The sequence below is a fragment of the Echiichthys vipera genome (genome assembly GCF_963691815.1).
Source record: "Echiichthys vipera genome assembly, chromosome: 11".
In the NCBI taxonomy this organism is placed as follows: domain Eukaryota; kingdom Metazoa; phylum Chordata; class Actinopteri; order Perciformes; family Trachinidae; genus Echiichthys; species Echiichthys vipera.
The window spans coordinates 12,732,403-12,876,581 of NC_139836.1; the positions used below are offsets into that span (position 1 = coordinate 12,732,403).

General features: G+C 40.2%; 4 protein-coding genes across 6 annotated transcripts in view; 3 read left to right on the plus strand and 1 right to left on the minus strand.

Moving 5' to 3' along the window:
* The first annotated feature begins 23,686 nt into the window (after positions 1 to 23,686).
* sptlc3 (serine palmitoyltransferase, long chain base subunit 3) lies at positions 23,687 to 47,098 on the plus strand. Its single transcript, XM_083922645.1, has 12 exons — positions 23,687 to 23,828; positions 26,439 to 26,630; positions 27,663 to 27,817; positions 29,420 to 29,568; positions 33,202 to 33,326; positions 34,632 to 34,725; positions 36,846 to 36,951; positions 38,200 to 38,419; positions 41,606 to 41,732; positions 43,615 to 43,750; positions 45,055 to 45,184; positions 45,342 to 47,098. Exons 1-12 carry the CDS (start codon positions 23,727 to 23,729, stop codon positions 45,453 to 45,455), a joined length of 1,650 nt encoding a protein of 549 aa, XP_083778771.1. The 5' UTR covers positions 23,687 to 23,726; the 3' UTR covers positions 45,456 to 47,098.
* Positions 47,099 to 51,027: 3,929 nt separating this feature from the next.
* On the plus strand, positions 51,028 to 62,696 carry ism1 (isthmin 1). Of its 2 annotated transcripts, XM_083923533.1 has the most exons (7): positions 51,028 to 51,130; positions 51,246 to 51,935; positions 57,607 to 57,825; positions 59,203 to 59,470; positions 61,004 to 61,147; positions 61,294 to 61,383; positions 61,690 to 62,696. In XM_083923533.1, the coding sequence occupies exons 2-7, from the start codon at positions 51,798 to 51,800 to the stop codon at positions 62,205 to 62,207; spliced, it is 1,377 nt and encodes a 458-aa protein (XP_083779659.1). In that variant the 5' UTR covers positions 51,028 to 51,130; positions 51,246 to 51,797; the 3' UTR covers positions 62,208 to 62,696. The 2 variants fall into 2 exon arrangements, with proteins under 2 accessions (XP_083779659.1, XP_083779660.1); XM_083923534.1 differs by having other exon boundaries at positions 51,050 to 51,935; positions 57,610 to 57,825.
* Positions 62,697 to 67,165: 4,469 nt separating this feature from the next.
* On the minus strand, positions 67,166 to 97,922 carry tasp1 (taspase, threonine aspartase, 1). Its single transcript, XM_083922604.1, has 14 exons — positions 97,772 to 97,922; positions 96,929 to 97,133; positions 96,654 to 96,721; positions 94,858 to 94,926; positions 93,782 to 93,902; positions 92,038 to 92,122; positions 91,883 to 91,962; positions 91,617 to 91,723; positions 88,056 to 88,175; positions 86,153 to 86,231; positions 80,398 to 80,508; positions 78,390 to 78,497; positions 77,242 to 77,315; positions 67,166 to 68,666 (listed from the first exon to the last, which is right to left on the minus strand). The coding sequence occupies exons 2-14, from the start codon at positions 97,059 to 97,061 to the stop codon at positions 68,574 to 68,576; spliced, it is 1,248 nt and encodes a 415-aa protein (XP_083778730.1). The 5' UTR covers positions 97,062 to 97,133; positions 97,772 to 97,922; the 3' UTR covers positions 67,166 to 68,573.
* A 7,033-nt stretch (positions 97,923 to 104,955) lies between these two features.
* macrod2 (mono-ADP ribosylhydrolase 2) overlaps positions 104,956 to 144,179 on the plus strand; it is a 446,660-nt gene continuing 407,436 nt past the window's right edge. For both annotated transcript variants that reach the window (XM_083922595.1, XM_083922596.1), the window contains exons 1-3: positions 104,956 to 105,146; positions 110,183 to 110,284; positions 113,707 to 113,820. In XM_083922595.1, coding sequence (XP_083778721.1) covers positions 105,110 to 105,146; positions 110,183 to 110,284; positions 113,707 to 113,820 — 253 coding nt within the window. In that variant the 5' untranslated portion in view covers positions 104,956 to 105,109. The remainder of the gene's footprint in view (positions 105,147 to 110,182; positions 110,285 to 113,706; positions 113,821 to 144,179) is intronic.

Genomic DNA, 144,179 nt, shown 5'->3' on the forward strand with positions numbered 1-144,179 from the left:
TCACTAATACTTTACATGTGGTTACACTCCACATATTAATGATCATGATCAAGATTAAGTGACTGGATATGTTTGAAATATATTTTGCACTTGCAGTCACAGTCCTGTAACCCAGCCATCAGTATGCATCAACAGTCCGTCTGATAATTTCCACTGGATAATAGTACATTTGTACCAAACAGAATATACAGTATATCTATGAATAAGTGAAAATGATCCTTTCTATATCAAAACATAATTGGATTCTGAACTTGTTCTTCACTTAAATGCAATCCTTTACCACTAACAATGACTACTGTCTAATTTGCTTCCCCCTGATACATATCTATGGCAAATCATTTGTATCTGAGCCACGTGGTGGGATCTCTGTACGTTTTATATGTGATCTTATTAATAATGCAGTAACACTTACCTATCTTGTGTAGCATGTTTTGGCTGTATGAATTTACAAACTGACCACTCACTAATTTTACAAGGTAAAATCTATAGTTTTAATTGAAAAAAAACATGGTTTAACTGTAAATATCATAGGATACTACAATGCCTACCAAGGAACGTGCCTCATTTTGTACAACCATTACTTGGCCCAAAGCACGTCCCCATATATTTCATGTCTCTCTCCAATTTATTACAGTATTGCTTTTAGATCAGTGCTGCCTAGTTTCACAATTTAAACAGTATTCCCAAGCAGTCACTGACAGCACAACAGAGACTGCTCTGCTCTGTGATAGGTTGATGGTCAGTCAGGGTGGAATCTAGCAGATGGCATAAGGAGCAGACAGGAAGCAGCAGCTCGATGCAGAGGTACATGACTTTTTCACAGTTTGTCTGTCTCATAGTTCTGTCGGGATATAGTGACAATTTCAGCAAATATGAAAAAAAATCATCTTCAGTGACTTCAGCTTTAAGTCAAATTAACTTCTGTGTGGCAGGTGACACAGTGGTTAGAGCAGTCATTCCATGTAAAGAGGCTAAAGGTCCTCGAGGCAGTGGCCGCGGGTTCGACTCTGACCTGCGGCTCTTTGCTGCATGCCTCCCCCTCTCTCTTCCACCCCATTTCCTGTCTGTCCTATATGATAAAAGGCTTGAAAAACTGCCAAAAAAATGTACTTTTGGGGGATAACCAATACCATTTGACTTACATATATTCAAACTTCAAGGAAAACTAAAGGACACGAGAATACTTTGCTGTGGAGCAAAATAATGTGATCCAATGGTTTGATAAGAATGATAATGAACATTTTGATTTTGAAGCCCTCCCCCATCATCATCATCGAAACGTCAAATGAAGGGACATCTTTTAGAGAAAGCTTCTAGTCCAAGAAACTTGTTGCAACTATGCAAGGGAGCGTTAATGCGTTATTCGCAGCTCATGGAAGCCCAACACCTAACTTTTATGTTGTTTTTTTCATGACTGTGAAGGCTCATGCAAACCTTCAGTTTCTTGTAGACAGGTGCGTAGGACGAAACATTTGCTTCAGTAGATCTGTGCCGGGCTTCTCTTGCCTATATTGTTTTTCACCAATCTGTATCTGTTGCTTCCAACCACTAGTCCACCGCTTCCCATTTGTACACCAAGAAGATGTTTTCAGGTACAAAAGGTATTTCAACCAATGTGTTTCTTGTTCCCTCTCCACAAGAACAGTTTTCCTACACATTTTCAGTCCCATTCCCACTGAAATGTTGCTCATTAGTGCTACCTGGTCCCCAGAAACCAGCATGACCTTGATGCCAGAGTATCGTTACTTCCTTACAGATGTCTGTAAACATCTGCAATACAGATTAGGTATAACTCGTGTAGGTTCAAGTGTAACTGTATATGTCACGGCCATAATGACACGCATCTGCTTATTTTTACCACATCAGTAGATTTCTGGGGTTACATTGGATGCCATTCAGTACTGTAGACCTAACAACTTATTCCATAATAAGTGTGTGTGGGATAGTCGGGGAGGAGACATTAAATACTGTCCCTGATAGTCGGTCCCAGTCTGGCCCCATCAACGCGATGTCAGGGCCTGGACAGCCCCACTCAGGGACCCCTCACTCGTTCTATTGCCTTCCTGATTGCCATGGGAGATTAGCTGACCTCAGAACCTGAAAGGAGCTAGTATTACTCACCTTGACCATGCCCTCTCTGCTCTGCAGGTTTCCAATCAGAACTGGCGCCAAGCTCCCATTCCCCAGCAACCACACTTGGAGGTCATGGTTCTCTGAAACATCTGCTTGTGACAAATAGCTGCTGGAGGGTTGGCCCACGGAGACAAGATGAGAGGCTCTGCGTAATGGAGAGAGGGAGAAAAGGTACAGTAGGTGAACAGGATAGGCTTTTAGTGTGGAGAGCCCCCAGGCAGGGGAACAATCCTCCAGGCACCCCTTGTGCAATGTGCCAAGAGAGAAGACAGTCATAATTGTAGAATATCCCACTGAGCAGTGCTTGCAGAGTCAAAGTAAAACGCAGGATGCTAATAAAGTTTTTGTTTTTTGTTTCAAATATCATCAAATATTTATTTGATTTTAGAGGATTTAGGCACTGAAAGTTCTTACTCTACGCAACAAGCCCATCAACGTAAGAATATAAACCAGCATTGAATATATTTTCTTCAGTCCAAGCTCCTGAGTGTCTTAAATCATGCATGCATCGCATATTCACTCTTGAGAATTTCTGGTATAGTCCTTTCTGATTACCATCTTAATGTATGGTTTACCTTCAGTTCACCTCAAAACTTTCAGAAAATACACTTGCGGAAGGAATCAAAGAGAGAAAGACATAGAGGGGGAGAGAGAAAGATGGTGATCATCTTTTAAACATGAGGGGGGTTTGTTGTTTTGTGTTTTGCTCTCAGACATAATTAAATTCTTAATTAGCACGCCCTCTGGAAGAAATACATGTAGATGGAATTAAATGTAGGGCCCTAACTAATTTGGCCAACAGTAAAGGAGGAAAGAGAAGGGAAAAGACACTGCAGAAGTAAGGAGGCAAACCCAGCGGCAACAAATGAGCACACTGTTTTAACTTTAACTCGCTGTGTAAATGCATCTTCAGTAAATGTATCTGTATCTACTATATCCTGATCAAGATCACAGTGAACCACCATCACCCCTATTTCCTCCATCTACATCAGCCCTAAGCGGGATGGAAGACCCATTTATTGTACAAACTGATGATATAACCTACATTACAGTGCTGAATGGATGGACTACTTGCTGTGCACCAGGCCTGTCCTGGGCATGGTTAAGTCAGCTTTATCAGAAAACTAACTTTAAGCAAAAAAAGTGCTATACTTAAAATGTATTGATCACATTCACTCTGTCATACACATGTCATGATCTAGATGATGTCTCTCCTTAACCCTCAGACTTACCCATGCTATGCCATGCTAGACCAGGAAACCATCAAGCTCTACCCACAGGCTGGCCTGATAACTTTAACTCATCGAAGTGGGAAATATGGAATCCATTTTTTTAATATGTCTTCTATGGTCTTTAGTCATGCCTGGCCTCTCCCTGTGCCTGTCTGGCCTACCCCAGAACAGCTGTGACATAGCGGTGAGGCTCTGAGGAGGAGTGTGGATTTGCCGCAGCCCTTTGATGTGTCAGCAGTGCGTTGGCAGCACACCTCTGTGCAATATTGAAATGTGATGCAATGACGATAGGTATGGGTGAAGAACTGCCAGGGGCTAATTGAATATGCTCTGCCCTGCACGGTATTCCTTGCCTCTAGGTCCTCAATTCACCCCTTGAAATTGCAGATGTGCTGCATTTGTGTGTGTGGTTGTATGTGTCAGAGAGAGAGAGAGAGAGAGCGAGAGAGAGAGAGAGAGAGAGGGAGAGAGAGAGAGAGAAGGAGAGGAGGAATGTTTTTTTGCAGACACATGATTGTATTACACGTATATATTTATGCATGTGTGCCAGTCTGAGTTAAAGTGCAATGGGCAAAACAATCAAACTGTTCTTTTGACTTGTTCTTCTTCTAAAAATAAGATGTTATATAAAAATAGAAGCATTTGTATTGAAAAACCCTCACTACCAGTCAGAATGTCCGACACCATGAACTGATGGTGAGCTAGAGGGTCAATTCCAAGGTGATCCATTGAATACTGAGGCAAGCTGACAAATTTACTCATAGTCCGACCTTCGCTGGGACTGCAGAGCACTGCTGATCTGGAAGTAAGCAGCAAGCATCCTGGGAGAACGGAGGCCTCATGGCCGATGGAGTGGAGCTGAGAGTGAGGGGGATGATTGTGCAGTCAGATCAGCTCTGCGGAGGCGAGGGTTTAGAGGCTTTAACGTGTACGCAGCACATGTAATCCCACAGCCCAAGGGTAGGACTGTGTGCCAGTAGGATTCTCAGCAGCGTTGCCATTCTGACGAAGACTTAGAAAATATATTTTATGATAAATATATTCACTTATTTAATTATAGGAAGCGCCAGTCTAACTTTCCACAAAGTGCGGCAGACTCAGGGCTCATGTTTATCTGTTAGCTATATCATAAAATACCCCTGGAGGCACAGAAGTCTGCTCACATTTGAACATATGAATGGGTTTGCTTTGATTCATCAAAGTGTGTGTGAAGATCTTGCTCTAACCACAGTATGCAGCTCTGCATGACAACCCCTTTATCTCTTTAATTTATTAGGCATACTATTCAAAATATCAGGGATATTGGATTAGCAATTCTTCTTTTCCTCGCTAGAAAAGCATAAACTCTGATCTCCAGAGGAAGAAGATGCGGACATTGTGCTTATGGAAGTTTATTGTGGTCCGTGCTCTCCGCCTTCTCTTTCTTTTGTCTACCCTTCCCCTCCCTTGGTTCATACCTCCCAGGGGGAGGTGAGAAAACCATGCATCAGCACTGCCGCATTGTGCAGGAAAAAAGCAGACGGAAAAAAGGCTCTTTGCAGAACATTGTTTTTTTGTAAGACATAAGCCTGATAAGAGTTTGTATCATTATTTTATGTAGAATCTAACACAAAAAAGAAAAATCTGTCCCTTAATGCCTTTGTCAAACTTTGTCTCAAGAAATATCAGCATTATCATTAAGGTCAGGCATGGATGACCATAACAATTTATATAACATTTTTTACATGTTCAAAAAAATGACCATACATTTCAGTTCTTGAAATGAAGCATGCTAGAAGATCTGATTGTATTGTATTAGTTCACTTGCTGAAATCTGTACTTTTCCACCAAGTATCAAGATGAGAATATTATTTAAATGGAGCCAATCAGCCCCCAAGGCCACATTCATTTTAAACTTGTTGTGTAAAGCCAGGGTTTGAAATGTTTTATAGAAACTGAGAGTGCTCCTCGAAATCCAGTTAATTTAACTTTTGTAAGTATGATTGCTCAATGGTGTAGTTGATAATTTCCTTTTAAAAGTAGAATTAATTATCCGCCTGTAATTATATCATAGAATTAATTCTCCCCTTTTCTGACTAAGCAGCTACTTCATGACATACTGTGAGCATGTGAGCTGATGTAACTCATAATTTATGCAATCAGATGCATGAGATACCAAGAGGATCTTGATCTTCTAAGAGGTCTTCAGAGGCAATCAGTCGCATGAAAATGTTAAAAATGACTGTTCTGATCAGATATAACACACATGGTTTAATGTTGTCTTATTATCATAATAACTACAGCATCTATACGTCACCCTGACATTTTGAAGAAAATGTTTTGAGCGTGTACTGCATTACTAGACTGATATGCATGAATGAATGAACAGTCAAATTAAATCAGATTATTGGATTAAAGGCAAAATGTAATGAGGATCTCACGCATTAGTGAAGATCCTTAAAGCTGCATGTGATGTGTGTGCTTATTCACCTTAAAAGAGATGAGGGGAGCTGTTTAGCCAAAGGAAAATTACACCTCATAGTGTCTTACAAGTGGCTATCGGAGCAAGAATAAATGAAATTTCAATCGCTCTCAAGCATCTGTGAGTCATGCTGGCACAGGAGCAAAGGCTATGTTGCAGGGCGTTAATTGTTTCTCTTCTATTCAAAAGTTGATACTCATTTCAACAGCAACAGAAGCTCTTATTTTCTAGAATTTATGCATTCGTGTGAAGTACCCGTCAGCCAGGAGAATGCCTTGAGACAAACTTATTCATTCCATCACCTGTCTACCACGTTTCATCAGGTCTTGTGTGCCGTCAGCTTGACATGCTGTAGGGAGTCCACAATATCTCCCTCTATTGGGAACCCAACTTTAACAGGTGGAGCAGCCCCGTGCTGACATGCAGAGCAGAATGATGGGTGCTTTGCTACTTTTAAATACAATTTTCTGCTGGTTTGAGGGGGTTAATTATATCTAGGTCATGTTTTTTGATGAGATCTGAGGATGTGTACCAACCAACACAAGCGGGGGGAATAAGCTGCATAGAAAAAAGAACACAAGCACACAAAAAACATTTGCATCTATGTGTGCATGGGCAGACCACACACACACACACACACACACACACACACACACACACACACACACACACACACACACACACACACACACACACACACACACACACACACACACACACACACACACACACACACACACACACATACACATACACATACACACACACATACACATACACACACGCACACACACACACACACACACACACACACGGCAGTGAATCCACAAATACAACATTCAGAAGCCTCCAGAGCAACTAAGCCACTGGATGGATGCCTGGAAACTGGGTCATCTAAAGCCTTAAATGGAGTTTTTTTTTTTTCAGATTCCAAGTAATTCTTTTAATCTTCAACATCTTGCGTTTGCATTAGATGCTGGAGAATATGTTGAGCAGTGTAACAAGCAAAAACTGTCTCGGATTACAGTCTGAGCAGAACTTGTGGCCATGCCCCCAATAGCATCGTGCTGGGTGACAGAACATTCTGACCTAGCAAAAATCTGATAAAAAATGTTACCAGTAAAGGGTGCAGCTCAAGTTCACAATCTACAGTTCAGTTCAGTTCAGGAGAAAATAAGTGCATCTACTGATGGGCATAAATCTACATCATCCTTCAATCACTGCAAAGTAATCCTAATATTGTACACAGAGGCAAAAACTGGCCAATGCCAATCTTTTTCTTTCTGCTGCCTAAGTAATTCTTACTGCCCTTAAACACCTGTAAACAGATCTTACCACATGGGCAATCAGAGAACCCGTTATGGTCTCAAAAATCTCACCCCCTCCATGATTAGCTTATTAGGTCACTCACTGGGTGTTGTTAATTTAATCTTTGATACTGTCATATACTGCAGGCTTTAAATTGAATAAAATCAGCATTAATTCTGAACCTGTAAATCTAGATGTGAGACGATCTCCTGTATCCATAAAAACATTACACTACACTGAACTCTTTCCTGTGGCATGTTGCCTTTCTAACCGAACTTAATACATGTATGCACTATGTATGTTCTCCGCTGTATAACTAGCAATGTCCTTTAAAGATAAATGTGTGGTCCTGTCGTTACTGTCTTTGCGGTTGTATGCTTGTGCCAACAAGTCAAGTTGTAGTTTACGTCCATATCTGTCCAGACTTACATGATATATGTAGTGAAGACCTTGAACTAATTTAATAAAACGATATGAGTAATTTTGGGGATGAACATAGATGGTTCACACACATATCTTCAACCTGGCAGCACTGAAGATCTCCACAATCACCACAGTTTCAAGGTGGGCACCCAAGATTAGTATCAGTTATATATCCGACCAAATGTGAAGCACGGTCAATCTCCCCTTCTGTTCCTGAGTTATGGCATTGGATAATGGCCAGAAAAGCAGAACATTACCATGTCACAGTGAAGTTCAACTCCCACCTTTTAGATATAAAATCAAGTCTAGGGATGAAAAGTTTACCGACTTAATGATAAACCGCAGTAAAATTCTGACGTTTAGTATCACCATGTCAAATATGAATTAGCATTAAAACCGTGTTTTATTAACGCCCCGTCTCCCAAATGCAGGCACAGTATGAAATGTCTGTTCTGCATCAAGTAAAACATGATGGAAGTCAGTGACGGTGCTCCAAAGACTTTTCAGCGTTCTTCAGTCTCAATTTAATACTGATGCCTCTATATCGCAGCCCACTGCGGACAGACCCAGATTCGGCTCTGCAACTGCCTTCAAACTGCACTCAGAGCTTTGGTGGGAGGCGGGGAGATCTGTACCCGACAGCAGCAGCTATTCCCTCAAGGTGTTTCTGAGATATTGTACGGACGGACAGACGAATGGACACCCAACAAGTACATTTCTCATACTGGGCAAATAAATTCACTGTCAACTGTGCAAACAAAAAAAAGTTTGGGATTGGGAGAGTAAAGTGCTTTATACTGATTTTTCATTTCTTTTAACCCTGTTAGACAACAAAATCTTTTTAGAATTTAGAATTTAGGTTATGACTCTAGAAGATCACATTAAACACAAGCGGTTATAGATATTCTGAGACAAAAGACAAATAGCTGGAAGCTTCCTGTATTTGGAAAAATAAATTATTCAAGAGCCAACTTGAAGCGCTTTCTCAATATACATATACTGTGGTACAAGTCCAGTATACCAAGGAGCACAATATCAGTGAAAGTGCTTATAACTGGTATAAAACTGGTGAAAGCTAATTGGTAGTGCAGAAAAATAATTTCAATGCCTTTAACCACAGTTTTGCCCAAAGAAAACAAACTGTAAGCACGATTCAGCCATTAGAGAGGTACAGTCGTACACTCATTCTTCTCTCACAGAAACATTTTAGAGTTTAACATCACAGCGACAGTGCCCGTTTCCCAAATACCGATCGCTAACCTCATCATCTGGAATATCATTATGCAGAAACTGTTCTCAATTCCTATCTGCAATATTCAGAAACACCCTGGGGTGTTGCATTATTAGACTGCTGCTCTGATTTATTCTCACTGATGCTGTAGATCAATCTAAATGATGTCTTTCATTTCATGGGTTGTTTTGGAATCATGCATGTTAGCGCGCTTTAATTGAGATGTTCAGCCCCTCCCAGGTGTCCCTTCCTGACATTTACAGGGCGTTCAGATGAAAAAGACAATTTGCATCTCAAACACTGGTTAAAGCATTCTCATGGGATTTTTTTCCCCATATAGCATAGTTACTTTTTCTCTGTTGTTTATTATTTCTTGCATCATGATTACTTTATTACGTTAAAATGAATGTGTCAGGAAGGTTTACAGCACAAGGGTAGGTGACGTGAGGAGTTGGGAAGATCAGAGGGTTGCTGTTTGGAAGTTTGCTAAACAGTGTGATACGTGTGGGGAAGAGGTCCGTACTTGAGTCCAGTGTAGAGTAATAATTTAAAATCAACATCAGAATATCTGAAACTGACAGGAAAAGAGCACACGCTGAAAGCACAAATTTTACAACAAAAAAAAAATATGATAATGTAAAGTAGCCAACCACTGTCTAATAAGTACTGGTCGGATTATAATTTCATCAGCCACAACGCCAGTCTTTTTTCTTACATTAAGATGCCCCATCACATGTGGCAGCATCCCCCTCTCTTCTCCTATCACCACAACTAGCCTTCATAAATAATTAAAGATTTTATCTGTGATATTTTCAAAAGGTCAGAGGAACAACAAAGAGAGAGAAATGCCAGTTCTTCCTCTGCCGGAGCACATTCAGTAATCACTCCACACTGGGTTTATGTTTTCACCGGAAAGCTCTATCAAGTGGGCCAACAGATATGATGATGTGTGTGGAAAGAGGGGTGGGGAGGCCACCATAACCAAACAATGTTGAATCTGCCATTGTCGCAAAGACACCTCATGAATGTTTCATCCTTTTGTCTGGAAGTGGGCAGGCGTGATGTCTTGTGGAGCCACTGTGTCTCTGTGACCTGAGCTACTGTATCGGGTGACAACCCAAAGAGGACAGCCCTGCTTAACCTAGCCACAGGTTCAGAGCAGAAGGCCACACGCATTTTCAAGCATAAATGTCTGCTTCATACATTAAATGGATGTGGTCCTGATGGATTCCTTCCCCTGATGCATTATGAATGTGACCTACTCCCTGCATCACAGCCCCAGCCCAGACAGAAAGGGCTCTGTCATTTATTTCCCTCTACAGTGCTTCTCGCCACGAAGAACCAATGGAGATTTAAAAAGAAGCCTCAAGGTGCAGTGAGGCATAATTTGAGTGGTTTAGGGTTTTGTATGTTTTGCAAATTGAAAGGTGCAAATATCAGAAGCAATGCTTCTCATTATATGCATGTTTATCTTCAAGTACAACAGATTAGTGCATCTGTCCTTTAAAATCGCATCCCTTTTTATGTTTTCCCCTCCTTTAGACAAACTGACTGCCCATTACTGGACTTACTGAATATGTAGGAGTTATAAAGTAGAGTTTCTTTTTTTTCTGAAATCATATTCATATGCTGTCCACTCTTGGTGCAGCTGACTCATCTTCTCTCTCCCTCTGATTTCAGCTCAGAGCTGAAGGTTTTATCTTGTCATGCGACCCATATGTGAGTTTTTGCTGAAGTAAAAGTTTCCGTTCACTTTGATGCTGTTGATGGTAGCCTTTAGTCTCTCTCACACACACTCACAATTCATGACACAGTTGACTACTATTCCCTTTGTGCTGTCTCCTCCATAAAGCGGAAAGATTCTGATGCTGTCAGACAGATATGAAAAGCTGATTATCTTTATCTTGCAAACAAAGAGTACAAGACTTTGATTTGATGTTGTTTGTGCAGTTTTTATGCCTTTATAGTCAAACATGGCATCAACAAACTGGTGGAGATTTGGTTTCAGGGAAATTATGTTTATATATATATATATATATATATATATATATATAAAATAAGGTAATTGTGATATGTGTCACCGTCTATCTGCCAAACCAACACCTCTCCTCCACACATTTTCTCACTATTTCATGTACAATCTCAGTTCACTCTCAAACCCAATTATATTTCCAATCTTCTTTTAGTATAAGTATTTCTTTCTGCAAACTTCTTGCTATTACCTTCTTTTGTACTTATTTCACAGTGTTTCTTGACTAGAGAATATGTGTTGGTAGTGAGACAAAAGGTGTCGGGGGATGCAAGTTGTGTGCCAGACTGTAAAGTTGTTTTCACAACGACATCTTCGCGGCAGTACATCCTGTTGTTCCTGTTCTCTTTACAAAGTCCCTGTCCTTTAGTCTTCACCCACGCCTTTTCACTCTGCCTGTGCTCGTTGTCATTCTAGCCAATTATCTAGTGGTCTTGAGAGATATCTGATAGCATTAATTTATATAATATGGGAAGCTTGATTCTAATATGCTTTCGGTTGGTCTGAGGGGTGTTAACTTATCAGAAGTTGGGGCTGTTATCCTTTGTATGTAGCAACCACTGTCTTTAACCTCCATTCTGCATTTGCGTAAGTGTGTTTCTGTCAGGTAGCAAAACCCAGCTTGACAGGCCCAAATCAGCCAGCCTTTCCATTAAACATTCATGAACTGCAATGCAGTGGCAACAGTTCAGAAAGGTCATTCAAGAATGATTGGTTTAGCCAGGTATAGTGCTGTGCATCAACCCCCCTGTCTATAATAAATAAATCCATTCCCCACAGACCTGCACCTTGTAGCCCGTTCCGTTCATAATAGAAAAAGAAAATCCAATTGTTGCATGTTGTCACTACTGAATATGGCATTAAAGCAAATGATGCGAGCCAAGCCAATAACTCCCATCCAACACCTGTGCCTTTGAATGATGAGGTCACCAACTGTACCATTAAAAGGGGCATTTCACCAAAAACACAACAAAACTTATTTTTTCTCTTTGGCAGGGAGTGATCTGTCTATTTGTTGAGGTTTAGAGGTATTGATCATATGTTGTTATGTTTTAAAATGACTCAGTGTTGTGTGGCAATCAAGGATCCAAAAATGTGCATTTGTAAATTGTAGTATCAATACGTCACAAAGTAAGAAATAGTATGCAATAAACTAGAATCACAGCCTTGTCAAGTTGTAGTTTACATCCAAACCGTCCAGACTTACATAATATGTATGTAGTGAATACTTTGAAGGAGTTTAAGAAAATGTATTTAATGTATTTTTTGGTGAAACGTGATGCTTCACACACATCTGCAACCCAGCAGCACAGAAAACTTATACAAGACAAGTGTCACCAATTCAGTATCTGACCAAATGTCTGCCCTTCTGTTCCAGAGTGATGGTATTGAATAACAGAAAAGTGCTTTGCAGAACAATATGATGTAACAGTGAAGTTGACCTTTGACCTTTAGATATAAAATGCCATAATTTTATGTTATTAGACATTTGTATGAAATGTTGTCATAATTAGCATAGGAATTCTTAAGTTATGGCTAAAAATGCATTTTGTGAGGTCACATTGACCTTGACCTTTGATCTCTAAAGTCTAATCAGGTCATCCTTGAGTCAAAGTGGACATTTGTGCCACGTATGAAGAAAATCCCTTCAGGGGATCTTGAGATATCTCATTCACAAGATATGTTAGTGTTATTATGTTTTTGGGTCGTCCGGCTTTCCCAAGATATAATGCCGCTGGCCATGGCTGCTGCCGGCCATGATTGACAGAATGTTTGTCTGGAGCGCTGAGTGCACCAATCGCTTACAGCACTTGGTTCTGTTAGCCATTTCATTTTTGGAAATAAAAAAAAATCCTGTCTCTGCAGGATATCACACCATGTCCCGTGTCACCTCTCCTGTGTGTTTTTGTGACAAAACGTAGTTTGGAGACAAGACATACACATCAGCGATTCTTCTTGGTGAAAGATCTCCTGATCTCCTGAGTCCTGGTTACAAGACAGTGATCAAGTTGTGTAGTGTGAACACTACAGGGATCTGGCAACTTTGAAAGTCGTGCAGTGTGTTCTTAGATTTGAGTACACTGCAGTGGCGCTGTAAAGACAGTCTGTCTAAATAGTTATTCACTTTGCATAGTGTCATTACAGCATTAACCTTATCATTTTATCATCTGCAGTTGTAGGTTGTTTAAAGCACACAGACCTAACTAAGCCCATTAGAGAGTAATCGCAGGGGATCTGATTCAATGGAGTGGGAAGGGCTGCTTGAAGGGCCAGCAAAACAAATCACATTACGCCTCAATTAACACCAGGGAGGCCTCTGGAGTCCAGTTTCATCCTCAGCAATTAAACTCTCTGTCTCTCTCTCTAACACACTGTCTGAATGCAAATAATTGTCATACTATACATCTGATGAACTGACAGCAACAGCAAACAAACAAGAGAGGGGGCGGCCGGTGGCTGAGTGGTTAGAGCAGTCGCCCAATGTAAAGAGGCTTAAGGTTCTCGAGGCAGCAGCCACGGGTTCGTCTCCGACCCATGGCCCTTTGCTTTATGCCCCCCCACTCCCCTTCCTGTCAGTCCTATCTAATAATAAAGGCTTGAAAAACTGCAAAAAATTATTTTAAAATAAAACAGACGAGCGACACATTTACTGTAAATGTATGTTCATAGCTCAAGCAGAGCTAGTTACAGAACTGCGGTGTCTCTCTGCCCCACTCATCTCACTTGGTTAATTATGAAATGCTGCATCTGGCTCAGAGGGCAGCAAGCTGATAAGTCCACCCTGTGGAGCAGCCGGTGTTCCCGTCACAAGACAAGGTTAGTCCCACTGTACAGCTCAGGGTCAATTACCCACCTGCTGCATGACTGCAGCTCAGGGGGGTCACTTCATCCTAATACCGTTCCCATAATCGCTGTTGTTTTCCCAGTTACAGCGTTATGGAAATGAGAACTTAGCAGGTTTTAAAAGCCACTCAAATAAGATCATATAACTGGTCAGCGTTGTTCAGATCGTTAGATTCAAGAGCAGGAATCACTGAGAAGTGACACTGCTAGTATTACGCAGCCATTAAAAAAGAGACTGAGAATTTTTCATCTAATGTCATTATATGGTAAACTGAGCTTAATTATACCTGTCGAAACTTAGTTTTGCAGCTATTATATTTGAAAGCAATGTTTAATGTGTGTGTATATACGTATGTGTGAATGTGTGTGTGGGGGGGAGGGTTATTGTGTAAAAAGTTGATTGTGTTATTTCAGTTCTAGTCAGGGGAGACTACACAAAAGTAAATACAGTGATAAACATACTAACATAGGAGGACCACTGACTATTTCATTACCTGCTCCCTTATCACTGTCACTATCTGATTTTCAAACGGGTTAAGCAGCTTGTTTGAATAACTTTTCTCACATTAATTTCCCAGTCAATTCCAGAGGCTTCCTGCATCCTGTTCTCCTTCCCATTATTACCCTCAGGACATTGCATGAGGGTTCTGAAAGAAGGGGAAAATCAAGGTCAGACCAAAATTATAGATGCTAGAAGGGTAAGACCATCATGGCAATCCACGACATTGTTGGTGCTGGAGAGATTCACTGTTGGACAGGTTGTGCAGAAGAGAAAAAAAAAACAGTACAAGGCTTGGTCTCACAGGGTTGCTCTCTGAAATATCCTTGCAAATTAAATGTACAGATGTTTAATAATTAAAGCAGAGGCTTTGTGTTCAGCAGCACAGTGTGGTACCAATCATATCTGTAGAGCTACATCCAAAAAAGATGTCTTGAGTGGAAATATGTCTTTCATTCAGCTGCCCTGACACAAGTGACTAATCATGCAGCTATGCTTCAGCTGGCTTTAGCCTCCAAACATATCAGTGAAGAAGATGATGAGTGACAGGGACTTTTACATTTCACCCCAATTAGTGAGCCACCCTTGTTTCCTCTCAACATTTCCTATAAGAGTTGACACATGCCCATCAGTCACTCCCCTCTCCTTTTCCTCTCCCTCTGCCTGCACGCAACCCTCCCCCTTTGCCTCCAGACTTGAAGGCTGTTGCCACCAGTGTCACAGCCACCCACCATTATTCTCCATGTCCCTTTACCCATTTTCAACCGCAGACTGAGATTCAGCACAGCCGGCCTAATATGGCTGGACGATATGAGAAAAATCTTCCATTTTTAATTTCTTTTAATTCAATATTTGACAAATGAAAAGTACTGAGTATTTGTGGATATAAAACTAGGAAGTATCATAACACATAAATACTGCAGTTACACGAATTGGCTACTGGTTTTTCAACATTGCACATACTATATATCATTTTGACAATATATAATAATATATACTACCCAGTTCCAACCAGTACTGGTTTGCTGAAGTAATTCAATTTTCCCTTAGCATTGAATAGGTGGGGAAGTCAATAGGTTATGTAATGGTTTCCTGCTCTACCAAACATAAAATTATTAAGGAAAAACTGTGACCATGGTGTTGGTCACATGAGGGGACACACTGCAGCGATGCAATTTCTCAGGTCTGAGCACAACAGTAGCGCACTTCTGCTTTTAGCCTCAAATCAAAAGGCAGGATTTTGAATCCAATGAGGTGTGATGAGATCAGAGGAGTTGTGGAATGTTATATTTTAAAGGTGTATACATTGTAGCTTTAATTTGATTTAATTTGTATTGTTGTCTTGTTTTTATCTTGTTTAATTTGTATGAATCACTTTTTTCCATTACGTTTTGACTCCTGAGCCTCTTTAACAAGTGAATTTCCCTGTTAAGGGATCAATACAGAACAAACATCTCTAACCAATTCAAACTGGTAGACATACTTCATACGTTAATAGCAACCATCCCAGTCCTTACTGTGTTTCTTTAAAGAGCATGCCAGAAATGTGAGGGATTATGTGTTAAATGCACCCACTTGTTTTATTGATCTCTCTTTCATGGGGTTAAAGAGAACCATTAACGTTCTTTCTTGCTCTGGTATTGACCCGTTCTTCTCTGGAACTTTTCCAAAGTGAGAGTACTGAGAGGGAAGTGAAATGTAAGCACTGGAAAGTTCATGTGAGCAGGAGCCTCAACAAACACAGATGCCTTAATTCCATGCCTGTGTTAAACCATAAGATCAGATCAAAATAAAAGTAATCAAGACTTGTTGCTGTAACTGGTGTGATTGGCCTGTTTGAGGCCCATCAGAACTCCACCTGCTGATACTGTCTCCATCCTACTGAAAATACATTCATCCAGCTTCAACCTTCTCTCCACATTTCAAAAAATCGCAATAATTACTTGTTTGCAAGCTTGCACCTCCAGTTTGCACTAATCATTGCATTTGCAACCAGTTATGGGAAAATAAGAGGCATGAGTGTCAAGCTCTCCCCATGTGTTGCCTCACACAAGCAAGGATAAAACCTGCTGTGCAATAACAAAGAGTCAAAGCTCTGCATGGCTTATAAGGCTTATTATCATTCCTCTCAAACTGAAGCTGGAATAATAACAAATATTGAATGTGACTTTTAAATACAGTAACTGTGATATTCCCATTTGTGGACTAGCAGCGTTCTGTAAATGAGTGGAACAGCAGTGTGTCATAATGTGGATTGATACGCACATAATAACTGTGCTCGACTAAGTAAGCTTTCAAAAAAAGCCCCTTCAGCTATCTGTCTTTCTCTTTTTTATTTCTTTTTCATTTCTTGTACTAATGCAAATTTGATTGCATGGCAGACCGGCTCATAGCACAACCAGTCTTGTGGACTGACACACTGATATGCATGGCTGTGAGTGACTACATATAATGAGTTTTACTGTATAGGCCTTATCCTTGCTTCCTATTTTTGTATATTATGTACGGTGTCACTTTATTTTCATGTTTGTGAAAACAAAGCAGTGGTGTTGCAAAGTGAATAGGCATCTTTTAAACCTGTTTCACTTAGAAAGTAAGATTGTTTCATCTTAGTTTAAAATGCCATTGATTTGAAGTGTTTAATCTATTTTTGCACAACAACATAAAAACAAATCAATATTTCAAACTAAAGGCATTGAGACGATCAGTGTCCTCTACCATCAGCCCCTCTCAGCCTGCATCAGAGCTTAATGAAATGTTTTACATCTCAGTCTAATTCATGTCCTTTAAAAAGATCTTTTCAACATAAAGGAAGCACAGAGCTTCAAACATCCCTGTTACAAGAAATTGAAAGGTATGCCACTAAAATTCTCAGTCAATCGGCTTTCTACATCAAAACTAGTTTGAACACTTGATATTTGAAATAACTGGAAACAAATAGAAAGTGAAACCTCCACTTGCCCATCAATCATGGGCATGATTGATGCTCTAAGCTCTGTATACTCCTTTGTTCTTATTTCTTACTTTTCAGAGATTGTCTATGAATTAATCTGAAATGACCTTTTTTGTTGCTTTATTAAAAGGGGCTGTACTTATTATTCAAAAGATCAATATAGCAGCAATAAGCATATCTGCTATGTAAAATTACTGAGCAGAAATCTGAGCTCTCCCTCTGTGTGTGTTTTTAATCTGAGTTTCTCTGTTAGTGGCCTTGTGCGTTGATGACACAGAGGGCCGGCCCAAATTGTCGATATTAAACGAGTTGGGGAACGGTGGTTGAAACTGTGTGTGTTCTTCAGTATTTCAAATACAGCATCTTTAATCGTAAATGTGTAATAGTCTGGGCCCTCTCAGTTCATTTTAGATTTCCTAGGGGCATTATCAATGATGCAGAGCAAAATGTCTTCGACGCAGTTAGATAGACCTACAACAAATACGAGCCATAACATGTGACCTACAACCAATAGCAATGAAAAGGCAGTGGTTGCTCCTTGAAGCCGGGTCACAAACTTTACTAAATTACAGCTAAACAGTATATTAAAATGTGTTTCTGAAAACATTTTATTTGAGAAAAGGCAATACAGTCACAAAATATCCACTATTTGTTCAGCGCTGCCTAGTTTGATAGTTTGATCTGAAGGCGGAGAGTTTGATCAGGACCTGCAGACTGGGCGGTGACGCTGTCAGTCATCGTCTTAACCCATCATTTCTTTCTTGCAAAAGAGTTATTGATCAAACTATTTGTAGGCTAATATACAGTATGTACAGTAGCTGCACTCACAAAGCACACACAGTGTACAAAAGGACAAAGCTAAACATCTGAGTTGTAACTAACAGCTCCCTCCACATATCCTCATTTATTCCTTTTCTTGACAGCCCAGCTCCTACAAAACGCCTTCCTTTTACAGCAGGAAACGGCTTGTCTGCACCATCTCATCAGCCATGTGTCCACAAGACAACATTTTCTCCACCCTATCCTGAACACGGCAAACTCCCATCTATCCTCTCCGACACATTTACCCAGTGTGACAATGACTTCAGAACAGCCTAGTGTGGAAGGAGAGCCCATCTGTTAAAATCAGCCCATGACGGTCCATACATCAACCACCCTGGAGGGAAGCTCGCTTCTAGGAGGCCCTGCCTTTTCTTGGCTGTCCAGCTACCTATCTGGATGGCTGAGTGACAACATCAAAGAGATTTAGTGCAGAGTCTCAGTGGGTCTTGGTCAAGACAACCCCAGTAGATAGGAAACTGTAATTACAGCTGGGTGGGTCGCTCGCTGTGAGCGTTGAGCCTTGCAGGGATTCAATGTCGTAAGGCCAACAGATTATTGGGTGCCTGGAACAAAGGGTGGCCTCAGTTGTCAGAACAGAAAAGAATAACTACAGATTTGGGCAAATTTGACTTCAGATGAGGTAATTTACTGTTATGTGACATAATTCTACCCAGATCGGAATATTAAGACTTCAAGTTCACATTCTGACTTATGTATGAGCTATTCAACATTAAAAACACTTCAGCAAAGCCAATTACACTTCAACTGACTATGCTAATAAACTGAGATTAATATTATTTCTGCTGCATATCAATATTTCAAATTCTCTCAAGGTATTAAAAAACTGCTTTTAGGAGCAGCAGAGAAAAGTAATGTTTATAGATCGAGGAGTGGATGACACATTAATGCAGGAAACACCCTAAGACGATATTTCCTCTAGCCCTTCAGTGACTCATTCTCAATATCTGCAGGACTTCATTAGGGTCAATACAGACAATAAACTGCCAACATGTCCTACAAAGACACAGAAATGTACAGCAGGGTCCACACAGTCTCTGGTGATGTCTGCTGCATCATCAATTTCTAAGTCTTCTTGCTTCATCTTTCTTTTGCCCCGTCTCCCTGTTTCAGTCAACAACTTTGTCATTCTTCTCTGTCATTCTGCTGCTCTCTCTGACTTTAACCTTTTAAGCCACAATCTCACTTTCTCCCACTCTCTCTATAAATATCTGTCTCTAAATCTGTCGCCCCCCTCCTGCTTGCTTTTGAAGAGAACAGGGGGATCTTCCAACCCCTGTGGATGTGAACACCCACTCAAGGTTAGTATTACTGCAGTTGCAGAAGCTAACAGACCAGGGTTTCTACTGTCACACAGGACTAATTGAAGACATTCGAACAGTTCACAGCATTAATAGCCCATGCTGTCAAACACAAACTCATTTATCTGCTAATAAAACTAAAGCCAAATTGTTTTTTTCCAGTCTATAACGTTCTAATACAGAGTGATGTTTCAGCCTGCCCCCTCTTCCCCTGAAAGAATAGAGCGATATACAATTAAAGTTTTATACCCTATTTAGCTCAGTGAAAAACACATTCTGTATTCTTATCCCCAGCAAAGCAAAAAGCAACAATGTTGCCGTTTAATGCATCAAGCTTTTATGATTTCCTCATTTCTCTTGGTGGTCCAAGAGGATTGTGCACTTTGCAGAACTATACATAGACACGCTTTCAACTCTCCCTCCTGGCAGCCGACACAGCACATAATATACGTACACCCCTGCCGTTCCAACATGCAGTTGTAAGGAATTTCAGCTTATCCTGCTTGTAAGCCTTACATGATCAAGACTGCCTGCAAAGGACTTCAATATAAAATGTAAATGTAAGATAGCCCAGTAGATAGAAAATTCAATATTCTTCTTTTTAATGTTTTTTTTCTTAATGCTGTCTGATGTGGATATTAAAATGAGGTCAGCCAGGCCTGACGAAGAAATTACATGATTTAATGGCACCCCGGGGGAAGTTTAAATATAGCTCTGCATTACAACTGGCCTCCAACAGCACAGCATGACATGAGTTCATCCATAAACACTTAAATCCTGGATGGATGGTATTACACAAGTATTGCAGTGAGCAAATACTACATGTCAGGGAAGGCCTGTCCATCTGGAAAAGCAAACATATTTGCTTATAATCAAATATTTTATATAAGGGTAAAACATGGTGTAGGAAGTGGCAATAGGGTTGTGTGTGTGATTGTAGGCTGAGGTGCTGTCCCCTGCACTGCCACTAGGTGGAAGAATAACCCATATTTGGAGTAGGCTACCCATTCAAAACCCTTTTATTTGTGTGAGCATTTTGGACTCTACAAAGTGTTTTATGAATACACATAACCTTGTTTTAAATTTAAATAACATCAAAACATATAAATACATCCATGAGGCACATGGATTCATAAGGAAAATAAATAATTAGTCAAGCTAGCAAAATTGTGAACATAAGTCTATTAACATACAGGCAGATCAAATATGGATTAGTATTCATCAAGTATTTAAGGAAAGCCCATTTTACATAACATTCACATGAAAGCGATGTAGATGGAGACGTCCCACTAGGCAGCTTATTCCCTATATAAACCAGTGCACTATTCATCTTTATTCAAGGTAGGAAATCTCTTTCAAGGAGGCTTCAAAATAATTCCGCCCATCACATCTTAAAAGGGGAAACTGCATCTAATAATCTTAAATGAAGAGAAGAGAAGTCAGGGTGAGACATAGCAATAAAGTCCAATCTCTAGTCACACTGAAAAACATGAAAGATGCTTGCTGAAGTGTAAAATGGAGAATTCCCCTGTGGAGATGAGCCTAATTTTTTGATCCTCCTCAAAGACCAATCAACTCTAGTTAAACTCAGGACAACAGTATGGTCAACAGCAAGATAAAGTATGAGTTCAATGCTGGGAACTTCAAATTGCAAATCACAATTGCCTAAAATGTGCAAACTGAATAAAAAAATTAACAAAGAAACAACACTTGTGAAGCCAAAATGAACAGTGCCATCCAGACTGACATAGCCAATGAAGCCTGACAGATGTAGGTTACATCTGGTCCCACTGGTAAAAAAAGCAATCCTGTAGTGAAGGCATGGAGGCGCCAGGCACCTGCAGCCGCTGTCATATTTAGACACCAAGCTGAGCTATGAGGAGGTGGAGCTGCGGAGGCCTTTAAGACTAAGATTGCGGTATGCTAACCTCCATTCAGTTATTCTTTCTGTAACAGCGAACTATTCCGGATTCACAACGTGTCCTTTTCTCTCTGCTTCACTCAAGCTGCAATACCCACAACAACAACCCTCCACTCTTCTGTCAGCCTGCACCCCCCCCCCCCCCCCCCCCCCCATCCCCCAACTGACATGAGTCTTAAATTATTAGACAACACCAACCCTCATCAGTTAGCGTGAAGTGAGGGAAGCTCTGAGGTGATGGCGGATGACATGTGTCATCCCGCAGGGCTTGAGTGTTTTCAACCAAAACATCACACGGTGCATTCAAAGAAGGTCTGATTTTACCAGCTTTGCAATTCAAATGAAGATTTAAGAACTCTAGACACCTGTCAAAGAGACAGCACAATTTCCGATTGTGGTGGGTTGAGAAAGGAGGCAATGTCTGTCAAACATTGAATGGTTGTGATGGATAGGGTCTCGCACCTATAGTGATAAAAAGATAGATAAAAACGCTATTGATCCCGAAGGACATTTAATTGTTTATATAATAATAATATAATGTAATACTATAAATATAGCTATACAATAATGACATGAAAGTGGAGCATATTAGAGAGGCTGTCAAATGTTCTATATGGCAGTTCTTCAATCCAATCTGCTCCCAATTCAAACACTTGCCCGCAGAATAACTCCACAGAAAGTAGGAGTGAGTGGAAAGCAGATACTGTCATCTGAAAGATTTCCTAAACTCACAGCATAATGTTCAGACATGCACTTGCAGTCCAAATTCCAAGTTCCTTTTAATATTATCACTTGGATTGTCAGCTTCTCATATTCTGCTCGTTTACGCAGACCCAGAGACAAGCTCTCCAAAACCAGCAACAGGTTAATGTCAACAAGAAAAAAACGTTACTGTCACAATGCCATGCATATTGTGATTCACTGTGTACCCACAAACTAAGTGCACCACACGACCACTGAGTAGGCGTTGACCTTTTACTAACAAAAAAAAAACATCTCATTGAGTTTGCCCAGAGGGGAAATTCTCAATGCAGGCGGACAATAAATTGTTGACAGCCTGCATACAGAAATAAATTTACAAGACTTTTTTGATTTGACCTATGACAACAATAGTGTGTATTATTTATGACACATCAGTAAATCATCAACCAGAAAGACTTAACTGTAGTGGCGGTGTGATGTGTCATTCTTTCTTGCTCTAAACGTCTCTGTGCTGCAAAAACAATGCCACAGTAGCTGTAAGTAGTGCAAAGTGTATCACTAGGCTGAGCTGGACTGGAATGATCTTTTTACTTACTGTACATTGAGGACAGCAGTCCATCACGGTGAGCATAGGTTCAAGCCCCCACAATAGTAAGCATCTGCCTTCCCAAAGTGTCTGTGAGTCAGGCTGAGACACTGTCTCAGCTCCAGATGTAGCTGAACATGATCTCTGACCTGTCAATGCAGAAATCACCAGCGTTGCATTTTACTGTATCTTATTATATAGCTCAATTTTCAGCAAATCTATGCCAAATGATGTGTATATGGTCTTTGATTAATTTATGTTTAAACTATGTAATCTGAAAGCCAGTGTATAGGTTTAGAAAATCTGTTATGTGACTGTGAGGAATCAGGATTATTATTATTATTACGGAATTATAATACTGTGAGCATCAAATCATGCCGCTGATGATGAATATTGGTGTGTACTGCTACTACTCTACTACTCAACAATGGACTGACTGTTCCCAAAGATAAGATAAGGCTACAATAAATTACATCTGCAAACAACTCATGTGTAGATACATTTTCTATGCTCTCCAACCATTGATTATTCAGTTGCCTGAAACAAATGAAATGAAAATGACAATACAAACTTTGAATTAAGTAGAAGTACAGATATCTCAGTGTAACCATACTACCATAATACCATGCAAAAGTCCTGTTGTTACCGTTTTTCTAAAATATGTACTTTTTGCAAATTACACTTTATGTATAAAACTTAAAAGCATCCGTTATGCAGGAAAATGCACCCTATCTTATATATAAAATTGTTGTATTGGTAAGATTGATGCATTAGCTGGAGGAGATTATTTTATTTAATGTTTAATTAGTCAGACAATTAACAAGTATTTTAAGTTATTTAATAAATGCAGTCTCGCTAAAAGTGCAATTTGCTAAAAAAAAAAAAAAAAAAGTAGTAGTATTGTAGTAGTGTAAAGTACAAGAAATGCCAAACTGAGAAAGAGAATATATTCAAGGAAAAAAAATCCTATTTAAAAACTGAAACTAGATTAAGTTTGGATAGATTAAGGTAGGTTTGGTAAGTTTTATTTGTGGATAAAAGGAGAAGAGTGAGTTGGTCCATTCACAGGATATCGAAACAGTGCAATAACTCAAGTGTCACTCTTTTTTTTTGTTGTTGGAGAAGCCCAGCGATGTTCAGACAGCAACAAGAGGCTGAACCGAAGCGACAAAAGGAGGAAGTCACCTGTGTGAGTTCAGTGGAGCACACCCGGCTACCTGACAGTCAAACAGGGGAGGCAGTTGTCGCTGTGCTTTAAGGAACATGGCAAGAACTGCGTTTAACGGCAACCCAAAAACACATTTGAACCACAACGGAGTGAAACCCGAAGATATCAAGAGGAACGGCTATCACAACAGCAGAGAGGTATGTCTGTGGCTGTGTTTATTTACAAAAAATATATATTTGTGCACCGAATTATTTCCTGCACCTGCTTTAAGGTTCCTGCGTGGGGTCAAACATTTGACCACTTTCTTTACTTGAATCTGAGAAAATGTTTATTTTGGGGCTCTTACCTGAAACGACCTCTGTGACGTAGGCGGACGTTATAACCCATTGAGGCTGAAGACCAATTACATGTTGGCTGGACTGCGACAACAAAAAGTGTCAATATAACGCAGTCTTGGTCAATATGCACGTGAAACATTCTCATTATTATTCATGTGCAGCTCTTACGTTGACAACATACCACTTGTGTCGTGATATTTAGGCTGTCCGTAGTTTCATATAGTTACATTTTAAAACTAACTATGTGATTTGCCTGTTGTTGGTCGTTTTTTATTAAGGGGACTGGTTAGTTTCACTCAGAAGAACAACGTTCAGCCGTAAATAAACGAACGACCCCGCCCTGAAATCCTTCCCTTATGCAAAAGCAGGTTTTCTTCGCCTTCAGGCTGGGCAGGCGAGGAAGGTGCAGTCCGTCGGGGTGTGTGTGTGCGTGTGTGTGCGTGTGTGTGCGCGCGCGCGTGTGTGTGTGTGTGTGTGTTTACATTTTGTCATTTACATTTGTGTTTGTAAATCGAAGGAACATGCATTGTAGCCTTTTGTGTAATTGTGTTGAGGTAGTATGCAGGTTGTGTGTCTTTGCAAATGAACTCACCTGTTTGTTGAGGCTTTAAGCCAATCCTTTTTCCGGAATTTCTTATGCTATTTTGTATCATGCAAGGTCCATATTACTAACTTAAGTGTACCACTTGTAACTGCTTCAGTTATTCTAACAACTTGAGTTTTTGTCTATATTGTTAAGGCCTGACACTCAGGTGGTGGGTTTAACGGAACAACACTTACAGATCCATAATCCTCTAATATTCTGTACAAATGGTTAAAAATAATTGACATATGCCATCTGTTGCTCTTAGAACACAATTTTAATTATATATCCAATAGACATGCACATTTGGTTCCGATATTGACTAATCAGCTGGATCAGATATCGGATGAATGAGGCCGATCCAGCATTGCGATCCAGTCATTTCTTTTTTATTAATATCATTCACAGCAATACAGTTACAGCGATCTAGTCAATCCAATTCTATGTTTGCAACACCACTTAGGGTTTTATATCACATTTTAAAATATGTTTGCAGTACATTTATTTATTTTTGCTGCTAATGTACACTTTTATTTGTTAATAAATAGTATTAAGTACATCTATATCTGTGTCAAGCCTGATGCCTTCACTCACATGGCATGGTATATGGTTCATTCATTTAACAGTAGTATCGAATCAGTATCGGGTATCGACCGATACACTCAGCCCAGGTATCGGTATTGGTTTGGATTGGAAAAAACTAGAGTGCTGCATCTCTAATATAGCTGCATCTTTAATACTTCATGTGCCACTGAAAAGGACTCTGCCTCAAACTCTGTATCTGGTTCTTGAAAGAATCAGTCACGAAACTTAGCAGCAGTAGTTGTTTGGATCAAAATGAAGGTTGAGTTCAGGAATGTGTGTGATCCAAGAGCGACCCCCGACCCCCACACTCACACACGCACATACACATACACACACACACACACACATTGGCCCATGGCCTGACCTTGCAAGATCCAGTCACAAAACTTTACAGGTGTGTAGAGGAGATCAAAATGCAGGTTGGGGGTGTGTTAATGGGTGTGATCCGTGCAATGCGGCCGGAACTAGGGCCTGATTACCGTGCAAGATACAATCACAGAACTTTACAGTTGTGTAGTTCAAAAACAGGTGTGGTCCCAGCAAAGGTGCCAGAAGTACGGGGGTAGGAAGTGGAAAACCTACTACTACTTTTATACCTCTGGCCCGATTTGGTGTCACAGCTGATGTTATCCGAAAGCAAGTTGTCTCTACTTGACATTAAAGTTGTAATGTATGTAACTTCCAACTGCCATCTTTAGTTGAAGAGAAATAATCCATGTTAATCTTTTCAACAGTTGGCTGAAATTATAATAATTTTAGCTAATTCTTGTACAGTTTAAGTACTTTTAAATTAAAAAAAGGTTTCACAGTACGATCTCTATAACTTCATGGTAATCATTTTTTCTATTTTAACAAATTGCTTATGCTAGTTTATAAGGGTGCAGCAACACTACTCACTTTTAAACTTCATTTAATCATGTTTGAACTCATTAGTTTAAAAAAAAAAAAGTACAATATTTTGAGCCTAAATTGGCTCTCCATCGGCTACAGTAGTATCTGTTATGCTAGACTATATGCACAAAATCTGTATGAATATAAAAAGGAACATTTGTTTTCTACCTCTTTGAATGTTAACAATGCAAAGTGGCCATATGTGTAACTTTACTATGAATAGTCCTCTAGTTTTCAACAGGGTGGAATAATATGTGTTAGTGACTTCTGGAAGTGGACCAGTAGTCAACTGTGTCCTTTTCATTTGGGTTAATTTGAAACCAAGCCACTTTAATTAAAACGGTATTGTTCTCTCTTGTCTTGTCTGAAATGTACTATAAGAGCTTCCCCGTATGCCTCTTGTTGTATAGAAAAATGGCCCAGGGACCGGTGTTGCCTCCAGGCAGCACAGGCAGGAGTCCTTTGAACAGGCCCCGATGTACGTGGCTGTCATGACATACCTGGGCTTTGGCATTGTCACGCTGTTTGGCTACCTCAGAGACTTCCTCAGAGCTGTGGGCTTAGAGAAGTGCCACCTTGCCCAGGAAAGAGCTGAACAGAAGGTAGGTAAAATATGCAATCAGCACAAACATAGGCATATTGCAGGCGCACACACATACTGTAGACACACATATGCACCCAGGCAGTTGGAATAGAGGAGCATGCATGCATGCCTTGAGTGTCAACACATTTAGTTTCCGCCTAATTATTTTTACATTTTTGCTCTTAAGTTTTCTCTCTGCCTCCTTCCCTCATGTTCCTCTGCATTATAATGTTGCCATGGGTGAGACAGGACACCACAGAGACTATCTGTTGAAGACCTAATTAAATCTCTGAGGATTCAAGTTCTTTCTTTGTTACTCTGCTCTCCGCTCTTTTGATGATGCAGTGTGTCTGTAGGCAGAGACAATAAAAAAGTATCTAGGAGGAATAACAAACAGTTTGCTTCCTGTGTTTGACAACAATCATTTACAGTATGAAGTAGAGGAAAGAAGAGATTTACTGTACATGGGCTCTGCTGTAATGCCGACTTAATTGCATCAGACATACAGGGAGCAAAGTGAAAATAAAAATGAAGACAACGGTTCAAATAATCTTGGTAAATAGGGGACCATTGTGTATGTAAACATACAGTATGTGCAAAGGCTACAGTAGTGTAGATTTACTCTTAAAAAACTGAAAAGGTGTAAGGTGGTTTGAATGATTATAAGATAATCACAAAAGTCACCTGCCTTGCGTAGTACAGAGGAAGACACAATATAAGAGAGACAAATCATGCCCCTACTTACCTTGCAAACTATTGGACTTTGAGAGGGTGGTCTCCGTTTCTGTAAGTTCAAGTTCAACATAAGGTTTGTTCATGCCAAACCTGTTGCGTAAGATAACACCCCTTACTGTAAAGAATATGCAGAATCCTTTTTTTTTTTTTTTTTTAAGAAAACAATCACTGAGAAGTTGCTATAATTCTTGTTCTTATAAGTCTTGAACTAGTGCTCAAATAACTTTTAGTGTGATCCGAAATAGAAGGAGTTATCCTGACACTGGCTTTCTGTGAAGTCTTTGAAAAATGTTTCTCTTTTTCTCTTCTCTCTCAGGATTTTGTATCGCTTTATCAAGATTTTGAGAACTTTTACACTCGAAACCTGTACATGAGGGTACGAGACAACTGGAACCGCCCCGTATGCAGCCTGCCAGGACCTGTCTTTGACCTGATGGAGAGGGTGTCTGATGACTATAACTGGACATTCAGGTACTGTCATCCAGGCATCAATCGAGATGGGAATTGATACGATTTTATTGATACCAATGCCATTACCAAATTGTTCAGTTTCATTCTTTGTTGATTTCTGACCAATTTTCTGTTTGGATGAAAATAAAGTTCAGCTCCTGAAACTGTCTGCACACAGTGTGAGATATGCAGTATATAGAGAATATTTGAACAGGGTGCTCTTAGTCAAAGAAAAAATCTGCTAAGCCTGTCTGCGTAGTGCTAATGATATTATTACAGGATATTCACGCTCGGTAACAGACATGCTACTCAGTTGGGGAGCAATGGCCCTTACATGTCAAATACATGGCAGTCCTGGAATTTAAGCACATGTTGCATAGAAAGATGTTTCAGCACATTGCTGCTGTTTCCACCCTAACTTGAAATGATCATTTTACAGACATCACAAGCTGCAGCTCTGTTGTCATCTTTTATTGTGTAATGAAGCCACGCTTTGGACTGTTTCCGCCATAACTCCTTTTTGATGCAAGTTTCCAGCATGTCGACGCATGAGTTTGATGTCATTGTTTCGCAATACGCAACTGTCAGAAAACATGCCGGCCTCGATAAAAGGAATTGATAAGCTCGAAGGCATACAATTCCAATTCCCATTTCAATTTGTTACAGGTTCTTAACCGGAACCAGTTCTCAATTCCCATTTCTTGTCATCTATAAAAGATTATCTGTGATACTGATAAAACACTGCAGGTTTAGAGTCACATTTATTGTTCAATTTACAAATGTATTTTCATCTTTAGGCAGGTCAACAAGTATGTTTGACCACAACAGTCACTATTCTGGGGCTAAAACTATACTAGACTTAATTGGCTAAAGCTCCTGCTCTATGAGCTGATAGGGAGAGATAGACACTAAAGTACATGGGTGTACTGTGAATGTTTGGCTACAATTACGATGTGTTGCACAGCAGGGTTAGGGAATATATTATGAATAGCAATATGAACAGAGCCCCGGGGAGGGGATATGACTTTATGAATTTGGAAAGAGGGGAAGGGGGGGATTACATGTTTAAAGAGGTTTAATGTGACTGGTAAAAGTCAGAAAGGGGCAGTCAGCCTGTCTTCTGTGGTGACAGAGTAAAGAGACATGAGGATGGTGTTTGTGGTGGTGTGCAGGTTACCGTGTGCCATGAGAAGAAGTAGGTGGTGACATGGACCTTATACTTTTAAAACTCTGACGGCAAGATGACTCTAGATTGACCCTGTGAGCTTACCTCTTGCCTTATTGCAATTATGACACTCTCACCCAGTGCATTGTGTATGGAGTTGCTTGTGTACTTGCATATTATCGGGCGACATAATGAGTTATAATCTAACACTGAAGGAAATAAGGAATGCAAAATGCTGCTGACACACAGTCACTGCTGTTTACCTTATGCAAATGTTTAAAATTGCCTCATGAACTGAACTCCACTAACAAGTTTATGATTAGCAATTATTTTTAATTGAATTATGATGACTTTTTATAGTATGTAATTATTTGTCTGAGTGTGTGTGTGTGTGTGTGTGTATGTGTAGGGGGAAAAAGTAGAAAGGCTAAGTGATTCTTATGTTTACATGCTTGCAGGTTAACCGGGAGGACAATACACAATGCCATCAACATGGGCTCTTACAACTACCTTGGTTTCGCTGAGAACAACGCTGATTTCCTGAAAACAGTGGCAGACAAAACGCGCCAGTATGGGGTTGGGGTTTGCAGCACAAGGCAGGAAATAGGTGAGTTTGTGGTTAATATGTAGTTGTTTTTTCTTTGTAAAAAAATTAAATATAAAAAATGTAGTTGTACAGATAAACAAAAAAAAAAATACGGTATGTGGTACTTGTCCTCCTTAAGCTAGTTTCAACAAAGACATTCATTTAATCTTGAGCAAAAAAAAGATCCACTTCATAATTCAGTGTCTTTTACTTCATCTTACAGTGATTCACATTTCTTACATCTATGCATCTATTTTAAGATCTCTGGCAGACCCTGATGACAATGAATGGGTTGAGTATCAAACTGGAAATAAAACTCCATCTCCCTCATTTAAAACGCCATCACTTGTTATCTTTCTCGTGAGTTATACTGCCCGCGTGTTTAATTATCTTTCCGTGGCTGCAGTGTAAAATGAATTATTCAACCTTTGTTGAATTATGTACCGTTTGGGCATAAGCGGACTGAGATCATTACATACTGGTCCACACTGAGGAGTGGGAGAAATGATATACTGGTATGTGACATTATGAAAAACCCTGGGCATTAGGCTGGATGCAAAAGGAATATATGTGATGGAAGTGTTAGAACAGCAAGGATCAGCAAGTGGGATCTGTAGCTTCAGGTGAATTTTGAGTGGTGTTTTATCCTCTGAACTTTTACCAGGTTTCTGATGATGTTTAAGTGCCTGTGTGTGCCAGGATCTCATGTTCCGGCACAGCAATGTTGTGGCTTTGAAATCTGATGATCCGCAATCAGTTGTTTATTTATCGGTCAAAACCCACCAATGTGTAGGCCTTATGGAGCTCACTGAACAGGCCACTCTAAGCGAAGTTTACCTGGGAAAAGTAGTTCCTTATCATTGTCAGTGATGTTTAGTTTATGGCACTTCTGACATCACCATGCTGTATATCTACTGAGAGCAGGCTTGCAGAAAGTGAGCTGACATACAAGCTCAGAGCAGGTTGAGTGGCTGCGGTGTGTTTTATGATATCAGCAGTTTGACAAGAACAGAGAAAATCAGAGAAGTTAAAGGGCATGTGATCATTAGTACACACACATACACACACACACACAATCTCCCTCTCTCTTGCTCTGTCACTCTCTTTCTCTCTCTTTCTCCATGTCTCTCTGTCTCTCTCTCTCTCTCCTCTGCACCATCCATTATTCATTGATGTGATTTATTTATATGTTTATTTCTCTTTTTAAAATGGGACAGTTTTTCCCTGGGTTTGTAATCCATGTTACAGCTGGCTTACTGAGAGATTTAAGGAATAACAAGCATTTCTCCCATGAGACGTTATTAAGCATCAATTATTAAAGACCCAAGTATCTCTGTAGTAGCAGTGACACAATCACTTGTGTTTTAGTTGCAGAGATTGGTATTGGTGAATCACAGGATGTGTTTTTATTGAATTTCCCAGCACTCGATGATGATTTAAAGAATATTTCACACTTCACTCACATCCCCTTAAGATTTAAATTCAAATGTGTCTGAGTTTCTTTTTCATCTTATCTCTCCTTCCACATGATCTGATGTTTTAGAAACTGCACTTCAATTTTGGACTTTTGGGTCAACTTCTACAGATCATTTGTACAAAATGTCAAGTTTAGTTCAGTCAAGTTCATTTCAAAAGCTACACAAAGTTCTAAATAATTCTCCTACGAATAGTGCACAGAGCGTGAAATATGAGCTATTTTTTATTGAATAGGAATGTGAAGGTAGTTACAAAGTGCACTGAAAACACACCCTGTGAATAAAGTGACATGTTAAACATTCATGAATTTGTATTAATGGATAGCTCACTGCTACTGCTTTTCCTGCAATCATTAACATAAAGTATATTACCTAATGTCATGCATTCAAATGAATGACAAATTACCAAATTACAATTTCTCCATGCAGCTACCACATAGTAGTATTTCACCATAATGTGTACACTAATATAAATGTAACTGGGCTGTTTTGTATGCATACATGTTAAAACTAAAGCTGTTTTCACAGCGCCACATGGTAACTGGCCACCTCAAGTCATTTCAGTGAGGGGCAGGCAGGGGAGAGTGGATCGGTTTCCACCCACATGAACATGCAAAGATTTTGCTCTACCACCCAGAGTTCAACATGCTGAACTTTTGATGGTAACTGCCCGGCAGCAGAAGCCTTTTAAAAAAAACTCTTTGCCTTTTAACCATATTTTTGATTGTTGTAAAGCCTTTGAATAAAACCTGCAATCACAGGTTTACACTGAAAGAGTCAGATTAAGCTTGCAAGTCTTTTATTTTATTGTCTTTCCTCAAAAATGCTTTCCAACCTTGGATATTGTTATATTGTTTTGTTTTGTTTTGTTTTGTTTTGTTTTTTGTCAAGGTTTAATGGTTGTGATTTCAAAAACGTGACCTTGATAATTCTGAGGACAGGGGACCAAGCTTAATGAGATGCAGATGATTTAAGAGCTAAAGTAATTTAAGTCAGCAAAGTGATTGAGATCTTATAAGGTCTCTGCTCTGTCTTACCTGAAGAGTATCCAGACCTCGAGCAGCCTGATGAGGTTAGCATATCAATAAGTTGGCAGGGCATCTCTATTACTCTATGGCTAAGTAAAATGTTCTATGCAGAGAACAAATGCCTATGCAGAGGCTGTGAGCCTGAAGAAATGTATGAATTGATTTGATCGGGATTACCATAAATACAGAGCTTCTTTCCTGTATTATGGTTTTATACACATCACTCAATATCCATTTTCCAGTCCTTCCTGAAACATTCAGTCTGTTTGAACTTTTAATGCTTGCTCTCTGTGGTTACTGATTGTTATTGATTATAACTACAATGATAAGTATCCCATATTGACACACTATTTTCTTTTGAGGATTGTCTCAGTGACATGACAATATCTCGAAACCAGGCTTCAATTTTATTTACATTGATGGTAACTGATTTCATCTTGTAGTTTTTCAAAGAGCTGGATAAATGTTGAATAGAGATCTTTTACTGAATGTTTTACAGTTGTAATATACTGTATCATTTAACCACTCATTGACAGTTATAAGTTACATTGGAAGTTGGATTTATAGTATAGTAAGTTTAACTTTATAGTATAACTAGTAGCCTTACTCATAAAGTAAGTAAAGTGTGTTAAAATGTTCTGAAACTGTATGTTATAGTATGTTTTCCACCATATATATAACATTGCCAAGAGCCAGCAGAAATAAAAAAAAGAGTATATAAGAACCTTTCACTGCCTATCTTTCCCCCTGTAGCTCACTATTATAGCAGTAATTCTTTTTCATAAGATTGCCACAAGAACAGTACTGGAAGCACCTCAGAGACACCTGAAAATCCCACTTTTATTGCACAAAACAGAAAAACGCCATGTCAAGTGACAGATTACAATCTGATCCATTTTCTAAATGAATTCTGGTCCTCACATCACATTGGGTTGTAACCGACTTCAGTCCCAAAATGTGCTGCAGAACCATTTTAGACTTTGCAGGACTTGATATTACCTGGGATGAAAAAAGGTAGTTAAACTAAATTACAAATTTGCCACATCTTGAATCTTTATAAATCTCTTCAAAAGCCCAGAGAGTTGCTGGCTGATGCTGTGACTTACGGTCTTGTCAGGGTGAGTTAACCTTTTGTTTTTTCTGTCTTGCAGGTAACCTTAGCATTCATGAAGAGCTGGAGCAACTTGTGGCCACTTTTCTCAGAGTAGAGTCCTCCATGACTTTTGGGATGGGTTTCGCCACCAACTCAATGAACATTCCAGCACTTGTCGGCAAGGTTTGTGATTTTACACACTAAATGCCACACACTGTCCTGCATAGGAAATCATGCTTTATATATGGGGGTCATTTTTGCAGTGCAGCAGAAATTAATCTAATTAGACTAGCTTTTGTTCCTTTCTCGCATATGGCCTAAATTAATGAATAACAGTCAACTATACTCAGCTGCCACCGACTCTCAACCCACCCCCATTAATTAAAATCCTAATTACACATTACAGTAGCCGTGAGGACAAGGCTCTGGGCATACATGGCTTCTTTCAGTCACATAGACAAGGAAGGGCAGGTTTTGTTAAGAGCACTACTCGAGGGGATGATTACTCGTATTCTGGCCTGTAGGCCCACCAGCCTGCTAGCACAGACAGCCACGGGTTACCGGGGGCAACACACAGCATGAATATCTGTGATTGGACTGGACAGGAGGAGATGATGAGAAGGAGGTCTTTATGCAGCTCAAGAGGTGTAGCGGCCCCCTTTCGGCTGCAGCCCCCACAGAAACCCTGGGGGAGCTGGGGGTCAACCCACACTGCCAACTCTATCCTGTAGGGAAAGGCTGTGCCAGGACAGGTCTCGCTACGCGGGCAGAGCTACATTAGAGTGACAGCTGCTGGTAGACCAGGGACCCGGCCAGCTGGACCCCAGGCCAAAACCGAGGCTATCTGTCACTGAGACGGTGTCAACATACCCACTACAAGATTTCATTCAAACTAATGCAGTCAAATGCTTAGAGCTTCAGTGTTAAATATGCTAATGTTCTGGAAAGATTTTCGTGGAAGAGATGAATTCATTTGCATATTGATTTGTATGGAATATGAAGTACCATACTTTCCATTATGAAAATGGTGACGTGTCTGCTAACATGTGCAGCACATAAAACTATTAGCATACACAGGGGACCTAGACATAGATGAGTATGATTGAGGCATGGATGGCTAGAGGAGTAGGCTGAGATGTGGAGATTGGCCAGATGGATCCTTTCACAACAACAATTATTATACAGCACAATGTACAAGGACACAGTATAAAGCAACAAAACATATTTGTGTGTTTACAAGCTTACTCATTTCTTCTGTACACAAGTATTGATATCATACACTGTCTAAATGCAAATGTCATCATTCTATCAATAATCAAAGATACTACCAAATAGTCAGTATAATGTATATAAAGAAAAAATGTGGCATTTTAAGAATTGTACAAAGAATTGATTGACAGGAACATGTGATTCAGCTAATACACTTGGAATTTGAAAGCTTTATTTAGGGAATTTTAACAGGAGTTTTTTCTTTGTGATGATTTCCAGGGTTGCTTGATATTGAGCGATGAGCTCAATCACACATCTCTCATCTTAGGGGCCAGACTGTCAGGAGCAACAATCCGGGTGTTCAAACACAACAGTAAGTCCTGTAAACTCTGGAGTCATAGTGCTTCTACCTTTACAACAGCAAGACACACCTTACAACAACAAGACACACAACATTATTTATGCTGTGTTGTTTCAGTTTGCCAACATCTTCGGTGCTCAACATTCATTGCTCCTGCAAAAACAAATGTTTGTTGAAAGCACTATGATGTATTTTTCCATAGATTATTTCTTGATGAAGTCCGATTTTCTGTCAGGGCAGCTACCACCGTTCACATTATCTAGTTTTTCTTCTCTTCATTCCAAACTGTTGTCCCTGCTGTGAGAAACACATTACTTTCTGTGCAGTACAGGATTTGCCTTAGGAAAGACCTACTTAACATTCTGTGTTTAGAGCAGCAAATGTAGAAGCTTTAATGAAACGGGTTCAGTTTACAGTCACGACTGTGTTTTATCCTTGAGCAGCAGAGAGGCAAAACACAAATTTATTTATATGAAAATGTCATTGTACTTAAACGTAAATGCTCTCTATTATATTGTCAAATTACATATTGTCAATAGATGATACGGGCAAATTATTTATCATGAATGATACAACATTTATCACACTGTATATGGAAACATCCACTGCTCTTTCCTTCAGAAGACAGTCCTCTAGTGGCAAATGTGTCCTGACAGGTACAAGCAGAGTCAGTTATCGGTCCTCCAAGCAGATCCCAGAGGCCTGTCTAAAGGCAAAGAGCCCTCAGGCACCCAAGTAGTTGACCCCTCTCTGCCTTTATACCTCCTGTACCAAACACTCTTTTATTAGTCCAAGGCCAATATTTACTTAAAGGGTTACACCAATCAACAGACAAAATCATAATATTTATCGGTGCAATCTCTGTCTAAAATGTCTGACAGCCCTTGTTTATGGCATTTGAATTGTTTCAGTTTACATGTTTAACAAAGACGGATGGAATTTCATACCAGAGAGTTGATGAACTGGTTTGACCAGACATTGTGAGGCTTGTGTGTTGTAAATACTTCAAATAGTTTTAGCTAAAGGACGCTCGTTTTGAAGGTTGGCATTTTTATTCTTTTCAATAATGACTGTGTATGTGAATGTGCAGAGATAAGATAATAACATTTTGTGCATATTCACAGCTGTATGCATGTTTTTTTTGTGTACAAGCAAAGACTTACCATCCTCCTCATCACGTCATACAGTATCTCATATCAGGCCGTGGCTTATCTCAAATCAGTGCTTAACTGTGAAATAATCTGTTCCCTATTCTTGTCTGTGCACACACAAATCCACTGTGGATATCACTGTCTGGTTTCCTCATTGTCAATACTGGTAACATGATGTTCTGTTGAGATTCAGGAAGTGATTTTTATCAGAAAGGCATCTGCTGCCTCTTCTGTAAACCTGTTTTTGTGTTTAGGGAGCAATATCGATCATCTGTGACAGATAATTAGCTATGACAGGTTTACTCGCTGCTCAGCTGGAAATGGTTGGATTGCGGTCATACTTTGAATAATGCTGCTTGCTATTCAACACTGCCATCTGCTGGTTTGCAGCAGATGATCATTCATAGTGTAACCTGTTAAAATACCACTGGGGAGTTATTTTTGCCGAAGCTAAAATTTAAATCCTAAGTTTAAGCAACCATGCAGACTCCGCTGAATAGACCTTTGACTTAACCCATATTTAGCTCAGTTTGTAATCCTCTCCAATACAGACATTGCAGGTGTTCAATGGCACCAGACTGCAGAGGTGTTTACTGTGCGTAGTTTGTGGAAGGTGTTTCTGGCAGATAAAAAAGTACCATGTATGCTCTGAACTGCCCTGCCCTGTGGGAAGTACTAATCTACTCACTGCTGTTCGCTTTAAGTTGGATTTCCTCACTAGCTATGGTCTGATTATTGCTACACTGTGGACCTGTCTTGAGATTTTATGGTACAAGCCTAAACTACACTTGCAAACAGATGTGTGTTATGTTAGTGTTTACTGTTAATAATATAAGGTTATAATAATGTTGTTATTATTATCAGAATAATAACAACTCTACTGCGTGTGCGTGCGTGCGCGTGTGTGAGCGTGTGTGTGTGTGTGTGTGTGTGTGTGTGTGTGCGTGTGTGCGTGTGCGTGTGCGTGTGTGTGTGTCTCAGACATGCAAAGTCTGGAGAAGATGCTGAGAGAGGCAGTTTGCTCAGGGCAGCCACGAACCCACAGGCCCTGGAAGAAGATCCTCATCATGGTGGAAGGCATCTATAGGTCAGCCGTCATACCACAGACACACACACATACACATTAGCGTAGTCCCTCTCTTACAGACACATATCTTGGATCAGTTAAGCTGCTGTATCAATCTTTTTAGGAATAGGCTTTCAGGTGGTCCTTAGCAGAGTTTTGCAGTCAGACTCAGGTAGAAATCTTAAATTGTAACCTGAGGAGAGCTCTCAGCCCGTGTTTAGCAGTCCCTGTAATGGTCTCTTTTTCAATTGCTTCCCTCTCTACCCTTGAATAATAGACTGTGTGCGTGTGTTTGCGTGTGTGTGCGTGTGTGTGTGCGTGTGTGCGTGTGTGTACGTGTGCGCGAGTTTGGGCACCGTTTCATTATAAGAGGGAAGGAAGAGAAAGGTATTGTGTTTCTCTCCCGGCAGTGAGCTATCCTGAGTCTTAGTGACCCGCTCCATCTGCTCATTAGCTCCAAATCAAGGCCAAATGGAGCCACAGAGATTGACTTGGCTACACCCCCAGCTCCAACTTTTTATCACGGCCATTTTCTTTTCTCCTTTCTTCCCTCTTTTTACCCTCAATCATCCCCTACATTACAGCCCTGAACTGAAACAGGACATATTCATTGTGGCTTTTAGTCAACATGTGACTTCTTCAACACATTTATATGCACAGCACAACATGTACACACAGTCAGCTGTGAAGTGTACTGGTGTACATGTCTAACATCAGGCTCAGACAGTAAAGAGAAGGCACCTTTCGGTACGGCACTGAGAAAACTAATGCTCCATCTATAGCCTCCCTGTAACATCAAAAGACTCTGATAAAGAATAAGCATGCTTAGCTATATCCTGGCCCTGCCTTTGATGTCCACATCGGCCCCGGATGAAACCCTGTCTTGTGTCATTTGGGCTGCAGACGTTCTCAGCCACAGCAAGGATAGCAGGTCTGGGATTGCTCTATTTTCGCCAGCCATATACTCACTCATGCTGTCTGTTTGTAGCCTTAAAAGGCTTGCATCAGAGGGGAGGAAGAGGTGGGGGAGAGGTGGGAGTAAAGTGAAAGAGGCCAGCCGAAAGATTCTTGGAAGATTGGACCATGTCAAATTACAGTGTGTAATATGCATTTACAGATGCACAGCTGTTTTGCAATGGGTCAGGGTAAGATTGTTTTCCTTTTAAACCTAATCACCTTAAGAGTGTGGGTTCTAATTGATTATTGTGCATTCCCATGTAGTTTCTATTGTATTTGTATTCTGTGTTTGTGTGATTCTCTTGTCATAAGCATGGAGGGCTCAGTGGTGCGACTTCCTGAGATCATCGCTCTGAAGAAGAAGTATAAAGCATATCTGTACCTGGACGAGGCCCACAGTATCGGAGCAGTGGGACCATCAGGGAGGGGCGTGACCGAGCTGTTTAACTTGAACCCAGCAGATGTGGACGTGATGATGGGCACCTTCACAAAGAGCTTTGGGGCTGCTGGAGGTTATATCGCAGGGAAAAAGGTTGCTTTCATTTTATCACTTGTAGTCAATATTCTTATAATAGTTTTGTCTTTATGAATGTAATTTACTTTTTGTTTTTTATTCTATGTGGTATATGTATACATTTAATCATTTTGTTCACAGAATTTTATTCTATACTTAATTTTCTTCCATACATTTATAGGAAAGGTACTTAGCCTACCCAGATCACCCAGTCACCTAAAGTCTTTGGGTTTTATTATATAGCTGGCAGTAGAAAGGGAATGAAAACATGATGAGAGAGAAGCAAGGGAAGGCAAGGTTATTTGTTTTGTACATTTCAACAAGACACTTTAGTGCTTTACATAAAACAAGAAATAAGAGAAACACAAGGCAATATAAAATACACACAGATTTGCAAATAGAATATAAAAATAAGATAAATAGTTAGATTTTCTTCATCACTGTTTTCAGTTATATCCAGTTCGTAGCACGCCTAAAAACAGTAAACCTGTTGATTCTCCAGTCAGGCAGAAACCTGGACCCAAGCAGGGTCAAGATGCATTTAAAAATATATAGTATTTAGGTGGGATGAATCACCCTGATACGATTTAACAGCTTTAAATACGTTGCCATTCTTAGAATATCAAATAACTGAGCTGACTTACTGAACTTCCTGATGTTATTTAAACAACCTGGCAACTACTGCCTGGGTACAGTCACAACATTAACCCATTTGGCTGTAGAACAGGTTAGTATGCGTCACACAAAGTATTTTCAAATATTATATATACTATTTTATATATATATATTATTATATTATTTTACCCAGGTCTGTTTTTAAAGATGTGTGGGATTAATCGTAAACACTCCATCACACCCCACTTCTCTGTTAGCTCTCATGTGTCCAACAAATGTTCCCCAGGCTGTGACTCCAGGCCTTTCTAATTCCTTTTTAGTCCATTAAAAAGTACACTTCAGTACATAACCACACTGGTTTTGTGGCAGTTGATTAGAAAGCAACAGAGGAAACGGCCATGTTGCTTGAATTAGGTATTCAGAGAGGGACCCTTCCTGCTGTCGCCTTATGTTGGCTCAGCCCTGCTCTGCCATAATAAGAAGGTAAAACTGGCAGAGGGCCAGCCCCTTCTTGTGGCAGGCGTCGGAACTGCGCTCAAGATTTAACAGGATGACTTTTAACAAGCATGATAATGTTTGAAGTAAGAACACTGCCTGGTTTGACAGCTGGCTGTAGTAAACTCCTGAAGGAAACGGGCAGGAAAAGAGAGAGAAAGCCTTTACATTTGACGTATTTGTTGTTGTGGTGAAACCCCCCAAATCCTGCATTAAGTGGATTCGGGTTGACCAACAAAAGACAGCAGATGTGTTCTGGAAAACAGTCATATTTTATGAGAGTACCAAAAATAAATACCCCAATAAATACACTCCAAGCTCCTTCTAATTCACTTCGACCTTGCATGAAGAAGGTTTTATTCATCATCAAGCCTTTACTCAAAACCTGAGATTAGGTTATTAAATACATCCGTTGAAGTTCAAGTGTATGAGCTGTTCTGGCACCACTCCCACTCTGTGGCACCTTGTGGCTGGGGAAACACTCTGAGCTGTCACTCCACACCGCAGACGTGTGATGGATTTCGGACATGTTCTCTTAACTGGTTTATCTTGGTTGCACCAAAATCCTGCGGGGGCCCTAAAGTGGTGAAAATCCCCTGCCTTAAACAAAAACAGATGTCAGGTTTTTCAGGGTTCTCATCCTACGTTTGAGCATTTCCCCTGAAATCCCCTCCCCTCGTATCTGAGGAAGCCGCAGCCTCCGCCCAGTGGGGACAGATGGCAGTGAGTGGAAATGGTGGCCAGACAGCATCTCCGGCGACGTGTCATCACCCGCACCCGCTGGCCACCATGCAGCCACTGAGCAGCAGCCGATCACAGCTCCAGGCCTCGTTCCCAACCTCAGACCACTTACTGTACACACACGTGCTCTAGGGACCAATGACCAAATTGTTTTTTCTGAAATCCTACTCTTCTCTTGACAGCCACCAGCAGAATTAATCTCCTGCTGACATTTAGGAATAATGAGCATGGCCGTCCTCATTCTTGCTTGTTTCAGCATTGGTTATTTCTCAAATTAGTGCGCCTGCCACGTCAGAGTGGAGAGCAAAAAATGACCCAAAGCTATTTTACCATCAATGCCAAGATGGTCATAATGACAGAGAAATTACTTGAGGTATTTTAATGGATTCTCAGGTGCTAACTATACATAAGCTTGTTGAAATAAAAGTGCAGGGCCACACGTCTGTTTCATAGAAGATCTGAAATAAACAGCTTATTTCTGTGAATTCATATAGATTCGGATTTCCAGATTATCTTATAAAGGTCCCATTTATGGTCTTTAACGGTTTCCGGGTCTTCAGCATCTGTGCTCTTGGCATCTCTGCACCGTCATTGGAGCCGGGGAATGACTGTAATGGCACTGTAGTGGCACTTTTTACCTAAAATGTTTGTTTACAATAACTTCCAGGTATAAAAGCCCTGCTTCCCATAAATACAACTCAACAGCTCTGAGCAAACTAGGGTGAGGAACAACTAGATTTTCCCTCATCTAAAATGTATATTTGATGCTTGCATATCTCAGTAATAGCAGGACTTTCACTGATGTTAGGTTGAAGGACTAATTGACCTGTTGGGCCACAGACTGAGGATATTAACACCACCCAAAACTAGCGGTTAGTCTGACCAGCGGTGAAATGACGCTGTTCGTACCGCACACATTGCATTAAATAAGCAGGCAGAAACATCTGATACGTCGAATATCTTTATATGTTACATACATGTTATATAAAATGAGCACATTTGTCGATTTGATTTATCTTTGCAATGTAAGTCAACTGCAAGTTTTCTACTTGGAAGTGATTGTTGGCACTCAACGTTACAGCGATTAGGCCAATATATAGTATAGTTGTGACATCACAACCACACAGAAGTCCTGACGGCTTGTTTAAAGTCACAGTTTCTGAATATGGACTGTGTGCATTTCTCTGTAGGTTGAGTGTTTTGATACTTTCACAGTATTTATAAAGCACCCCAACTTGCTTTATAATCAAAAAAGGCATGGTATCTCACTTATTATAATATGGGACCTTTAACAAAAATGTACTCTAAGTATCTCTGCTGATTGTCTGTGTGACACTGTGTCCTATATTGCAGGAGCTGGTGGACTACCTTCGCAGTCATTCTCATAGTGCAGTATACGCCTCGGCCATGTCCCCTCCTGTCACTGAGCAGATCATACGTGCCATGAAGTGCATCATGGGAACAGACGGGAGCACAGAGGGTGAGGGTCTGAGCTCACCGCAGCTCCCTCCAGTGAACGTCACCCTCAATTTCAGTCTTATTATTCACATACTCGTCAAACCTGATGTTCTTTACACAGACAAATATTATGTCTGGCTTATAAAACTTTTTACACCTTAATATAATTTTTTATGGAAACAATACCAAACCAAATCCAGAGGACCGTACCAATGTTAACATTAGGAGTAAGTCCAGACCTGCAGGGAAAGACAAACAGCTGCTTGGTCAGAAAATGTGGTTGCAATTACAGGGGTCTGCTGTGGTAGGAAGAGGGGGGACGTGCAGTCCCCGAGCACACGTGACCCTAACATGGAGGAAATCATTTTCATATGTGTGTTTTCAGGACCACTGTACCCCTGAAAGGTTTCTGCTTTAATGGCATCAGACACTAGGGCAGGGAAGTAGTCATTACCAGACCAGCTGTAATACTGCCAGAGCCATTCTTCTTGAGTTATTGTAGTTGTAGTTCTGGTAGTAGTTGTATCAGAAGAGTATTAGTAGTAGTGGTAAGTAAATAGCAGATAGTTATACACTTTTGCACAGATCTATAGGACTTAACCTGTGCACCATAAGGCAAAAATACACAACATGTCTGTCATGGGGTGTTGTAATGGGTTAATGACTCCAAGGAAAAAGTCTAGTGTCTTATGGTTGATGTGTATTGCAGTTTCATGCAGAGATGAGTAACTTACTCATCTGGCCCTAAACCAGACGTGCTTTTCATCTGACGTAGCCCAGTGAAATAGCTGTTGTGGAAAAATGAGTCTTGACCTGTCTTCTAGAGGGCAGGAAACACAGCAAACAGTGCAGTCTTTTTTAACATCAGCTCCAACATCCATCAAGAAGAAATGTCACATACTCTTTGCATATATGCCCGATAAGTTTTTTTTTTTTTCTCTCTCCCAGCCCTCTTTTGCCTCCCTCATCTTTCTCGTTGATGTTGAATTTCGCACTTTCTGAAAAAGGGAAAAAACCCTGACCAGCAGCAACATCCACACATTCTCACCTACTCATTATGATTTCTGAGTCTGGCTGCAGGTTTTTGACCTCCATGCCCTCTATCTGAGCAGAGAGGAACAATTTAGAAAATGGGGCCTGTGCTTTTTGGAAAATGCCTGAATGTTATGTTTTTTCCTCCCTCATTCTCTCTATCTCTCGCTCTCGCTCTCGCTCTCGCTCTCGCTCTCGCTCTCGCTCTCGCTCTCGCTCTCGCGCTCACTCTGCTGAGATAAGGGGATTTAAAGTGCTTTCTTACATCCCCCTGAAAGAACTGACAATCTGTTCCCAGGTAATCAGAGGGAAACAGAGCTACGTTCCAAGGCTGAGCCATGCCAAACTCTGCCTCAGCCACGGAGCACCAGGCTCCCTAGTGATTCACATCATTTTGAAACACTGGGGGTTAGCAGGGCAGGCGGCCTCTGCTGTCTTTGATTTGTTTTCTAATACATTTATCTTGAATACATGCGATACTTAAGCATTATTTGTATTCCGTTTCATTCATGGCTACGCTCCAGTGGCAGTGCACAGTCACTCATTTTGTGCAAAATCCATCGTATCTAATTTGCAAACCCTCATTTTGGCAATGTGCAAGTGCGTATACCATGCCGTCAGACGGACAAAACTGAACCATCTGCTGCCGCAGCTGAGTTGTAATCATGAGCACATTCATAGCGGAGGCTGGAATGGCCCAGATGGAGGTGCAGGACTCTGGATGAGACAGCACTGCAGATATCTCACACTACATTAGCTACTACTGACAGGTGATGTCCCTTCCTGCAGGGGACAGGAGAAATATGCATGAAAAAGGAGCGAGTTGGTGTTTTACTCATGTGCATCTGGTTGTGTCCTTGTTTTAATTGTAGGCATTAGACGGATCCGCCAACTGGCAGAAAACACCAGATACTTCAGGGCCCGACTGAAGGAGATGGGCTTCATCATCTACGGCAATGATGACTCACCTGTGGTTCCAATTCTTCTCTACATGCCGGGCAAAGTGGTGTAAGTACACTTAACTCTCACCAAAAACACTTGCCTCTTTTAGAAAATAAGATTATCAGGATACTCATTTTATCAACTTCATCATCCCTTGTTGTGAAAAGCTATTTCAGGTCAGCTCACGGTGAATCTTCTCTAAGTGATTTGGGTGGCTGCCATATTACACACTCCAGAGTTTCCATGAATCAGTAGTGTAGACCGGGTTTCTGTAACCACTTAAGAGGCAACATCAGGTATTGATTAGCTAGAACCCAGGACTGTTGGAGTCACTCAGCTATAATCAATTGGGTATAAAGTGTCTTTCAATGCCAGTCACCATTATTATCCATGAAAAGGCCAATCCAACCCAGTAATTGCCATCATCAGTAGCTTCTGATTTCACGTTGCTCAGTTTTCATGGCATTGATGATGATTGGAAAAAAGCTTAATTTGACCAGTCTCTTCCTGAAATGTTATTTTTTAAACTTAATAAAAAAAATAATTATAATGTTTTCTTCTTTTTTTGAATGAACTCATTTCCTAACAATTATATCAAAGTAATGTATCCCTTCCACACTACCTTCCATGTGCTATATATCAAATTTAGTTAGTTAACTTTTTTGAAATTTGTCTTAATGATATATATCTAAAAAAAATGCTGGTGTTACATTGAGCTTCTGCACACACATCAATAATCATCTAGAATATACAAAACTGTCAAATTCTGCGGTGTCACTAAACCATTTTTTGAGCTCATTTTATGGTTTGAATTCTCCAAACCGTCCACCACAAAATGAAGAAGTATTCGCTGATTGGACTCATTAAAGTAAAATACATCAGAGATATGCTGCTTCCAAACCTTTAAATTGTTAGTTATGTGTTCCTTTTAATTTATCGATACCACACTTCCCAACTGTATAATTGAGAATTTGGAGGGGCTAGAAGAAGCCACATTCCTCATGACTTTTTATGTGCTTGTTGGCTCACTTGGCATTTTGGAGACTCCAAACCTTAAAAATGTGATTGTATTTCCGTAGGAGACTATTGAGTTTCATTTATTTAGTCAATTGCACTATGTAGGTGGTGTTTAAAGGCTAGTGGTGTCACTTTTGTTGGTGAGAGGCAGCACGTTGTTATAAATGTTTCTAATTCTGAAAAGACATAAACAGAAGAAAAAATCCTAGTACTTTTATGTTTAGCATTAGTGAAATGAAAAGAATGAAAGAAAAACAATCAATGTAGGTGGACTTTACTTCTTGTCTCTACAGTCATTTGTGTACTAGAATATGTAAAAACTGGTAGTTGTTTCTTTTTTCATTGCTGACCAGGGCTTTCGCTCGAGAAATGCTGGAGAGGAAAATTGGTGTAGTGGTAGTCGGTTTTCCTGCCACGCCGATTACAGAGGCCCGAGCTCGCTTCTGTCTGTCTGCAGCGCACACCAGAGCCATGCTGAATCAGGTACAAACAAACACACACACACACACACACACACACACACACACACACACACACACACACACACACACACCCAAAATCAACATGGAATTCCTCTCTGGGGCTTTCACCTGAATCCACCATATGTACACATGTTCTGGGACTTGCCCCTTGTCTTTAGGTGCTGCACCATCTGAACGAGTTGGGAGACGGTCTCTGTCTGAAGTTCTCAAGGCTGAAATATTCCTCTTGTCCTGACCTCCATGATGAGACAGACTTTGAGCTGGGAAGCTGATATGACCCTTGACACCTTCATTTCAGTGTCAAAACGAAGTCTAAGTGTCCATGCCACAGCAGACCCATAAACACACAACGTAGACTAACACCCATGTCTCACTGCAGAAGAGGGGCCAAATGTTAAGCAGCTGCTTTTTTTATGTTTGTAAAATATTGTGATTTAACAGAACACTTGGGCTCTAAATAAAGTTATGAAATGCTTTATACATTTATATTGGAACAGGACATTTTTGCAAAAGCATTAATGGATTGTACAGGGTAAAATTTCTTGAATCATTTAGATTTTTTTATTGAGACAAATCACCTAGAGGCTTTTTACACTTTCTTACAATTGTCATTACTCATGTCTATATTTAGACAATGACAACTTTTTGTGGAAGCATTTTTTGCTTCTCATAATTTATATTCAAAATGCTGGTTGTGGTTATTATTAGAGAATAATGCACAGTCTCTAATTCTGTGTTTCCACTGCATGGTACAGCTCTTCTCTACTCAACTAGACTTGCTCTTTTTTTGGTTTTCCATTGACAAACATTGTAGATAGTATATGGTACCTGGTACTTTTTTTTAGTACCACCTCATCCGAGGTTCCAAACAAGTTTAGACAATACTAGAAAGTGGGATTAAAACACTGCAGATAACTGATTGGTCATTGAGAATTGTCACTTGTGTGATACGAGACATGGAAAGATAATAGTGTGGGAGTACTTTAGAACAACGCAGTGTTCTGTAAGCATTGCAAATTGGAAGTGATTAATCACAGTAGTCTGTGCAAACACTTGAAGCGATTGCATCGCGGAACGCTTCAAGACGCAACTTTCTGCCGCAGCAGCGGGAAGTCATCTGTCACCTGCATCCATTCATGATATATTAGGATTATCCAGGGCCATATAGCCGTATCATTAAAAGGCCCAGTTAATACTGGCTAATCACTGCATTGATTTTCTAAATGATTCTTTATCTAATATGACATAACATTACACCATGTGTCGTCTAACAATGTTATATACCTAACTTCTATTTATGAGTGAGAAAACAGCTTAAAATTACACACTGTTGTTACAGTCTGTTAAACCGCACTAATGCAAATATACATTTGCCAGTGATGAAATAAATCCATGTCATAACAGTTTTTGAGTCAAGTCTTTTAGTAAAAATACTGTTTCTCCAGTACAGAGAAAGGGTTGCTATGACACATCTTGTAATTTTTAAGACAAGATGACTGAATAAAGTATTGGAATATTAATGACCACTGAATATCACACCACAGCGCTATGGTGATTAGCTGTAAATGCTACTGGTATGATCTGCAATGGAAAACAAAATAGAGAAAAGGATCTGGTAACAAAAGTGAGTCCTGTAGAGCAGAACTGTACCACCTAATGAAAACTTGGATTAAGAAGTTGATGTAAGGAGTCCCATTTACTTCCTGAACATGAAGTAGCCTAGTAGTTATAAGTACTGTAATGGAAACGGCATTTGTAGTTTGAATTTTTCCCTGTGGTGTACTGACTGCATTGCTGAAATGTCGCGTCACATGATTTGTATTATTGTTTTTTTTGTTTTTTTCAGTAAAACACAAACATTGCACATAAACTTCCTGATTGTGTTTTGAATAGAAAGGTGGATTAATTATCTAGTTGACAGGCTTGTAAAAGTCCTGAACCTTCTTTTTAGAACTGTGTTCATTTCCTGACACATGATTATGTACACTACTCAAGGCTGAACTGATTGAGCAAAAGATGACTAAGAGGCCTTTGTTTCGTTCCAGTGAACTGTTTTTATAAAACTTTCCTCATTGTAACACCACTTTCATCTCCGCAGTAAATGATAACCTTCCTGTAAATAATGGATCATGCAGCAATTACTTAACTACTGACTTAAATCCCAACAACCCCTGCATAGAATGAAAGAGGTGTTATGACTCGTTTTGTGGTGAGACTGCTCATATTCATCAAGTCTTAACAGCTTAATTGTTGATGTTTTAAAGACCTGCCGTTCTCTTCAACACAGAGACTGTGTAACAGTTGTGAAGGTAAGCATGCAGAGTATGCAGCACCTGAGCCAAAAGAAACCTAACCTAGCAATTAACGCTGAACTCTAAATTCTCGTGGTATGGAGTAATCATTTGATTAACACAGGAAGGATTATAGATGGATGATAAATGTGTTTTCACAACGTGTCAGATTGGGTCTAGTCGACACTTGTTTGCCCTTGGGACATTACCATGTTTGTGTTTTTTCCTCCCCATAAACAACCCAGTGATGACATTTTATAAGATGAAATTAAAGTGCAATATGCAGTCCTTGGGAAAAATGCTGTATGGAGTGCATCATAGACATAGTAGAAAAAATGTGAAAGAAAAAAAACTCCTTTTCCCCTAAAGGAGAAAACCATTGGAACCTATGTTCCCTACTAGATCTTTTTGTTCTGTAAGTTAATATTCACATCTGGCTCCTATAGCCTGAAACAATAGAAAACAGTTTTGTTAACCCTCAAATCAGTGATGTCATTCCAATGTACTGTTCCATAAAGATCTGAAGGAGACGGGGAAAGGTGGCCTCAAATGTCGCACTGACATCCTCAGGATGCCTGTTATTAATTTGTTTACTTTCACCTCTAATTGAAATGTGAACATTCTGAAATCCATTGCGGGTTAACAGCAGAAGAAGGCAGATGTGTGTAAAGACAAACTCAAAGACTTTAATTTACTCATAACTCAGTGTGTCACAGAGAGAGATTTACCATTAACCATCAGACAAGTTTCATATTTGAGAATGTAATTACATTCAGAGAAAATATAATATTGGTGGCCTTTTAAACTGCTTTTTGCTTTTTTATCAGTATTCAGACTCTAAGGTTTCATATTATGCTCCATTTCAGAACCATGCTTGTATTTCAGGTTTCAACATGTTTACATGCTTTAATATTCCAAAAAACTATTTTCAATATACCTGAATTCACCCTCTGTCTGAATCACTTCGTTTTAGCGCCTGTCCTTTTAAGTCCACCTCCAGAAAAAAGCCCAGTCTGCTCTGACTGGTCAGTGTTTCTGAGTCTTCTGTATCTGTGCTTTCTGTGTCTCTTCAGGGACAATGCAGCCGGGGAATGACTGTAACATAACTGTAGCGGCACTTTCTACCTATGTATAGTATAGTTGTGACATCACAAGAACAAAAAGGTCCTGACAGCTTGTTTGAAGGCACAGTTTCTAAATACAGGCTGTGGGCATTTCTCTGTGGATCGAGCGTTGTTATACTTTCATAGTATTTATAAAGCCGCTCTACCTGCTTTAAAATAAAAAAAGACAGAAATAAATGATTTTACAATTCCTTTAACGTGCAGTAAGTAACCAAGTCACTATAACTTCTGGAGGATACATTTGGTCAAATATACAGTATATTTATATTTACAGATCTTCCATGTTATAACAATTATGCTGACAGTAAACTCCTTTCATCATCATCAAAACCTTTTAAGAAATAATAATTTCTTTCTCATCAAACTTTGTCCCCAGAGGTGTTGATTTCAAACTGGCCTATGATGCAAAGTGTCAAAGTATAGTAATACACACTGGCTGTCAGGGAAGGTGGGAAACACGTGTCACGTGTTGCCAAACTTCCCTCAAGTCACTTTTAACTGCCCTCAGTTTCAGCAGAAGTGGCAAATGGTCTGTGCTGGCATTCAAAACATCTGTGCAGCCTGACTACTGGTGGCAAGGCCCCTGAGACCTGCCTGCCTGCCTGCACCAGCCCCTTTTGAACTGCAGATCCAAATACGCTGCACTTATTGGAATGGCATGTAGCTGCTACTCTGAAGGGGGATCCTCTGCTACGCCTTTGATGTCCACCACTGTGTCCAAAGCAGGCAAGCCATTCTCTCTGCTCTCTGTTTTCCATTTAGACAAGAGATTTTTCTACTCTGGAGAGGGATTTTTGCAGTGAAGCAGACAAAGAACAGATTTGCATGGTTTTGACAGTTGTGCTGGCCTGGAGTAAGTAAGACTTACTGAAAACTGCAGTATACTGGCAACTACTTGTTAACAGGGAGCATAATGAAGTAGGTCACAATGGTGAATGTCATTGACTATGAGAGTTTTCTTATTCAGATAGTTGATCTCAACTGATATTTTGGAGGTAATAAGGGTCATTTTTATTCAGTATACTTGGCTGAAATGTGATATGAGCCAATGCAATTCATCCAGTGTTATATTTCTCCATCTTCATCACTATCTGCTGCCAGTTACTCTATTGGCAGCCACTCGGATCAGATTTATCCACTGTGCTGTATGGCACATATGGGCATCAGGTGGCCACATTGCAGTTATACTGTATCTCAGCTGGATTAAGCTGAGGGCCTGAGTTTACCAAACTTCTCATTACTTCTAGGATCCAAGACACCCAGAGCTGTAAAATGGTATGAATAATGGCCTGTTGTGGGTTTTCTTTGGCTTTTTATTTCTCACTCCAACACTGATATAGAAAATATAATAATTAAATAATTTTGAACTTTATTTTTTTTTATTGTAAATAAGATATAGTAGTCTAATTTAGGCGATGCTTCGGATCTGCTGCTGCTCAAATGTCATGGTCCTGTCATAGAGCTGTTATTATGCGCCATTTGGCGTAACAAGCAATAAGCAATATACTTTTAATGTTCTTATGGCAGCTGTTATGATACTGACAAATGATCGATGACACTAATGAGATTATGTCAGTGATCTTCAGTAGCATTATTGTTCCACTTGTGCCCAAACTGAATGTAGAGTCAGACTTCAAAGGTGACAAACGATATTAGATGCACCGTCTTCTCCATGCCTCGGGGCTCAGTGAACTGTCACCCATGCTAAAGCGGCAGCATCCCCGCTTGGTGCATAATTTGACACAGCGACCTGTCCTTTGAAGCGGACAATAAAAAGTCTCACGAGGGCTAATCACATTACGCACCATTTGTTTCGCCTAAGTGAAGTGTTACAACACCTTCCGTAGGAGCGTTTTAATCAAAGACTGAGACAAGGCTGCGGCTGCACACATGTCAACAGGAGAGGCAGACCTCCTGTAAAGCGCCTCCGGGTGTCTTCCTCTGCGCTACGACGCGCCTGTAAGCTCAGTGCGCCTCCGGGGGACCACCAAGGTTACTTGAGGTTGTTTCAGGGAGTTCTTATTGTGCCTGTATTGTGGATTGTTTTAATTTATAATGAAGTGTGTTGGGATGACTTAATCAGCATAGTATCCGCGAGTGCATGTCTACTGAAGTGGGGAAACTTTATGAAATCTGCCATAATTCTCTCTAAGGTGTTTTGTACTTTCTAAAGATAAATCTCTGTCATTTTTCCAGTTTTTCAGTCATTTTCCAATGACTATAAAGGACTAAAATATATAATCTGCGTTGGAAAAAAAAGTAGTATATGACATACTGTTGGGGTGTTTCCCATACGAACTTCCACAAGAATATTTGGTTAAACCCGGTTGGACACCAGTTTGGGGAGGTTGAGAGGGACGAAAGAGTTAACCAGGGGGAGGGCTCCTGCACAGGGGCGTAGAGTATAAAACCATCTCAAGAGCGCACATCAAGAACAGCGTGTGTATTAGTAAGCCGTATTTTGATATGGTTTGCCTTGTTTCCTCCAACACGACTCGTTAGAGACGCACGTCCGTCCGTGACCTCATTCAGGTGGGCTCACAGCATAATGGATGAATATTGTTTTTGAAGAAGACAGAACTTCACCGTGACTGAAGTCTTAACTGAGAAGATTTTTTTTTAACTACCTGTACTCTTTTCTCCAAAGGTAGTCTCATCGAATAACGTTGGATAGCGCAGAATGTGGACAAAACAAGACACGCGTAAAGCGGCTGTAGTGGAAGTGAGGAAAAGTGAAGTGTGAGGCTGGGAATGTGGCGGGGACACCACGGGGCAACTGGACTGCAAGTTTCCTGAGATTTGGAGAGGGCTCAACAAGAGGGGAAGTGTTAATGCTGCGCGCTGGATCAGCCTTGCAGTATTCTACACTGTATCAATTGGCAGTGCATTAACTAATATCATATTTGGCTTAAAATCAAAGTGTATCAGTAAAAGAGGAAACATTTTAATTTAGGACACAGTTCACTAAGAAATCCCACTGGATCCAACTCAATTTACAGCATTTCCCCCAAATTATTCCACTGTCCGCCCGCCGATCCTTTTCCCTTCATTTTTGCAATTCTGATCCGAAGTGGCTCCGAAGTGGTGTTGCGGCTCCTCGTCCCCGGCGGATCCGGAGATTGGAGTCACTGCACCAGGAGGAGGCGGAGTCGGAGCTCCGGCTACACCGCAGGCTCCCAAGAGCGGCCGCGTCAAAAGGATGGTGCGACTGGCGGCGGAACTGCTGCTGCTCCTGGGACTTCTTCTCCTTACCTTGCACATCACGGTGCTGCGGAGCAGTCCGCTCCCCCAGGGAAATGAAACTCTGAGCCTGGATCAGGACGCAGCACTTACAGAGGTGAGTTAGGAAATCTACAGTTTTAGTAATGGTGTGAGGTGCGTTCCATGAGGGAGATTTCTTGGAGGAAATTCGATGCGAAAGGTGATATCAAAGGGACCCCATTTGGTCACAGATGGGTTTGATAAAATGCTCATATGAGCCGATGGCGCAGGTAAAATAAAGCCTCCAGTCCCAGGGATCCCTGAGAGTCTTTGGGGATTGTTGACATATGTACGGATGTGGTCTCCCTAGGGTGTCCCCCGGGAATGGCAGGGAGCCAGCAGAGGGGTGGAAGATGAGGCAGGGTCAGAGATCAGCCCCCTGCACCAGACGCACCTCCCGATTGTTGGGGGTTAAATGCTAGCTGCAGGCACTTCTCTGTCATCACGGGCTCATCACTGTCATCCAAGGTTTCAGTTGATGAGGCAGAGGGTCAGGTGCCCCCCAGGGTTGTGTTTGGAGAAGAGTCTGGCATCAAATTGACTTCTGCCCTGCTCCAGATCAAGTCTCGAGTCAAACTTATTTAATGTGAGTAGGGCCATATGAACAGATCAGATATTAATGACCATATCAGTGTTGAGGAAAAGAAAATAAATAGAATAATGTAAAGAAATACAAATAATACAAGTTGCTGAAATCTATTGACATTGATCTAGTCTTGTCAAAATATATATTTTTATTGACACCTTTTTGGTTTGTGGCCCAGTTTTGAATGTGGCTCTTTATTATTTCACAAGGGGGACATTTTGTCAACATGACACCACTTAAGACAGGTTTAACAGTTTAACTGCCCATTTTAACATCAGCATAAAGCACATAGACTCCAGTAGAGCCTCAAGTCCTGACTCAAGGGTTAAGACAGGTCTGGGATCAACAGGCTTTTTTAGAGAGTGTTAAGCATCCTTCAGCTGCTTTTTGATGTATATTTAGCATGCTACTGAAATACTTTCATCATGTACAGTGATAAATGGGTATTTATGCCCACTGGAATGGTGTGCCTTCATAAATTCTTTATTAGGGCTTGGGTGTAATGAATGGAAATAATTTTTTCTTCACCAAAAGGATGGTGAGGGTAATTTATTATCACTGCCATCACTGCTGACCGCCCTGTGTATATGCAACACCAAGCCTGTGTTCAGCTGGATATTAGGGCATGCAAAGCCGAACAAATATTCCAGGAATTTATTGAATATTTGTCACACAGCCAAATATTGTATTTGAAGAACAGGATAAGGAACAGGAGAGAGTTTCTCCTGAGGACACACAACAGAAATACTTAACACACGCCACCACAACATCCCTTTTGTCACTCACCCAAATTTACATAGACATTCTGCCTTGTGATGAAAGAGCCCAACTATGCCAGTCATGTCCCATGTTGAGAAAAGCGCTGGATGTTTTTTTTTTTTTTTTTTTGCTCATGAATAATGCTGTGAATGTGCAGATATGCTTCACTGGTCCACCACTGAAGACGGTGATGTCATCTTTCAGCCGGGCTTGTCACCCAGCGGGTGTATTGTCATTCCAAGGTGTCGTATTAAAAGATGCCATTCACAGAAACACAAATGACAGGATGCAGCTCCATGCACCTGTAGTGAAGAGAGAAAACGCTTTGGTCCAATGCACATTATCATCTCTGATCCATCCACTGTGGCTGTGTAATTTTATATTTAAGAGACAGTATTTGTCACAAAGAACATACAACTTCTAACACTGTAAATAAGTTAACAAATGGTTTTCTACCCTTGAGCTTATTTTCTTCTTTATTTTCAAGAAGTCTGATCCAAACACTTCACTTTTGAGCTCCTATACAGCATGCATCTTTTCATTTTTATCCTGCAAATAAACACATACGTAAGCCCAGTATGAGGTGTGTGACAGGGAAAGGATAGTTCCTCCTCCACCTACATAAGTGTAGTGTTGAAAGGCATCTGGCACAATGTGCACTGCCTTCATTTCCTGCCTCCCTGGGGGAAGGACCCCTGAGTTGCTCCCAATTGAAAATGGAGTCATGCCCCTTTAAGCAGCCATCACAAAGTGAAAAAAGGGGAAGCGGGAAAGAAGGGGAGATACTGTGAGGAGGGAGAGGGGGTGTCGTGTGTGTGCAAGTGTTCATTCATGACTTTAGAGAGTGGGGGATGACATCCTGGGAGGCCCCAGATAAACTGAGGAATGGTGTGTCACTTTTGATCTCCAAATTAAAGCATGTTCCTCATTGAGGACGATCTCAGATGAGTGATAGGGACTGTAAAACAGCCTACCATCAAAGGGCAACGCTCCTGATTTTTGAACTCTTAAATGAGTTACTCCTGTGCGCTGTTACAGTCCAGGCCGTACTAGAGGAAAATGAGAATAACAGCATGTTTTTCTCATTATGTTGTGTTAAAAAGCTCCACTGAGAGTTACTTGGAAAAGACAGTGAGAGGTGTTTATGTCGACATTATCAGGGGTTTACAGACTTTACACAACTGATACACAACTGCAATTCCTTTCAGATGACTTATTCCCATGCTGTGCATTCTTTCCATTACTTTCAACTCTAATTAACTAAATCGTTCTGCTGAAATACTGATTGAGACAGAAAAAAAATCGGTTATAGGGCATATCAAATTTCATGGTTTGTCCTTCACACTGCTGAGCTCCGTGATGGAAATATAGATTTAGTAAAATCTCAGTTCTCATGGGGGAAAGCAGCAAAGATTTCTCTATTCCTGTCACAGCAATGGACTGTTTTCAGCAATACTATGACATCATTTTCCTATTTACGATTCAGCTGAAGAATTGATTGAATGCTGATTAAACACTGACAACGAGAGATTTGTGCCACATAGAAAAATATGATTTTTAGTTAGTTAGGCTTTAATCAGACAGTCTCATCAAGGCTGAATTGTTGTCAAATTGTATAGCTTTTTACAACTAACCGATAATGCATGTCCCACAATACGCTGTCATTTTATTGTAGGTCTCATATTGTAAAAACTTTTTTGATTTGAAAGCAGGTCAAGTTGCTATCTAAATACTGTGAAGGTATCAAAATGATCAATCCACAGAGAAATGCACACAGCTCGAATTCGGAAATTGTGACTTTAAATGAGCCATCAGGACCTCTGTATGGTTGTGATGTCCCAACTACATATAGATAGAAAGTTTAGCTACAGTCCTGTGACAGCCATGCTCTGGCTGCAATTACGGTACACTGAGAGCAAGCATACATAAGTGTTTCAGACAGGTATAATCTGAAAGACAGTATTAGAAAAAGAATGGGATTTTTGAACATCAAAGCATGTAAACGTGTTCTAGTAGAGACCTAAAAATACATGTATGAACCTAAAAATTGGCCTAATAACATGGGACCTTTATCAAATCTGTCCATGGTGATAAAATAGAAAAAAATAAAACAGGAGTTATACAACATGTTTTTAAAAGTTTAACAAATCATTTAAACATGAAACTGTCTGTAAAAAATAGGTTTATTCCAATCAACAATTCTCCCATATGGAGCATTTCTACTGTATCTGCAAGATAATATGGCCAAAACAAAAATATAATCGCATTGGAGCTCAGCTAACAATACTTCCCCGTAAACCACCAAACTCTGGGTTTACAAGGACTCCCATACTGAATGAAGCATCATTACAAGTATTGCCCTGGGATTAACCACAATTAAATTTGACTTTAAAGAAACCAAATTTGTGTCCGGATTTGATAATCTGCCTGCCATGTGTAATGCATCATAATATGACACAGCAGAAGATTCAGATAGAATGAGACTGGATCATGAAGGATTAGTCTACCTGCAAACACCATGACTGGGTTTCACGACCCAACAGTTTGTGAATTCTGAAACATTTGTGGTGGCATCTGCTTTCTTTTAATAGAACTTTCTCTTGGAGAAAGAAGCAAGTTGTAACTCAGTGACAAATCTGTTCTGTGAGTTAATCAGTAGCTAGGGCATTTTTGGATGAATGTCTTTAAATGACAGGTGTTGTGGATGGGAAAACAAAGGGAATTGTCTGTCTTCAGGTACTATGAAATGAATGTTTGTAGAGACAGTAATGTCTGGACTGAAGAGCAAATTGTGTGGTCCGCAGTTAAATGCTAATAACCATAAAAATATGATCCACCCAAAGGAGATCAACCACACCTGTTGACCTTATTTACGACTGTTTATATGTATTTACATTGTGATTGAACCTGCAAGTCTTGTGTTTGGCCTGCTTCCTCAGTGGAGCTCAATTACAGCCACGGAAGTGAGTGACTTCAGAAGGCTGGGAACATGAAAGACAGGGTTATCACGTGGGCATCTCAAAGCCCAAGTACTTGTAATAGAACCAGAAAGGGTCCTGTGATGTTCACTCAAAGAGCCGATATCTGATGCACAAACTACGCTGTTGAAATTACCTTTTTCTGTACTGAGACATCACTCAGCCATAATTGTTTGGTTATAGAAAAGACATTTGTGGTTTTAATTGGAATCTGCTACTTTAGAACCATTTTCTTCAAATTTCATGGTTTTGAACATAAATTTTCATAAAAACATACTATTTTATCTAAAACCTCTCCCTCTTTATTTGGCGGCTACAGGCAAAATGCACAACCATTTACTCTTTCTCCTCAAAATTATGGTGAATAGTAAATCATTGTAATTAGGACAGATGATATGTGATGTGAACATTTTTAATTCTTTGAAATGCATCATATTAACACTATCTGATATCTGGTAGTAAATCAAATATGAGAATATCATTCTGTCCATTTGTAATCCTTCGGTCCTCCCTGTGCAGCTGCATTTACAGCATCTATATTCTTCCAGAGTGCACCCACCTTGGCTGGACGAAAACCACTCCACTGGGGGCTTTTATGTCCACCACAATGTGGCTGAGCTGACACTTTTGTCTGTGACTGGCCACCGCAACCGTACAGCACTGCTGGCATATTCTCAGGCCTCAGCCAGGCCACAAAAACACTAGGGAGGAAGAAATGGGACATGAAAAAAGAAAACAGGGAACATGATTGATGGCTCTCTTTGATCTTATTTTCTGCCACTCCAGAATGGTTGATTGCAGACTACTTATGGCTGTCTCTCTAAACTGAGGAATAATTGTTCCTCCTGTGCATACCTGACAGGGGACATATGTCCTCAACTGTCCTTTTGGGATGATTTTACAATCTTCCTGTCAGAAGAACAAATGTTTTCCTGTCATCAACAAGGCCGATGTAATTATTTTGCAATGTTTGCTCAGGTTTCTCAGTAGAGCCGCAGTGCAGGAAACCCATCAGTCTTACATACTGTTTTCTCCCAGGCAGTGCCAGGACATGCTAAAAATGTTCACATCACATAACTACAGTGAAGCAGCAGCATACTTTGTCAGCTAAAAATGGAAAAATATACAGTCTAACATTGGCTCTGAATGCAGACTCAGGCGCATTACATTTTGGTGGAAGCAGACTGATGCACAACTCAGTGCGATGTTTGTCCCAGTGGCTACTTCTTTCTGGACTCCAAGTAGTCGAGAGTCCGTAGGATTTATGACAGAGGTCATGACAACATGACTGCCAAGTGACAGGGCTCTTAGTCCAAACATTCATACAAAAGGGAATCAAGTATTTTCAAAAAATATTCTAATAATCTTATATTGTGAATGCCCATGCATTAATATGTTAATGTTATGATAATTTCTCTCCTCAGCAGAACAATATAAATGCAAAAAGCAGCTCTTCTGTCCAACTGACACCTGAAGATCGCAGGTCTGGTCCAGAACATCGGTTGACCCACCGGCCTGCCACCCTCCCCAGGGCACAAGGCAGCAACATACACAGGGACGGCCCTGAAGCTTTCCTCCTAGATCTGCACAACTTCCCCGACCTCTCCAAAGCTGATATCAATGGACAGAATCCCAACATACAGGTGACCATGTGTGTCTGTGCACCTGCTAGTGTGCTTTGATGCTTTCACTCACTTGTAAGACATGGCTACCCAACCACATAGGACAGGAAGAGCAAACAGGAAGGAGGAGTATAGTCTGGTGCACATCACTACCCCCTTTTTTCTCCTACTTCCTCCTTCCTTCTCCCCCTGTCCCTTTTCAAACTTCCTGGCTTGTTGTGAGCTTAGGATAGACACTGAGGTCTTACGTTCATCATATTGACAGCTGAAAGGCAGACACTAACCAGCAATGCCTCACTATTACTAACCCAGATGCAGGAAGACAGAAGGCCGCTTATGTAAATGTGTGGCAAGCCCTTAACCAGAAGTCCCTCAGTGGTGCAGATGGCCAAGTAACCGCTGCCATGTTTAAATCATTCTCCTGTCTAATCCAGCGAGGGGGTCTTTCCATTTCTGAGAGCATCACTGCTAAATCCAGGCACGAACAAAGTGTATTAACATCTCAAGATGTGGGAAGAGAGCGGAGCAACCAATTGAGCAAGGGCGTGAGGCTGTGGGAGAAGGGGGGAGGAGGAGGGTGTGTCTTTGATCCTGGGATTCATCTGGCTTTCATGGTCTGGAGGAGGCTGAGTAGCCCTTTGAACTTTGTGTTTAGGTGGAGAGAGCCCAAGAGGTGGGAGGGTGACTGTGGGGCAGGGGTGGTGGTCCCCCCTCATCTGGGAGGCACATGTGTTAGGACAGAAAGGGGGAGGGGTTAATATTGTGTGTAGGGGTATCAGAAATTGTCACCTCACTGCACACAATTGAACCATTCTGTCCCAAAATGCTATCTTCTTTGATGATTCTGTGTTGGATATTTAGTTTAAAGGTCACATATTATGCTCATTTTCAGGTTCATATTAGTGTTTTGGGTTTCTACCAGAACATGTTTACATGCTTTAATGTTCAAAATAGATTTTATTTTTCTCATAATGTCATTCAGAATACATGTGTATGTGTATGAATAAACGCTCTGTTTAGCACCTGTCTCTTTAAACCCCCCTTACTGAAAAAGCCCAGTCTTCTCTGATTGGTCAGTGTTTCTGGGTCTTCTGCATCTGCGCTCTCTGCATCTCTCCACCATCATTGCAACCAGGGAATGACTGTAACAGCACTGTAGTGACACTCTCTACCTATATACAGTATAGTATAGTTGTAACATCACAACCATACAGAAGTCCTGACGACTTGTTTAAAGGCAAAGTTTCTGAATACAGGCGCATTTCTCTGTGGATTGAGCATTTAATACTTTCACAGTATTTATATAGCATCTCAATCTGCCTTTCAATAAAAAAGAAATGGAAATATGACTTTTTACAATATCGGACCTTTACATTGTCTTTTGTTTTTTTAATACAGGTGACCATTGAAGTGGTGGACGGACTGGAGGTCCATGAACCAGAAAAAGGCCTCCATAAGGAAAGCAAACCAAGCTGGGCTTCTCCTAATTGGAGAAACTGGTGGCCACACTCTTCTTCACCCTCCTCCTCTTCCACCATTCATCAAACAGAGGAGCAGGATCGTACCTACGGGAGCAACAGCGAGGACAGCAACTTCCTCAGGCCACCAGCAGACTGGGACAGGAGAGGAGGCACCGGGGGAGGAAGCAAAGCTCAAACTGAATATGGTGGGAATGACAGGAGGGTGTGTTTGCAAGGAAATTAGTGCACAATGCACATGGCAGAATATTTAGCTGGGTCTCTTATTTGAGCACTGGTCTCCAGGGTTTCCACAGATGGCCGTGGTGTGATGTGGAATCTGTAATTTGCAGATTTGCTGATTTAAGCTGTCACCATAATAAGTGCAGTCATCCCAGGCAAGCCTCTGGGAGCCCCTGATTGAAGCCTTTAACACTTTTTATGAGATGGATTCCTCTGTGGTATGGAGCTAGCTACGTGACACAGTTTAAACGCCTTCGCTACATCAAAGTTCAGCAGCAGGAATTGGGCCAGAATTGCTGTTAGGCTGCCACACCATCTTCACAACACTCTCTAAAAGTAACCCCACTGATAAATCTGCCGTGAAAGAATTTACACTCACTGTCATACAGTATGCGTCTGGCCCATGTTGTAGCATGCCCCAAACCAACATGGTCGAACAGGAATGTGTATTCTGTGGAAATGTCATTTCATCCACTTGCACTTGCACTACAGTGGTTAAGGAGGCAATTTTATAATCTTCTTTGTAATTTTTCTGGCTTATCGCTGTGGTCAGCTCTTATTCATCCTTCATTTATGATACAAAGGACAAGAAAATATTTTATCAGCATTTCTGTCCTGGTTTTAAACCTAATAATCATAACTGTGGGCAGGCAGGCCACACAGGCCATTACATCTGTGAGCTGTGGTCAGGTTATTATCAAGTTTTCTAAATTCTGACTTTTGTCTGAGCTGCCACCAGCTCTTTGGCCGTAGTACGCTATGGAAGGGGAAGGAGAGCAGCGTGAGATGGCTATCTGGCCTGTAGTGGTACAAAATGCTCATAATGAGGGGCAGATGGCAGTGGGGGGCTGGGGGGTTGTATAGGAAGGTTTGGACCCCTGCCAGAAATACTTCCATCCCAACATGCCTACATTAATTCTCATCATTGATGGAGTACTGCTTTCAAGATGTGTATGTGTGTTTGCGTGTGGTAGTGATGGTGGTGGTGGGGTGAGGCGGCCGTAGAGCCGACTGTAACTGTTTCCATGTATACCCATTACAGTGATCTACTCAACGATAATTGGAGTTAAAGAGGATTTCTTGCCATTTCACTTCCTATTTTCAAACCAATGAATCATAGATAGAGCAACTGAACAGTGTCCATTGCCACTGTGCCAGGGCCAACATTACTATTGCCGCATCCCCTGTAGCTTTGTTGGAATTAGCAAAACTCTTCCTTTTTACTTTGCTAAGTGAACACACATACGGTGCCCTATGCCACATACAATATACGGTATGAGCGTGTGTGTGTGTGTGTGTGTGTGTTTGTCTGTCAGTATACACAAGCTTGCGTGGTATCTGCTTTGAGGGCCAAAGTCAAAGAGAACTTTGAGCCCCCCACATCCCCTTTTATGTCCTCCCCCCACTTATTATTAGTGAGGCATGCTAACAGGCCTGAGTAATCTCAGCATATGGCCTGCATCAGAGCTGATGATCTCTTTCTTTTTACCCTGATCCAGACTATATGGACGGAGAGGGGGACTGGAGTAACTGGACAGCATGCAGTGTCACCTGTGGAAATGGCAACCAGAAGAGAACCAGGTCATGTGGTTACGCCTGTACAGCCACCGAGTCCAGGACTTGCGATATGCCCAACTGCCCAGGTAAAGTCTTGATTTTGGATGAACAAAATATCCCACCAGTAGAGATGGCATCAATGGATATTAAGCATAGACTGTAAGGGCACGTGTTGATTTACTAGTCTTTCATCTCTTGATCCACGTTTTGCTGTGCTTTCATCTCTCTAAAGGTTTTGAAGATGCCTTCAAGACAGCAGCTACTGAAGTGAGCCTGTTAGCTGGAACAGATGAGTTCAATGCCACAGAGCTCTTTGGTGTTGGTAAGATTCTACTCTGTCCTACTGCAGACTATCCCTCATTCAGATGTTCTTGCACAATCAAAGACAGTTCATCCATCTGGCGGCAGTGTTCCTGCACACACGTAGCATTCCTCATGCTCAGGCTGCACTCCATTACTGCACAGAGATGAAAATGTGCAGCAGGGCAGGAAGAGCACAGTATGCCACTGCCCACTCTCTTTTTGTCAGCAAAAACACACCTTCATGTTAAATATTACACCTAATCACACTTTTTCTTCTAATGTTCGGAAGGAGTGTAGCATTCAGTGGTGTCTTCATTTCTTCCAGACACAGACAGCTGCGAGCGATGGATGAACTGCAAAAGCGACTTCTTGAAGAAGTACATGACCAAGGTGGCAAATGACCTTCCCAGCTGCCCTTGCTCTTACCCAACTGAGGTTGCGTACAGCACAGCTGATGTACATGATGCTCCCACGCACCGAGATTTCCGCTGGAAAGACGCCAGCGGGCCTAAAGAGAAGCTGGAGATCTACAAGCCCACGGCTCGCTACTGCATCCGCTCCATGCTGACACTGGAGTCCACCACGCTGGCCGCACAGCACTGCTGCTACGACGACAACATGAAGCTCATAACTCGCGGCAAAGGGGCTGGCACGCCCAATCTCATCAGCACAGAGTTCTCAGCCGACCTGCACTATAAGGTAGACATCCTGCCCTGGATCATCTGCAAAGGAGACTGGAGCCGCTACAATCAGGCCAGGCCACCAAACAATGGGCAAAAGTGTCCCGACAACCCTCCGGACGAGGACTACTACAAACAATTTGAAGAAGCAAGGGAATTCTAGATGGCTGTAGCGCGAAAGGAAACAGTAACACTGCTTAAATATTCAGCTCAACCTCAAAAATGGTGATGAAACATTTTTTTTTTTAATTCTGTTTTAGATCAGATAACAAAAGGACTTTAAGGCTCTGAGGAACAAGACTTACTGCTCATTTGAACCAAGAGGAATAAAAATCCAACAGAGTCAGAACATTTATAATTGCTCACAAGGAACTTTTCTTGACTTCACCACAACCAGGCACAAAATGTTGCTTTGTTTTTTAACATTTAAAAGAAAAGAAAAGATGCCTCTATAAAATGTAAATGTTTGCCAGTAATTGTGTCACCTATAATACCTTTCAGATCTGGTCATTAAAGGGAGAACTGAGTTCATAATCTTAAAAAGGGAAAATTATCATTCTAGGAATGTTCGTTTAGATTGTGTCCAGGTTCGTCTCTATAGATTGTTTATGTTTGGTGAATCTAAGAGGCCTATGGTAATAGAATAATGAGATCCTTCAGGAATGGGTGGGTGGGAAAAAGGGGGGGGGGGGGGCAGGGTTATCAAACTTTCTCCCATTTTGTCACAATATCAGGTCCTCATGTAAGCTTGTGAGTTTATTTAGCATGCACATTTCTTAATTTTACCATTCATTTACAACCGTGTCCCTTGTGTCTCCGAGGCAGATCTTTATTGTAAAAAGCCTGCATTATTTTTGTAAAGTATTTATTAAGTTGTAGCTGTGTCTGAGTTTGGTGTCTATGACTGTCTTGTCTGATCCACATACTGTATGGCTGAATGCTAACTTGAGATTCCTCTCAAGCTGAAATTTGGCACCAATGTGGGTGTTTGTATCTCAAGCTAGGATTAAACCATCTACAAGTGTAAAGACTGTGTGAACTGTATGGAAAGATTTTTGAGATATAAATCTATAAATAAATTTTTAAAAAGTCAGTGAATGTGTTGCTAGAATAAACAATTTCCGTATGATGATCTTCATGGTGAAAATATCTCTATAATGTTGTAGTTAACAAGAATTTCAAGCCAAGTTTCATCAGCTGCTTTTAGACTTCTCTCCTGCTGTCGAAGGAAATTCATCCACAGGAAAAATCTCATCGGTAGAGCCCCTCAAACAGGCTTAAGCCAGTGCACAAGACTTCCATTAGTTCCATCCAGTGTGGCTCTCAGGCCAGGCCTTTTGATGGGATTGCGATATTTTTTTCAGGGGGCGAGGAGGGTAAGATTCCCTTGAATGCGAATCAAATTCTTTGTCTTTGGCATGTATCCTCACATTCCTGAGAAATTTTCAGTATACACACACCCACACACACACACACACACAGACACACACACTCAACACCGCCTGTCCGTAGCAAGGACCTCTGACCATTCCTTCTACGCTGAGTGCTGCAGTCATTGTCACACAGAGAAAGCCATTCATGGTGCCCTCATTCCTGTCTTGTGTACGGCACAGCTGGCCGGGTGCAGGGCTTGTCTTTATAATGCAGCAGGCCCCAGCACGTTCCACACCCCTGAGGCGCTACTTGCAACCGCCTTGTTGCTTCACTATTCATACAAAATTCCACCATGTGCGTCCTTCGAACCATTAATCCCAAACAGCCTTTTATCAACAACCCACCCTCAAATCCTCACTGTGTATCACACACATGCATTCTTTAAAAACATAGATATATGTCTCCCTCTGTACTATTAAATTGAAAAGTGTGTAAATCTCTCCTTTTTTAGTCCTCTCTGCAGTAAAAGCATGGTTCGAGGCTAGGATTACAGTAACCGGCATGGATCGTATCTCAGCAGAGCGCCTGCTGAACAGGCCATGGAGATCAAAGTGAGGTGTTCGTCTTTATTTTTGAATCATTAGGGCCAAGCTCAAATTGATATATACATACCACCCCCCTTTACCTCCCCTCAACCCCCAGTATCTCTCCTCCAGACAGTCTCCACGTGTCTTGAGAGCAGGCAATTACTCGTACACTCTCCTCACTTTTCATCTCTTATTTCTTCTCCCCTCCCCTACAGTGCAAACACTTGCACTGTAAATCCTGGGCTGAGGCTTAGGTAGGACTACACACACAATACAGATTTAGGTCTGGAGTATAATTGGTGTGAAAATGTATGAGAGGGCAGACATGCTGCAGAAATGCGAGCGCAGAGAAAACTTGTGGGGAGTCAGCGAGACCTCGCTTTTGTGTTACTATTTCCAGGACTCTACTCTGGTATGTTTCAAAGGATGCAAAGCACCATATTAGTGGTATATTGTCAAGGATCCGAAAGGGCTCATTAAGCATCACCAAGATATGATTGTTGGTATTTTGCCTCTATTTTTGTTATGAGGAGGAAATTATGTCCAACGTACTTGAGCTGTTTTAGACCGGGTTTGACAGGGCTGGCTCTGGGAGTTCTCAGTAGATCTCCACACAAGGGCTAACTGTGGGGAATAAGAAAACAAGAGGAGTTAAAAAGAAGAAGAAAGCAGTGGAAACTTGGACGGGTTAAAGTTGTAATAAATGGAGAGAAAGCTCAGCAGTTTCCTGTAGAAATATTTCACATTAAAACAAGTCCAGGTGGTTTGTTGTCCATGCTGGAGCTCCCTGTACTGTTCTACTAGGTAAATTACCGCAGTGCTTGGTGGCATCAGGCATCTCTTTTGTTTTGTGGTGTGGTGCAGATGTGGCTGAGCTATTTTTATCCTCTCTCCCTCACTTTCTTTCACTCACTCACTCACTCCCTCTCACTTCTACTTTCTGGGCGGTGTAGCACAATGCAGGAAGTGTCTGGGCCGCAATACCGCAGGGCCTAACTCAACGGCAAACCTAATTAAAAGGTTTCTCTTTGGTCTTCTAATCTGGAATAGCTGACCTGGACCAGGAGGTTGCTTATCTAGCCGCGATATTCCTCCCTCCTAACCTTCACCCCCAATGTCTTTCCAGTAAAACAGGGGTGGGGCCGCTGGCACTCAGCCTGCCATAGGCTTGCATCTATGGCACAGCAGGTCGGCAGCGGAGTGGCTGACACATGTGTCTGGGTGAACAACTGGACAAACAGGTCAAGTATAGCTGTGGAGTGTCTGAGAGGGCAGGGGGCCTTACTTAACCCCTGCTGCAGGGATCTGCACTCACACCGTCGATGACAGAACAATGTCAAAGCACATTAGTCTAATCCACTTTAGCTTATAGTTTCACCAAGCAACGAACATCATCATTAAAATGGGCGTATTGGCTTGATTGGCACCTGCCCCTGGCTCATGTATTCTATACCAGTTGAAAGAAAAGCTAAAATAACATGCAACGTCTCATAAATTCGCACACAAAGCTATCGGCCAAATGAGGATAAACAGAAGGGGGAAAAACTGCCTGCCACCTTATAAAACAGTTGTTATATTCGGTCATACTTTTCATTGATATAAATGTATGACTAATGCACCACTGTATGTTTTATATGCTCTTATACTAGTAGAAGTAAGTGAAATTCATTTTTAATCAAATGCAAATGGATGATCCTGACGTGTATAACGGTGAGAGATATGCTGGTTCCTCAGGGTTAACTCTGGCTTGGTCCATACACTGTCTGGTTTTAACTCTGTGTGTTGATGTTAGACACTGGCACAGTAGGGGCTGTAATGTGGTGAGGGAGTTGGTGGCCCCTAGGTGGTGTGTGTGTGTGTGTGTATGTGTGTGTGTGTGTGTGTGTGGGGGGGGGGGGGTTCAGCATGAGCATGGAAGCTGCATGGCCGTGATTCACTGTGACAGCACTGCCTGGCATGTGAGGACAGCAGGCCAGGCGGGCAGGGCTGCTGCTTTTGATCTTTATTTGCTCCACCGTCTGTTTTGCATTTAAGAGCCTTGCTGAGCGCGAGGCATTGGATACACCTTGAATGGTTCAGGACCCTGTCCACTTTTTAAAGACCCAGGATCCTTTTTCAAAGCTAAGAGGATCCAGGACAGAGAGGGATGATTTTTTTTAAGGGAAGGTTCTGTGCTGAATAGGGCAGAGGGTCTCCTGGCAACATAGATTAGCACTGATGAAAAGAGAGTGCTCTATAATACCACATAATCAAGCTAATGGGGAATGATGTGATGTGTGCGGGTGAGGGGCAAGGTAACATACATGTCCTTTTAGGTGGACCCTCAAGATCAACACAGGGTCAGGAGGCTGTGGAACAAAAACAAACATGCACAGCACATCCCCAACCAACCTTCCGCTGCTCCTCCTGACCCGTCAAATACATTTTGCACGTCAGTGTTGTCAACATACTGTGACATCTTACACCTGAGAGGCAAACCAGCTGGATGCCATCAATATGTGGGGCAATCCAACAAGCAGGCACAGTGCACTGACAGGGAGGCATTTCTCTTCTCAAACGGTGCATATATTTATCTTCTCAAACATCTCTATTGCACATTCCTCTCAGACACTACAGTGGCCACGATCCAGAGCGAGCAGCTGGACAAACTCTTGCCCTAGAGACTGATACAATTGATATAAATAACTGCCCTCTCTAATAAGACCCTTTATGAGGAGTCAGATCAACTCAGAAGAAAAGTGTGATGTTACTGGAACATCACTGGAAAATTTTTAGTTGTGCAATCCACACTTTTTTTTAATGTGAAGAAATGTTAAAATAACAGTGGCTCGGGAAAGGAACATCTTGTGTGTGGGAGGGAAGCACAGCATACATCTTTAATAGTCATTGATGTTCATTAGCAAACAGGCTTCAATATTTCCTCTCATGTTGAAATGTTGCAGCACGCTCACACGTCCTGCAGAATTATTTTCCCACTCCTGTTACTGTCCAGCATGTCATTTATTCCCAGACTATACATTTTTGACAGTCCACAGTTCACATGCTGTCTGTAAAGGCTTGCATAAACTGTTCTACTTTCTTTCTGAAAAAGAAACAATTGGAAGAATGTGTCTCATGTCATGGAGTTCAAAAGAGTACAGATAGACATAGAAATGTAGCAACATAGATTTTATTATAGAGTACTGTAGAGAGCTGTGCACATAATTACCATTTCCATAGTTTATACCATTTTATATTAATTGCATTTTCAAGTAAAGAATAAACAAGCTCTATTATGTTTTTGCTGAAACTGGAATTCTTAAGTGAAACAGCAAAACCAGAGGAACTGGTTATCCCAACACAAATTTAGACCCTTACTTCTTTCAAGTACAATTCTTAACAGCACCAATTCATGGGCTTGATACATAAATTACTTTGTAGCAGCCCTTTTAAGCAAGAAAATACATGTCTCTGTCAATGTGGCTATACAAATATAAACTGTGATTTTTAAATCATAACTAACAGTCATGTTTGGCAATGGGGTCAAATGCTGCTACCTGAGCACTACATATATGTATCAGCATCACTCTGGAAGTGCATAGCTTCCTGCTTCTTGATCAACTCTATGCCTTTCATAAAACACAACGTGGCCTACTGTAGATTTTGCACAAGCAATAGCTTTGTATTCACATTTAAAAAAAATTAAAGCAAAGCAAGGCTATGGCTGAAATGGTTATACAGTTCCTCATGATCTAAGATGTACATTTTGCTACATTTTACAGTATGCTGGAGGATTAATAACGTGTGTACAAGCACAAGGAAGTTGTTCTGTTAACGTTGTAAATAGCTTTTATAGTGACTGTTCAACTCTCACAGCTATAAATGCTTCACTCGTAACAATTATCTTGAGTAGCAGGCATACCACAAGGTGCAATCGGACATCTTTTTAAACTTGAAAAGTATTTAAAGAATAAAATACCGTCTTGCATTTCAAGTTCCTAAATGCTTGAAAATAGTCACATATGTTCAGCGATACAAAACAAAATGAACATCCACCCTGTTTCCTTAAATCATAGCTTATATACAAAAGGAAAAAGAGTAGGAAAGCATAAAAGTAACAAAGAAAAAATGGTGCATCAAGGCAATGGTGCATCAAGTCTAATCCAGGTGACACTGGAGAGCTGGGGGTAGGCTGGTGTAGAGTACATGCTGGAGGCAGACAGTGGCAAAGGGAAGTCCTGTAAGTGCACTAAGTAGAAGATAACACCCCTCCCTCCTTCCTGGGCACCTGTTAAAACAGCTAAAGCTTATTACTTCTGGCATCACAAAGGTGGTGGGGAGTGGGGAGGTGGGATTGGGGAGGTAAGAGCAGTGTGTGTGTGTGTGTGTGTGTGTGTGTGTGTGTGTGTGTGTGTGTGTGTGTGTGTGTGTGTGTGTGTGTGTGTGTGTGTGTGTGTGTGTGTGTGTGTGTGTGTGTGTGTGTGTGTGTGTGTGTGTGTGTGTGTGTGTGTGTGTGTGTGTGTGTGGTTGAGTGGAAGGGTTTTAATTGGAGTATTGCTGAAGAAGCCCAGATGGAAGGTGCATGGGGCTCACTCCACTACGCTCATCAGTCGACACACACCTCCTTCGATGGCCAAGCACTGTCCAGGAACGGTCCCAGGCGGCAATCTGGATATGTGCGTCTGCAGGCAACAATAGAACACACAAACACACTTAAAACATCATCCAAGGAAAGAAATACAGTACATACAGAGGCAGTGCTACGCAGGGATAAGGAAACACTAACACTGATGAACAAGTGGAGCAAATCTTAAAAGATGAAGGTACTGTATTTATGTTAATGGGTTTTTTACTATTAAGTATTGTTAACTTTGCGCAGTGGGCATTGAAATTGAAAACAGATATATGTTTTACAGGCAGGGGTTTCATGATTCCATTTGACTTTCTTGTGGGGATTTCGGATATTTGTAATTCATAATCATAGTTTTGAAGGTCAGACATCTTATCATATGACTAGTGCATAGCGTGTTTGTGCTAAATGGATAACATAAATAACTACCTCATGACATGGTATAATGGTATATCTGTGCTTCTGTACATCCTGTTTCTTGCAGACAACTCATGACTGTTTGTATGGCCTATGTAGACCCTGTTTTAGAGACCATGTGATGAGAGAAGTTCAGAGAGGGATTGTAATGTCTAAGGCATGTTTTGTTTGGTGTAATGTCTAAGGCATGTTTTGTTTGGTCTAAAGACGTCACCCAACCAAGACTAAGCTCGTTCTATCTATTACCTTGTGACCCTGTCTGTCTGGATGGGGTGTCTCCTCCTCTAAGGGCGCACTTACACTGTCCTTCCGCACCGCGACCCGGGCTTTAGGGTACTTGTCCCCCCTCCCTCTCACCCCGCGCCCCAGCCCCGTTTGTACTCACACTGCCTGGGCCTCGGCCAATGCTTCTTGCTGTCCATACGACATCACGCCGTAACACGTCACACACATTGATCGCGCGTGTGTGGCTTTGTTTACAAATCTTTCCAAGACCTCAGAGTTTTTGTGCGTCTTGTCGACTGTTTTTTAATATTTTCATCCGACCAAATCTGCAGTAAACACTCAACCTCCGCATCACACCAACGTGAACCTTTCACTGCCATTGTTGCGTATGGTCCGTCGTTCTATTTTCTATGTCCGAACAGGCGCACATACCGCTACCGCCGTAGGGCTCGTGCTCGTGCTCGCACACGTGCGCACGCTCGTGCTGTTACATGTGCAAACGGCTCTGCTAAAGCCCACCGTGGACGGCCCGCTGGCCGCAGTTGTGCGCGGAGCGGGTGCACTCACACTGCTTAAAGGTACTAGGCTTTAGCTGAAAAAACAGTTTTGGCCCGGTACAGAACAACAGTGTGAGTGCGCCCTAAAAGGCTGAGCACCAGTGGGCTCGGCGTCAGTCCTGCTAAACTCTGAGCCTTTTGAGGACGCAGGGGTGAACGTATTTTTATCTGCAGAAGAAAATACCTTGTCAAAATAAACCACGGAGAAAAAGCTGATCCTGTTTGTTGAACTTTATTGAATAAATCCATTTCCACAACAACTTTTAATTTTAAAGGTCACAATTCAATAAAATTGAACGCAGTTGAATGGACCATGAAGTCCTGTCAGAGCAACTGGCTTTGCATTTTATTGTTGGTTTACATAACTCACAGGGAAGGGTAAATGTTGCCACACTGGTGACTTTAGGGTAGCTGGAGGATTTAACAGTTATGCTGTTTCTCTGTCATCTCCAACTCCTGCAGTATACATGGCATCTCAAAAAGTACCGCTGCAGGCTACTGGTATGCCAACATTACACTATGTCATCATGCTACCGGCTGGTAAGCTACACTGTGTTGGTATTTTCTTCAAAGCATGTGAGTGGATGGTAAGTGCGGGTGGAGAGAAAAAAATACTGGGAGAAATATTAATCATTGAGATCGAAAGCTCCTCTTAGTTGATGTTTGATTTCATGACACCCCTAATAAAGGGGAACCAATGGTGTAAATGTAATTCTGCATGCATGTACCAAAGAGATGATAAAAAACTAGGAGAACCAGTTTCAGAAATATATCCATCAGATGGAAGGCATATCAGATGCATTGCACAGTGGTTATCACACAAGGATTTTGGAACTCATGACAACAATGATATTATATTTCACTGCAGCGAAAGTTTAGCCACAATCAGACCCTGTATTTTTTACTACAGGTTTCTGCATTGGGGCCCTTGCTAACTAACTAAATAATATCAAATATGAGGATTATAAATGCAATGCAAACAGCAAGTTCAGTGTTCAAGAACACACACAGGACCCCTCCTGTGGCATCATGAGCCCCTGAAGTCCGAAGATGCTAAGTGAGTATTTATTAAGAGGCAGAGTAAGTGGATAAAGGGAACAGACTGCTAGTGTTTAATGTTTGAGCACAGACAGAGAGGAGTAAGAGGAGGAGGAAAGGGGCAAACACAGCTGTGAAGACAGGAGTGAGACTTCAACTGGGGGATCAAAGGTGACTGACTCTCCCAGTGCCAATAATGGCTGTCATCCTCCTTCCTCTCCCTCTCCACAGAGGGGAACACCGGCTCCAGCCTTGGGGAAGAGTCCATCCACTTATTGAACAGGCCACTGAAATGGCCTGACATCATTCCTCCGGTCGCAGGAGCTTTCATCTCTATAGGACTTCTTTCTGTGTAGGCTTGGACTATGGCCTCTGGCACCCTGAGGGCAACTGTCACTACAATGGGACAACAGCCAGACAAGGCCATGCACACATGGCAACACTCTCAGGGGCTATTATGCCTCCAGTGCCCCTTTCTGGGTTCATCCTCTCCCCTTCATCTTCTAAAGATGAGGTTAAAGAAAGGCCTTGTTTAAACTGTTTTGACTAAAGGTCCATAGCTGAGACATAATTAACTAATCGTGACATGTTAATGTTTTGCTTTTGATGTTTGCATGACAGAGGGAAAGAGCTTTAGAATGTTCTTTTAAATTCCAACCACATTGAATACACAGCTGAAAATACACTACTGGGCACAATTAGAGCCTGGCTGTATGACTTCATATATCTTGCAAGAAAACTTTCTGACAATGACACAAATGTGCCCTAACCCTCACCCCTACACACAACTTTGCGGTGTATGTTAGGACCTTAATTTTTATTTCCATCTTACAGAATGAACAATTTGAGGGAGTAAGCAGGAAGGGTAAAAGGCTTACTAAACCAAACAAGTGAGCAATTACAGCACCAAAGCATTGCATGCCTTTCACAAGCTGCGGTGCTTGTTCATACTCTAAGTCCAGGTTACAGGGAGACAGTAGACAGATGGTCACAAAACAGACGTCCCAACATTTCTGTGACATCAAGCCTAGTAAGCATGAGAAAAATAATGCTTTAGTCTGCAGCAGATTCACATGAAGAAAAGCTCTTTTTGCCATTAGCAATACAACACAGCAGACTCAAACCTTGTTGTTGGGATGGTCTTAATAAGTGGGCAGTTCCTTAAAATGCAACTTTATGGTAGGTTATCATTACCACTTCAATCACAAACATGATCTCACTGACAGAACAACGATTTATGCTAATGTCAGAAGAGACCTATTTTGCTTTTTCTTATTTTCTGTCATATTTACAATGTCAGACGCTTCAAATCATGAGGTAATGTAAAAGTAATCCATTGTGAGCAAAACCCTCATATTTGAGACCGTCATTACAGTTCCAACTATGTTTTCTACTCAGCCCAAGCTTATATCAACCACTGCTGGAACATCAAGTTGTTTAGTTTTTGGTTTATGAGCCATTAATGGCGGTTAACGGTAGAAAGTGTTACTATACACTGTTAGGGTAATTTCCTGGCCGCAATGGTGGTGCAGAGAGTACAGATGTGGAAGACCAGGATATGCTGACCAATCAGAGCAGGCGGGGATTTTTTGGGAGAGGGGGGCCTTAAAGAGACAGGTGCGAGAGAATACAGGTTTATTGAGACAGACAGAATGAGAAAAATAATATCTTTTTTGAACATCACCGCATGTAAACAGTACATTAGAAGCAACCCAAACTACAAGTATGAACCTGAAAATGAGCATGATATGTCCTCTTTAAGACTGCCTGCTGATGGTGTGATGTTCATCTCAACATCTCCTTCACAATGTACTGTATCATAGCTCATGTTCCAAATTACTTGTTTAATGGATCCTTGCGGTTGAGTCCATGTTTACATTGGCAGTGTTAACTTATTATAAAGTCAGTGGGATTGAAAGAGGTGCAAAGAAATTTAGGATTACATGATGCAAGATAGAAAAAAACAAAGACACGCAAACCTGTCGTCAGCTTGATACCCAGTGAATGAAGTAACCACATGACAGGACGACGTCTGAGTCAAAATATAACGTGAAAAACACAGCTCTATTGTATGCTGGAGAAAAACAACATTCTTTGGTGATATGAATGTGTTTAGGAGCTCAGAAGCCACACATTAACACCATGGTGCAGGCCAAAGGATAAATTTGGCTCTATGACCATGCCGCTGTTTTTATGTTGTGGTTTTCACATTTTTCTCTTTTTAAATAAAAAAACAATCATGTGCTATTTATTCTTTACGCTACATGGATAGTAAAAACAAACTGCACCATAATAAAATACATTTGTCGTGTAGTATACAAAGCAGACAACAACCAGGAGGCCTGAATTGCATGCCATTTGATTTTCTCTGGCCTGAACACAATTTAAGCATCAAAAGCTTTAAAGTGGTAATGATGTCCAGGAGAAGGGAACTGAGCAATGGTGGCAGTGCTGTGGATCCTACACTTCTTTCATCTGTCCAATCATGACAAACAATAAAACAATAGTCAAACTGTTTCAGAAGCGCAGCCATTGTAAAACATGGCTAGATGTTCTGATGTGCTATCCAGTGCAAACACAGGTGAGAACTTGAATAAAACCAGATGCCTTTGTTTCTGAAGCTCTTCTGCTTTATAGCTATTTACAGTGTAATGTCAAAAGGATTAGGATACAGACTCAACTTTCCCCTAAACAACATCTGACTGAAAAGTAAGAAAAACCTCAGAGGAACTGCCAGCACAGCGTCTGAAAAACTGGTCTGACATCTAACACATTGAGGACTGGGCTGTTTCATGCTTTACTGTTCTCCTGGGTTTATGAAATTGTCATTTGTCAGAAAAAAATATATACATACAAGTCTGAGAATCTAAACACTGTGAAAGTAGATTTGCTTTAATGTAAATCCAGTCTGACCTCTGTCCTAAATACTCCTGCTACTGTGTATCAGCCCTGTCATGTTCTTATCACAGAAAAGCAGCGGAAGATGGACTCTGGCTGGTTAGAAACGCCCAGTGGGATGCTAATAGGAATGGGAGGAATGTCTGCAGAATAGCAGCTGAGGCTGTGGATGACTCTGGCTCTATACGCAATCTCTGCACCTCAGAGCACTTAAAATTTACATGTGCTTAAATCAGGAGGAATTATTCAGGCCACCTATTAAAAGTGTAATGGGAACACTAACCCTTATCAAGTTTTCTTCAGTAAGCATTCATTGGAGTCATTTTTTATGACTGCCTGTCCTGCTGTAGCTTGGTCATCAGCATCAACCTTCACCTGCACGGGAGGACTTAACACTTTAGTTTATCCCCACAAAATCTGCATTGTGCACTTCTGACATTCTTTCATACCACAGTTTTGATGTCTGCTATCAAGGCCATAGACAGACAGGCCTCTATGGCATACAGACGACTTTCTAGACTGAATTTACAGACATCATGACTGGAGCCTGGTCACATTAGGGTTCCCATCTCTGGCTTTTTAAACTTTACCAGATTGGAAAGAAAACAGATGGTCTCTTTTGGAATCCCATCAATAGACGATATGTTGGCAGTGTACAGGGCCCAACTCTGGACCCAGCTGGGTAGCAATGGATAAAACCATTTTTTTTAACCCACTGTGGAGGCCTGAAGGAAAGAACAGCCAGCTTCTCTGGTATGCAGACGATGAGAGCCACAGAGGGACATTGGAGCTTCGTAGAGTAGTGTAAGGTTTGGTGGAGCAGCTGTGTTCTTGGTGGCATTCTCCAATATCACTGTGTCACCAATGCCCTGTCGCAAGGAAGTTGATACCATTTCCCAGGAGATCCAGAAAACAGTACTGACAGAGGATATTCCTGGATCTGCACCAACCGAACACAATTTTTCAAAGAACATTCTGCATTTATGAAGGTGCTTACAGTAATGCTTATGTTCCAAAGAAGTTTCTGCACTTTAAACTTTTAAGGATAGCCTTCAAGTGAATGCTGTTCTGCTCTTACATAGTTTTTGTACTATTTCAAAGTCTGTGGACAGAGCCGATTGAGCATCTGGTGCAAAAAGGAAATTTGGTGAACAGTAGCAGAGCACAGAATTAGGTTCTCCTTTTCTGAATCATTATCAGTCCACATTGTCTAGTTGGTATACTGGCAACAAAAAGTCTATTATCTAGTTAATATCACATCTCATACATCACCATCCCAGGATGCTAAATTTAATCCCTTGCACTTGCAACTCAGTTGTGTTAACAGCACATAGATATCTCTGTAATACTGTACTTTTACTGTTAATCATAAATGTTACATGTCCAATGTGAAGCTCACCAAAGGAACTGGGATTTCAGAATTGCCATCATCACTATCACTATACGCCACATGTAATATCACCCTCCGCTAATGCCTGCTAAACCTACAAATATACATACATTTTGTAAAAATGTCAAAAAAACAACCACTTACAAACAAAAGCAATGTTTGCTGAAGTGCCTCTGTACATGCCCACAGTTGGCACAGGCGTGAAAGGGAAGCTTGCATGCTCACATTCCACCACAGAGTCTAATACACAGAGTACATCTGACAAATATGCAGATTGATACTGATATCCCCAGTGGTGCATGACTTTCAGTAAATTTGATGGTACTTTAAGACCAGGAAGGGCCAGAGAGAGGGAGTGACGAGAGAGATAGACCAAGAGACAGAGGGGAGGACGGGCGAGGGGGCGGAGAGGTGAAGAGGCGGCACGGAGGGCAAACGCTTTGAAATCTGAACCAAGTTTGAACAACAGTGCCCTCTCTTTATACAGAGTGACAGAGATACATTAGACAACCAAATCAGTCTGAGCTGAGACTCCATTTGGAGCCAGGAGACCAAAGCATGAAGTCCTGTTGCTTTAGAACCCACTCCAACTGATTCAAGTCACATAATTTATGTACTGCAGAGTTTTGCTAATGATTTTTAAGAAATTTAAGGTCCTGGCAGAGGATCACAGAGCCAACCTCAACCATTTATGATAAACTGTTAAAGTAATGTCCACTTATAAGAGCACTGCAAATATCTATTTCCCGTAATGAAAAAGCCAGGGTCACAAGCAAACAACATGAGAGAGAGAGCAAGCAAAGGTGGTGCACGGGCAAAATTACTGCCAACGACCACAGACACCTGGGGTTTGGCTTGGTTGTGCCTTTCGGTGAAGGATTATGTACCTGTTGCTAGGGAATGAGGAGTGGGACCTGGTGGAGATAGCATGAACCTGTCTCTACAGTTCATACTACAACAGTGGACAGGGCCTGTAGTTTCTCACGACTTTGACATTACAAACTGGAAGTACAAATAGGATGACCGGCTCTAATCTGAAGGTAAAGACACAGCTAAGTAGCAATTCAAATTCACACAAGGCACAACATATCCACAGCGACTATTTGTGAAGAACAACTTGAACTCTGACTTGTGTTATGAAAGTTTAGAACTCAATTCAACAATTGTCACAAACTAACATTTAATTTCTTTCTTTCTTTTTTTTGATTATAAAGCAGGCCAAGGTGCTATATAAATAGTGAAAGTATCAAAACGCTCAATCCACAGAGAAATGCTCAAAGCCTCTATTCAGAGACTATGTCTTTAAACGAGCCGTCAGGTCTTCTGTACTGTTATGATGTCAAAGCTATACTATATATATATATACAGTATATATTTATATATATATATTAAGGTAGAAAGCACCACTACATTGACGTTAGAGTCATTCCTGCTTTCAATGACGTGCAGAGACGCATAGAGGGCAGATACAGAAAGATACAGAAACGCTGACCAATCAGAGCAGACTGGGCTTTTTCGGGAGTGAATTGCTGCCTGAGGAAATAAAATACTATTTTATATTGGGCCCAGCAGTCTCCCCAAATTTCCTCCAAGTGCACTGTTCATATTGTGAAAATTATTATATTCTTAATTTACATATCAGAATCGGAGTGCATCATGATATTGGTTCAGATAGGTGAACCAACCAATATATAATGCACCAAACAGTCATTTTTTTCCAGAGGAATTATCAAACAGCAGGCAAGAGTCTGGTTAAGACACCTCATTTCATGTATTCAGATATTCTATTTTTTTTTAATGAAAAATCTGACAAATTACTTAAACCAGTCTTGTTTTAAAGATTTTTTTTTATAATTAAAATTATTCATCCAGGAAAATGTGATGTAGCCCAATTGTCAAAAGTCAAATCTAGGTTATAACTGCTAGTCAAAAAGGGAGACAAACTAAAGAACAGATTGGATTTCAAGCCACTGGTACTGGTCAGTGATGCATAAGTATTACAGTTCATTTTGAAATCTATAATAGGAGCCTATACTGTCTTAAATGTGTATTTCAAATTCATGGCAATACATTTAGCTTGTCAAGCTGATAGGGAAGCTTACCTTTGCTTTGCTATCTTGGGCAGACATGTAGCCAACACACATGCTCTCTGTGGTGTGACTCCATAGGAACTCCACTGTTTAAACACACAGATAAAAAATGTTAATTAGTGGAAAGGAGAAAATTAATTCACATAAATATACATTCGTATACAACTGTAACAATATAAATAAAAAGGGCATGGACACAGTGAGGGTGTGGGGAGAGAACAGAAATCAAGAGTCTTTCCATCTGCCAGAGGAAAAAGCTGAGCAGGTGACTCAGTGTGCCAAACTGCTGTAAACTCTTGAGCATGCCCACTATCATGAAAATATATGACTTGCAGTTGTGACAGAACTGCAGAGGAAGGTAGAACGTGCGAGGTGGAGAAGAAATTACAGCACCCAAAGGATGTGGTTGACATACTGTTTATTCCTATAAATCAACACAGAGCCCTCTGCAGTCCACAGTAATCTGAGGTAGTCCACACTCTGCACACTAGCTACGGTCCATAAACAGCGTCAAACAGGGCCTGTACATCACTGAGTAAGTGGTACTTTGGAGCATTTCATTATTCAAGCTGACATAATGAATAATACAAATAGCTCTTCACTCGTCATTTGCCATCATGTTTAATTTGTCATGTGCTCTACTTTGTCAGGGAACTTCAACTCAATCATTGGTTTCTTTGGAGCTGAGGGTTTGATATGCATCATGGTAAAATTACCACAAACGGCAAAGGGTTACATTAAAACTCAGTAGGTAAGTCATAAGGCATAAACATTTGACAGACCTCTGATTAAGTTAATTACAATGAGGATATATTTGCAAAAAAGGAAGGGTCAAAAGCTCCAGGTAGAGAAACCAGATCTACCAATACAATCAGCCAAACTGGGCGGTATTCAGAAGGCCTCCACTTGTCTGAAGATTAGCTCTTGATTCCATAGTGGGAGGTCTCTGTTTGAATCTGAGATGAAGGGTGTGAAACCAGAGCCTGATTGTGCGAGTGAAAACACAGACCACCCGCCAGGAAAGCCACAATGTCTCCTCCCCCTCCTCATAACTATCTTATGATGGGATTTTTAAATATTAACAGCCAAATCTCTGCCTAAGATGAGCTGTGGTCCAGAAGTTTGGGTGTGATCGTTTATTAAAATGATTACCATCTTACCTAGAATACCCTGAATATTTTGTGATGTTGGGGCTTCCACACATTGGCAGCAGCGCAAGACAATTACTCCACCCAAAACACGGTCTTCACTGGCCAGAAAGGGTGAGCCTGGACACACAGAGGAAACACCACTCTTGAGATGAATAAACATGGCAATAAAAAATGACAAGTTTCTCCTCAATCAACAAAGTCTCTTGTATACTTTTACTTCTCCACCCCAACACACCGAACCAAGGATAACAAATGAAAAACTGGACAAACACAGCCCTTTTAATTGAGTTAACGTGATCTTTGAGGAAAAAAATCCTTCCATTCAAGTTGTTTCCCTTTCTGGCCAAGTTAAACAACTGTGAACAATTATTCTGAGGTATTTATTTTATTTCATTTCAGAGTTCAATAAAATAGTAAAAAAATAAATAAAAAAATCACTCCATTTGTGCTGGGCAGGTTTAAGCACATAATACTGTAGGTGGATGACAGGTAGTGTAATTTTCACCATACTGTATACACTCCTGGACCACAATATTTCCTTTAAAGAAAACCCCCCAGCTACATTACTCTAAAAGACCTCGGAGTGTATTTTCAAAGAACCTCTTTTGCTTCCTGACTAAACTTCAGAAGAGGCAAACTCGAATAAGGTGTTGTGTATACAAACACAAGAACTTGGCTGAATAGTGAGGGGCAATAAAAGAAAAAATAAAGACCTTAGTTCGGAAAAGAACAAACTAAAAGCTGCTACATTACAGCGTGTATGTCTCAACATAGCAACAAGAAAAAGAACAACAGGATCAGTTGATGAATTTGATGAAAATATTTCTGTGTCTACATGCCATTGTCTCTTTGTTGCTTTTCCGATGGTGGTTCCATGTCGTAATGTTCTCTTCACCCTTCACTCTATAAAACTTGATCACTTTTCAGTGCAGTTTGGATGACATTCACACATGTGATGGCATTTGGCATTTGTTGTACATTTTATAAGGGCTCTTAAATTGATTTTTACTCATTCCATAATAACTCTGACATCTTTGCATGTTGTAAACATAAGAGCAGTTCAATTATTGCCTTAATGTTCACTATTACTTTATCCATAACATTCGAAGAAAAACAAATTAACAAGATTTAACTATTTTTGAGTGTAGGTATTGTGTGTGTGTGTGTGTGTGTGTGTGTGTGTGTGTGTGTGTGTGTGTGTGTGTGTGTGTGTGTGTGTGTGTGTGTGTGTGTGTGTGTGTAATGAGGGGTATTATTGTATTACACATAAATATCTAAAAATACTAATTGTCATTAAAGACATTCTACAGTATTTAGAGAACCTGACAAATGTATCATGAAAGGTTGAATGAGAGGCCTCCACATCACAGACACTGTCATCATTGCCCTTGCTAAGGCAGGATTTATGGAGCTTTGTTTGACTTATTGTGCATCTTGAAAGGAAACTGCAGAAGAATTAACTTGAAATTGACTTCATCCAGCCCCATCCAAACGTCTCGTTGTTACAGATGTCCATGACAAAGCCAAACTGGGATGGACTTCTAAAGGAGGCCAAAACAAGGCAGAAACCACCACATGTTTCCACATGTCCTTTCTGCTTCTGCTCGGTCTTCTTAGAGCAATCCCAGTGGTCATTCACAGGCGCAGCAAATGCAGTTAACAGCACTTTCTAAAAATGGAACACTTCTGAGAATTTGACAACAAAAAAAAATTGCATCTTCACATGAGCTTTCAACACAACAATTATGTCTTCTAAAATTATCTGTGGCTGTCATCAACGATGTGTGGAACATTTGAAGGCCCTGTTTAAAAAGAGAAGACGATTGATAAATCAAAAGCCATCTCTTCTGATTTTATTATTTCCAGTGTTTCCAGTTGTTAGCTCATTCCTTATGTACATCTGTTTGTTAGCTTAATTCTCTGTGTGCATAACTGTGTTTCTCGCATACACGTTCTTGGCTAACAAATCAGTGTGTATGGAAAGCAGTGGGAGTCAGGCTACACGTGGGTGACTCACTGATGAACTTGTTTTGCATAGCCTCCAGCAGTGCTTGGTGGGCATCTTCAGACTGCATGGCAGTAGAGCATTCCCGTGCCAGCATGGTGCGAATCAGATGCTCTCCACAGCCTGGAAAAAAGAAAAAAGACAGAAAAAAGCTTAACCTGTATCATTTACCTGCTTTAACTGAATTCTTTGATGCAAGCATATATGCCTTCAATCTGAATTGCATAAATGTCCAGTGAGTTCACGTTGAGAGAGTTGTAGCACATGTAATACACACCTCTTACGTCGAAGATTCCAAGACATATAAAAAAATCTGACTTTAAATCATTTGCTGTGTATGGTATTAATCACATCTCGACATTTCACATCTTGAGGTTTAAGTGAATTTTGAGGAGATCAGTGTGTACAGGCATTTCCTGATTACCATTTATTACACTGTGCTTTGATATTCAAAACATGTTAAAATGACCACATTTTCATAAAATATTTGGTTATTAAGTTAAAGTGACACAATGGAAAATATTACAAAAAAAGGATTCACTTTTCTGTTGATGTGCTGCTGCAGTCATTTTAGCTTATCCTCAGCAGATGACTTTGATTATTAATTAATTAAAGATGACAGCACCTAGGGGCCAAGTACAGCTGCCTTGCTCAAGGGCACACTCACAGTAATTGCTGAAGCAGGGTTTGTGTTTCTCTTTCATTTTTCTCTGCCCAGATTCCCAGCTGGTCTGGGAATTTCAAACAGCAACCACCCAGTATTAATACCACTTCTGTCAACTCTGTGCTCTAGCTGGCTCCTTGTGTAACTGCAGTAACATGCATCACCATCACACATTTATGCATCAATTTTATGCAATGTTTTTAAACCTTGTTTTACTCTGTAGTACTTTAGGATTGCTTTTTAACAATGAAAAGTGCTGTACAAATTAAATGCATTATTATTATTATTAATATTATTATCATCATCATCATTATCATTATTATTATTATTAATGATAAATAAAAATTGCTAAATGAAATAATAAAAATGCTAATAAAATTAGATTAGTGCCAGGAAGATGTTCTCCAGTTGGCTCCAAGAAGCAGCCCAATCTTTCTGATGCTCTTCAGTTGCAGCATGTGGTATAAATACAAGTCAAGGGAGAGAAACAAAGCCTTTTGTTAAGCGTTTAGGCCAACCAGGAACCATAAATACCACGGTCAGCCTGCCTCACCCTGCTCTCCCAATACCAAGTCAAACATAGCAAGTGTGCTTTTTTATATCTACTTAATGCTTGAAGGACTAACATTGAAACTGAAACCTTGTTATTGCTTAGGAAAGTATATATTGAATACCCGCAGCAGGCTTACAATATGATTTTTCTCAAATGTCTACCCACATTCAAGAAAAATACAAGAAATGTAAAAGTGAAAACTAAACACATCTGGCAAAAGCTCCTGTGAAACCCCATAAAGACTGAAGAATATAGCCTTGTTATTTCTGTAAACACAAACGAAAGGCCTCATAAAATATCAGGTAACTACAACAAAACTGAATGCAGGTTGGTAACTGTGGAAACCAGATGCCTGGAGCGACTTGAAGTTCTTTTTTTAACGAGAGCAGTACGTCAGATTGGCCAGGTACTGTGTCTTTTGTAGTGTGTTTACCATAAACCGCTCTGTCTCAGGGGAACTGGATAGCATGGCAGCACAAACACGGACACGGTTGGACTAGAACTGCAGCGAGATGCCCAGGCTAAAGCAGAAACTCAACAGAAGAGACGTGTAAAAAAGAGGGCTAACAATCGGAGACACAGTAGATGACAGCCAACAGCAGCAAGAGTAAACAGTGGAGCTGTTCTCTTGTGGGCCACAGCAAAGTGAAGGCCAGAACAAAGCCATCAACGCATATAAAACAAAGACACACATGAGCCGCATGTTACAAAACAGAATAGAATGGAGGGGGTGCGAGGGTAAAGTGGTGGTGAGGTGAAGGGAAGAAAGAGTGACATAGAGGGTGAGGAGGGCCATGCTCCTCAAGTCAGAATGAAAATGATTGTTTTTCTGTTTCTTTTGATGGGAATGCCTTTCATGTCAGGAAATTAAAAACAGGTGTTGTACTGGAACACACATTATGTTCTGCATACCCATAAGGAAAGCTTTTTTTAAGTAACATCAAAGGCAAAGCCACAATATAGGAAGACAGGATGAGGTGGAAATACACAGAACAAACATCTACACCAGATAAAGTCATAAAAACCACGGGGATGCAAACATATCTAAAAAAAGGGAATGGTTCTAATTTTTTGTTTCAATGAAATGTGCCAGACAATTGCCAGACAAAGGCTTACATTTTTTCTAGATAGCAGATAGAGTATTGGCCCTTTCAGAAGTGTATATGACTACAGTACAATGTCCAAATACTTTCTTAGGCTCAGTATAACTTTTCTTGTTGTTACACTCCCCTAAACTTCTCACTGATTGCTGGTGATAATATATTCAGACAAGCTCTAGCAGTGAAAAATGCTGGCTGTGTCAGTGCTCCAAGTACATATGACTCAAGCTTCAGCCTGTCTGATCAAATCAACTCATTTACACTGAGATGCATTAGGCTACAGATCCACATCAAAGGGCTTAAATGTTCCCCAGAAGCTGTGTCGCAGACGTCTACACATCTTAAGGAAGTAGACTAATATTGAAAAACCATACAGCTCACAATCAGCAATGTTGCTTTCAGCTAACAGAGACACGCACTCTCATTTTTTTGGGAAACACTAAAGCTTGGTTGTATACTTTGTGTAACAAGAAGAATACAACTTGTTTTTAAAGTGGCTGTTTGGTCCTGAAAGGGAAGGATGTCTTTGTCTGATTGACTATGTGTTTTTAGTTTAAGCCCTAGAGAGTCAATACTTTATGAGATAACCTCCCCTGCTACTGTGTGTGCTGTCAGCAGAGGTATGGCAGAAGCAGTAAGGTCGCTGCTATCGTTTTTCTTCATGCAGACTTGTAATTTTAAATCACCAAATTCACGATGATCTTGCTGCTGACACTACAATAAACTTATTTTTACACTAGGCCTGTTCTTTTTTTATTTGTTTTTTACAGATACGCCTCATTTATTACAAAATCTGCAACTCTAATGGCCTGCTTCACTGCTCAGATAATTCTGGAATGAATTTGTTTGATGGATTTTTATTTGGTATAGAAACTTGAACAGTGTCAATGCAGGGTTTAAAAGTTGAAAATATCCTCAGAATGTACTGACTTGTCTGCTGTAGTGAATTTATCTAGACATTTAGCTCATTTTCAAAAGGCTGATAAAAGACTAAATGTATGAGGTTATACTTATGAGTGTGTTCCCACCTGGTACGTATCAACATGTGTTCTGAGTGATCCGATCACAAGTGGACGGCTCTCAGTCTGTCTGTTCACACCTGGCAGCAGCATGCGTATCCACATGCGTCTTCAGTGACCACTTGTGATCTGATTTCACTTTCCTGCTCTGTATGTCAATAAACACGTACATCATTTCCAGTTACGATATAGAATGAAACATTGTTTTTGTCAGCATTGTGTGGTGTGTGAATTTCAGTTGTAACTCTTATCTCACATAAGTCATTATCACTGAAACAAGAGATTACTCATGAAAAAGCGATTTCCTACAGTACTTACAAAAAAATTTTCTCGCAAACGGCGGTGTTTGTGTGTAATATGTTCGGAATTTTGGAAAAAAATACATTTTTAAAGCCTCTGTGTTGAGCTTGCTCACTTGTTTACCGTCATGTTAAGTTGCTGCAGACGAAACCCTTTTCCTGATTACATCGCTTTACTATAAAAGCATTTGAATAACAAAACAATGAGGGTCTTTTATTGTGAAGAACTTATAGGCAATAAATGTGTTTATCCATTTCACAGCCGCTCCAACTTGTCAATATCAATACCTGATATTACAAAGAACAGGAATATCTGTAGCTATATATCCATGTATTCATGAATTAGGGTACATTTTATTAACCTTAAAATAAGGCTATTATGCACTGACAGGCCCTGGGGGGGCCTTTTAAAAACCAGAGTGCATCTGGAAAGGGATACATTGCCAACAGATTGGTAATAACATCCAGAACACACAGTGGTTTCTGTGATATGAATAATACTTTTAAAATAATAATGTTTAAAGATACAAAAACAGCCAAAATACACAGAGCTACAGGCTCAGAAGTTGTGGACATTAGGACCTCGGAATGAGGACTTGCTTTCTCTCAGGCAGGGGGCTCAGTTAGGTAGCGGTCCTTAATGTGGACAGAGTCACATACCCGTTCTCACTAATATCTGAATGTGGACACGTGGCCTAATCAACCTCTGAATGTGGTTTTTGTCATCTGATCTCGATGCATCCTGAGAGGGTTTTCACCTGTAGTTAGACCTGTCCACTTGTGATCGCTCAGACCGCATGTTACTGCCAGGTGGGAATAGTGACCTCAATGTAATGCAGTCTTTCTATGATTGAATATCTATTTTAATAGCATTGAGTGATAAATGTAATATGACAGCATCTGAGGTAGTGAGAGCTATCTAAATAACTCTATAAACTATTGATCAGGTTCAAAAGATTGTCAAACCTTTAACCTTGATGAGCTAGTAACCACAATAGAAACCAAGCTAGATTGCCAGCTGGAGTGGTTCAGCCTTCCTCCTCTGCATGAAGAGAAACTATAGCAACCACCTACTTCCTCCAGCTCATCCTCCGCCTAAAGCCTCCACAGCAGAAAGAAAGAAAGAAAAAAGACAGAAAGAAAGAGACAAGGAAACACAGTTTGTGATAGGTGACAACTATACATCATTTCCATGGAAGAAAGTTTCTAAGGGGTAATGAGGCAAGTGTCAGAGGCTGTCTACAAATTAAATAAAGCAGTATCGAAAATAATATCTAGTGCAGATCTAAGTCGGACAAATAGAATTTTGGTGGATTTACAGAAAAAGTTTAATATTTTCCACTTTGAAGCAGATTATAAATATTCTTTTCCAAGCAAAAAAACTGTATACTTCCACACAAAACAGAAAATTTGGAGACTGGGAATATACTATAAAATCTAAAGAGTTCAATACATTTAGATTTACCTCTTCATACTGGTAGAATTAATGACTGTATAGTTCATGCAAAATGAAAACCTGGTAGCATCGCTACTTGATCATTTTTGCTTGTTTTGTTGTGATTTAATCTTGATTATTTTCAATACCATACAATATAAATAATGAGGCATACCCTTTCCATTAGCAACTTCTCACTGCTTAAACTTCAAAGTACAATACCACTCATTTTGACCAGCAAAGTTATGATCTGAATCTAGATAACCAAACTGAAGGCCGCATATGTATCATCTTTCTGCTGCACTCCCAGCAGTTCTCTCCATATCTAGAACAGGTGTCCCATGTCAAATGTCATAGCAAATCCAATGAGCTCTGCAATGCACCTGGCATGCAGCTGACTTACAGAGAGCGGAGAATGATGACTCAATAGGCTGAGGAAGTGACTGATGAGAGTCACTCAGCAGGAATGGTTGGAGGTCATCGGAAAGTATTATCAGGCTTTTTGAAGCTTGACTCACCGTGGCTAAATGAGAGGCTCACATCAAATATCTGTTTCTAATTCATATAATCTCCAAACAAAAGGCAGGCTAGTGGTAAACATTAACATTGAGAGGGAAAAGTCACACATATACGCACGGCAACACATATACATATTCACAACTGCAAAGTAGGTTGTAGAGAGTGTGCTGTGGTATACCTGAGGTACTCACTGCTGTAGAGTAGGGGTTCATCTTACAGGCGTTTTCAGCCCAGCAGCCACATCCATAATGTGCAGCCTGAGAAAAGAGTGGGAAAGATGCAAAGATTTTAGATGCAAAGGAGTGTTGCTGTTGTTTGAATCTGAACCTTTTTGTTTTGAATTCACGATACTGAAAAAGATCATGAAAAAGATCATGAATTCTCAAATAATAACTTTGAGTAAGGCATGCTCATGACCAAATGCAAGAATTTAAAACTTACACTGCAGGGTGGGGTGGTCATTTCAGCCTGATTTCCACATGATTAAATACACTAGAACACAACATTAATCTGATCTTTAGTTGTTTTTTTTAACTGATTGTTGATGCGTTCAAGGCCCTAAATCCTAGGGATTCATTAAATCTGTTCTGCCATTGTTAGTTGTTATTGGTTTTCCTGTTAGCTCTGTTACGTACATCAAAAAGCAGTGATGCTGGATTAATGCATAAGGTTAAAATAAAGAGAGGGCACAGAAAGCTGGGGGGATTCTTTGGTAACAGCTGCTCACCAATAACTCTTATCTGCTTATTTCAGACTTCCATTGAAAAATGATTGATTGAGTTCATTTTTGGCCACTAGAGGACATGAAATCTGCAAAACACACAGCCCTGCCACATTGTCGCCAAATGACATTGTTGGTGGTTAATGTGTTAGCAAGATATTGCCTGTTTATACATTCAGTCGTCCTCTTTACATTGGCATTGTGTTGAGGCCACTTGAGTAGTCTAAAGGGCAATCTGTCATAAGGGACAAATTGATGCCTTTTGATGCATTCCTTTTTTTCCTCTGGCGCACTAAGTGAAGCTAAGTCTCTACCTGCAGATACTAATAGTGCAAATAGTATCTGCAATAGTTGATCAAGGCTCCTAATGTCGCTATCAGCTTGCCGTTGTTACAGGTGGTGGGGAAATAAAATCAGTGAATCAATACATAAAATCAGTGCTGATTCTTTCCTATGGAGCCTCCATAAAAACAATTTTTGTCCAGTACATTTCTTCTGTCAGTCAGGCTGGTGCAGACAGTTTGGCCAGCTGTTGTCCTCTCAGCTCCTCAGGAGCTGCTGCTGCTGACAGACAGACAGCTGGTTCTGAGGACGGAGACAGTCAGTGTAGATAGATTGAATGGACTGAATGTCATCGTAGTTTTGTGTGAAAAATACTGCCTGCAGAAAACAGTTTTTAGGGGTGACTTCTAGCTCAACCAGTAGAGTGTGCGCACTATGCAGAATGAGTCCTTGGCAGCGGCACAGGTTCAAATCCAACTGATGCGTTTCATCCCCCCCCTTCCTTTCATTCTCCAGCTGCTCAATATCATAAAAGGCAATAAAAGTCCTTAAAATAATCTTTAAAAAAAGAAAACAAGTTTTATGAACAGTGAGACTACATCATACTGAAGATGTGTGGGCTGTAAAACCAAAACAATGAACTAAAAAAGGTTAAATAAAAAAATAAAAATCTGTAGAACCTGTAGTTGGGTATTAATTTTGGGGGGGTTTCTAATTTAAGTTCTCATATTACACAAGGTGATTTAATTTAGTGTTAACACAAACAGCTAAAATATAAATAACCTGGTTTATGCTGCTGATAGGTGGCCCACTTTTGATTGAGATAATTTAGTCAGGGAAATTTTAGTTTTTCAGCTGCTTTATTCCCAGCATATCATTAAAATTTGACCCAAATTACAAGTAGATGTACACCATATAAAATGAAAATTTTAAAAAGCATTGAAACTATGACATGCCTCCAATAATAGCTTTCTTAAGTAAAGTCAGGCCTGAATCATATCCTGTATGTGTCATTTTAAGAAATTGTTATGTGGGTAAAGACATGGACAGAGAAAAAAGAAAAATAGGGCCTGACTACCTGTCCAACCCTGCCGGGATGTTTCATGGCCAGGCCTCCACTAGACACCGCTGCAGCTACATTCCCTTCCAGGTCTACCACAACGGCTCCCACTGTGTCGAGGCACCCTGAACCGTTTTCCTGTATCACAGTTAGGAGAGGGGACACATGGACAAAAAACAAACAAAACAAATGGAAATTATCAAATAAGTATTGTTCTCATTACAGGCAACATAAGAGAGGGGAAATCCAAATATTCACATGCGGAAACAGAGATGTCACCTTAAATTAGGACGTTTCCAAAATTCATAATGTAATGCATGAATTTATGAATCACTCTTTGTTGCTCTTCATATCTCATCAAAAATAAGCTGTTGTGATTTCAATCAGCTGCTTTCCTTTCCTGATTGCAGTCTGCTTGGGAAGTGACTTAATCGTGAACCATCATGACTCAGACTGCATGATAAAGAGAGTCCTACAACGTAAATGTATAAAAATGGCATTAGGATACACTACTACCAGAACCTAATGCTCTTCATTAAACCCTGGACTAAAAGGCAGAGTTTAAAAAAAGGATTGCAGTGTTTCTCATCATCTCAACAAAAACCAGAGCCAACTAATTTCAGAATGCTACACTGACCCTGCTGTCACTCTTTATGTGTCAGTGTCGTCAAATAAAAAATTCACAGTAAATGATCGTAAAACTTAAGAGCATCTTTGGAAATATATTGAGATGCTTTAGGAGAACAACATTATAACTTACTATACACATCATGAGACAGGTGCCTATATTACACAGGAAGAAAATAATAGAAAGATTTTATTGCTTGGCAAAAAGGAAGGGTCATAAAAGGAACACTGTGTATGAAAATTAAAACCAGACTTGTTTTTTGTTGAACCCATGAGTTACCCATGAAAAATAGGTTATTTCCTGTTATTTGACTTTATATGTTTGTATTAAAATTAAAGAGAAGGTTGATGCCAAATCCCTGTGAAACAGACTAAATCTCTGACCATGACATGCGTGTGAACAGTCACAGTTTGAGAACCAGTTATGTTCAAACCAGTGGTAGCCTAAATTGCACCAGATGGTAACATATTAATCTTTATTAGGTCAAGCAGTTTTGTCAAAACAACCTTAAACTCATTAGGCTAACAAGCCATTTGACACAAAAATCATCATCATTTAACAATATTTCACTTGCCTGAGTCAACAAACAATCCATCTTAATTGTTAGTCTTTCTTCTTTGTGGATGTATCATTAATATTGAGGATTGATGATACAGAACTAAATAAACAGTAATACTCAAAAACAGGTCCAATGAAGCATATCAGGCTGTGCGTGTTAACATGACTTACTCAACACAATTCACATCTGAACCAAGATAAAGTCTCATGTCATATTCTGTGCTGATGCCACTACTAGTAACTTGAGTAGTGGATGAGAATGAGTGTGCTCTTAAATGCTTTCTACACAGTTCATCATCAAGCCACTCTCCAGTTGTGCTGCTCAGGGCACTGAAACCTTGCTCGAACTCTTGTCAGCGCTTTAATCGTTTCTTGGAACCATCTGTGCAACCTGGTAATACCATTTGCTTTAATAACCCTATGAGAATGTGAGATCATAACTGGCAGAATATATTTTGATGTCTAAGTTGAGGAGACTTGTTAACTTCCTCTCTTGTATAAAACAGCACACTCTACTTGATGTTTCCTACTTTTTTTAAATTCACTTTGATGCAATATATCGACATGCATTACTGCTGGTTGGGATCTGCAGAGTGGGCTGCAAGCCTGATGAAAGAAGAAGTGATGCAGTCACATTCATAATTTACAAAGTTAATATATACTTTTATTGCAATAAATTCCTAAATCACTGTGATATGTTTACACATATTTGCAATTATTTATTACTTTTTTATTTTATGCACATGTTGAGCTTTGAATAGGGCATGATTCTCGTGATTTCAGGGAAAACCACATGGTCCTACTGTTGCTACTGCTGTGCCCTCTCACCTTTGACTGTCTTTAGTCTGAACTTAATAATTTGAAGTTATTTATTTTATTATTAGTGTAGTAAGTGACTATTACCTTAATCAGCTTATATGACAACTGTTGCTATGAGAAAATAAACAACCCTGTCGTGTCTGACAGACCCAAATCACTTTTTGTGCAACTATTTTGAGAAATTAAATTAGTGTTTTAATTTAAATATTGAATTGAAAAGAGCAGTGTGTATGATTTAGTGGCATCTAGAGGGAAGGTTGCGGATTACAACCAACTGAAGTAGTAACTGTGACGGCCTTCAGGTAACGTAAAAACACAGAAAGCCTTCTCTAGAGCCAGTGTTTGGTTCGTCCGTTGAGCAACTGAAATTCTACACCAAGCAAGAATGGGAAAACATTTCAGTTTTAAAATGACTGCAATTGGTCTCCTCACCTCTCCTCTCCTTCCCAATCACTTGAGACTGACTCTAACACATAGTTGTTAGAAAAAGAGGTGATGCTGCAACAGAGTGGTAAATATGACCCTGTCCCAACTGTTATGAAACATTTGGCTGGCATGCAATTCAAAATCCATCCATCACCTTCAACCGCTTGTCCCTAACAGGGTCGCGGGGGGGCTGGAGCTGGTCCCAGCTGACATTGGGCGTGAGGCGGGGTACACCCTAGACAGGACGTCTATTGCAGGGCACATCGAGACAAACAGAGACAGACAACCATTCACACTCACAACCATTCATAGTCACAGTCACACCTACGGACAATTTAGAGTCATCAATTAACCTAACACTTGCATGTCTTTGGACTGTGGGAGGAAGCCGGAGAACCCGGAGAGAACCCACGCAGACATGGGGAGAACATGCAAACTCCACACAGAAGGGCCCCAGCCGGGATTCGAATCATTTAATCTTGCTGTGAGGCGACAGTGCTAACATCACCGTGCCGCCCCAAAATTTAAAAATGGGCACATCATTTTTTTTTTTTAATTTCTCATTTGCAACATTTCATATGCTGTCTTTGTGCCATTAAAAATTAAATATGGGGTTTCAATGTTTTGAAAATCATCACATTCTGTTTCTATTTACATTTTACAGCGTCTCAACTCTTTTTGAAATGGGATTGTAAATTAAACAGCACTGTTTAATCAAAGTGAAGTAGTTTCATTTACAGACCTAATTTTAGTACTACATACAGGCACAGGTATCACTTTGCTCTCCATATAGGGGAATAAGATAGTACGGTTAACGCTGCTGTGATTGACATTACTTTTTATTGTTTTAGCCGAAATAGATTTCTATTTCTATTTTCCTTGTCTAATGTTTTAATGTAGCCCAATTAGCATTAACATTTCAGTTTAGTACGAATGATGCTCCTGCTTAGGTCTCCATGACCCTTGGTTAGATGGTTAGAACTAAAACCCTTATAGCATGTGTGGGGTAAAGAAAAAACAGGATGTTTTCAATGATGAATTTCGAAATCAGCAGCAGGGGTGGATCCATTCTGACTCAAGTGATACAGGTGAGAAAAATACATATGATGCCATTAAATCACTTCATCTTATCTTAACAGAGTACTCACATTTTCCCTTGATTGTCGTCTTTTCTTTGCCTGATTATGGCCTGTGTCCATTTTTTCTGCCAGCTCCATCTTTCGCTTGTTCCTCTTGTACGCAGATAAACTGAACTCTGTGGTGAAAATAATAATCTCAACCTAATGCAACCACATACGTTGACACACTAATTCCAAAGGTTGTTTTGAGCACTGAGTTTCAGTTCAGTTTTGTAGCTACAGAAAATACATTTCTTCGATGAAGCATATTTCTGAGTGAGTGCAACAAAACTCACTGGTGGCCATTTTTTCTGAAGGGCATGGTGGTATTCCATGGCTGACTGCCCAATCATGTGCTCCTCGTCCCACTAAAAAGCTGACAAAAGAAAACAAATTAATAAGTGCATATAGTCACATTAATACAACATTAATTAATAACCATTATAATCACCAGGGTGGTATTCTGCCAGCTGATAGTTTCCCTTTCTGTGCTTCACTCAGTAGACGGTTTGCAACTAACACTGGGTTCTTAATACCTGAAGGAAAAGTCAGAATCATCACAGGGCTAGCCGTTCATTCTGTGTTATTTTATTACAGTCTAAACAAATCAAGACACTTTGCAGAAACACACATTGGCCCTCATTTATCAAACAAACGTACGGCAGAAAAACGTGCATACGACCATTTCCAAGCAAACTTCGGCATTAATCAATTTGGACGTGAGCGGGAGCTACGATCAAATCTCACGTCTGGTCTGAGATCGTGTACGCAAATTTCAGCCTGTGGATTTGCGGTGCAGCACAGCAAAATCTGGCTGAAAATAATGAACAAACCTCAGCTGTCATTAAGCATAAGCAGTCACATATTAAGAACAGATCAAAACGGATTCTTAAAACGAATAAAAAAAATAAAAATTGTGGTTGGAGCAATTGATTGTACTCTTGTGCGTCTGAAGGCACCATCCATGAATGATTACGCATTCATCAATCGCAAAAACTGCCACTCGATAAATGTACAGGTGATTTGTGATGCCAAGCTGTCGCTTTTAAACGTGATGGCCAGGTGGCCAGGGGGGGACACGCGATTCTTTTATAATTCAAAACAGCTCGGCTCCAGCCCCCGCGACCCCGACAGGGAAAAGCGGTTGAAGATGAATGAATGAAAGGAAAGCGCACTGCAGACCCAAAGTCATCTCCTCGGTAAGTGGCTACCCTCGATAAGATGGTGACAAAGGTTAATCCTCTAACGGAATACCTAATAACCCCGCTGGCAAACCCCGCTACAGAGCAGGAGCGCAGGTTCAACAGTGCGCGCACACGCACACGGGTCACAGTGGAGCATTGCTTCGGGTTGACTGCCTCCGTTTTTCTTTTCCTACCAGCGTTTCTCCTCTGCATGTTTGATCTCAGTGGGCGAGGCCTCCGAACCAGGAATATTTAAGGGCGTAACATGTTAATGACGATCAAATTCAGCCGCCGCATTTATCAAGGCCCGCTCATTCGTACACTGAGTTTGGTCAGATACGAATGTTTCATAAATCACACGTGTGTCCTGTTGTACGACCAATTCTGCGCTCAGATCTGCGCCCGTTTTTACACAAGATTGATAAATGAAGGCCAATGATCCTTTAGTAGAATCAATAAGTTGGTTGGTGAACTGAATGGTTTTTCAAACCTAATATTTGTTTTGTTAATTTTCACGTGAAATGCATTCATTACGTTCATTCATTGTTACACATGCACACCTATGAATACTAGGTTGCTTTCAGTCTATTCACACCTTGTGAAAAACACAGGTTGATAGGTATATATTTTTATATCTAAGCTAACAAAGTTTGATTCATCATGCATAAACTACATGGCTAAGTGTTACATGATGCAGACGTGGTGATAAAAAACAAACAATAGTGCCAGCTGTCACCCATGCGCTGTTGTTGGAATAAATCAGGAGTTCTTGTAACAAAAAAAAAGCTTTTGTTGTAAAGCAGATGAAGTATGCAGAGGTACATAGAAACAGCATCTTTGTCCCCCCATTGATAATGAACCTCTAAAAAACTCTGAAATGGTAGAAAGTAAATCAGTAAAACATATGACATATAGAGGCTTGACTCATTGCCATTCCTTCCAGGTGAGTGGAAATCAGGGCCACAACAAAACAGCATTATTACATAGATATCAAAAAGTGTAATAACTCACCACCGATAGCCCCTACAGCGCCAAAATGCAGCGACTTCCCATCCATGATACTAGCATCGCATTCAATTTCCCCTGACAAATTAAGGTTGGAGCCCATGCCCGCGTTTGTAAAAGGAGAGTCCTGAGAAGAATTAAAAACATGCAGTCTAAATTAAACTATATTTGCAATGAACCATACTGTCATTTTTAATACAGTTTAACCAAGAATAAAAGACTCACTTTTTAGGGTTTGTACTGTAGTATAAATATTTCCAAATAAGAAAAGTCCTTGTCTACTGTAGTTTTAACTTTTAAAATCAGCAGCTGTCCTGCTAAAGGCACAACATTTGTTAAATACTTTAAAACAGCTTGATCAAAGGGAAACCACTTGATCACCAACTAAAAATCAAATACAGAATAAGGGCTAAGCCATACGATTAAAAATATTTTAACATCATCAAATTGTGACTGGTGAACTACTCTCTGTAACACAATAACAATCCAATCGTGAATCACTGTTGCTATTGTTACTTATGTTATTTGTCTGGGACAATAATTAATTGTACTTAAGGCTCAATAAGACAAAGTTCCTTTATAATTATATGTTACTGTGTTTACTGGCTTTGGCTTATTTATAACCTAATAAATGGAAGGTTTTGGATTGTTTATCAAGTTTGTTTCTTGTTTATCATTAAATTTATATCGTTTATGTGTTATGCCTTATACTTAGTAGTATATAATATAATATAGAATAGTTCCTTGCTAATGACCAGATGAAAACTAACTTTCTATGATTTGTATGCATATATACATACAGTGGTTGGTGCACTCTTTGTTCCAAGCCTGACCTGAGGAAAATATTCTGTTACATCATCCAACAGGATGTGTGTACATGCATTGGAGGCTGGAGCAGAATGAAGTAATTTTGGATAAAACACAGACACATTAACTTATCCTCACTGAATGTTTTTTCAATGTTGTTGTTAACTTCAATCTGGGCCTTAAAAACATATCTTCTACATTTTGTAAGTGGGGTGTAAATGCTAAGTTAATAAAGGTTGACTTCTATATAATTAAACTTGGATCAATCAACCAACCTCAAGTTCAACGAGTGCTGCAGCAACTGCCTCCACTGCAAGTGCCCCAGCTTTGAGACGGTCCACAGCCTGGAAAAGACAGATAGAGGCACATGCTGAAGGCGCAACAGATTTCCAGTCAAAACACCAAATACAGCCACTGGGTTTGTACAGTACTTTGATTACCTACCTTCATATAAGGCAGTCATGTATCTCTCTTATAATACGAACAGATCAGAGTCTTTACTGTCTTCTCAGGGCTTTTTTGTTTTCTAGCCCTTACATAATCACATTACAGTGCATTTACTGCAAGGACATTCTTAAGAAACTGCTTTAGAGTGTCGAAGAACAAAGACTTCCATTCCAACAGCAAAATGATCTTAATATAGCCAAATGAAAATTGGAATGACTTCAATACAAGAAGATTAGAATGCTTGAGGGAGACTGCCAAAATACAGATTTGAATCCCAATGATAATGCAGTATATGCGCATCCAACCTGAGCAAACCTCTAAGAAAGTGTACGAGAAAATCTAATTATCTTGCTGATCGAACCGATGAAAAAAGGTTGCTCTATTTACTTATCACATAAAGAAAAAAATAATCTATCCTGTAGATTCAGAGGTCTCAGCAGATTTCTTTTTTGGTGCTAAGATTTTTTTAAGTAGCTGGAGTGCAGGAATTGCACAAATACAGTAAATGAATGTCTGTTACATTCAGGCCCTTGCCAAAGGAGTTCACACAATGCTGATTAAGTCTATCTTCACCAGGAAAAGCTCTCTGTATTTCACGGTCTACCAGAGTTCAATTCAATTCAATTCAATTTTATTTACAGTGCCAAATCATAACAAAAGTTATCTCAGGACACTTTACAGAGTAGGTATAGACACTCTATGATTTATTTATGATTTACATAGACCCAAAAATTCCCACGGTAAGTATGGTGGCAACAAAAACCTTCCCTATAACAGGCAGGAACGTTGGACAGACCCAGCTCTATGGAGGACGGCCATCTGTCTTGACCGGTTGGGGAGGAAGAAAAGGAGAGAGAAAGACAGAAAAGACGAACAGATGGACAGAGCGAGGCAAAGACAGACAGACAGACAGACTTCCAGAGATGCAAGCAGCCACAGAAGTAACAGTAATTATAATAATAGTTAAAGTAATGTAAATATGACTTATATGTTATGGTGGTTAATACAGCAGATCAGCAAGAAACAGTCACAGCCAAGGTGACATAACATGACAATGACATCATTGTCATGTTATAAGTTGTGGTGTTAGGGGCGATGTGAGGATTTTTACAACAAAACTTTTAAACTTCTTTTCCACAAGCCAGAGCTAAAAGTGGCAGAAAGGGGGCAGCCCATAGCAACAGCAGCTGCAAGAAGTATGGTAGAAGCTACGACAGAAAACCCTAAATAGGTCCATTTTGGAAAAAGTGATCAAATGAGGATGAAGAGAGCGCTCCTGGGGGTGGATGAGATGCCGCAAGCTCAGCTGCAGGCATGCATCATAAGTATGCAAGGACAGTGTTTGTGTCATTACTCTCAATGCCAGACGGGGAAAAAGAAAGTCCCACACTGCAGGTTTAAGTAAAGCCCTAAAATGCTACTTTAATTGCTCTACATTCGGAAAGTATTTAAAACCCATTACTATGATGTAACACATTTTTTTAACTTATACATTTACAAACAGGCAGAATAACAGAAAGTTGTATGTACAAACAGTACATAAGTTATGTTGCTAGTTTGCGCGCGCACACACACACACACACACACACACACACACACACACATATTTATTAGATAAACTTACTCGCTGACAGGCTCTTTTGCACACATGCTTGTACTCCTTCGCCTTTGATTCAGAATGGTATCCTGCTCCTGACAGCAAATAATAGGAAAAAAAACATGTGACCTAAAGCCATGATAGTTGACCTGCTCTAGGCAGGAAACTATATTGGGAGAGTACCAAGTGCATGATGGATATACTAATACCCTTAATCATGTTTACTTATTATGAGGTGCTGTGTCCAATTGATTTGTAATAAGCCCCTAGTTCTACTTGTTACGTATGGTGTGTGCACTTACCTGCATGCACTAAAACAAATCCACCAACACATTTTGGATTTAGATTCTTGCTTGATTCCTGATTTTTGGAGCACGAGTTAGCCAGGGGAGAAGAGGGTTGCTGCTCTTCGGCAGAATTAGTTAGACTTTCCATAACCCCTGCATAACTTTACAAGCTTATCATGGCCTATCGGGTAGTGGCAAGAAAACCATATCCCTGGCACGCCTGTAACAGGAAAATAAACACAAAAATTATCATTTAGGAGTAATAAAGGAAATTATGATTTAACCTTTTCAACGGATATTACAGATGTAAAGAGCCTCTTGCAAAGCAGCACCGTAGTTCTTAGATATACCACCTGGACCACAAAGGCACTGGCACAAAGGAGGAGACAGGTTTTCACTTGGACCAACACCACAGCACAAGTTAATTGCACCGACAATCAATTATGTGGTTAGAGGAATGAATTCGGCCAGAGCTGTCGAACAACTGACACTTACTCAAGCATTTAAGTTAACTTAAAGCTGCATTGTAGCAAATGTTGCATCTGAATCCTGATCCGAAGGACTACAATTTAAACCGTGCATATAAAACTATCACCCATCTCGTTAACCCATGTTGACGTTGACGTTATCAACTTTTTAAACACTTTATGTTGTTAATGTAACGTTACACGTCAGTTTAAAAAATGCAATTTTAACAAACATTGCTTAGTTTGTGTTACGCATCTTATTGATAGTAAAGAAGTAACGTTAAACTACATAAACAAATAAGTTATATCAAGTCAAGCTAACAGTCCTATGCTTTCGTTAGCTTGCTAGCTAACTGCTAGCTAACACACTAGCAAAACAATCTCAACTTACAATTTGCACTCCTCTCCTACTAGCGACAGAACTGCCTGCTAACCACGACGTTACCTGGGATGTGTTTATAATACATGAACAATAGCGGGACTCATAAATCTAACTGAGACAAACTTTGGTGCCACTCGCTTTTTACTCATCTAAGCTAAACGCAGCTAGTTAGCTAGAGCATACAAAAGCACTTCCTGGTTCATATACACGTTGCTAAGGAACTGCGTTCATTACAAATATTGACACACGTGGGCGAAGCATGGGAAGAAGCTGTTCAAAATAAAAGCTGAATATTGCCGAACGAAATAAATAAATAAATTGCATTTGCAAATGTTTTACGGCCAAAATTCATGCACAACATGCACACCGCAAATATGAAAATACGGTGTTCGGGGGGAAACACGTAAAACATGAAGCTAAAACAAAGCAAAACCTACATTTATAAAGTTAATATTAAAACTCACAAATGAAAATCAGCACCAATGCATATCTTACATGGTTGAGTAAACACACAAATGAAAAAATGAATATGGTTTCACATTTATTTTTTATTTTTTTTTACATGCTTTAATATGAACCTCACCAATATCAGAGGGGCAGTCACCAAATGACAAAGACATACCGTATATCGAGTAGGCTATATAGTATATAATATAAATAGTCATGTAGATATTTTTGGTTTTATTTGCCCTGAGATTTCAGCCTTTTTATCTTTAGGCTGACATACATGCACCACTGATACAAAGTCAGCAGCTAAAAACATGTAGCCTACAATAGTTACAGATTGTTTGGATAAGGAAGCAATTCATAATAGTGGACACGTTTTGTAGATTATTTTCTAGCTGTAAGGATCTAACATGATCACTGATAAAACATTTGACAACACATGAAATAATGCCATCTGTCAATATGATTATTAAAAATGTCTCACTAACATTAGCTGTCTTGCTGCAAGTCTGTACACTTACTAATTTGACTGATATTATTACATTTTAACTTATTATTCTTGTTGTCAGCCATAATACATTGACCTGTTCATTGCATTGATTAATAATGTGTAAATATAATTACACAGTGGTCAGTTAAGCTAACTGACCAAATCAAACAGTTGTGACTGTGATGGTAGCTGCACCTGCACAGCATTACTCAAACACACCATAGACTTTTTTTTACAGCCGATATTTCGTATAGTAGGAAAGTCACAGGTCCAGCTTATTTCCTTTATGGCAGCTCAGCTTCATTTTGGCGTCTCAGGAGCCATTCCAATAAACCAGCATACATAATATCAGGACACGGAGACTGACTCCCCTAAATGGAATGCAGGCATTAATGTTAAAAATGACACTTACACTTGAAAATATCTGAAGACTATTTGGTATTGACAGGACATGTTGGAGGCCCCAGAGACGTATACCATAACTGTGACATCCCTGGTTTGAGTCAGGCCATGGATCTTTATTGCATGGCATTCTTGCTTTTATCTTTTCATATGTTTCCTGGTATTTGACACAGACAAACGATTAAATACAAGGCAAAAATACCAAAAAGTGATCTTCCATGAACTCTATTAACAAATTTTATTTGTGCAAGTTAAGGTCCCACAGCTGCAAATCAACTCCACAGTAATCACTTTGCTTTCTCCAGAACAATAGGTAGGGGGAAGAATAGGATGTGCTCCATATGGTAAAAAAATGAAAGATGTTTTATTAATACTTGCAGTTCAATTCTTTAAAAAAAAATATGAATCTTTAATCATAATGTGCAGTGTAATGTTGTATTCTTTGGATCATTTCAACAGAGTTGTGCTGTTGAGCAATTAATGGGAAGAGAGCTGGGACCACAGGGTGCAGAGCGGTAACAAGGAGCCAGGTAGCCAGAGTCACACTTGAAAACCGTCTTTTTACGGGATGTACCCTATAAATTGTCCACATCATAACCTTTTAAATAAAATATACATTTTACTGTTAGCCTGTGAATATTTTCATTTGTCCAGGTCATCGTTATCACCAAAGAAATTTTAATTTAGGCATTGCCTAGACAAACAACCAAGTCCAGTTGCTTTTGACTTAAATTTCTTCAGGGATTTTACTTTTAGATTGCTAAATATAGCTTGATTTTTAATGATAGTGTGAGAAAAAAAATCTTAGCGATTATGCTGGTATACTGGAAAGTTAGAACTGGAATGTATTCTCGAAAAAAATAGTTTTTTGTGTTGTGTTGCATTGTGGTGTTATGGCAGGGATTAGAGGTCACAAACAGAAAAACAGAGGTCAGGAATCCAATACTTATGCAGCATTGAGAGTGTGCATTGTACTTTTTGTGAATCTTTTTTGCTCATATATTCCGCTCTATCATTTGGCAGACATGGTAGATGCAACCTGTTAATGCTGCACTGTGAGTATTTGTATTGTCAAATGGATATTTGAATGTGTCTTAAAACACTGCAATAAAATATTAAAGAGATGCCTGCCTTTCTGTTTAAGCTTTAGTATTTTTGTTTATTAAAAAAAAGGGAATAAGCAAGGAATTATGGAGCTGAAAAAAAGGAAATGTAACACAACAGACCAACAGAATTATCCTACAAATAAAATTGTTGATGAATAGAAACTATACCAGTCTGGATCACTTTTGTGCATATGCTATGAACATCAGAACATGCTGAACATCTATCCACACAAAATCTATTCTACTTGGGTTCAGCCAGCGATCAGTAAGGAATTCCTGCTGCTTTGAGCAGGCAGAAAGCAGGCACGCTCTGTTGTGAAGAGACATGCTGGATAGGGTCTTTATCAAATACAGTAAGATACACATAGAGAGCCGCTGCAACACATTTTGTCAAAGCTACAACCCACAGGAAAAGTATAGTCAGAGCGTGATGCTTTTTTAATCCAACCCCAAACCCACTCTAAGGAAGTAGACCACACAAAGTACCACTCAGTAAACCACTATATTCAGTACACCACAATGCATCTCATGACAGATTGCTCTTACAGTTCAATTACAGACTAAAGACAATGGTGATCTACAAAAGAAAATGCTCATAATCATGAATAAATTGAGTAGCAAAGCCAGATGTATGAAATATGTAGGAAATAAGAGATATGGGACTATAATTTCTAAATCTAAGATACAGGACGGTGGCTATTACAGCACACAAGAGGGGAGTTTTAGAAAGAAAGGTTAATGTGGTCTGAATGGTCTTCATTAAATGAGCAGCCATGAGTCACAAAAAGAAAAATGTAGTCAACTTTTGAAATCATATTTATACGACACGACAAAGAAAGAATTATAATGTAAAAATAACAACAAATTGCAACAACTTGTAATAACTGGAAGAATTATCAGTGGTTTTCGTATGTACTGCAAAGTAGATAGTTTACATATAAACATAATGCATAATGAATGTATAGAGGTAAAGTCTGTGCACAAATGAGCTACTCTCAACTGAGGTACTTCTTCAAGGTTTTTTCTCAGTCAGAATAGAGAGTTGCTTCTCACATCTGTGAAACAGATGAACATAATATAAGACAGGACACAATGGATGATATGGGTAGACAAATGTTTGATTGAGGAGGTTGAAAAGAACCCACACAAACCACCAAACTATAGTGTTTTCATGTTCAGGGTTGGCATCGCGTCAAAGACAGCACTCAGCGAGCAGGACAGATTCTTTGACAGTGCCAGAGCACTGCAAAACGATTTTCATCTGTAATGACTGCATTACAACTATTTTGCAAAGTATCTTTTTTTTAAAGTGAAAAATACAGGGCTTTGTTTATATTTGTGTATGCATTTTGGCAGAGGAGTCGTTTTCTTTACCCAGAAATCACCTATACATACAGTTTATGGATTCACACTGTCAATTCTGAGGCTTTCAGTTAGAGACCCTTTTATTGTCAGTGGCAAGATATGAAAAACTGTAAATGATTTAAGGCCTGGGCCCAGTTAACCATGGACGGCTTGGGCCCAGTTTTTCACTGGAGTTCCCCACAGAGTATAAGTACTGTATTTAGTCTACATGTATAGGCTTGAGCTATGACTGTGAAACCACCAATTACAGTACTGTACTAAAGAAATCATGTGTTTTATCATTAGGCATTGACTGAGAACAGATTTGATGATATAATCCCTTCACAGACATTTACAAACCAAATAGTCATGACAAGTCATCAAAGTACTTTGAGGAGTGATATAAGAAGACATATATACAACAACTGCAATAATTATAATTCCTTTAGCCTCTGGGATCACATTAAGTTACGGGTAATTGTGTGCATTTCTCTGTAGATAATTGTGTTGCTTGCTGTTATTATGTTGCTATGATTATAAGCGGGATATAAAAAACATACGTATAAAGCCAACAAGAGATTAGAAGATGAACTGTTCTTGCTGGTGACTTGTAGGTACAGCCATCTGACTTAGCTCCTTGTGCTGTAACCATGACAATAACAATTGCCTATGCAGTCTTGCAAAAATACATCCAATGTTTGGGGTATACAGACTCTGCCATGCACAATCAACTTACCACTGAGAACCGCCAGCCAAGTTGTGTCTTTTTGCTCCTCATCAGACATCATGTTGTCGGCATTACACCTGTTGAACAACTACTGAACCACAATGATCAAATAATTACATACTATGTACCAAACACTAGATATAATGTATTGAATTATTTTACATCCCCCCTCAGTTAAAACAATGAAAGAGCCAGTACAGTCCAGTGTTGATTTGTAATTGGCGACAAAAAAGAAAAAAAAATATATTTATTATAATAGTGAATCAACCATTCAACCCAGGAATCCACAATACAATATTTAATAACACTGTACGGCGCTCCACACCCTCATGGATGTTTTCAATTACTCTGGCTGATTAGACCTATTGAAATAATTTCATGTCACAAAATTCTGTGGACCAATAAGAATGATAATAAGTTGTCCCGCCCTATTAGGTGCAACAATACTTACAGGAGATTTAGGGGGTTTGGTGTATATGCCAACACAGACCCAAGAAGAGTTCTAATCAGGCAACATAAGTGAAAACAACTGTGTGAGTGGACTACTTTGGATTTAGCATCTTTCCCAAGCATCCTACATCAGGGTGGGGAGGCTGCTGACAAAGGGGTCATCACTATGTCCCCAGGGTTCTATGTCAACTAATACAGTTCAATTGCAAAATAATTCAGGGTTATGGACATTTCAAATGGTGGTTGAATAGTAAAAATCTGTTCAGCCACTGTATAGATATCAATATCTAAAGTCAAGAAAAGCTGTAGTTGGGTGATTTCAACACATTGGCCCATAAACATACATTGAACATCCGACCTTTGCTGAGAACATAAAACTCTGTTAATGAGAATATGTAAACGTGTCATATTAAGAGGATATTGAGATGTTCCCCTGACGAAGGGGTTTTGAAACTATAAATATACTCCCGATATATAAAAATATCAGAGAGCCCATTAGATTATTTAGAGCGAGATTGCCTAAAACAGCAATCCTCACTACTTGCCTCAGTGAAACCTCTGCCAATCTTTATAGGTTAGTGCAGGATCACAAACCTCTTTCATGATATTGCATATGATGCCAACTCAGCCTTAACAGAGAGTTTCTTAACAGAATCGCTTTGTGTGCACTACTACTGAAATGCTGCAAGATCGACATCTAGTGGTTTGCTTTGAATAGTACAGAGGGGAAACTGCAATGTCCACTTCATTCAAATCCCATCTCTGTTCAGGGTAAATGAAGATGCTAGTAGGGCTCTGGCTTTAGAAGTTCTGTATATGTGGTTTTAAATAGAAGAGGCACTGATATAATATTCTAATATTCTGTAAATCTATATTAGATCATTAGAGTGGATACTAATCAAGACAGTACAAGGATAAATGGCTGTGCCAGATGTGAAAGCTGATTACTTTGTCCTAATGTCCCAAATAGGGCAGCAGCTCAATGAGATAAAGATCTTTAATTTGACTGTAATATGAGATGTTTGGTGAACACTGTGAGATGATTTTGCGACCTTGGTCCTGAGAAATGTCAAACACTTGAAGTTTGTCCTTTGAGTTTTATATATAATAAGCCAAAATTGAACAAGAATATAGCTTCCACCTATACTGTCAATTAGCTGTTAATGTTAGAAAAATGTGTTTATGAAAAACATTTTCACTTCAGCTGTAACTGAACGTTGACTGGATGTATTTCACTCAAATAGCCCTCAATTTCAAAAATCTGGACATGGATCAAAATAAAGCTTTGATGAAAGATATTTTTCTCTGTCAGACAATGTTAGCGGTCTCAGGAGCAGATGGGTCTGGACCAGAGCAGAGCTAACACAACAGATGACAGACGGTGGTCTCTGGAACCAGCCTCTCACATATGACAGCCTGATTTACTGTGCTGATCTGGTCTATCCTGTGAGATGCTGTTCTCGGCCACGAACAAGGGCGGGTTACTATGCATCTGTCATTTGGTGATTTGAATGACAATTATTTAAGTCACATAAAAATGGTAATCTCAGATACTACTGGCAAAAATGATCCTCAACACTGTCCAAACAATTACACAACACTTATAGTCCAGGGTCACAGCAAGGCAAGGAACAAAAATCTGGACATATCACGCATCTAAACCAATAAGTTCCTATAATATAATATGATATAATGTATTATTAAACATAGGTTTTAATAATAAGAATAGTCAGATGTATGTAATCTCACTAGGTTATAAGGAAGTTATTATAATATTGGTCTACAATACAAATACAGTCTACTACCCAACTAGTAGACTACTATATCACCGTATGCACCTGCATCCATTCTCTGCGAAAGGATTACAATGTATCTCCAAATAAGCAAACCCCTGTCATTTATTGCCCAAAATAAACCTAATGAAGAGTATGTAAATTCACAGGACTGCTTCCTCGCTTAGTTTACTTGACTCATAGCAGACTCCACTCTGTGCGGCTTGCACTCGAGTGGCCCGGCGTTGCTAGCCAAACACCTCACACGCCAGGAGGAGGATGAATCGCCGTGAACCAACCTACCCTGCCTCCCCCAGCGCGTGGACCTTTGTGTGATTGACTCATCAGCCAGACCAATCGCGTGTCCACTTCCCCGTTTTCGACACCCAATCATTTAGCCAGGATTCATACACATAATGTACGGCGCAATCATGGTAGGTTGAAGCCGACTGAGCTCCATAGAAATTTGACAGCTTCACAGGTGAGACAAACCGTCCAGAGGCTGTTTGACTTTACATTTCAGTTTTTTCTCCCGGAGCTCTATTCACTGTGAGCCTGGGGTTGCCACAGTCAAAAAACAACCATTCGAAGTCAAACCATTCCGGCAGCATGAGCAAAAAGAAAAAGGACTGGAAGACTGAGAAAGGTAAGCTTGTTTTGGGGAAGGGAATGAGGCTATCATCATCTCCATGGCAGACAGCATTAAATTCAACCATGGCAGGAGATTGACAGCCACTCTTCCTGTCTTCTCCGTGCCGCCGTGACCCTACCCAGACTATTTGGTAATCCTACTGTACAGATGTTATAATGATGTTGCGTCTCTGTTTGGCTGCCGTGATGCATGTTTGACATTCGTTCACATCGTGCCCCTTGCTTGCTTATTAGCTTACAGTTAAGGCTATCGTCGATTTTTTTTTTTTTGCCGAGTCCTTATTCGTTTTCCTGTTCGAGTACTCTACTAACTATCATTAGCCTGCCTTCCACCTGTGTGATGCACCACCAAGGAGCTCAGCTCAGAGCTGAGTTGCAAACAACATCCTGTGCTACTAAATATTCCTGTAGCCAAAGCAGTAGACACACCGTAGTGAAAACAAAGGAACCGAGTGTCTAATAGTTCAAAAACATGGTTATTTATCATTTACCAGGGGACAAAAAGACGTGTTTCTGTTTCAAACACATAATGGGAGTTACATGGTGCTAGGTAAGCAACTAATTTGACTCCAAGTGATTTTAGTTGCAGAGACATGTTAGACCTGTTGTGCTCCAAAGGGCCCAGAAAGACATGCTAACCGTATCAGTATTCACGAGTTATTCATTTCTTGACACAGTAGAGCGTTTTCGTGGTAGACGTTTTCACTTGCACAGGTGTAATCAATCACATTAATTATTGATGGCTCCGTTCTGTTAATGCCACTTGTCCATTTATGGCATTGAGTGAGCATCCCTCGCAACTAGTGAACACCAAATGGAATGCAGCCATCATTAATAATATATCTCTGCTATGACATGTCGCTGATACAATGTGTGATTAAACTGTATTCCTCAACATATCACATTGGCTAAAACTGACTACTGATGCAGGCATATTTTCAGCCTTGGCCTCTGTTCAGCATGGATGTGGCCTGTGACCTTGTCTGAGTAACTGAAACAAGAATTGTTTTGAATCATTGCTGACGTTGGTGACTTGTTGATTAAAATTGTATATAGTGTCTAGTTTTCTTGTGAAGTACTGCAGTTCAGTTTGGTTAGTATCTTGCCATCAAGCCTGTTGACACACCACTCGTTTTTTGGATTGTACTGCAACATCGTGATAATGGTCACTTAAATTCTCAGAGAAAAAAGATAATAATGAGTCATAGCCGGTTGTTTCCAGTTCAAGCAGGTAGCAGAATGGGATGAACATCAAAGTAAATCAGATTTCATATTCTGAGCATACACCCGTCTAGCTCAAATTGCAGATCAAGGCAAGTGAAAATCTAAAATAAATTCTTAAACTTAAGGAATTTAATTATTTTTTAAATAGTGGTTTGACCGAGTGCTAGTCCGTAGGCTTTGTGAAATATAATACCAACAAAGTTACTTTTTTGTAAGTTGTGTTGGCAAAATCAACTTGGATATAATCATGCAGAGTTTTGCAGGTAGTCACAGCCTTTTGTGATGTTATCATTACATTTTGGTTTAGAGATGTGATGAGTCACTGGCTGTTCCATCCAGAGTTTAAGTACATAAAAGTCATATGGAACTGAGGCGCAGTTATGCGGGGGGTCAGGTAACACAATCTTGTTAATTATATTTGATAAAGCAAGCACAGGAGTCCATCTTGTTCTCATGGCATCAAAACTAAGCTTTGGGATTCTTCAACAACTAAAGTTCAGCAGAGTGACGAAGCGCTTTAGTGTGGTCCAGAGAGCTTTGCTGTGTTCAACCTCAAAACTGCCTTTTTATTCATCCATGTAGAATAAAAGCAGCCTTGGGAATGACAGGAGTGGGCAAGAGGGATAGAATGGATATCCCCCACTGCGGAAATACCTTTCATATAAGCCTGACCTACTGCAGGATGTTGCCAAAAGATGACCTAAGAATCCTTGTATTAAATATAGTCTGCTACCACTGCCTCCATATTTTAGGCTTTCATTTGTGTAAGAGGTAAGTCTCATAACTCACAGTCCCTTATATTGAATGGTACAAGTTCCGTATGATGAAGGGTGTTATTATAAGCAAAGCATCAAAACCTAGACCAAACCATTTTGTTGTAAAGAGCCTAATATAGTAAATCCTTTTGTGTGGTGTCATATCACATCCAGTTTGGTGAACAGCTTTATAGACGGGTTTTTATTAGGCAAAGATTTCACGGTGAAGCACGTAATTAGGATGAAGCTTGCAGAACAACCCTGTCTAGAGAAACAGTAGCAAGTTAACGCTCTTTTGCAGTCAGTGGAGATGAACATGAGGACACAAGCTGTGAGGACCCAAGAGTGATACAGCAGTACAAAGGTCGAGCAGCAGCTGTTTGATGTACTAATGTCAGCCAATTATGTTGGAATCTGTTCAAACAATTGGTAACACCGTTCTCTATACTGAGTCAAAACTGCTCACAAACATTTCCCTTTACTGTCATGCAGCTCAGCAGGTAATCTCACATCCAAGATGCAGTAAGCAACTTAAACACAACATACACATCTCAGAATCAACTCTTGTACCAGAACAAAAATAACATATGCAACAACAGGTAGCATTACAATGTGTATCACGATTGTCTTTGATGCATTATATTATTCATTTATGTATTTAACTTAAACCAATATTCAAGCACACAGCAAAAAAGGGCACTTTTATATTACATTGCATTGTGTTGAATTATGCTACCTTACAGTATATTAAATAGAATTAATCAGAAATGCTGCAACATGCTTCAATAGGCTTTATTGTTTCCCATTTTTGCATAACGTAATTCAAAGTGCACAAAATTAAACTAAAGACATTCCACTAATGTAATATAAAACCATACATTTTTTATACATACTTTTATAGCATAGCAACAGATATAAAAATGCAACAGTTCTAGTCATCCCTGTCTTCTGCATTTGGCAGATCTCATCAACATGGCACCTTCTGTTCTCTCTTCTAATATACCTGGGAAATAATTTTGCATGCCTGATCCAGCCCTGGCAATCTTCTGCAGATATGCCCTGACATCCAGCATTCATAGTATACATAAGGGACATCTGATCATGTGGTTGCTGGTTATAACCTTTGTATCTCCAAGAGGAGGAGAATTCCTAAGTAAAGCGGAAGTAAAAGTGACACCATCCGGGGATGGGCTGTAGTGTATACCACTCTGACTTGAAGAGACAGGTGAAAAACCGTTGTGCCTTACAATAACAAAATGTACGCACTTGTCCCCTATCCGCACCTGGCACAAGTGTTGAATAGAAGTCAACAGGGAATGGATTGTAGTAAATGAAACCTAAATTTTGTGTTTTGTCAGTTTTAACCATGCAACATTGACTAAATACAGTTTTGGTGGTGGCTGATTTTTGAATTTGTGTCAAAGCAATAAAAGTCAACCACACATGAGTCCACATTGACTGCTGTACTGACTGTGTGAAGCATTTTGTCAACTCGGTATTGAGAAATTTATGTTAACAATTGTAAAAAAAAAAACAACTGTAAGTGTAGGTAGTCATACAAATTAAGTTTCTCCTTGTACAGTAGATGCATTGCAATAAACGTTCGAGTTTAAAAGTTTAATTAATTTAAGTTATTTTGCAAACTATTGATAATAAAGTCCCATAGGACTTCATGCAGGGACAGAGCAGTAAATAGCTTAGGCAAGGAAGGACATACAGTTCAGAGTGCAATGAAGCTAAGGCAACAGGGTTACATAGTGCAGTGGTTCATATCTGAGAGCCATGGAGACACAAGAGTATGTACATTTTCATTCCAGCCAATCCACACAACACCCAGTTTCACTAATTAACGCACCCACAGCCAAAGAAGAGGGACTAATTAATGCAATCAACTGGTGGTGAGGTGTCTGACTAGAACCACAACCTGCATTGTTTTGGGTCTCCATAGCACAACCACTCACGTAATAAGTGTGTAGACTGTCATTTAACCAGAGTACTTGTATTCAACGGTCTTGGATCACAAGCTACACTACCATTGATTAGGCAAGATTCAAAATTTCTACTAGTTCCAGGGGGCTCTTTCATTGCTGATCCTGCTCTTTTGCCATGAAAGCTAATATATGAAGCAGGATCACCTTCGGTTCGCAGCCGAGTGTGAAACGGCTGGGATGAGGATCAGCACCTCTAAATCTGAGGCCATGGCTCTCAGCAGGAAACCGGTGGAGCCGGAAGGCAAAGCTCTCGATCTACCGGTCAATCTTCGTTCCTACCCTCACCTATGGTCATGAAAGCTGGGTCATGACCGAAAGAACGAGGATGCGGGTACAAGCGGCTGAAATGTGTTTTCTCAGGAGGGTGGCTGGAGCCTCCCTTAGAGATAGGGTGAGAAGTTCAGCCATCCGTGAGGAACTCGGAGTAGAGCCGCTGCTCCTTTGCGTTGAAAGGAGGCAGTTGAGATGGTTTGGGCATCTGGTAAGGATGCCCCCTGGGCTCCTCCCTAGGGAGGTGTTCTAGGCACATCCAGCTGGGAGGAGGCCTCGGGAAGACCCAGGACTAGGTGGAGAGATTACATCTCCACACTGGCCTGGGAACGCCTCGGGATCCCCCAGTTGGAGCTGGTTGATGTGGCCCGGGAAAGGGAAGTTTGGGGTCCCCTGCTAGAGCTGCTGCCCCCGCGACCCGACCCCGGATAAGTGGTTGAAGATGAGATGAGATGATCACATTTGTCATAGAGGTTATTTAGAGAGTGACATGATGATGATGATGATGATGATGATGGTGGCAGTACCAGGTGAGCAGTGGAGTTGTCTGTCAGAGGCCATCCTCGATATTTGCAGAACCAGCAACTGTCCTATGGTTCATACTTGGGTAAAGTAGAGGAAGTATAGTGCATTGGGAAAGAGTTAGGTAGGACATTGTGATAGAAAAAATAAAGATTTAAGTGAGTTTGTGGGTCTCACTGGAAATGAATGGTACATTTATTATTAATTGTTTTATTCTTCAATGGACCAACTTTATTCTCGCTTGAATGTATCATGTCTTTCCTCCACAGAGAGACTGCTCCTTCTAGAGCGGGAGGAGAGACGCAAGGAGTATCGTCGTCAAGATTTTATATCTCTGGACAAGATCCCAACCTGGAGAGAGGAAAATAGACGTAAGAGAGACAGCTTAAGTATTTTGCCCATTTCCGTGCATTTATTCACACCGATATTTGTATATGTCCACCGCTTGTCCCTATCGGGGTCGCGCTGGAGATCAGGACGCCAGTCTATCACAGCGCACATAGAGGCAAACAGAGACAAACAACCATTCACCTAACATGTGCATGTCTTTGGACTGTGGGAGGAAGCCGGAGAACCCAGAGAAAACCCACGCAGACACGGGGACAACATGCAGAGTCCACACAGAAGGGCCCCTGCCAGGATTCGAACCAGGCACCCTCTTGCTGTGAGGCAACAGTGCTAACAACCACACCACTGTGCCGCCCCCTTAGCTTGTGTCGCATACTCAAAATTTGTGTTAATCTAGTATACATCCATGCATTTCTTGCGTACATAAAATCCACATATTGTACATTTTGAATGCACTACATGCGCAATTTTCCATTATTATTAGTCTGAATAGTTTTCTGGATTGTTATTTTGAACAGAGCCCTAGACCACAGCCATAAATCTATCAGCGCAGAGCTTTTGCTATCAAAAGTAAACCTTTTTAATAAATGCGATTTGGATGATCCAAACATGGTGATCTGCCACTGTTTGTAAAACAATACACAACTCTTTTATTGTTCACCAAGCCTGTATTGTTTTTTTAATTTCTTGTAGAACATAGCCTACATCTTGTATATCTGAAGTAAAAACCAAAAATGCAGGTGTCCATGAGCTGAAACGACAAACATCATAACCCCGCTTCCAACCATCTCTCAACATGAAAGCAGCCAAGCAGACAAAAAGTACATAGTAGAAAGACAAACAAAGGGGTCCTTACTCCTAACAGTTACATTATGTCGGGAAAGGTTAGTTTCTTTCTTAAAATAGTATAGCTTGAGGTTGATAGGAAACTGTAGTGATGCTGTGTGGACCAATTCAATTTTATTTATAGTGCCAAATCATAACAAAAGTTATCTCAGGACACTATACGGAGTAGAATCCATCACAGCCATTTATCTCATGTGGGATGGGTTTAAGAAGATGACTGACATCATCACCAACTAGTCTGCAGGTCAATTCAGCACAGTTTTTCAGGCTCATGAAAACTAGATCAAAATGTCAAACTAGACAGCGCTGACCGAATATGACTTGATATTTTGTTACTGTATTGCTTATTTCTTGCACAAAATGTTTTGAGAGATGCATTTTAATGTACCTTTTAGATGTAATTTGAGAATTTTTCTTACTGGCCGCAATTGTTTTCCACTGAGCAAGCACCACCATTTGCTATGATGGTTGTAGGCCATGTTTCATTGCTCTGTTTAGTTGTTGGTCTATCCAAAAAAGGGTCTGCACCGTTGATAACGTCCCTTGGATATAAAAAAATTGACTGAGGGCCCAGACTAATAAGCGAGCTAGTATTCTGGAATCCACATTTTGTATCATAACTAATGTTACTAAAGTTACTCTTATTAAAAGTATGTTGTTAACATACTTTCACAACAGTCACCTTAAGAACATCCATTAGCATTATGGCTTTTGCTGTAATACTGTTACAGGTATGTTGTTGAAAACAATAATGCAAACCTCAGTTAGATTCAGAATACTGGATTGCATGTTTTTTTTTAAAGTAGCAGTATGTTTTGACATATTTCAACCTTTTTTTTTTAAAAACATGTTCCAAGAAAACATTCCAGTTACTTATCATACTTTATGCTTTATTATACTTTAATAATCCCCTGGGGGGAAATTATTTTAATAGGAGAGAAATAACTGAAGGACTTTTATATAAAGTTGTCAGTTTAGCTGGCTTAACATGGAATATTAGTCCTCTAATGATGCATGGAGGTCATGTATAGAAAAGAATGAGGGAGTTAGACGATGTATGCGAGCAAGAAAGTCATAAGGGCTTTAAGAGTAGTTTATGCTAGTGGCAAATTTTCTGACTCTTGATTATGATTTTGTTTATGGTATTTTTCTTTACATTAAATTAAACAAGGTCTAATAATTTTTTATGACAGTATGGCAGACGCTTAGCTTATGTAAGAACCTGTATGAAATAGAACTGATGATGACTTGGTTATTAGCATTTATCGGCTCAACCCTTAATGAAGGTATTCTGGTTTATTTGGTTTGGTATGCTGTCTTAAGTTCATCCTTATGTCTTGTTTTGTACCTTACAACACTCATTTACAAACATCCATCACTCATGCACACTTACACTAATGAGTATACTGACATCCACACCCCACATCTTAATAATCCTTAATTGACACTTCTTTATTCGTTTTTTTGGTTTAGTAAAATGTAAACCATTTTAGTAAAATGTATTTTTGTCAAAACTTTATCATGCTCTGTCTCTTGTTTGTTGTGGCCTAAGAGCCTTGTCATAACACTACAAAATAGCTATGGCTTAACTTGCCTGCCTTGTTATTCACAGAAAATACAAGTTCTACTTGTTAGGACTACATAAGAGTATACAAATTCTAAATGCAAATTCACAATTCAATTCAATTCAATTTTATTTATAGTGCCAAATCATAAAAAAGTTATCTCAGGAAACTTTACAAACTAGGTAAAGACCACACTCTATGACTTATTTATGATTTACATAGACCCAACAATTCCCCCGTAGAGTACGGTGGCAACGAAAACCTTCCCTATTACAGGCAGGAACGTCAGACAGATCCAGCTCTGTGGAGGACGAACATCTGTCTTGACCGGTTGGGGAGGAAGAAAAGGAGAGAGAAAAGATGGACAGATGGACAGAGACAGACAAAGACAGACACAAAGACAAAGACAGACACAATTCCAGTAACTATAATAATATCTATAGTAATGTGAATACGACTTATACGTTATGGCAGTTTATACAGCAGAATAGTAGAAACAAGCACAGCTAAGGTTATAGATTATAATAGTATTAGGAAGCGTCATGCAGGACAACGGCAGCAGGCACCACCACGATCAGCAGAGACCTGCGAGATGACAAAGCACAAACAACTCCGGGGAAGAAGTTTAATTAGTAACATGCATTGATGAGACATGAATGATACAGACAGAGAGGAGAGAAGGTCAGAGTATCAGGAAAAGTATTATCAATTTACAATGCCCATGTAAAAACACTATCTGGAGTCCTGATAGCACAGTGTATCCAGTATTATAACAATTATAGTTTTTTTTAAATTAACTTCTATGTAGTATTGCTTTATAGGAAACTGGAATTATGGATGAATATTGAGTCTTTTTTCCAGCAAGATCATCCCATTTAACTAAAGATTTTGTTTTTACATGTACATGTCAGAACTATTCATTTACATGCAGTGTCTGATCAAATAATGTATGTATATATATATTGACATCTCAATATTTTAATGTTCTTTTTGAATGAATGCAACAAGTTGAAGTTATCTTTTTTTAATTTCAGCCAATGACAAAGAGGGAGGAAGGGAGTTTCTAGGTGGAGGAGGGCCGAGTGATAAAGTATCTCTCTACAAAGGAGATATTACCGTCTTGGAGGTGGATGCCATAGTGAATGCAGGTAAGGATCTGCCCCTTGACCTTTTGGGTGTGGGATGGTGTTTGCTGCTTGAAGGCAGCGCTGCTCTTAAATGATCCTTTGCTGCCCTCTACTGTTAAGACTCAAAAAGTGCTGGTTCTTGAGGGATTGTACAGAGTGTGATTTAGGCAAATGTTAAACTAGAAGCCTGTTTTTGTTGATCTGACTTCCTATAGGCTGAAATTTAGTGACTAGTTTATGTTCTGATCTTTTCTTACACTTTAAAAACATTTTTTCAATTCCATCTCTTTCTCTGACCTTTTGCCAGTGAAACACAAGGTTAATGACTGAATTAATTTGGATTGGTTGGCAATTCTATTGTTTCATCTCATTTGTCATGAATGTGACATGTGTGTTGTAATGATTGGTGGTCACATATCTAATGCTGCTGTTGGGTAAAGATAATAATCATACATTTTATTTGTTTTGCACTTAACATTGAACAATCAATCAAAGTGCTAATATTTGTTAAAGTGAGTAGAAGAGGTGATGTAGAATCAAAGAGAGTTAGCAGAAGTGCCCTTTTAGAGAGCTGTACTACTTTGTGCTAATTTTTTGCAGTCTGCTCAATTCAATTACGTTTTATTTTTAGTGCCAAATCATAACAAAATTAATCTCAGGACACTTTACAGAGTAGGTATAGACCACACTCTATAACTTATTTATGATTTACAAAGACCCAACAAATCCTCCATAGAGTACAGTGGCAACGAAAACCTTCCCTATGACAGGCAGGAACGTCGGACAGACCCAGCTCTATGGAGTACGGCCATCTGTCTTGACAAAATCAGCTTAAAAATAACAACATAACAACGTTCCACTGGAGAGGAGCTTGGTAGCTGAAGGCTCAGCCTCCCATTCTACTTTTGGAGACTCTAGGAGCGACAAGTAGCCCTGCATTTTTAGAGCGCAGCGATCTACTCGGGTAAAACGGTACTATGAGCTCTTTAAGATATGACGGAGCCTGACCAATAATAGCCAGTGCAAAGAAGCTCATGAAGGAGAAATATGTTCTCTTCGATTTGTTTTAGTTAGTACAGGAGCTGCAGCATTTTGGACCAACTGGAGACTCTAAACAGACTTATTGGAGCATCCTGATGATAAGGAGTTGCAATAGTCCAGCCTATAAGTAACAAATGCATGGACTAGTTTTTCTGCATCTTTCTGGGATACTATGTTCCTAATTTTTGCAATATTACGCAGGTGAAAATATGCAGTCCTTGTCTGTGGTTTTATGTGAGAATCGAAGGACAAATCCTGATCAAAAATAACACCCATATTCCTTACTGTGGTGCTGGAGGACAACACCATCCAGAGTAACAATATCTTTAGCTATTGAGTTTCGGAGGCTTTTGGGGCCAAGTACAATAACTTCAGTTTTATCTGAGTTTAACATTAGAAAATTACAGGTCATCCAGCTTTTTATTTCCTTAATGCACATTTGAAGATTATCTAACTGATAGGTTTCTTCTGGTTTGATCGACAAATATAATTGTGTATCATCAGCATAACCATGAAAATGTATGGAGTGCTTCCTTATAATATTTCCTAAGGGAAGCATATATAAGGTGAAAAGAATCGGTCCAAGGACAGAACCCCTTGGGACTCCGTGACTGACTTTAGTGTGTATGGAGGATTTGTCGTTAACATGTACAAACTGAGATTTATCTGATAAACAAGACTTAAACCAGCTTAATGCTGTTCCTTTAATAAGAATGTGGTACATAACCTGCTGGTAAAGACATATTAATCATATCTAATACAGAAGTGCTAACTAGAGGTAACACTTCTTTAAGTAACCTAGTTGGAAACGAGTCTAGGAGACAAGTAGAAGGCTTTGATGCGGAAATAGTGGAGGTTAATTTGTTAAGGTCAACTGTAGAAAAGCAGTCCAAGAATATATCGGGTCGTACAGTTGTTTCTAAGGTTCCTTGGTTAGAAGAAAAATTGGTGCCAAGCGAGTTGATTTAGTCTCTAATAGTTATAATTTTGTCATTAAAGAAGGTCATGAAGTCGTTACTACTGAGGGTTATAGGAATACATGGCTCAATAGAGCTATGACTCTCTGTCAGCCTGCTTACAGTGCTGAAAAGAAATCCAGGATTGTTCTTATTCTCCTCTATTAAGGATGAGTAATAGGCTGCTCTGGCATTACGGAGGGCCTTCCTATTTATTTTTTAGACTTTCTTGCCAAACTAAGCAAGATTCCTCCAATTTAGTAGAACGCCATTTACTTTCCAATTTTCGCGATGTTTGTTTTAATTCACAGGTTTGTGAGTTATACCATGGAGCTAACTTCCTCTGTTTCATTATCTTCTTTTTTTAAAGAAGCAATAGAGTCGAGTGTTGTTCGTAGTGAGCCTGCAACACTGTCAACAAGGTGATCAATTTCAGAGAAATTAACGTTAGTACAGGAATCTTGAATATGAGGATAGGGCATTAAATTAAATCCAGATGGAATCGATTCCTTAAGTTTAGTTACAGCAATATCAGATAAACATCTAGTGTAGAAACCTTTGCCCAGAGGTGAGTAGTCCTGTAATATGAATTCAAAAGTTATTAAATAATGGTCTGATAAAATAGGATTCTATGGAAAGACTATTAAGTCATTGATTTCCACACCATAAGCCAAAACAAGGTCGAGGGTGTGATTAAAACAGTGAGTAGGTTTATGTAGACTCTGACTAAAACCAATCGAATCTAATAGAGAGATAAACGCATTACTAAGGCTTTTATTATCAACGTCCATGTGAATATTAAAATCTCCTACAATGATTACTTTATCAGATTAAAGTACTATATTTGACAGAAAGTCTGAGATTTCAGATAGAAATTCAGAGTACGGACCAGGAGCATGGTACACTATAACAAGTATAATTGGATGCACAGTTTTCCAGGTTGAATGTGAAAGCCAGAGAACAAGACTTTCAAATGAATTATAATTTAGTTTAGGTTTAGGGTTTATTAATAGGCCTGAGTCATAAATAGCTGCAACGCCTCCTCCTCGACCACTGCCTCAAGGAATATGAGTATTAATATGACTGGGAGGAGTGGATTCATTTAGGCTAACATATTCTTCATGACACAGCCAGCTTTCAGTCAGACAGAGTAAATCAATATGGTTATCTGATATCAGATCATTTACTAATACAGCTTTAGATGGCAGAGATCTGATGTTTAGTCCACATTTTATTTTACATTTTCGTTGCATTATCGCAGATTTGGTGTTTATTTGTTTCAAGTTTTTCTGTATAGCTCCTCTTCTGTTAATTTTTGATTTAATTAATTTAGATGAGGCACACAGCGTTTGTATAGTATACTGGGCTGGAAAGTGCTCCACAGGGAGCGCGTAGACATGTGTAAGACTGCAGAAATGCTTGCTGTGCATCTGTGGCAAGGGCAGCGCAGAGAGGTCTATTAAACTGTGACTCTGCATCCTGATCCCAACACTGGGTTGTTGTCAGGAGGTGGTGGTGCAGGACTCGACAGTCAGGTCAATGTTGGCAGATAAAAGTCTTGACCCCTCCTGGTTAGGGTGCAGGCCGTCATGTTTAAAAAGCCTTGGTCTGTTTAAGAAAGCCGTAAAGTTGTCCACAAATGGAATACTTTTCCCCAGGTAGTATCCTTTAAGCCACAGGTGCAGCTGGCGGAGGCGGCTGTACATGATGTCACCAAAAACGGCGGGGAAATAATCAGACGCTCCCCCGTGTCTAGCAGGCGGTCTTGAGGACCTGGGACTGGCGGTTCTTTAAATCGTTGGTACCGGCCTGCAGGACCAGCGTGGAGGCAGAGCTGTGCTGTGAACACAGCTGGAGGGCGGAGGACTCAACCTCCCTGACGCGGGCTCCAGGGCAGCAGAAGGTCTGGCCGTCGCGCACCCTCACGTGCCTGACCATCGAGGTCCTGACAACAAGCACAGAGGGAATGCGTTGTTCCACGGGCTGCCTGGAGGTGCGCCGGCCCGCGGCTGCTCCTAACCGACTCACAACCTAGACACACCGTCAGAGGTGCTAAAAGATTGCTTTAACTGTTGAACTGCAGCTGATGCTCAGGACCAACTGTTTTGTAGCTGTAGACTTAATAGTCTGTCCCCCACCATGGCTGTATAGCAGCAGTATATTAAACATGGTCTACTTTGGCTTACTGTAGTTGTTTCATAACCTTTTCTTCCTCATGTAGTATTTTCACACACACACACACACACACACACACACACACACACACACACACACACACACACACACACACACACACACACACACACACACACACACACACACACACACACACACACACACACACACACACACACACACACATATACACACACACACACACACACACACACACACACACACTACAGTCAACTAAGCAGTGTGCATCTCGTGTGAAATTAATACTCCATAATTTATGCAAGATTAATAGATGTGAAAAGCGGACTGCTCTGTTGGATAAGGCTAATGCATTTAATCTATTATGTAAATACTGAGGATAAGGTGGCATGACATTCTGAATCATCATCAGCATCATGTAGAAGACAAATATGCGGCGTAGTACACAGACACATGACACTGAATATCATGGCAATTGTCTTGCTTTATTGACATTTTTTGACCTTTACAAATGTAGCACTTGTAGCTGATATTATTCAATTCACTCCAGTTGTTCTTTGTTCTGAATTTTGTGATAACTGCGTCATATCTGAATTGCATTGTTGTATGCTATTTAGATGTATCTGTGCTCTATATAGGTAAATATTAAGTCTGGATTTATATTTCATTTATTGTAGTAATATTAATGATAATATTAATAATGATATAGGTGTTATAGTATGTGTCACTATTGTATAGACCATTGATTCTCAAACTTTGTACATGACGTACCACCTCAGAAATATCAGGCTCTCTCCAGTGCCACCACTAAGACAAATGTTAAAATACAGCAGCGTAGGCTGACTATATTCAGTTACGGACAGGAAGGTTTATACAGTTTAGCTCCTAACTTATGAACGTAACGAGCAGGCTGATATTGAAGGAAACTTATTTTAAATTACATTTTAAGGATCTTAAAAGTTTAAGTATTTTGATAGTAAGCCTGTGAATATTCTCATTTGTCCAGGTCATTGTTCTCCCCAAAGCCATTTCAGTCAAAAGCAACTGGACTTGGTTATTTGTCCAGGAAGACGTTTCACCTCTCATCCAAGAGGCTTCATCAGTTCATGTACACATCTGACCAGGCTGGGACTGGTCCAACTATCTGGTGTGGAGATCCAGGTATTTAACCTTTTACAAGGCCGATGATGTCACTGGAACCCTTTGTGCTCCAAGTTCCAATGACCGTTGTAGTGACAGTCATTGGTGGGAAGTTGGTTTCGACTTTGTTATTGCTCTATTGGGTTACAATGACAGTCGTTGGAGTCACAGGAGGCCATTTGTGAACTTTTTTTTTTGAGGTTAGATTGTTGAATCTTCTGGGAAGGGATGAAAGGGCAGCAGGAGGATCTTATACAAACACTGCATCCCTGTGTATTTCAAATCCAGTAACACACTCAGACAGAGACTTATACATCCCAAGGACAGAACACCACACACCCACAAAAGCAATCTGGTTTATGCTGTCCAATGCAACGAGGAATGCAAAGATCTCTACATTGGAGAAACAAAAAACCACTGCATAAACGCATGGCCCAACACAGGAGAGCTAACTGCTCACGCCTGGACTCTGCTGTTGACTTGCATCTTAAGGAGAAAGCCCACTCCTTTGATGACAACAATGTCCACATCCTAGACAGACAGGACAGATGGTTTGAAAGAGCAGTAAAAGAAGCTGTCCGTGTAAAAGTAGAGTAACTATCGCTAAATAGAAGAGAAGGTCTAAGACACCACTTATCTCCAATTAACAATGCTGCCCTTCCCTTCATCCCTTCCCAGGAGATTCAATAATCTAACCTCAAAGAACAACTGTTCACAAATGGCCTCCTGTGACTCCAACGACTGTCGTTGTAACCCAGTAGAGCACTAACGAAGTCGAAACCAACTTCCCACCAACAACTCCCACTCCAACGTCGGTCGTTGGCATTTTGAGCACAAAAGGGTTCCAGTGACATCATCGGCTGGTCAGATGCGTACATGAACTGATGAAGCCTCTTGGATGAGAGGTGAAATGTCTTTCTAGACAAATAACCAAGTCCAGTTGCTTTTGACTGAAATGGCTTTGGGGGTATTTTGATAGTATTATATTAATTTTATTAATTAATGTTTCCTTTTTTTTTTACTTTGGAGATTCCTACAAGTACCACCAGAGAGAGCTTGAGTACCACCCATGGTACAAGTACCACAGTTTGAGAGCCAGTGGTATAGACTGACAGACATTTGATTGGGATTTTTATTTCATTTTGTTGCCAGTATGTTCTTAACAGTCTATTTTAAACAAAGCAAGGTTAAGGCAGTGGATTGGTTGAGCAGTGTTTCTATTAAGTGACTAGAAAAATAGGGCATATAAGAATGGAAATGAGGTTCAGGAGGGAGCATTGCACATTTTGTTTTAAACTGTCGAATACTGTTGTAACAAAGGCAGGGGGTTTACTTCAGCAGTTAATGCTGCCAGACGTCCAGGCTCTGATTGAGCTACATGTTGGCCGGGAGGAAATTCATTCTGTTTAGCAGGCTGTCAGAGTCTGCAAGGTTGAAGGAATTGCTGAAGCCTTTTGTAATTTCCAGAAGGTCCACTGCTACTCTATTCATACTGCAGGACCAGCTGTCTTTGTACAGGTGGTTGGACTGATAAGAATAGTGGTGGACGTTGCTGCCCAGTTTTGTTCTCGACCTATGACAGCTCTGCTCAACAACAGTAGTACTGTATGTTGTGAATTCAAATTTTAATGTGAATGGGATATTCCAGGCCATGCTTTTTGTAACTGGTAATAAAATACTTAGAATTTACAGTAAGACATTGTAAATAATGGTTACAAACTATTTATTGGTTGATTAGGCTTGATATGCTCTGGCTGTAGTGGCTCTTGTCCAAATTTTGGTAACACAGTTCTAAGCTGGCATGTGTGCAAGCATTGTTGATGTTGGGCAATGGTGTTTGATAAGATCTTTAGATAGTGCGTTCAACTTCTTGCCTTTCATCTATTCACTGCTTCCAATCTCTGGCCTGCAGTACTTCCATTTGCTCATGCTGTTTTTCATTTAGTTGGCACAAGTAGACTGTTGTTTATGCATGGGACTTTTTGAGCACAGAAAAAGCATTGGCCTAAAGGTTTTTTTTTGTGTGTGCAATAACTTAATCCACCACTTAAGTGCAATAATTTACTCTTACTGCTCATTTCTGTCATATACAGTCATACATACTTTATCTTATATATTTCCTCTACATTTAATTTATCTGATTTCAATTTCCGGGAATTTTATTTTACTTTACTTTACATCTACTTCATATATATTTAACTGAGAGTTTATTGTTTTTTTTTTTTTTTTACTTTCTGTATTTATTTAGCTAAGAGTTTATTGGTTATCTTATACTGTATTTTGTTATACCTCCCTTGTGTTTTTGTAAGCTGTTGGAAATTCAATTTCCTTGCGGGAGTCATCCCAAACGGATCAATAAAGAGAAGTCTAAGTTAATAAACTTTCAAAATGTCTTTTTTTCTCATGAGTCAAACATGATGATGTTAATTATGCAAATTGTAGGTAATTGTGAAGGTTGCTGTGTAAAAGGTATGGAGACATGAAGGATGGAATGCATTTTCCACTCCTATTTAGGTTACCCTTGATATCATGTTATGTGTACACACAGGTAATTATGTATTACACAGCTTAAAAATGTAATCTGTAAGATTAGATATACTTTATTTCTAGCGGCCACTTTGGTGGAAAGATGTAACATCAGGTGAGCCTCTGGGAACTCATCTCCCAGAGTTTCTTTGGAAACCAAACAGTGTCGACTGTATGGCATCATTAGACTGGCAGCTCTCACCTCCTTGATGACTTCATATGCTCCATATGTCGGTTGATCTGCCATTATGAGTCAGCAGTAATGAAATGCTACTGCGTCAGTCAGACACATTAGAGCGAGCTAGATTTGGAATTCAGACTTGAACATCCCATTACATTGCACTTTTATTAGTCAGAAGCTGGATGTTCCTGATTACCGAGTACCATGGAACGCAGCATAATCCGCAGTGACTAGCTCAACTGCTGCTTACTGACGTGAAATGCATCACTAACCTTGCGGCACATTCAAATATTGCGAGGGAATTTCGCCGCTGACACTCAGATCATATTTCACGGCCAAGAGGCAAATGCTTTCATTAGTGTCTAATATGATTAGTCATCATTGCTTTAACTCATTATTTGATAGATAATAACTTAAAAGACAATGAACTAGATGAAAATATTATGGATTATAACTTTAACTGTTGATTTCTTATCTATAAGACTGCATTAGCATTATGGTTTTCTAAATGCATTAACAGCTCATGGGAATGAACTCTGACTCCAAAATGTCAATCTTTCAGAAAGAAAGTAAAACTGCAGTGTTTTAGCTAGTTTGCAGCAATTTTATTTTATCACATAACATCTTGAATATATGGCACAACATTTGTGCAAAAAAGGTTCTGTCATGACAGCGGCAATATGTTGGTTGCAAATGAGAAATGTCGGTTATTTTAGAGGACACAGGCCAGCTTTGTACTGCTGTTATGGTGGCTGCCTATAGCTTTTAGAGGGTGTCAAGTTGCTTTATGTCTTCCATTAAAGTTTAATTATTAGGCTCATTGAGTTTTTAATTCTTCCTTAATTCTGTTTGGCTGGAGGTTGGACAGAAGGTGCTCAAATTGTCACCTGAGTGAGAGCCTGGAGAGTGCAGGACAGGGATGGAGGGCAGGATGGCTATATCATGGCAAGGTGGCTGCAGTATCGAGCTGCAGTATCCAGCCCCGGCAGATGGCCCAACTCAGCCAAATCTTTAAAATGAGCCTGCATTGGTCTGCCACCACTCTGCATTAATTAGAGCCTCATACTCTCTTTAACCCTCTTCCTACTTAAGTGATGATTCCTATACAGGATGCACATTCCTCTTTTGTATAATAGCTGTAGTACAGTATGTTCAGCATGCAAGTGGTGATACTGTGTTTGGTAATTTTGACAAATATCCAACAATTTCCCTGATCCTCCAATAGCCCATGTCTTTGGCATATCTATTGGACAATAATTGATAGAAAGAGGAGACTGACACAGTTAATCAAGGCATGTTACATAGAAAATTGCCGGGTTCACTAAAAGTTGAAAGGACGCTCAAACTGAGTTGTAAATTTAATGCATGCCATTACTGTTGCTTTTACTTGGCAAACACAAGATCATGTCAGTCATTTTTCTCCCTGTCTCTACACATGGAGTTCATGCGAGTGTCACCATCTCTCTTGGATCAGAATGAGGTCGTAAAGATAGCCCTGCGAAGTGGAGAGGATTTCTCTTATCATGATGACTGCGGTAATTATGCACAGGGGTTGACTCCTAATCCATTACCCTCTGTAAACCTTTCTCCTCTTTCTGTATTAGATCTTTTTTACAGGAGCCAATTTAGTGTACACAGGGAATCTGGTTATGATCGCTATAAAGAACCTGAAGGTGTTGAGATGAGCGCGAGAAAGGCAATTGGTATTCAGTTGTATGGAGCTGTTCGTACTCCGTCATCATAGGTTTGATGAGAGTAGTGACCCTCGGAGGGCAGAATACCAGGATCCAGTGGAGATTTACTTTTATATGTTTTTTGATATGCAGTCCATTCAGACATTGTTTGCCTGCAGGGCTGCTCGGCACACAGGCAGCATTGTTTACCTTCTTGGTCATTCATGCATAATATACAGTACAGAAGGCTACATGCTCTGGCCCTGGTAATGAATAGAATAATGATGATCTGTTGTTGGAGCAAGGTAACATGTAGAGGTGCAATGCTTTTTGATAGTATGGTTAATGTCAGTCATCATAAAGTTCTGAATTAAATTTGGAGTAATTTACTAGTCAATTAATGGACTCAAGCTTCCCCGCTGTTGTGTTAAATCGCTTATTTTATTCTTGTTTTTGGTCCTTTTTAAAAAAAATGTTATTTATATAAACACCTATTTTTGAGATACACAGTAAGTCCTGTCTATTCTTTATTTTTATTTATCAAGCTTTGTTGTGCTTGTTCTTAGCTGTTATGTCAGTTACTGTGTAAGTACACTGATAGCATTTGAAGAAAATTAATCAAATTCCTTTTATGTGTTCACCTACTTGGCCATTAAAGCTGTCTCTGGTACTGATTTTTACTGATAAAGAAAACTATTTTTGCATCTTGGAGGGTTACTTGGACTTGGATTCATCCTGCCTCACCTATTGGGAACCTCAGCAGTTGTAGCAGCAAAGCAACAGTGCAGGATAATGGTGTGTAATGTCCAGAGAATATTATGGAGACCCAGGTCTAATGGAGAGCACTGCCTTATTTATTAGGGAATGACTCTGAGTGCTCTGCTAATATTTAAGGCTGCAAAGCACAAGGCTTTCCAGAATAAAAAGTAGATGTGACAATTTTATTCTCTCACTGAGCTGTCTATAGACAGTCTAAAAAGACAGACTTTTTCATTGTCACTTTTCCCAACTTTAGGGTTCTTTTAAACCCCACGACCCGCTAGTTGTAATCTATGACAACATATCATCTTTTTGTATTTTGTGGAAGCCAGTACTCTCTGTGAAATTGATTTCACAGAGAGTACTCTCCAAATCCATATTTTACTGCATCTGTCTAAAATATTGTTGGGATACTACATTACTCTTATAGAATGGGGACATGTTTTAGTGTTACACCCATACATACAGACATCCATATAACACCAGGCTGTGGCATGATATGCCAAAGAGTTACATCAAATTTATGATTCACTTTTTACTTTTCCATTTCCCGTAGTGATTGATAAAGCATATGGTTTTTGGTTTTGCTTTCTACTGTTTGGGGATCTTGTCAGCATAGACTCTTCATTAGATTTTCTGTCAGGCCATTGATGTGCTGCTGCACAACACACTCAGCCCCTGGAGAGTCTGTCTCGACGGGTCTATCTGTCTCTCTGCAGATTCACACCCTGTGCCATAACCTCCGAGAGTGATGCAGCCATGCTCCCAGCAATATGACTACAATTCAGAATCTCTCACTCGCTGTTCTTTCACTCTGGTGCAAGTTGTGCATTCATGGAAGTACACACTGACACTGACACACACACAGTACATTGGAAAGCATGGCAGAGGACTGGTAAGTTCTTGAGCAAACTTGTGATTGTTGCACTGTCACACCAAGAATGAAAATCAATGCCCCTGGCTGAGAGAACTTGCTGCTCTGTTGAACAGCGAAATGACTCCGCTGAGTGGGTTGCATTGGGTTTTGCACTAAAAGGTCCAGTTAATCGTATCAGCTGTGAGAGAGATATAGCACAAGGCTAGTTTTTTTCCTGTCATCTGGGTGTGTAAATGAACTGAGGTGACAAACCAGCTAGTGAGCCTCAATGTTTGGTCAACGTCAATGTTGTTTACCTAATCTCTGTGGCCTACAAGGTTCCAACATGGCCAAATAGAAATTATTTTTCTCTCGGTGTGAGTAATGAAAAGTAATAATGGGAATCTGTGCTGTCAGTGTGTATCCGGCTGGCACTTAGAGAAATGTCTCCCTTTGCTTGAACTACTAATGGTCTATGACCGTATTGAGCATTTGGAAGAATGAGCCTTCTCTTCCTTTCCAGTGACCCAACCCACACCACCTTTTCTCTTCCTGACACAAACACTTACACTTAAAAACGCAAACACCACACACACATCCACAGAAAGTTACATTTAGGCCATGGAACTGACGTCGTATCTTTGTCGATATTTGCCAGTGTTCATGAAGAGACCTTTCATTCAGGTCAGGTCATTACTTGTCTCCCCAGTGGACAAAAAACCTAAGTCATCGTTGTCAAGGTCAGAAAGTCTCTGTTTTTCTTCCTAGACACATCTTCTGGACTCTGTTTCTCTACTCCCCTTCCTGTCTTGAAGCAAAGATTTCAAAACGGCACATTTATCTCGCACAAGTTGAGGATGTTTGAGGTAATTTATAGAATATGCAAAGGAAAATAAGTAATAGAAAAACAAATATGAGCGTTACTTATTTTTAGTGTGGGAAATTTAACCTCATAAGTCTTAGCTGTTTAAGAGTGGCCTTAACAAAAAACATTTTTTTTATAGAAAAAGCAAAACAACATGATGAGAGATTGTAGTAACAAAATGATTCACGTTCTACCCCTATGCTGACAGTATGAGAAGGCCTGACTGTGCATGTGTGTATGTGTTTAGCAAGAGGGCACCCCTCAAAAGTAGATTTATTTGTTGTTTTGTAGCAGTATAAATCAGGTAAAGCTTTCATTGAACAGATAAAAGACAGAATTACAGATGAGTGGGTCCAGTGCTCCTAAAGTTTGTGTATGTGTTGACCTGTAGGGGGCACTGTGGCTCCATCTAAATATCGCTGCCATCTCTGATAGCAGAGTGAGTTTGAGAAGTGAGCTGACTGGGCTGGTGCTGCATTTCAGATGGATAAATTCCTTTTTTGTCTGCTTCCCCCTCCACAGATGTTTCTTTAGTACTGTTTGAGGTGACAACTGGAAATTCCAGATTTTCCACATCTGTGTCTCCAATAGCCTAGAAAAATGTCCAATATTGTGCTGTTTTTGGAAATTTAACACATTTTTGTAACAAAATTAAACAGAGCTGCTGATTTTGGAGCTCAGTCAAGGTTTCATGAGTTACATTTTATAAGCATAGAAGAAATGAGAGCGTGGCTGTGCACTTCTTGTTTTAGCTGTGGCGAGATGTGAAGCTACAACATGTGTGCAGTCATGTGGTTGTTTGCACGAAAGAGGAAGTGAGTTATTTTATATTGTAAAGGAATGTAGAGATACTGGGTGAGACTAGCTCTTTCTGCCATGTGAAAAGGAGAGGATTAGAGAAATCAACCCATGAATGATGGCTATTTCTCTACACAATGCTCAAGCAGTGTGCCCTACACAGGCGTCAGCAGGCAATTCACTGGTGTTCACGATACCGCTCTTTGAACATCAGCTCATTCTCCCCGCTTCTGTTCTACCCATGATTTCCTCTGTTCCCTCATTTCAGTTTCAGTTCATCTCTGCACCTGTGAATACTGTAAACATTTGTGGAAATAAACTAATGCAAGCCATGTACACCGAGAGCCCAGAAAAGTGTGCACCTTAGCAGAAATTCTGATGAGCTACTTGGCTGGAAGCCTGCAGTGGCAAGGGTTTCTATAATGGCGTCCTATGTGTAATGGCTATGTAATGGTAATGGTGCAGGTAATGAGCAGCATAATGTCACAAGTAAGTAAAGGAATATAAAGCACATTTTTGCGAGGGTATTTTCTTTGAGGAGTGTAATTTCTTTTCACCAGACCCTCCATTTCATAATGTAATGCTTTGGCTATTGTGATTTCTTTAGAGGGGATGAAGTGGTTAAAATAAATTCATGGTATCCAGAATATGTAATTGTCTTGTAGCAAAAAACAAGATAATCCAATGCGTTACTGTGAAAAATTCCATCTTTAACATCAGTTCTTGATGGAGATATGAAATTTTGTCCTCCCCACAGAAAAAAATCCCTCCATATAGAGGGACTCTGAGCAACTCATAATAAAGACTGTGATGTTTGCTGAGTAGTTTCAAATGAAAATACAATTCCCTTTCCTTTGCATTTTTTAAAGTAACCGATGTTTCTCTCATAGTTTTAAAAGTTAAAAAGAATCTCAGATCTTTATTCATAAGTACTTCTTGGTGAAGGTTTCTTCTAACTTAGCACTTTGAGATTTATCATCTCAAATCCACGAATGATCTGTCTCATAAATCTAAATTAATCCAAATGTTCAGCTAGCAACAGAACATCATTTATTTTCTACTACTATTAAAACTGCACCACTGGAAACTTTTGTGTTAACATATATATCAAAATAGATTTTTGTGCGTATGGGTATTTCGTTTTATATGTATAAACAATTCTTGATCGTATCATGTCTTATAAAATTCCATGTTACTGGCAGAGATTAAGATGAGTAACAGAAAAAAAAAAAAAATCATACTTTTTTCTGTGTCACAGCAATTTGTATTGTCTCTGAAACGGGCAGTTACATGTATTTGTTTTAAAGAAAGCAGTATGTCATAGTGATAAACTGACTTATGATGATGTTTTAATTGAACATACACTATTGTGTAAGGGATCATTTAGAGCACTGGTTCTCAAACTGTGGTGAGAACCATGATGGTGGTACTCAAGCTTTTTCTGGCGGTACGCCAAGGATTCCCCAAAATTAAAAATAGGAAACATTAATTGCTTAATTAATATAACAATAAGAAAATACTTAAATTTCAAAGATCTGTGAAATGTAATTTAAAATAAAATTAGCGTTTCCCGTAATATTTTAGTTTCAATATCAGCCTGCAACGTAGCCACGTTCATTAGTTAGGAGCTATACTGTGATGGCAAGATAGTAAGCTGAGGTTAAATGATTGGTTTGAAAACCCTGACATGTCCGTTCTGATGGGAAGCTTACCTACGTATGTTGCCCAGGTCCTATGTTCCCCTACAGCGTGGCTGTGGCTGAACACAGTCAACAATAAATCTTCTGATTAGAAATAAACCTTCCTGTCGGTAGCTGAATAGTGTTGGCCTACCCTACTGAATTTTAACATTGGTCCTAGTGGTGGTACTGAGAGAGCCGGATATTTTCTGAGGTGGTACATGTACAAAGTTTGAGAACCACTGATTTAGAGCATGTGGGTCATTATTGTGAATTATGCCCCCTCAGTCCTGTTAATTACATGGCTACTTACTAAAGAAAAAAATAATTTGACTCAAAATAGTGACTTAAATTATTTTATTGATTTTAAAAGTGTCCTTGAGAGTCTGTGATCAGAACTGCATCCATAGAAATGGTCTGTTATTAATAGAACTATTCAGAGACATAAACGTCTGTGCAAATGTACTGGATTCCAGCAACCAGCAGCAGCTCTCACGGGCTATGTGGCTGCACAGTTGTTGCCCTTGTGTATGGTAATGAAGCACTGACTGGATGTCCTGATGAAATGGATTTCCCTTTTGTTGACACAAGTGATTGTGTGGTTACTGTAGGGCTTAGGGAATGTGGACTCATTATAGACAAAGACCTTCGTTCAGCGAAACAGTAATAGAAACACGACTAGGTTTTGTTGGCTATGATGAACGGTAAGCTTTATGTGAAATGTCTGGGAGATATGAGTCTATTAGGCATGATGGAGTTATTATTTTGTAGGTTCTTACAGCTTACAAGTCAGTGTTTGATGTAAGTACCCTGCAAACAATGAGTACTAATGAACTCCATCAGTTCTCCAAAAGCAGAACCCATTTGGGCTCATTTATGACAAAATGAACCCTTTTTATTGCAGACTTTGTTAGAAGGTACTGTAGACTGAAATATTTTATTTCTTCAGTTGGCCATTTAAGACAGTTATTAGGGTAACAAGGCCTTGCATACTGAGAATATCCAGTCAGATGCTTAACATTGCATGCTGTGTAACAAACTCCCAAGAAGAAAAAAGCGATTTTGTGTTGACCCAAGAAGTTATATTAGATTTTATTTCTATAACAGAGTGCTTCATGGAAAGGGATTTTTTGTTGAGAGGAGAACCAGAGGAGACAGAAGAGAGGATGCTTACACCTCCAGTGCCAGAGAGTAAAGAGGTGCTTCATGCAACAGGGTTCAGAGGGTTGCTTATATAGAGTAGTTAAAGACAAGCTGATGATTTGTTGTGATGTACAGGGGAAAAGCGATGAGACCTGACTTGGAGGCAGTGTGACCTTAAACAAACTGCATTTGTTTAACCTCGCTCAGCTGTGGAGCTATAATGGGATGATAGCTTCTGCCATTAGAATGATGAAATGGACAAATAAGTGACTTTAGTGGAACCCACTCAAGTAAGGGGCTGCAATTTGGTTGGCCTTTGATGCTTCGGTTGGCTATGGAAACAATTTAATCTCTTTAATAGAATCTTGTCCCCCCACTGCACAAACAAAGTAGATTAAGGTTCCCAATAAGGCGAAGACTTCGCAGTCTTTGTGATGGAACAGAATTCCCGATACTGTGGGTGACATTGGGGTTTTTGTCTGCCATGTGTCAGAACACAGAACCAAAGCTCCTATTCTGTGTACTTGCAGGCCTACTTATCTTGCTTTATTAAATTTGGTTAACCTGGGACAGGGTTAATATTTTTGGCTCTTTTAAGCGGGAGACCCTGCCATAGTAGATGGATATATGGGTAAAATGAAAGGGAGTGAAAAATGGATTGAATGGCATGAAATACATAAAACATACAATATATTTAAGCACTGATAAAATAAGACGTTTTACCCTTTCTGCAGAGCAGTGAAATCTCCCTGTACTAAAAGCTATATGTAGGTTACCGCATTATTGTGTTGTGCTCGTGATGGTGAAACTAATTATATCTCAAGTGGCTGCAACGCAAGCTGTTGTAAATAGTCAGCTCCCAAGCAACTTCCACACAGTCTTTTCTTTGATATAAACACGAAGGAAGCGATCCATCATGTTGATTGATTTGTAAGAACGCAATTTGGATGTGGAAGAGGGAAAGGTAGAGTAAAGCAGACAGTCTCATGTTTGTCACATGGTTTTAATTTTTTTTTTTGACATGGTTGTGTCACGTAGACAAACATGAAGACAAGGTCAGAGCCACTGTATATTTATAGGTATACTTTGAATAGGAAGGTAGAGAGATCGGAGGAAGTTATGACAGGCTGGAGACTTGGATGAGAATGTTGTGTACTCTCATCCGATTTAATTCTCCATGGTCCCTGGATAATCAGGCACCACATGGCCATACTCCAGCTGCCACAGTCCCCCAGGGGCTGTGATGCATTGTTGATGAAACACATAACATTACAGTTGATATAGGTGCATTTATCATGTTGTGGTGGGTGTCTAGATGAGAGGTAGAAAATACTGAACAAGGTAGCTCCATACTGTAGGACCAATGCTTCCGGCCTCCCCATCTTTCCTACTCCACTTGCCCTCTTTTTCACAGTTTTCTAGAACAACCATGGAGGGCAGCGTTATGAGGGTTTGACTGGCATCAGGAAATCATTCAATCCAAATAACAAGATGACAAAGCAGTATTACTTGAGCACTTACTTACATTTTTGTAAGATCTCTGCTCTAATGAGCTTCCTTGTTTATCTCTGCTGCTTTGAGTTTGACTTTAACTTTATTGTTTAGGTCTATATGGACAATTAGCTCAAGGGAGTTGAAATGGTGATGAATTGACTGCTGTATAAGGGGATGGAATTGCATTCAGTGTCTGTATAAACACAGGTTTGAACAGACTCTTTTTTTTTAATGTAAGACTCTACTGTGACTATAACTAATTCTAATTATGGATACGTACAATGAAATACAGTCATAGCTGGCACTCCTTCCACATTTATAACTGTAGGTTATAGTAATTAATTACTCATACAATTAGTCATTGCACCCACAATCCACATTACACCAGACTATAATTCCACTACACTACAAAAACAACTTATCACAGTTTATGCCCTGGAGAGTATATCTTAACCCTCAGAGCACAGTTTTATGTATTTATGGCAAAAAGCAATGACTTGAGCTTACTTTTAAAACATTATTTAATAAACAGACTGTAGCCGCTGTTAATCTCACTAATTGTCATCTCAATGAACTTTCTATATTACTCATGAATTGCAAATTGAAATATTATAGCTGAAATAAGACAGGACAAACATCCTATCTTATTTTTAGCAAAATAGCTTTTCAGATCTCTGATGCAAGGCATTGCACCTAGTTACAGAGCAGGTAAACATATTCAGAAGGTAATATCAAACTGCCCTTTTTGAGATTGAATATTGCAAAATATTAACTTTGAAATCTTCCCTCCTTCTCTTTCTTTATCTCTGTATTTCTTGAGGTGGTCTGTTATTACACAAACAAAAATATTTACCACATAAGGAAAGTCTCTTCACCAATGAAGGTAATATTAGTGTGCGTTATTGAGAAAATTATAGTGCCCTGAATCATCATATTGGTTACTGAAGTAATGGAGTCATCACATTTCAAGAGCTTTTTTCTGCTTGTTACTGTAGGCTCAAGCTCTGTGCTTCCAGTTTACAATCTTGATCAATTTAGAATAGCCCTGCAATAGTGCTAATCTGGCACTATTGTTATTGTATTTGATTGAATTATATTTCAATTCTAATATAATGCCCACTAATACATGTAAATTGGTGTGGACAAAGCACTTCCCAGTACATTGCAATGCAATACAAAAGCATCGATAACTATATGGCTGGAAAAACAACAAGTGTTGAATCAGCACCTCAACATATTGTCAAGAAAAACTGACCATTAAAAGTTTCAAAACTGTTTTATTGAATGACGATTATTTGGACTGCATTGCTTTATTTAGCAATGTGGTCTTCGAAATACATTGTATAACATAGGTGAACACATAAATTCCCCAATATTTGATTTCACTGCAGAATTGGCAGGGTGGTGTGGACATAGTAACATGTGATAATTGTTTCTGTAAATGTGTTTCCCATTAAACAAGTTAAAGGGGCTAAGTCCTGAAAACAACTACACAGTGATTTCCATTTAGAAGACAACTCAATTAACTGTGGGCCAATTAATGCTGCCTGTGCAGCTGAAATTGATGAAGAGACATGTCAGTGCAGGCCAGCATGAAAGGAGAAGCAGAAGGTCAGTCGGTATTTTCATTGATGATTCTGTCCTGCATGATGCTTTGTCCATTTATCATTTGTAAGCAGGATGTGTTGAAATCTAAAATCAAGCAAAATTTGACTTGAGAAAGACAAAGGGAGGTCAAAATATCTGTAATACAAACATGTAATTGTAGCTTAGTGTTTGATTAAGCTTGTCTTTAAATAGGCTTTAAATAGCTCTGAAACTAGCCTAAAAAAGTCTGGAACCTCTCAGTTCATTTTTGATTTACATACCAAAATGCCTCTTAAAGCAGTTTGATATACCTACGATCAGTCAGAGCAACGGATGCGTAATTCTGAACAACCCATTCAAGTTGGCTGAGTGCTTTGTCTGTTTTCAAGCAGGAAAAAAGGGTGGCCAGGCACAAACTTTCTCCAAATACAGCTAAACAGTATATTAAAATGTTTTTCAGAAAGCAATTGAGGTGGCAAATGGGCAATACAGTAACATCCATATTTGATCAGAACTGTCTAGTTTCACAGTTTGAGCTGAGTGTCATGAACTTGGTGCGTTGGTGATGCACCTGCCCCATATAAGATAAACAATTGTGATTGATCTGTCCAGGGCCAGGTTTGCTGGAAATCTGTCTGAATGGATGTTTGGCCAGACGTATCTGCCAGAGCCAATGAAACATGAGCTCAGCAGCTTTGGTTCCCAGGCTACGTCTTGGCACAACCAGCATCTAAGTTTTTACTCACTTACATCTAAGCTTAAACTCCTCCTTAACCCTGTTTATGATGAAATAGACCTGAAGTGGCCAAAACACAACAGTCAGAGTTGAGAGGCAAAAAGAGGTTGTCAGCTGGAAGAATATTGATGTGTTTCAAAGCAATGGGTAAAGTCCACAGTCTCTTTGTGGCAAGTCAATATAGTATGAATTCAAAATGTGAAACAAAGTTATGTTTGTGGTATACTGGGCAGAGAGGAGCAGGGCATCATTGTCTTGTAACAGATTAATGCTTGCTTTTGGCCACAATTAACACATTGAATTATTTTTTTATTCTAACTGTCTTAGAACAGACTTTCTCTCCTGAAGAGGCAAGCTATAAACAAACAAATGATGTCCAACAGAGAGAGGGCAAAATTATGTTTACCCATCGTCACACAATTTGGCTCCCCAAAACGAAGATTTTTTTGTTGTTATTTTGTTAGACTCACGCAAGTTGGCATGAAATCGTCAATCATTTGTTTAGCAGAACCCTCTCAAGCTGTGCAAACACAGCCCAGTGCCACTTTGTAGTAGCGACCAAGAAGATCCTGTGTTCGTCCGAAAAATTAATGTGTGTATGTTTCAGGTTTGTAAGTGTTAAGAAGCCAAGTAAAGCAGTATGGCATGAAGAGTGCATTGCCTCCCTCTGAGAGCTTCATTATGGTAAACTAGGTTTAGGCTTTCACTCTAAACACCAGCTGGCGTCTCAGTCACAACCGTCTGCTGTGGTATGTCAACATATTTAGATGGTAACACTTTCTTTTTTTCCCTGTTTTTTTTCTTCTGCTAAGACAAGATATGACTCCTATATAGTATATAGAGTATGACAGAGTCATACTCTACATAGAGTATAGAGTATGACAGCTTTTTTGGTATTTTTAATTTACATTTTGAGAGATGATAGTTTTGTGTTCTGCTGTATCATTAAAATTTGGTTTCAAACAATCTGTTAGTCTAGGTCAACACAACACCACGGACAAGGAAGAGTAATTGTTTATTTCTCTACAACTATGGCTAATGAGTGACCATTTAATTTCCTCAAAACTCCAGACAGCACCGCTGACAATATTGACAATATAACTGATGTTGTTAATGCCTAAATCTGCTCAATTACTTCTGCGTTGTGAAGGCAATTATATTGTATGCCATCTAAAGCAAGGCATAGCACAATCCAATTTCAGTTGATATCCCTCATTTATTCACGGTTTCTCTGTCAGTTAAGGTCATAGAGACCTCTATTTGTGCTGCTGTGCCTGCTTCAACACTATCTAACATTAGCCTGAAATAAGCAGTGTTGAAATGTTGTTGATTCTGCTGATTACAAGAAAGGCTGTTATTGCATTAACAACCATCTCATATTCTGCTTTTCTTGAAGGCTATCTGAATTGGGATATATTATACATGTTTCTCATCAACAATGTGTCAAACTTTTCAATTTAGCTACTGGTTTGGGTAGTTTCTTCAAAGGAACAGGGATGTTTTAAGACGTAAGGCAGTGTTTCATGTATGAGTAGCCTAGATAGCAGGGTGTTATGTCTGAGGAAGGTGAAGGTACATGCGCCCACATTGTTTTTTTCGGGCTCATTCACTGGTTCCTGCACCCAGAGAATTGATGGAGGGGTCTTGAAAACCTGTGTGCTTGGAGATTAATCATCATAAAAGATAACAGGCCTGTGCTTTATACTGCCAAATGGTGCATGGGAGAATGCACCAGTTCTGCCTGCATTCTTTTGCTACATGTTTTCTTTACTTCCTTTCCTTGCCCTCACCAAATACACCATTTATGGGTTAAAAGTTTTACTAAGAATAAAAACAAATGAATATGTTGGGATCTCACACCAACATTCAGAGAGGCCAAGAAGCACATATGCCCACACAATGTTTTGCACGTAGGCAAACATCAGGTCAGGTCTGGACTTCATTAGGGAAATGCACTCAATTGCAATTAGCGGTAAACATATTCTTCCGTGCACTTACCCTTTGATTGCATTGTTATTGCACAAAAGCAAGATAGATGGCTGTATATTTGACGCTGTGTACTTTTCAATTAGCCACGGACCCAGAAAAGTTTGCAATGTGTCCCACGGGCACGGTACATCCGAATAGAGCAAAGTTAGGTTGGAATTCATTAACAATTAGCCTAACTAAGAGCACATTGAGTGTAACAAATGAAGATTGGATAATACAAATGGAGGTTTTTGTGTTCTTTTCCAGTTTTTTTAGCATCAAGTGCACCAACTTGCAATATAACTAGCCTTCAAGCCTGAATAATTTAATATATAGACTGTCCTTCATGAGACTGCAGTGTGGTGGTAAATCTGACAGTTTTTGAAAAAAGTGACATAATTATTTAATCTTCCAGAGCCATGGGCAGCAAAAAAGCATCCAATATGGAGCATTTTCAGCAGTGGCAGTGCTAATAAAACCATTTGTTGAAGTAGTGGTGGAGCGACAGGAAATTTTACCCATTCATTTGTACATTTATGAGTGCTGCAGTGTCTTCCCCGTCAGGGCCACAGCAAGAGGCCAGGAGGCAGAAGATGAATACATGATAGCTACACTCCCCAGACATTACTAAATGAGCAAACTGGCAGTTTACAGCTACCCCTCAACGTAACCTGCATGTTTTATAGATGAGAAGAATCTGACTAACTGTCAGAGAATGAATGCACCTCTCAGGATGGTACCATAATGGCCTCTCAGTAAAATGAGACAGGGCTTTATGGGTGTTTATCACTGCACATTTCACCAACTTTCTTTTACAGCCCAAAAGGAGATGGCAACAAAGCTTGAGAGAATGTCGTAGCTTTTATTTCATTAGCCAATATGTCAGATTGATCAGAGAGCACAAGGAATGTTCCAGTGCTTTAATAGTCAGACAGCAATTAAAGCAAGAGCACTACTGTAAAAAGATCAAGTAAATACCTACTGGTGTCTGCAAACTGCTCCATTCCCCACAGGACTTTTAATGTTATGCTTGTTTCATGTGCTGTTTACATGTTCATGATGGGGAGCGTCTGCCTTCTGTTTGTATTGTGTTTATCAACCCTGTCACTCCCTTGACTTTACTTTGCATTTGCGAGTGATAAGAAGCAATATTAGTGTGCATGAAACATTGCCAGGGGTGTGGTGGTTAGCACTGTCGCCTCACAACCAGAGGGTTCCTGGTTCGAGTAAGAGCTGGGGCTCTTCTGTGTAGAGTTTGCATATTCCCCCCCTGTCTGTATGGGTTCTCTCTGGGTTCTCTGGCTTCCTCCCACAGTCCAAAGAGGTTAATTAGGTAGGTTAATTGATGACTTTAAATTGCCCATAGGTGTGAGTATGAATGGTTGTCTGTCTCTGTCTGTCTCTATTTGCCCTGCAATAGACTGTCATCCTGTCCAGGGTGTACCCAGCCTCACGGCCAATGTCAGCTGGGATCGGCTCCAGTCCCCTGTGACACCGTCAAGGACAAGTGGTTGCAGATGATGGATGAGAAGCATTGCTTTTTAAAGGGTGATATGCTAATAAAGGGGTTTTAAGACTGAATTCAAAGATGGCCAGAGTTTTGTGTCATTAATTCGATTATTTTTGATTTGACTATTTGCATGTCAAATATGCAAAGTTTGTCCCTGAGCTGTTTTCCTGTTAGGGTGGAAAAACAAAACTGTATCAAACCTTGTACAGCACTTTGATAGCTCTGTCAATCCAAACTAATTAACTTATTTCATGGTCAGCTGCTTCTTAAGACAAATACAAATAATTATTTTACTAAAACATTATATAAAAATCATGCCAAATGATAAAATGCAAAATGTTTTTTAAGGTGGTGTTGTCAAAAATAAGCATTAAGCTTAAGCATATTTTCATCATTCACCAAAGAGATTTAGCCTCACATACCATGGTCCTTTTGGCCTGAGAAACAATGAAGGAAGCACCAAGAGGTTACAGGAGATGTGGTCATAAGTTTCTAGCCAAATCAAAGTTTCGCTTCATGTTTCTCCTTACCACTGGGAGGTCATCAGGACCTCATATGTGTGAGAAGTGCTGAATTAGCTTTAAGTGGACAAAGATGGAGACTTGCTAGGAATAAGAACAAAAGGGCTTACTTGGAAGCTAACAGGGTTCATCAGTTTTCTCAATTAGTTGGCTGCTAGGAGACAGCGACTGAAACGACTTTGTCAAGGAGGTTTTATTACAGTAACTTAGAATGAATGACCAAGAAGGCGGAATCCTTTTAATTCCTATAATATAGGACTCTGGTGCAGTAAAAGCATAATAATTAATCAGTTTGATGCTATTACTGTATAAGCAGCATGTGTATATGTAGTCTTCTAATGGCCAATGTCTTAAGCCCAGGTTTCCATTTGAGGGCTTATTTAAGTGTTTTGTTTTTAAGACCTCTGTTTTTAATTATTCAATAATTGGCAACCTTTTAGGCAGAACAGCTCAGCATCTGTCTCCCACTGGAAGTGTTGCGTGTGAAGACTGAGATTTGGATTACCATCAGTCCTTAACCGTTGTCTCAGTGTCAGGTGTGAGAGGGCGGATGTCACACGCCTGTGATATAGACCAGGCACTGGTGGGAAAAAGACGAGAGCTGCTTGCCCTCTTATTGCCTTACAAATGCCTCAGGCCGTCAAGCAAACATGCACCCCAGCCCTCCCCATCACAGTAACTCAATAGCTCTCTCCACACCACCCTTCAATGTCTCAACACCTTTCCAAGGTTGAAAAATGCCTCACACCAGTTAGCTCCCCAGGATGTTGACCCGACAGTGCAGGTCGTCACTCTGGGACAAAGAGATTCTTATCAGCCCAGTCGCCCTCTCCTCACCCACATCCATCCCCTGTCCTGCACATGGTGAGCGATGACTTCTCTGAAACTTAATATCAGTGATATCATCAAGGTGCTTCCCTAACCCTCCCTCAGGATTGAGATGGGTGTTGTGAAAAAATACTATCAGGCACTTGGCTGACTGAGGGCGCCTCCAGGGAGCGTTGGTCAGTTTGGTGCCATTAAGTGATATGTAATACAAGACAGAGAGAGAGAGAGAGAGAATTGTGAATGAGGAGGTTAATGCTTCATAACTCATTTTCCTCTTTTCTCCCCCCAGTAATTCCAAAGCATGGAGAAATTACAAGCTGCCCTCCTGCTCAATCCTTTATGTATCTCACCAAAACTGTTTTGCATTTTTAGTAGAATGCTTGGCTCTCATGTTTCATAGGAAGTTTCCCAAAATTAGTTAGGTGAAGTACTGTATATTTTACAAAAACATTTCACAAAACTGCATATATCTGTACAGTATTCCTGTACAACAAAGTAACATTATCATGAAATATTACCATGCTTATCAAAACCCAACAGTAATTGGTGTTTACATGCCTCAGTATACTAGATAATAATCTAGCTTTTATATTCAAGCTTCTAGCAACTGGGATATGATCTTAGCTGCGTTATTATAATCAGGACATGATGGTTTGCATACGTCAATTTGACAAACTCTGCAGTGTATATAAATGTATTCACCAGGACTTCAATTAAATTGCATATTTACATTATTTTTTTCCCCTTTGGTGCAAAATTGTTGACTAAAATAACAAAGAATATGTATGGATGTAGAAAATCTTGGGATTATGACAGACTGATAACTAGGACTGCTTTTCTGGTATAAAAATAGGCTTTAAGGTAAATTTTAGGGGAGACAATCCTTTGTAGCAATCTCACTTTGTTGTGCATGGGTAGCAAAGCAAAATGCAATTTGTCATTTACTTGAATGACAATAAGATGTACGGGTTACCTGCCAGGGACATGCACATTTCTGTCTTTTTTACACAAGCTAAACAACACACTATCATCTTCTTACACCAATTTTCAATTGTATTTTGCTCCTTCAGTAATGCAGATGATGTCATCACATAAATAGTATGATAATGTGCAAAAATAAGACAAATATTATCTAACAATGTTTGTACTCTGAGGCATCAGTTGGCCTCTTCTCTGCATTACCTCTAAAGACTGTGCAATTTATATTCAGTCCCTCGGAGTGTATTCATAAAGTTTTCATGAGGGGTGAATTAATTTGATCCTTGACTGCTTAGCTATTACAACTTGTATTGCGGCTGTCAATGGGAATCCAAAGCCAGGTTCCAAGTTCCAGGCAACATTATTACTAAACACTAAGACACAGATATATTGTTTTTATGTAGTCATTCTCAGTCACAGTTAAAGTTGATTAATGTTTTCTTGAATAATATACCAAAATATTGATAATAATATTGACAATTTGATAATAAATTCCTGAGATCGTCGACTAGTGGCTCATCGAAAGCTCAAAATGAGTTATTTTTTCCCCCACCTCTGTTCACAACCACTCATCTAACCTCCACTAACTGTCTTCTAGTCAATCAGCCAAACTCACATATTGTGTGCCTAATATCCACTCTGCTAATCACAACAGAGTGCTATAATCAGATAATCAATGAGCCATTTGACCTGAGTCAATATCCAGCCTTCCAAAGACAATTTAGGTTTCCATTTATCAGCCTGATTTGACACTAAGGTCAATAGAACATCCTTTCATACTACCCAGCCTAATAACATGTTCAGTTTGCTTTAATCTAGCTATGTCTGCTAAACCGATAATTGTTGTCATTATGTGACCAATTTGATCTCTGCTTGGAAAGTGAACAGTTTGTAAAAAAATGACAGACCCTTCTATTTGGCAACCATTTACCCCTGAGGATCAGTGCAATGTATCGTGGATGAGCAACAGAATGAACATTTACATTTTTTGCCTTTGGCTGTTACACTTATCTAGAATGACATACATTGAGGAAAACAACAGCATACGCTCAAATGTCTTGTTTGCCAACATTATGAGCAGTGCAGTGTTTTGACGGAGCAATGGTCAAAGTCACAGCCTAGAAACTATAGATCTAACATATTTCTATGTTGCAAGATTCATGTATAATAGCACAGGAAGGAATAACTAAGAGAAAAAGTGATGTTATTAGCTTTCTTTTATCTGTACCGTTGGAGAGAAAAGGCACAGTACATCAAAGACATGGCGATCATTTTGCCTTGCCTGTAGACAGTTCTGAAATTGAGGAAAGAAAGACGGTTCCCCAGCTCTTAGAGCTAGCCTCAGCTGTCTTTTTGCATGGCAGGTCTTGACATTGGGGTGCTTCCACTCCCTCATAATCAACACGGCTGTCTGCTTTTGTTGAGGGGTGGATGGGGAGCCGGTTTCATTAGCAGGGGTGAATACCCAAATTTCAGGTCTCTGATGGATTGTGACATGGTAGGCCAAGTTTTCCAGGGGACGGAACTCTGCGGAACTAAGCCGCTGTCAGTCCAGATGGGGTCTGGCCACAGCAGATTACCAGTCCTTCACTAGACTGCTATTGGCTCTGAATAAAATATTCAGAAAGTAATACAATGTAATCCCTCACTTCACCATGACATTTGCCATCCATGGCACACAATCCCTTTTGACACCTGTCAACAGTCCATACAACATGGCACTATTGTACAGAATACAGCTTTAAAGACGGATGTGTTTTTTAATTTTGTGTGGATGATGGTTACAGATGACAAAAAAGACATCCAGCAGTAATGACTTATACCATTTGGATGTATTTTCATATCTACAAAGCCTTTTCAGTTTCAGGACAGGTACTGTGTTAATGGAAGGTGTGAGAGTATAAAGACACTCTAGTCATCTTCTGTAGTCTTACAGTTACAGGCAAGGCAACCACAAAACAGACCTGGAAATACAACGCAGCTAGGTTCATTACAACCAGGACACCGAAAAATAGCATAAAATGTAAATTAATTTGGATTTTATTTTCAGTTCAGTGTACACTACGGGTAGAATGTACCAAAGTAAAACTACCTGGATGAGTGTAATGCATTCAAAAACTAAAAAAATAGGTTCTAGTTTTTCTAAGCTCACTGGTAGGTTGACTAGTTCTGTCACTACCGAAACTCCCACTACTCCAGATGGCTTTTCCATCCCTTTCAGTACAAAGTGAAACAGGAATCTTGAGACATATGGCTCATCTCTTGTAGATGCACTAAGCAAAGATTTAAGCAAGAGCTGGGCATGCCTCATTGTTCCCTGGGTGAGCGTTCATGTTTGGTTTTCTTCTTGTCACCAAACACATCCAGACAGTGGAGGACTGTCTGAGGTTAAGCTCTTCAAAACAGATGGCTGAAATCTGCTCAACTCTTGGGGTTAAATACCCTCTCTATTTCCTCAGGTACCCTAAGTGGTATTTGTGTTTTACAGAAAGCTAGTGACATTAGGGTCAAACTGTAGATGACTTGGGTGTTTACTTTGCTGCTTGAAGTTAATCTTGGTATTTACTTCCACACCTCTTTGCACTCTGAGCCATATGGCCAGGGAGAATCACTCACACTAAATCTAAAAAAATAAGTGTGAGGATTCCTTTTACCCAGAATAAATACCACACATAGTCTTGGAAGAAGAAAGCACTGACCACATCTTCAGGGAATTGTAGGAAAGCATCTCTTCTTTACAGAGGGGGGAAGCTATGGAAGGGTGAGCAGCTCAGAAAGCCAGAATGGGAACTAGTTAAAGGGGTTAGTGCACAGGGGAGGAGGGAAGTCACAGAGGGCGTAGACGGACTTTTACACAGCCTGGGCGTAGAGAAAAGAACCTGGAGGATTTCAAAGAAGCTCCTCCACATTGAGCGGTTCAGTGCCTCTCAGTGCATCTCCTCGTCATTCAAACAGCAAAGCAACTCGATGGACAGCTGGGCTTCGATTCAACCAGTAGCTGGGAATGAGATGCGCTGTGAAAGTGATGGGCTGAATCTGAGTCATGGTGCAGCACAGGGAAGAAAGGGAAGATGAGTAGAAGAATCGAAGCATTTGTCAGAGTAGACATTAAATCCAATTGAACCTTTAGTTTTTCAATAACCATGATTACTGGCTGGACCCTCAAGCGTGTGGAATGATAGGGTCGTGACCAGCTCAAACTCTGTGTCTATTATGGAAAGACAAAACAGTGCACACTTGCTTATGGAGTTTTTGGATTCATTTTCCAGCATCACAGGATGCCACTTAAGTTGTCCATTCACACGTGTAAAACCACAGTGTTGGTTGGCCACTGAGGAATTTAACCCTCCAGTCTGTGATCAAAACAGTAACTGTTTGGGCATTAGCCTGCTTCTTTAACCTTTAGGCCAGCATTTTATTTCATCTTACAGCGTGCTCACACTGTCCTTTTGGCCGCGGCCAAAACCGGTTTTTCAGCTAAAGTCTAGTACCTTTAAGTAGTGTGAGCGCACCCGCTCCGCGCTCAACTGGGGCCAGCTGGGCCGCCACGGCCCGCTTGAAAGAGGTGGGCTTTAGCGGAGCCGTTTGCACATGTACGAGCACGAGCGTGCACACGTGCACGCGCACGAGCACGAGCCCTACGGCAGTAGCGCTATGTCCGCCTGTTCGGACATGTAAATAGAAGGACGGACCATGCGCGGACATTTAACAACAACAACAATGGTGGTGAAAGGTTCACGTTGTGTTTACTGCAGATTTGGTCGGATGAAAATATTCAAAAACAGTCGACAAGACGCACAAAAACTCTGAGGTCTGTGGAAAGATTTGTGAACAAAGCCACACACACGCGATCAATGCGTGTGACGTGTTACGGCGTGATGGCGTATGGACAGCAAGAAGTATTGGCCGAGGCCCTGGTAGTGTGAGTACAAACGGGGCTGGGGCGCGGGGGGGAGAGGGAGGGGGGACAAGTACCCTAAAGTCCGGGTCTCGGCCCGGGAGGATAGTGTGATCACGCCCTTAGGGCGTGATCACACTATCCTTCTGGCCGGGGCCAAAACCGGTTTTTCAGCTAAAGTCTAGTACCTTTAAGTAGTGTGAGCGCACCCGCTCCGCGCTCAACTGGGGCCAGCTGGCCCTCCACGGCCCGCTTGAAATAGGTGGGCTTTAGCGGAGCCGTTTGCACATGTACGAGCACGAGCGTGCGCACGTGTACGCGCACGAGCACGAGCACGAGCACGAGCACGAGCACGAGCCCTACGGCAGTAGCGTTATGTCCGCCTGTTCGGACATGCAAATAGAAGGACGGACCATGCGCGGACATTTAACAACAACAACAATGGTGGTGAAAGGTTCATGTTGGTGTGATGCGGAGGTGGAGTGTTTACTGCAGATTTGGTCGGATGAAAATATTCAAAAACAGTCGACAAGACGTACAAAAACTCTGAGGTCTGTGGAAAGATTTCCGGGAGGACAGTGTGAGCGCGCTCACACTGTCCTCCCGGACCGAGACCCGGACTTTAGGGTACTTGTCCCCCCTCCCTCTCTCCCCCGGGCCCCAGCCCCGTTTGTACTCACACTACCAGGGCCTCGGCCAATACTTCTTGCTGTCCATACGCCTTCAAGCCGTAACACGTCACACGCATTGATCGCGTGTGTGTGGCTTTGTTTACAAATCTTTCCATAGACCTCGGAGTTTTTGTGCGTCTTGTCGACTGTTTTTGAATATTTTCATCCGACCAAATCTGCAGTAAACACTCCACCTCCGCATCACACCAACGTGAACCTTTCACCACCATTGTTGTTGTTGTTAAATGTCCGCGCATGGTCCGTCCTTCTATTTACATGTCCGAACAGGCGGACATAACGCTACTGCCGTAGGGCTCGTGCTCGTGCGCGTACACGTGCGCACGCTCGTGCTCGTACATGTGCAAACGGCTCCGCTAAAGCCCACCTATTTCAAGCGGGCCGTGGAGGGCCAGCTGGC

What these genes read in the sequence shown, in the direction of transcription:
- sptlc3 (XM_083922645.1), top strand. Translation starts at nt 23,727, where the DNA reads ATGGCAAGAACTGCGTTTAACGGCAACCCAAAAACACATTTGAACCAC. An exon ending in GTTATATCGCAGGGAAAAAG is followed by an intron (nt 38,420 to 41,605) that starts GTTGCTTTCATT and finishes CCTATATTGCAG; the next exon opens with GAGCTGGTGGACTACCTTCG. An exon ending in TACATGCCGGGCAAAGTGGT is followed by an intron (nt 43,751 to 45,054) that starts GTAAGTACACTT and finishes ATTGCTGACCAG; the next exon opens with GGCTTTCGCTCGAGAAATGC.
- ism1 (XM_083923533.1), top strand. Translation starts at nt 51,798, where the DNA reads ATGGTGCGACTGGCGGCGGAACTGCTGCTGCTCCTGGGACTTCTTCTC. An exon ending in AGGACGCAGCACTTACAGAG is followed by an intron (nt 51,936 to 57,606) that starts GTGAGTTAGGAA and finishes TTCTCTCCTCAG; the next exon opens with CAGAACAATATAAATGCAAA. An exon ending in CACAGAGCTCTTTGGTGTTG is followed by an intron (nt 61,384 to 61,689) that starts GTAAGATTCTAC and finishes CATTTCTTCCAG; the next exon opens with ACACAGACAGCTGCGAGCGA.
- tasp1 (XM_083922604.1), bottom strand. Translation starts at nt 97,061, where the DNA reads ATGGAAAGTCTAACTAATTCTGCCGAAGAGCAGCAACCCTCTTCTCCC. An exon ending in CGCTGTAGGGGCTATCGGTG is followed by an intron (nt 92,123 to 93,781) that starts GTGAGTTATTAC and finishes CTTTTCCTTCAG; the next exon opens with GTATTAAGAACCCAGTGTTA. An exon ending in TACAGCAGTGAGTACCTCAG is followed by an intron (nt 80,509 to 86,152) that starts GTATACCACAGC and finishes TCTTTTTTCCAG; the next exon opens with GCTGTGGAGAGCATCTGATT.